Below are 110,034 nucleotides of genomic sequence, written 5' to 3'. Positions count from 1 at the left end.
TCTGCAAAAATGCCTCATTTGATTGACTCAAATTTTCACATCAATAAGCATACGAGACATAACGCAATCAAACATACATTTATGACTTTATTAGCTATAAGCCGACTACAAACATGCAGTGCTGCATTATACCATAACAATCATGGTGAATTATCAACAAATGATACAATTCGTTCTTAAAACTAAAAAATAATGTTTTTTGTTTAGGCCACGCTATTTGTCAAACCGAATGAAGGAGAGGGGGAGGCGCTTATTTGTTTAATCCTTTTTTTTTCCATCAGAAAAAAATATTCCACGATGTTCACGTACTATGAAGTTTTTTATCCTAAAGTAGAACTGCCCATAAGCATGTAGATTGAGAAGTGGTAAATTTACTTTGTCCTTACTCTGACATTATAAAATAACTCATGCATTTATCCCCTGAAACAGGTAAACTCAGAAAATTCATTCACACTCATGGCAACTTCCACTTCACTTAAATTGTCTTAAATACATTTATTGCATTTTCAAAAATAATAAATCTGTAGCTTTAAACAATCATGAACGTTTCACAACGAATGTGGCGAGGCCTGAGAAACAAAATAGTTTAGTAAACTACAAGCGACTTGCTAACAATGCATTTTGATGCGCCAGTGACTTAGTCTACGGCGGTAGGTCAATCTGAATATGATCAGTATTATTGTTATAATAATGAATTCCAATTCTACAACTGTGATACCATTACACATGTGCTGTATTAAAAATATCAGTATGTATTACTTGTTTGAGTAGAGAATGCCAAAAACGGGTTAACGTTAATAATGAACTTACATTAATTCTACCTGTCGAATAACAGATTTATTTTTAAGGAAAATAGTCACTGGAATCGCTTAGTTTTTCCATTGCAAACCAAACCTTTTTTAAGATTTGAAGTCACGTATTTTTGTTCAAACTACTTATGTAAACCAACTTGTGTACCTAATTTTTGCATAAAATATGATAGAAGAGTGTATTTTAGCACTGAAAATTAAGCCGATGGTGTCAACCATAATTATTTGTTTGAAAACAATATAAAGTTATAATTAATGTTGTTATACACGTATAATCACCGCTGACTTTGACAGCATTATCATTTTATAAAAACACTAATAATTAAATATGTACCAAAGCAAACACTTATCAAACACGTAGTTTAATATTATTTTGCATCATTTACATTATAGTTTATATACTTACTGGGAGTGCACATTGAATCAATTGTTAGACCCTTGTTGGTGCCAACTTAAAAATAAGATACCCAACAGAAATTATAACAGTGTGACTCAATACTGAACATACCAATTATATACACAAAGCAATATGTGAATTGATAGTTAATGTGAATATCTACACGCAACAAATGCACAAAAGTCTGTGTAGGAAATTATTGTAATATTTAACAACTATTTAATCAATTCTAGTGCGATATTTACGCATAATTTACATATTGGTAAAATTTTACTTTAAAATAACTATTAAGTACTCAACTGCAAGTCAGACCCCTGTCATTCAAAACAAATTTTGTAAAATTGACAAAATATTCATTTGTATTCTTCACATTGTAGTAGTAGTTTAGCAGTAGTTTTTTTTATGTTATTTACATTTATCTTATTATATCTAAAAGTGTTTGTTTTTATGCTTGAACAATGTTTGTTTCCATTTATCCGACTGAATTTTTTTGTGCCTTCTCTGAACGTTTAGCCTTCTAGATTGATTTGCTATCATGTTTGCTATATTCATCATATTTTCACCAAGTTTGGGTAAAAATAACTTGTATAGTGAGTAACTCGTAGAAACTCGTAATTGAAAGTACAAAGAACACTCTTTGGCCGAACTATATACCAATCCTAATTTGTTCGGCGATATGATTATGAACAAATATCGTGGTTTGACTGAACCGTATTAATAAAACATTCAAATACAATAAGCACACATATATCGTTTCGAAAAGAGTATATAGAACAAGAAACACACAAAACATGTGGCAACTTCATCCTTTAACGTATTCTCCTAAATGTGCATTATATGAGTTATATTTTTTTAAGTTAAAAGTCCCCGTCGCTTTTTTGGTTCAATTAAATTTATGCAAAAGTCTTTGACATTTTTCCAACTTCTGTTGTGAAGGTCATTCTCACTTTCAATACATGCAAGTAATGATTTTTTCCTGGTAATTTACCAATTATCAAAAACGATCTAAGTGTCTGTGAACAGCTCCTGTTTTCGTCTTCACTCCGTTGCTTTTTGCTGCTTGTTTTGTTCTTCTGGTATTTGAAGTACCTTTTCTGTACATGGATAATAAAAACAACCATATGACGTCGCTAACTGCCATGTGTAAGATATCCATATTAAATATATACTTCAGTACAATTTTTCATAGCAAAATTACGACAAAAGCGTCCAGGTACTTACGGCACCTGATAATGAATCGATGTCACACGACAAATTTGGAAACATTTTTTGCCTAATGAATCAAACAATTACATGTAAGCCAATCATGTTCTAAGAACATAAGAAACTTGGAGATACATAACTTAATGCATTCACATGTGTATGCATACCTTTGTCTGTTATTTTTGGTTGACTGGTGCTGGGAAGCAGAGTTTCAAGGTCTTCAGTATTTTCATTTTCTGATAATTCAGAAGATATTGTTCATCTTTCGTGTAAATCACAAGATCAAACATTATATATTTATTATAATATAACAATGATGGAAACAACGAAGCACACCCAATAAATATGCAGTTAGTGCATTGAAATTGAAAATTAGAGGTAGCCAATGTAACCTTACTGAGCACAAATGAGTGTAGACTTTAAATTCCGCCTTACCTGGTCGTCTCCGATAAAAAAGAATTACCTTGCATAAGACAAGTAATATTTCAGAAATGTTTGTAATTCTTTTTATCACTTCAGATAATCAAGTTCGGTAATGAGCCCATTATTAACATTATGTTTACTGTATGAATTTAACACTAAAAATGCGACATACCTACAATACATTCGTCGTCCACATCAATATCGTCTAGCAATTGACAGAATTTCTGGTAATTTGTCCACTTTCCATCATCATAAGCAGCTTGCTGACTTTGGCAACCTGCATGGTTCCATCTGGTAATCTGTAGAATTCTCTATGTACCCGAATGTCGACCAAGAATTTAGCTAGAATGTCTATTTCATTTTCAGACAAGTTAAAAAGCTGAGTCATTGTGGCAATATGTTTCCTTAACTTTGTAGAACGAAGCCTTTTCGGATGTTCAGCTCCACAGTCAATTGCAATTGAACGTAATACATCTGTCCCACGAATAGGCGATGATGCAGATTTTGTTGGGAAAAGATATTTACTATTTAAACAGTTTGTTAGAGAATTTCTGCTGCGTATGAGCAGGTCGATATTTTCTTTCACCTGTCTTGGAAACAGTACTGCAGCTATTCGACCTCGTTTTGCAATAATCTCTGTACGGTAAAAATAACGGCACAGGTTTTTTTCCAGTTTTGTTAAACATCCATCTAATTCTCCATCGTCATTTGTCGATTTGTTTTTTAATATTCTTCGACTGTCATTTTTGACACATCGCCTGATCGTTTCGATTAAACACAAGCAGCTTTCAGACACTTATGCCATGCTTGCCTTTTCTCGCAATCACTTGCTGATTCTTGTAAGGTATTTGCATGTGTTTCTGCTTTATGTCGTAAGTATTCAACATTACTTTGACATCATTTGCCAGGCAACAGTTCTTTCTGACTGTTCTGCTTACCTCATGAAGTGTTCTTAAGGCATTGGAAGACACGTCATCCCGTCCAATTAATTTTGAAATAGTTTGGAAAGCTCCTCAGCCCTTGTTTGCAGATCCTGGTTGTTTGTTTCGATTCCTTTCGAAATTAGAATTTTTAGACATTTCTGAAGCGTGCCAATCTGTAAGGCTAATGATGGTGTAGCATAAGTATTGGTGTTTCCCGTCGAAGCCTGCAACGTTTTGCAAGATTGTGTAATAATTTGAAAGCATCGGGATACATGAAATTCTCCAAGACTTTTCAACATTGCCTGACAAGATCGCATGTCTTTCAGCAATCTAACTTCTCTTACTTCTGTCTAATATAATTGTGTTGCTCTTCATCATGGCCCCTTTTTGTACAGAGTTTTTCACCGAATGCAGGATTGTATTATCACTTTTGACTTTGCGACTTATTTCGTCGTTTCTCATGGACTCGATTTCTCGTCTTAAAATAGTGCTTCCTTCTTTTGATTTTGGTAATAGCAGGCTGCTCTCTAAGCGAGTCGTTTTCTTGATCCCGCCGCATTGTAAACTTAAATTTTGAGTGTGCCTCCACAGGATTTTCTTCGGGTAATACCCGTAACAGTAAGGACAAGGTCCATACTCGTCTGCAGCTACGCGTTGATTGTGACGTTGTCTGTATGACACAAACAGCTGTCCTTGGCCATCTCACAATACTTAAACATTATGGAGATGGTTCCCAACGTTCCTTATTTTATCATACATTTTTTTATTTTCTGCTGAATTTTCCGTATTTAATAGATCTTTCACATCTTGCCCATCTTTATGCTGCGAAAGCAAATGTTTTTTTAGTTTTGTTTGAGCCTTTTCGCAAAACATGCAATAAATCTCTTATCGTAATGTCTGTATTCACTGTTATTTGTTTAAGCGATGGTGATGTTGGTTTTGTGTGCCTCTGCGGATGATTCGTCACGTTCACGAGATTGCAAGGATTCAACAGGAGGTAGTGTTGACGCTGTCTTCTTTTGAAATCTTTGAATGTTTGGTATGAGTTCGACAACTATCGACTCATCTGACGATGCATCGCCTTCTTCCGGAATATAGTCTTTGTCATTGTCACTATCCTGTAAAATAAAGTTGTTTTCCTGTGTGTGAGATCATATAAAATATGAAAATATCACAACATCATAATTTGTTGTTGGTGAACTACATCCATAAAAATGTGTAAGTGTAACATAACACTTACCAGAATGCATGTCTTAATTACAGTTCGATACTAGAGCTTGAAAAAATTCGGAACTTTATATAATCTTAGATAAAATGTTTAAATGTGTGTACTGTATTGCAATCACAAAATCGTTATAAGTTTACGTACATCGATATCCGATGATTCACTGTTCAACATATTTTCTGCTGCATCTTGTGAATTGTACTCGTGTGCAGTGTCGCTATGTTCTTTAGTTTCGGTACTCTGCAACACAATTCAATAAGACAATAATAGAGTAAGATTCATACATCCACGTTACTTAGTATCAGTTGAAATTGCAATTCTTTAGTAGCAGCATTTTCAATTGATATCATCACTCATGTGGCTTTTTATTATGATGTAGAAAATCTAAGTGACATGAGACTTTTGTGTAAATGTTTGCAACCGATGGTATAATACAAGTTTAATTCACCTTCGTCCAAAATAGTTTACTTTTGCTTATCTTACATCACATGTTTTATTTTTTTGCCGTTCACTGTCATTGGGGAAGATTTGAAACAGATTGATACTTGTTTTGTCGACATATAACAAACTGAAAAACACCCATAAAACATTTTTAAAGGTTGCATTTAAATGATCATTTCAACAAAACGGTTTCAAATTTAACATATTTTGATTATTTATCTTGAACGTATCAAGCTTGTTTAAAGATTGGCTGAATGCAAGTCTTAACATATACCAGTTTGTTCCAAACATGTTATCAAAGTTCAAAAAAGTATACAAGAATATTTTTTTACAGATACTAATAAGAATAAATTGTATGCACGGTTAAATGAAAGGTATTGTACTTCTCTGGACAATGTGTTGGAAGAAAAAAGAACTGGTGAACGGACTGTGGTTCACGGTAAATCCTGTATGTATTGTGCGGTGGTTGGTGTAAAATGAACTATCCTTCTTACCCATGTCAGAATGTATCGTATAGCAAAATATCGAGTAGACGCTATTGTTTTTTTTGTCGTTAAGATAAAATATCAACCAATGACCATATGTAACACGCAAGTTAAATTTCTTAATGTCTCAGAGTTTCATACACAGTAATTGGCAGCGTATAAGTCTTACACTGAAAATAAAAATTAATGATATTACACTTCTTGGATAAGCGTGATAACGTTTTTGTGATTATGATGAAGTCGATGTTTATAACTACAGTGGTTAATACACATGCGCACCAGTTTTCATTGACAGGTGTAAATTCTAAATTCTTTGTGTATATGAAGATTTTGAAAGACAAGTAGTTCAAAGTCACTACAACTGGTAAACAATATTTTATTCTTTTAAAATTCGCATAACATGTTAATATAATGATCATCGACGTACGTGTTATGTTAAGCCCAAATACCATTAGCATCACCCGGAATAAATATTGGCACAATATAATTTAAGGCAAAATTACGCCTATTTCACTGAAGACTAAACCAAACCAGAAAATACGCCTTAGTAGCTTCGACATAGTGAAATATTACAAACCGTCTCATCGACTTCTTCCGTGTGTACGGATGTTGTTTGTCCTGGTTCCTGGCTGTCCGTAGATCTAGTAGTCATTGTGTTGCCTATTCACAACAACAATAAAAAATGGTATAACACATAATCTAGTCAGAGTTAAAAAGTTCGTTATTCATAAAAACATTTAGTACAACACAGTTGACATTAATTCCTTGTACACAAATTACATTAATTTCATGATATACATAATATGTATTTAGGCATGTGTAGTATAACAAAATCACTAAGGAGCCTAATTCTTACAAAATGCTGTTTACAGTAGTCTGCTCTTGTTTATAGATTGGGGTCATGTTGGTAAAGAAGTATGCAAATATAAAAGCAATATGTCAAGGGACATAGAACATATTTGAGGTGGTACGTAAACCTTTAACAAAGATTTATCAATAATATGCATATTTTAAGTGGAAAAACGGGGCCATCATTCTTACAAAATGCTTGTACAGTTGTCTGCTCTTGTTTATAGATTGGGGTCATGTTGGTAAGAAGTATGCAAAATATAAAAGCAATATGTCAGGGACATAGAAACTATTTGACGTGGTACGTAAACTTTCACAAAGATTTATCAATACTATGCATATTTTAAGTGGAAACAGTGACCATTGATTCTTACAAAGATTGTTACACGTTGTCCTGCTCTTGTTTATAGATTGGGGTCATGTTGGTAAAGAAGTATGCAAAATATAAAAGCAATATGTCAAGGGAATAGACAATCTTGAGGGTGGTACGCCACACTTAACATTCCAACGCCCGCTCACGCTCATGCTAAAGCCGACGCCGGGGGGAGTAGGATAGCTCCACTATATATATATAGTCGAGCTAAAACTGCCTAGAGCTCTACTCTGTTTAATGTATACTTTATAAAATATATTCTTGAAATATGTACCGTAAAACAAGCTTGTAATCAATGATATTATATAAATCGATCTTAGAATTCGTCTTTCAGTATTACTTTAACGTTTACATAAAACGGCTTTTTACTAGTAATAAAAATTATAAACATAATTAAAAAACTTACCTTAGTTTAATGCGTCTGTTCGCTCGAAACTCCATTTTTCCAACTGACTTTCACTAAATGATATAAATACCGAGTGTATGATTTTTAAACAGCGCAACCGGGGAACTGTATTAAGCCTGGATACACACTCGATTGTATATGGTCAAGATTTGTGTATATTTTGTGCATGCACACAACCCGCTAATCGGGGAAGGCGTTGGATTTCTAATTTTAAATGACAGTTTGGTATTTCATTTCACGTCGATTAGAGTTTTTCGCCTAAAACCAACCGGGGAATTCCCCGGTTGGTAGGTGTTCCCCGGTTTGTGGTGTGTATTCATACGATTTTCCCGGTTGGTAGGTTTACAAACTCACACACACACACACACACACATCCTCACCCACACACACACCGCCACCACCCCCACACCACACCACAACACACACACACACCACACCACATACACACACACACACACACCACACACACACACACACACACACACACACACACACACACACACACACACACACCACACACACACACACACACACATACAATACTACATACATACATAACATACATACATACATACATACTATACATACATACATACATACATACATACATACATACATATTGGTCCTTTCAATGCCTATGTCAACAAATTGGCTGCCCAGTGTTTAGCTCACATAAGCACTTAAGTGCTCATGGTAATATTTAATTGACCTGTGTTCGTCGTGAAACCTTGTGAACACTAGAGACCGCATTTTTTGTCCGATCTTCATGAATCTTTGTCAGGGCATTTATTAAAATCATACCTCAACCGAGTTGTAAACTGGTCATGTGGGGGTCGGAAACAAGGTAAAAAAATAAAGACCTTGTGAATACTCTAGAAGTCACTTTTACTTTGCCAAAATGTTTGTGTAAATGATATGTCGCTTCCTGAGTTCAAAAATGGTATTGGTCGGTTGAAAAACATGGCCGCCAGGGGGCGGGGCAGTTTTCCGGACATGGCTATGAAGTTACATTGTAAGTCACATTTTTCCCTATCATGAAACTTGGTCAGAATATTGGTTTTATTGATTTCATGGACGAGTTCGAAAATGGTCAAGATCGGTGGGAAAGTAAGGCTTGTAGGGGGTGGGGCAGTTTTCTCTATATGTATAGTTTGTTTGAAACTGGTTTTGGCTGTCAAAAGACATGGCCACCGTGGGGTCATTTTTCATATATTTTATGTACAAAAGAAGCTTGTGAACACTCTTAAAGACACTTTTTTGCAAATCATTATGAATCTTTAAAAAAAAAAATTTCCAGTGGTTATATATATATATATATATATATATATATATATATAGAGAGAGATAGAGAGAGAGGAGAGAGAGAGAGAGAGAGGAGGAGAGAGGAGAGAGAGAGAGTAGAGAGAGAGAGAGAGAGAGAGAGAGAGAGAGAGAGAGAGAGAGAGAGAGAGAGAGAAAAAGAGAGAGAGAGAGAGAAGAGAGAGAGAGAGAGAGAGAGAGAGAGAGAGAGAGCCACTGGAACCACTGCACTTTTACGTCATTGGTTATTAAAATGGTAGCTAAAATATGCAATTCCATTCTTTTTCATTACCTCTGGCATTAAGTTAAGTACACCAATTTGCTTTTACTGATGGTTGTTCATTATTTTTATTTATAATGATGTATAGTCTTTTTGCTCCAGATTCTTTTTTCAGTAAAAAGTTGTAATAAAGGGGGCAAAAAGGGTTTTATAATTTGTTGGGTGGGACAAGATACATTTTTTTTCAAAAACTCATCTATTGCTTTTTTACCCCTGCATAATGAATGGAATTTATGTTCAAATTATACATTCTATTTATTTTATCTAAAGGAATAAAGGTTCCATTTTTAAATATATCCCCTATACAATGAATTCCAGCAATAACCATGACTTAAAGAAAATACTTTTATTTCCTATTAATATGTTTGGATTGTAGAAAAGTGGATAATATAGAAACTCTTCTGTGTTTAAATCCAATTTATTACAATAAAGTGAGAAGCTTTTTAAAACAGCTACCCAAAAAGGATTTCAAATTCTATTAGCTGTATTTAAAGCGTAATGACAATTGCAATTAAAGAGTTTATACTTATCAAAATACATCTTTGTGATGTCTGTCCAATTTCCACTAAAGGATTGAAGTTTTTGTAGCCAGGTAAGTTTCAATGCTGGAATAAATGCATCCAAAATGATCATTTTTAAACCTCCGTCATTATGTTCTTTAACTAGTGTTGTGAACTTTATTTTACTATGCCCATCCCAAATAAACTGAGAATAGAAGATTTTATTGAATTTAATATGGTAATGGTTGGGTTGGGCAATGATATGAACAGGTGATTGAATAATGACACAATAAGTGTTTTTATAATCACAATTTTGCTAATGTGTGTTAAAAATTCTTCTTTTCCGATTTCAGAATGTTTTCCATTTTAACAATTTTTTTTATCGTTATTTAATTGTTAATATTTTTGACAGGTCTACATGGAAATGTATTCCAAGCATTTTAAAGCTTTGTTGCATCCAATTTAGTTTCCATTTGGTTTTTATGGTATATGAACTAAATTTGTTCTTGCCAATCCATACAACATTTGTTTTATAAAAATTAACATTAAGGCCTGAAATATATGCAAATTATGTATAACAGTGTGTCTCATTTAGGGATTGTTCGGTACCGTCTTATAAAATAGTAGTATCATCAGCAAACTGGGACAATTTATTTTCAGTTCCATGAATGGTTATACCTTTTATATTATTGTTATTTCTCAATGCAAGTGACAAAACTTCGGCACAGAGGATAAAAATGTAACATGAGAGGGGATCTCCTTGCCTGCAGCCCCTTTCAATAGGGAAAAAGTTAGATAAGTACCCACACTGAGAAACGGCTAATTTAGAATCTTTATATAAAACCTCAAACCAACGTTTTATGTCAGGACCGTAATTACAGGACAAAGGACCAGGCCAATGAATCGTACGCCTTTTCAAAATCAATTAGGAGAAGTAAGCCTGGGATCTCGTTTTCTTCAGTATAGCGCATAATGTCATAAATTAACCTAGTATTTCCCCTATGTATCTCCCTTTAATATAACCCGTCTGGTCGTTATGAATTAACTTGTCAATAAATAATTTAAATCTGTAAGCTATTACTCCAGAGGCAATTTTATAAACAGTACTTAAAAGAGTATTTTTTTTATATAAAGCCAAGATTGTTCACCCTTTGGGATACAGGTTATGATATCTTGAGTTTGTGTTATAGATAAATGACCACACTTATAAGCTTCATTTAAGGATCTGACAATAAAAGTACCTTTTTTTTCCAAAACATTTTATAAAATTCTGCACTGAAGCCAGAACTGCCTGGGCTTTTATTATTTGACATCTTTTTTAAAACAATTGAAGCTTCCTCTAAAGTTATAACACCTTCGATTAAAATGGACTCACTCTGGTTTAATTTTGGGCAATTTATGTCTTTTACATAGTTATTAAAGTCTTCACTACTGCAATCATTATTTTGTTTATATAGAGACTTATAATACGATGCTATTGAATTAAGATTACCGGTTTGGTCAGTTATTTCACTATCATCTTCATTTTTAGTTTCTATATTGATGTTGTTATTGCATTATTTTTTTCAAGGCTACAAAAATATCTAGATGGCTTTTCACCTTGTTAAGTCCACTGAAATTTAGATCTTAGCATGTATCCTTTTAAACGTGTGCTCTGAATATTTTTTATTTCAGTTTTCAAATTTTCAAGTTCTTCAGAGTTTCATCTAGGAAGTTTTCTTTCAACTCTTTAATTCTTGTTAATATTTTGATTTCTATAAGTTTTGTTTCTCTTTTTTTTTATAAGACCCATATGAAATAGATTTGCCCCTTAATTCCATAAGCAGGGTTTCTAGTAAAATTTGATCACTTATCGTAAACTGTAATTCACTGTCGGGAATATCGTTTATATTTTGATAATTATAAATGGGTAGTGCGTATTGAAGATTAATATCATCAATTTTTTTGTTGATTTCCTGTACATACATTATGTCTGACAGTAAAGAGTTATCGTGTTTCAAAAGACCTGGTTTATGAGGAAAGTTACTAAAGGTTAAGTTTATAGTAATTATCGAGTGGTCCGATTGTAAACATGGTTCAATTCCATTGGTTTTAAAGTGTTGCAAGAAATCTGAAGAGATTAAAAATAGATCCAGCCTAGCCTGTTGTATCCGATTTTATATTTACCAGGTAACAATATTTGTATAAATAAAGTTAAAAAAATATATTATACATTTAGATGGGATAATAATATGATTTTTTTTTTAAATAAATTGTCAGTAACAAAGAGTTTCCTCTACATGGTCAAAAACGAAAAATTGAGAACGCTTCCCGCGAAATCAAAAAAGAAGCATTATCAAAATGTACAATAGGAGAAATAATACTTGATATAATAATATAATTGAACAAGCATTTAAAAAAAGTAAATATGTTATAAAGGTAGATCATACCCTTTAATTCCTACTTATGTACTCTTCTTCAATGAAGAAGAATATCTTGGGGAGAAAAAGTGTTATTTTAATCTTTGTACCTTGGTTTCAGTTTTATTAAACTTGAGAGTGGATACTACAAGGTACATGTAAGGAAAAACTCACTAAGAATAATATATTGTAATTATTCATAAGTAATCATCAGGTGTAAGATGTTCTCAAAATTATTGAAAAACAAAAACTAAACTAACGAAGCTAGCTACAAGGCGATTCAGTCCAAACAAAGACCCGGAAAAACTGCAATAGAGTAAACGTATATGCTCTAAATGTTGAAAAAGTAATATATTCTACTTCTTGCATGTGTGTGTGTTTGCGCGCGCGCGCCTGCGTGCGTGTGTGTGCGCGCACGCGTGCGTGCATCTGTGCACGTGCGTTGGTGTGTGAGTGCGCATGCGTATGTGTAAAGTGTGTGTTTGTAAAATGTTTACAGCTTATGTGTTTCGAGTCGTTAGTTATCGATTTACACTGTAACCAAAAAAGGGGGCTGTGTCATATAACAATAACAACAACAAGAAAAACAACACCATGGCACCTGTCGACTTAACGAAGCTACAATACTACTCGGTCCATACTAATATGCATACATAAACAAACGACTATTGTTTTACAAATATAATATTGTACAATAGCATATTATGGGTAATTGTTTTATCACGCTATATTCCCCATTAGTATATATAGGCCTCTAAATATAAAAGTATATATTACTACTACTTGCATGTGTGCGTGTGGATGGGTGTGTAAGTGTGTGTGTGTGCGCGCGCGCGCGCAAGCGTGTGTGTGTGTGTTCGTACATGCATGCGTACGTTGCGTGTGTGAACTTACACCGTATGAGATTGTGTCTTATAACAATAGACATAGATTAAGATCGATTATATAAGTATGATATGCTTAAAAAAGTACGTATCTTTATCGAATTAGAGAGAGAAAAAAAAATACTTAAGTTAGGAAATTACAAACAATAAAAAACCAAGAGAACAACAGGATCAAAAAACACACAACACAGATATTAGGGTGGTCTAGTTTCAATGTCATGATTAAACTGGTTTGCACACGTATTACAAATACGTGAATATAAACTGTTAATGATATGGTATAGCAAAAAAAACACACCGTCAGTTCTAACACGGAGAGCTCTATGTTACCGGCGTCGATTTGTGCTAGCTGAAACCCTGCTGGCGTACGATAGTGAAGCTACAGCCTTCGGCCATGGTTTGCTGAGCCTTGTCTGAAAATGTTCGTAGTCGATTATCTCAAAGCGCTCTTTACCTCTGAAGCGTGAATACAGCTTCCCATCGAACGACCACGCTCGCTCCACCGTCTCGGGGTCCTTCAGCCTAACGGACGATAGAACTTCAGCGTTCAATTTTGTCGGGTCTTCATTCAAGAAAATACCAGAACCTTTGAGTAGCTTTGCATTTCGCATTACATCCGATTTTGTTTGGCGCCGTATGAACCTGACGATGACCTGTCGGATCTTCTCTCGGTGATATTTCCCTATCCTATGCGCTATGTCTATATCCTCCTTTTCAACGCGCAGACCAAGCTTGGAACGTTAAAGGGACGACACCTTTTAAGTCAACGCTATTGAGGACTGAAAGTCTTCGTCTCCTTGTAGACCCGTAATTCGCAAATTGTTTCTACGGCTATACTGCTCGTGCTCATTTAAAATTTCTGCAGTACGCTTTTCTGAGTCATTCAGCTTTGTTTTCAGGTCTTGTAGCTCTTTGTCTTTGCTGGTTATTTGGCAATGTAACGATTCAATTTCCTTTGTCTGGTCGAATATGCTGCATTCAATGATTTCCAACATTTTGACGACTGAGCTCAAAAATTTATCTTTGACTTCATCGAACGTTTCCTTAATCATGGTACGAATAATGGAGGTGTCATCTTTCGTAAGGACTGTAGAAATCTTGGAACTAATCTCTTCGAGCCGCGATTCTATTGAGCGAATTGATAAACTTCCTAAGATTGTTGCTTGGGACTTTCCTGTTCATTTTTTTTCTTTTTCGAGTCTTTCTTGGACTTCTGCCCCTTAAAACTTTCGAATATAGACGAGTCTAATGAGCTAATGTCTGTTAACTCGCTCGCAGTAGATGAATGCTGGCGTTTGTTCATGATTTCACAACTTACACGGGATTAACGGGACAGCATTCACAATAAACCCTTAAACACTCTTGTTCACTTTAGCTACTGTCACGGTGAACTATTAACATGTTTATTGATGCGTCACGGAGGCGCCAGACAATGACAATCACAATCACAATGACCTTATGTGTGTATACACATATTATGTCAATATCCAGAGTCTTTCTCACACCCCGCCCGTCAATAGAAAAATACAAAAGCTTGAGGAAAGGCCCTCTCAAAGTCACAAACCTCGTTTTATTTTTTACCATGTCACATCCTGTTCAATAAACTTCACATCACTCACAAATGTTATTTGTGTGCCTCACACGCGTTTTTTTTTAGTTTTTAGAATTACATTTTAAATTGATGCTCACTCAAAAACGGAAGCGAATTGTCTTCATTATGAAACTTAGTCAGAAAATTGGTATTATTAATTTTTTCAAACAAGTGAAAATTGGTACTGATAGGTGGGGCAAAAATGGCCGCCATTATCACATAGTCGATAGAATGACAACCCAATTCATGGTTAAAACCTTCTTTATTATAGTGATCGTATAGTTCGCATTGTAAAATATCTATTAGCCGAGCACCTTCGTCCAGTCGTGACGGCTAACCAAACTCGACTCTATCTTATACAAAATCTTGAAGTATTTATACAAAACATTTGTCACTATCAACTTTCATTAATTGAGTTGATAAAGAACTAACTATACACTATTAAGGAAATCAGTCTTTATCAATACCCCATTAATTTATGAATATTGGTCTTTTCCAACATGTAGGAAATGTACACTTTAAACAAGCAAACGTATTTCAATAGGGTGTACTTAGTTATACCATGGGGTGGAGCAGTTTTCTATTTTCGTTTATAATGTAAACATGTAAAAACAAAGTTGCATTTTTATCCCAATCTTCATGAACTTTGGTCAAAGCGTATGTTTCCTTGATACTTTTGTATTGTAAAATGGTTCTTGTCAATCCGTATTAAAATCCAGGTCGGGTAATTTTCTATATATGCTTATATTAAATACTTTGGAAGATCTTAACCTCGACTTGAAGTCAGCTTTTGTCATATAAATGTTCTGAATTATTTGCACACGAGTTTAACTCGTCTTTAATTTCATCTTATTCCCTCAGGTGAGCGACCCAGTGGCTCTTAGCCCTCTTATTTGTGTTAATTGTTTTTGTTGTTTAAGGACATATCACTTTCTGAAATAGTCAGAAGTGGTTAGAGTAATGTCAAATAATAATTCCTCATATTAGCATTCTATATTAAGTTTGAAATAATAAGCAGAACTAAAATATAATATACTTCACTGATACTTGAACCAGTTCTAATAAAATCTTTCAAAAAGAGTAAATAATCACATGATTTCACCTTATTAAGCACTTTCTTCTTGTGCGTTGTAAGTCCTTATTTTATTTATTTTTTTTGTTCATAAATCCATTGACACCAGCTGGAACCTACACTTCTGTAGAAGATAATGTTAGAGTATGATTAAATATAACACACTAAAAATACTGAAAAACAAGATCATTTTTTGTAAGAAAGAAATGTAAACAACTTGAGTCTAAAAATAGTTAGTATGGTTGACCAGGATTACAAATATAAATTTGATTGAAACTTTTGGAAACAGTGTAAAATATCATTTCAACAAACACATTGATATATCATTATCTTTATAGTATTAACATACGCTATAAAATAAAAGGGTTTTTATTAACATGTTTTCAATATTTATGTATCTTTCATTTTTAAATTATCATTTCTGGCCCACCATACTTTTTAAATCCCCCACTATTATAGTGGTGGGGACATATTGTTTTTGCGCTGTCTGTTGGTTTGTTTGTTTGCGTCAAACTTTAACATTTGCCATGACGTTTGCAATATTGAAGATAGCAACTTGATATTTGGCATGCATGTGCATCTTATGGAGCTGCACATTTTGAGCGGTGAAAGGTCAAGGTCATCCTTCAAGGTCAAAGGTCAAACATATAGCTTCAAAGCGGCGCAGAAGGGGACATAGTGTTTCTGACAAACACATTTTTGCTCAAGTGTACTATTTTTTTACTCTAGTTGTTTACATTTTTTCTTGCACAAAAGTATCCCTTTTTCAGTGTTTCTTTTATTTAATAATACTCTAACATTATCTACTACAGAAGTGTAGGTTCCAGCTGGTGTCAACGGATTTATGAACAAAACAAGAAAATAAGGACTTCCAAAGCCCAAGAAGAAAATGGTTTTTAAGGTGAAAACATATTATCATATACTCTTTTAAAAAGATTTCATTAGAACTGGTTCATGTATCACTGAAGCATATGTTATTTTAATTGCGCACATTGTTCCAAACTTCATAATACAATGTTAATATAAGGAATTATTGTTTTACATTACCCCACTCACTTCTGACCATTTCAGAAAGTGATATGTCCTTAACTTTGTTTTCATTTGTCTTACTTTTTCTGAATAAATACTGAAGAACAGTTTAACACTCATTAGCTGTTATGTTGTTTTATAAATCATCTTTCTAAATTTGATATTTAGAATTATAGATTTATAATTTAAATTATCAGCTTCTATGCGAAGATTTGAAGGTCAACTTAGTTAAATCTAAAAAAAGTTTTTATTGAATCGTATATTAATGCTTACCATTATGTATCTGCTTGATACTTCACTGCAGCTATTAAAGTGTTATCTTGAACGCGCTTTCCGGTTTTTTAAATGTAAGATGTCTAGTTATCTCTAGTTGTAAATGTGCATGTTTTGTGTGAGGAACTAATTTGCATAAAGCCGAATTAAATACCAAAACTAACCTACTTACATCGATGAAGCGAAGAAAAGAGCGTTTCAATTCTTATACATGCAATTACGATTATCGTTCTGCAGATGTTTTCAATGGTTTGGCTAAAATACAATATAATTTGGGATTTATTCGTGCATGAATTTAGTAGGCGCCCCTTTTACAATACGCAGTTTTGACTGTGTGCATGTCGCACATCGCATAATTAAACCAAGTTGTCCCACGCTCGATTTCCTCGTGCGCTTCTTGGAGGCAACTCGCTTCATTGAATATTAAAGGCAAGTGAAATGATATACTATAGCCAATCAGAATAATGTACACTAGTGAAACATAGGGCAATTGTAATTATGTAATAATAAACTGCAAGAAAAATAAAATGTTATTAAAGTCAACCGTTACTTTAATATTCGCCGTGCATTTTTGTCGTTTTACAATGATGACTGCACGTAAAATTGGCGGCTAAATGCATAATACGCTTTCAATGATCCAGTTGAGTATATATATATATATATATATATATATATATATTCACACATATGGCCAGTTACGGGGTCTCTGATTTAGAAATAGGTTATGGGGTTCCCACTTTAAATACATGTATCTCCATACCCTTTTTTATCCGATATAAACACGAATTAAGGTATATAGGGGTACCTACTATTATTATTGTATATAAATACGTCATTTATTTAACGTCTTATACAAGGAAATATATAGCGAACTTATTTGCGAGGTATATACAATTTCAATTTCAGACCTAGTTGTGGTTTTCGATTTAAGACCTTATTGTGAGATTTGATTGCATTACCTCCCCTACACCCCCCTCATAGTAATTAAAGGAGCCTAGATTGCGGGGTTGTATATAGACCCCGTTTTTTATATGGACCTCGTAAGTACAGTCTGAAAACTACAGAGACCGCGTAACTGGCACTATGTATTGGTATATATATTATATATATATTATTATATATATATATATATATAATCTATATGTATATATATATATATATCTATATATATATATATTATATCTATATTCTACTATCTCTATCTCCTCTATATCTCTACTATCTTCTCTCTCTCTCTCTCTCTCTCTCTCGCTCCGCGCGACGCGCGCGCGCGGCGCGCGCCGCGCGCGCGCTCGCGCGCGCGCGCGCGCGCGCGAGGAGAGAGAGAGAGAGAGAGAGTCAGACCATAGACCGATCTAGTCAAAGGGGTACGTGTATCACAACGCATATAAAACTATACCGGCTCGTAAACAAATATTTCAAATTTTTGAAAATATTTTGATAAGTTATGTGCGATGTGGACATAATATAGAGATAAAAGCAAACTACAACCTTACTAGCTTTGAAGACTGTTCATGGTATTATTGACACAGCTGAGTAGGTGATTTCGCTTTAGTGCAAATTTTGACGGACAATGAAGAAAGACCGATCACATTAACTAGCCCTAAAATTGATCTACAAATAACCCAATTTTGTGTCACATTTGAATAATTTCCATTTTCTCAAAAACGAATTATTTGACCATTCAAAAAAAATAAAAATCTAATTGCAGTATGAACATCTATTTCAAACATGTACTATATACACTGGAGTTTCAGGAACAGAAAATCAAGTAAGAAAATGCAAAATAAACATATCATATATTTGCGACAGTGTTAAATATTAAATATAAGATTTACAATAGTCGTTTTGTTGAATATATTGAAGTTTGAAATGAAATATTAATAAATCTTTTAAAAGAACCATATTTTAAAAGGAACATTCCACAATTTACGAAGATTTCATAACTAATACAGCGCCATGTTTTCAAACAATAAGTAACGTTTCATTCATTCTTATGCAATCTAACAATGAAATGAAGAACATTGTGAATCTGTTTTTTCCAAGTTTGCAATGTCTGTAAATGTGTACAACAATATGAGTGAATTTATTTTAGCAAACAAAATAACAACGTTTATCTACTTCAAGATCAATTCCAATAACAAGAGTATCAATTTGTGTTGTTTGTCGAAACATTGTAAATAAAACTCGAAACGAAACTTACTTGAACTAAACTAACATAACAATTAAATTTGCAAAATATAACCAATTTTTAAGCATATATTTGTGCATATGTAATTAGTAACCATCCAATATTTCAGTGAAGGCCAAGAACAAAGAAGTCGCACTTTCAATCGATTCAGGAACTGGCAGTTGCTCCCGCTGCATTTCACACACATGTTCTAGGACGGGTATGAAGTCATCTTTACACCCAAACTGCGGTTTCTTTACAAATTATCTCTCTTGAATACGATCAATGGTTTCCAATTCGCAAGGAAGCCGAAATGAAAAACCTCAGTGCCACTAAGACACAAATCTGCAATATAAAAAAAAGTTGTGAGTCGTTAAACACACGTTTTGCGTGTATTAGTTAAAGAGAAATATCTAAACGAATCAATCGAGATTAAAGCTCTCTAAATGCCCATAAAATCCAACGAACACATTAATATTTATTGTTTGCAAATGTTATTTTTACCTTTATACCAAGCATTCCTGATGTAAAAATGGACTGTCTGAGGCCTTGCGTGTTTCAAAAGAATATACCAGAAACTAAACATCTGTTCGACGCCGGAAGTCATGAACCAAGTTGCAATAATGTGATGATGTCAAAATTCTATGACGACATGATATGAAAAAGGTGTCATGCCTAAAAAATTAACTCATCGTGTCGACTAAAACTATGATGGCAAGTCATTTTCACAAGAGCATGACGTCAAAAATTATGTAGATTTGTCGACTTAGATCATGTCGACCAAATATATTTTCGGGAAAAGCCGGAAACATTTACGTCGAGACTTCAACTTAATGTCGTTATGACGAGTAAAATTAAGGTGGGAAAAGCTACAAAACTATGTCGACATACCATGTTATTTCACAGTAAGTCGGTATAAATTATTCCGGCAGGACTACATTATTGGGGTGTACCATATACGTTTCCGTACTTTTTTGCTATCTATTGTTTTCCTGAAAATAAAAATATCTTTAACCATGACTTATGCTTCTTTATGTCATTTTGTTTTCTAGATCGACAAATAATCTGCAAATGGTGGTTTCGGATATCAAATAAAGTCACGGCGTAAAGTGACGCCCTTGATAATCATATGCGGACTGCCCACGCATATCTTGGACGACAATTTCTGAAAATGCAATAAGCCGTTGCTTTTTCGTCCGTGTTCAGCTAAAATCGATTTAAATCTTACAGATAAGAAAAGGGACTGTTAAATTATAAATTTTTATTTTTACATCCGCAAAAACTGGTAAAAAATGATAATTGTCTCTGCAATATCATTTTCACCGGAAATGTTGGTACTACGGGGAAAAGAAAACACATTTAGTACTTAAATATTATCTCGCCAAACTTTCCAACGATAAATTCACTCGATTCGACCATTTAGGCAAACACACTTGCGACAACAGGTATTACGTATTGATATAGGTCCAACGTTGATGTGACAAGTAACTGCTGACAAGACGGTCGCCTGAACGCGCAGAACGACCTTTCACGTGACGTATTGCTGGCTGGCACAACCGACACCAACATTAACCCAGTCACAACTTCAAATAACTAAGCATGACCTGAGGACGAAATGTCTCGAAACATGTCCATGTTCTGATCAAAGTTGTCTCATTTCTCGCTCAGAATGTATTGCGACTCTAGTTGTGAGCTAGCGATGTTCTGTCGAAGTATTCTCTATTAAAATTCATTATACAGTTTTGTATATGCATGATAAAAAACTGCGCAATCTACACATTTTGAAATGATATCCTCAAAATTGCGGTAGGTTTGTTTCAAATGCTGATCGAATCAAGTGTCTTTTATTTGTTTCTAACTGTTTGGACACTGGTTCCTTGCCATAAATAATGGACCGCATAGCATAATTAGAGGTTTCAGTCCGAATAGTGTTTGTTGTGATCTGTGAAAACCTCCACAACTGTTGAAGTTTTTATTTATGATTAGTAGGGGTGTCGATATGCGTTAAAAAAACATCTTAGCTGTATAAATGTAACTTCCGCATGTGGTGTTTACGATAAGAATATCGTAGAGTCGCGTTCTGAGAAAACTGGGCTGAGTTCATGTGCGTTTAGTGTCGTCTGCAGTTCGCACAGGCTAATCATGGATGACACTTTCCGCTTTTATGGTATTTTTAGTTTCAAGGAAGTCCCTCCTTACCTAAAATCAAGTTTAGGCGGTAAGTGTCGTCCCTGATTAGCCTTTGCTGACAAATCTGGGACTACACTTTACGCACATACAAGATGCCCCGTTTTCTCAGAACGCGACTCAGTAGATTTCAGATATCAGTCTTCATAGTAGGATATCGGTAGATTTCAGAGTAAGATCTAAAGCTGTTTATACAATTAATTTGGTTGCGTGACACCCGTATACGTACTTTGCCTATGAGGTTTCTGTATGACGTAGTAATGTCAAAGATTGACGACAAACAAAAAGTAATGTGTTTTCAGATGCGACTGACGTCTTTATTCGCGACAAATCTTCTACAATAGCTCACTTATTTTGTGGCAATGGTTTATAATATGTGTGTGCGTTTTTAAAGCTGCAAATGTTGACATTGATGAATATTTTTGGTGTTGTCAATGGTCGAATATTACTATTTACTGTTTGTGTTATGCTATCACGTTTATCTATTGAGTCCCCACATGCGAAATGGGTCTTAAATCATAATCGGTCAGCGCAGCGCCTGACCAGCCGACTCATCTGCGCAATCCGCACAGGCAAATCTGGAACGACACTGTCCGCCTAAACAGGGTTTTTGCAAAGACATACTTTCTTTTAACGATAAATTGCACAAAAGTGGAAAGTGAAGTCTCTGATCAGCCTGTAAGGACTGCATATCCTAATTTGTGACGACACTTTACGCGATCACATTAAGCCCGTTTTCCCGGAGAGAAGCTCAAATATAATTATTGTGTTTTATTCCCCAGACATAGACTGACCTTCAATTGTACGCTACCTATGAAGCTTGAAAAATGAATCACTGGCAACAGGTAAGAGACCTCGATGATTTTAAGATTGAGATGCACATTTGCTAATATTCAACACGCAGCTCAGTTGACCCGCAATGCAGACCAACTTCCACGCAGAGATTTGACTGAACACGCAGCTCAGTTGACCCACAATGCAGACCAAGCCTAGTCACGTGCTACATATATTTTAACGTTGCTATTTTTTACTTAGGTAATTTATTTTGTATTATGAACCCACACTTATACGCTATTATCAAAATATTAAAGAAAATTAGAATACTTTTCATAAAATTATACTTAAACAAAAAATAAAATCCTACCGAATCTGATAAGATTTTTTGTGATAACAGAGATTTATGTGAGAGCAAGGAACGGCACCTCTGCGTGAAGACTGAATGAAGACGTGTAGTCGCTTGTGCTCGATTGGGCATTGTCGGCTCAGGTACTACTTAAAAGTACAACGATTACTCTTAAGTATACTGAAATATACCCGGGTTAATTTAAATAAGGCATTTTAGGCCAACATTTTTTTATTATATGTTTTACGGGAAATAAAAAAAATGAATCGGAGGGTTTTGTTGAGTGTATATCATTTGTATGTTTATAACAAATATTGCATGCCTTTGACTTAAATACAAAAGACTTAAACACTTTTGACATTGTTTAATAGCTTTAACAACCAACTTTCTAACTTTTATCCATGGGTGGAATATGCACATTAAAAACTACTTTTTATACAACAGACTTGCTTAATATCATGATAATTTGTATCAATCATGAGAAAAAATTGAGCCACGTAACAAGAAAATGGACCTTAGGGTGATTGCAACCATTTTGGCTCCAAAAGAGCAGTCTGATCATGATGTTTTGTTTTAAACTAATGTAGAATAATAAGCATGTTAATTTGCTACTGTGTCAAGAAAAAAAATAAAACTTTGGAATTGATAGGTTTGGATACTATACGCCTATTCTTGTGACTTTGACGAACATATTAACATCCGGACCCTATGTCATTTTCTTCAGAAGCTGTGTTGCATACTTGTTTCTAAATATAGTATATATTTGGGTGGGTGGGGAATAGGATTATTGTTGCATGTGCCTGTGGTTCAGTCCTCATGTTCATCATAAAGTAATGTAAAGTAGTACTTCTTGGGCATTTTGGGTATGTGGGGTTTTATATCAATAAAAATATTATATGATCTACATTTTAATAAATACGCATAGAAACATATGGCAGAATCTGAGGAAGAATTAATTAAAGGTTTGTCTTTGTTAGAGGAATATTGTGATATGTGGAAATTATGTGTTAACACAAATACAACAAAGGTTATGGTTTTTAAAAAAAAGGTGGACAACTTAGGAGGGATATTATATTTTTTACTAAGACCAAGCATTAGAAATTTGTAAATCATTTACATACTTAGGAATTGTATTCACTACAGGAGGATCTTTTGCAAATACCTTTGAAACGCTTGCAGGTCAAGCCTCAAAGGCTGTTTTTAAGCTTAATTCATACTTATTAAATTATCCAACAATTTCAATACTTACCAAATGAGGCTTGTTTTACCAATATTAAATTATGGGTCAGAAATATGGGGCTTAACCGGCACTTGAAAGAGTTCACCCAATTTTTTGCAAACAACTACTTGGCGTGAAAATTTAAACACAAAATAATTGTGTATATGGGGAACTTGGAAGAACATCCTTGATAATTAAAAGAGCCATAAATGTAATACGGTATTGGTTGAAAATTATACAGTTAGAAAATCATAAATATGTAAAGTGTATTTATAGCCACATGTGTGAGAATTTAATAAATAAACCAAAGCAGACCTTAGGCTTTCAATATGCATGGCTGAACCAATGTGTAGGTGATGAAAAGTGTTTTATATCATTTGTAAAGTCTAGATTGAATGATACATTTATCCAAAATTGGATGTCAGAACTTCATGATTCCTCAAGATCAATAAGTTACAGGCAGTTTTGTAAATTTGAATTGCAACCTTACTTTAACAAATTACAGCATAACTAAGTTTAGATCTGATCTTTGTTGATTAAGGGTTTCATCCCATAGATTAGAAATAGAATCAGGCAGATGGCACAAACCTGAAGCCATACCATTTCAAGACAGTAAATGTCAACATTTAGAATGCTCTTTATGTGATGATATTAGGAAATTGTATATAAATAAATATTACTGGAAAAGACCAAAAATGATCAAATTTATTGAAATAATGCAATCAGATAATATAAGTACCAACAAAAACTAAGTTATGTATGTACATAAAGCATTTAGTCAAAGAAACCTGTATAAATATTATTATGATTAATTGTAAATGATGCATTACCCAAACTCGACTTCTCGCTCACCAGTAGATTCGTGTTGTTTTGATGTTATCGTTTATAGCATTGATTGTTAAATAGATTCCAAATGTTGTAATCCAAAAATAGTGTGTCCTAGACCTTTTCATGTATTGATACTTTATTCAATAACTTATGGAAATCAATACTGATCACATGTCATGCCTTTATATGTTTCCATGTTTTGATAATGTATACTCATGGACGGTTTGTCTATTGTATATATTGAATAAACCATATTAAACATGATAAATAAACATCGAATGTTATGGTTGGTGCCACCTCTGCATCATCTGCAAACACGCTTATATTTTTTGTGTTCGTTTCACATAATATGGGAATGATGTCAAAAATTGTGTTTTCAATATTTACTTTTCTAAATGACATGATTTCTTCCCAATTTTTATTTAATTTGATTTTGAAATATTCCCCATGCGCCTCATTATTGTTAACGTCTGCCATTTGCGAAAGGAATTGCGAAAATACAGTATGAAAATCATTTGTAAAATACTCACCAATTGGCTAATAGCGTGTGGTATTGGCTGAAATAGCCATTGAAAATCGCTGACGCTATACAACTCGACTAGGCACAACGAAACAATCCGTATTATTAACATATTTTTAATAAAACTTTCGGCAATCTGTGCAATTTTTCAAGTTTTGGATCAAATACCAGGTCGGCGGGTGAAATGTAAATAACAAACTGGAAGTGACTTTTATTTTTATTTGTATTTGTCGAAATATAGGGTCGGGCGCTCCCGTTCAACAAACAATAAAAAAATGTTGGCCTTACGGGCTCATACTCCGACATATATCCAAAACGTTTACTTAATAAGGAAAAAAAAACGAGAGTCATTTTATATTCATATTGTATTCTCAAATGTACAAGGATAGGTTAACATTTCACGTAATATAATCTCACAAGCCATAAATTGTAACGTTGCTACAGGACAAGGAGACGTAAGCGCTACCATCATCTTTATTTTGTAAATAGACGAGTTACTTCCCTCTCCTCAAATAAAGGGACGCTAACACATATTTGAATTAATGAAATATGAGGTGCGCTCTGTAAAAATGGGGTAGAATGCATGCGCCTATAGTGTCGTCCCTGATTTGACTATGCAGTCAGCAAAGACTAATCAGGGACGAAACTTTCCGCTCTTATGATATTTTTCGTTTAAAGAAAGTCTCTTCTTAGCAAAAATCAAGTTTAAGGCGGAAAGTGTCGACCCTGATTAGCCTGTGCGGACTGCAGCTACTAATCAGGGACAACTCTGTACGCACTTGTATTCAACCCCCTTTTCACAGAGCGAGGCTCATATGTTTATTATTGTCCCTAGCAATGGCGGTTCATTTCGCTCGTATGAAAAATAGACCATTAATGCTAACCCGGTTAGCGTTACTTCAATATAACATTACGTGTCTTCTTTTTTCTCCCAAACAGTCCTATTCGAAAGTAAAAGCCCGTGCCGTCTACTTTCGCTACTAAGTCAGTAATAGAACCTATGGTGATGTTTTGTTATTCTGAATATTTAAATTATGAGATTGCATAGTTAAACCGATACATACATATGTGGGAGCAGATATGGGGAACAGATTCATAATTGGAAGTTGGAGCACAAGCTGAAATTCAACTATGAAAAGACATTCTAGGTGTTACTTACTAGGCAAATAATTGCATTGTTTTAGGATAATGTAAACGTTTGCCTTAATGGTATCGATTACCACTAATGGAAAACAAACAATTAGTTTCACAGACCAGGAAAGATTTCGAGACGATGCAATTAAAATACACTGAATGCACTGAAATGAGTATTTGTCTGGTTTAACCACGTCAAACCTGGGAATGTTTTTCATTGAGAAAAAACACTGATATATAGTAACATCAACCAACCAATATCATAAGATTTTACAATAATAAAATATTGTTATTGCCCATGTATATTGTTGCATTATGTATACTTTAACACTTAATATACAAGTAATATTAAATCGGATAAATAATAAGCATATCACAATACACTCAAACCGTAATGAAAATATTAGTCATCGCGTGAACTTCTGAGACTGTCGCCATTTTTACGATGACACAAACAAGACAACTAGTGCGTCCGATTAATAAATGGGTTATAGATGCCCATCTTCATACAAAAATTGATCACATGCCATATGCGATCAGCATAGCGCCATAGCAGCTTGCGTATCCGCCGAGTGTGCTCAGGAGCTACATGTACCTCGTCCGCTTATGAGAGCAAGAAACACTGCGTTACTTTATATCGGACAGCCTAATAATTAATTTTTAGTTTGCAACGCTCTTTTTTGTATTTTTGAAAAGTTGTCATAACAATTTACAAAGTTTTAAGACTATTTTCAATAATTTAAGATACTCCTACTGTTACTTCAAGAAAGGAACAACCATCAATGTTATAGTAAGCTTCATAATTTTACTACGTATTTTAGCGCTATGATGTGAATTATACGCACATTTTTCTTATTATCGATGAAAAGCATTAATTACATGATAATGACATGAATTAATAACTCGTGGGCTTTTTCCGCTTGTTTGAATATGTTAAAGTTATTTTTTAAATTAATAAAAAGCTATGAGAAATTGTCATTTTTCCAATCTGCGGTCACATCCCTTTAATTAGCATATACATTCAATAACAGAATAATCAGCGTGTACATAGCATATACCGGTAGTATCATATAATTTCATTTTTAACAGGGTTGTAAGAACAACAAAAATCAAGTGAACAAGTCGCCTTGTTAAAAACAGTATCAAGGCATACATATAATAAAACTGTTAAAATACTATAAACGATAATTGCTATTTCACAGAATTAGAAGTTTAAATCAAGCGGCTAAGGTCCCTGTCCTATTGATGAAAAATTGGTTTACATAAATGTGTTATACGCTCTGAATTTAACAGTGAAACGTTAATTTTTATGCAGAGTCACGGTGCACATGCTTATTTTATCTACCATTTTGAATGCGTAACAGTGAACGCAAATTAATGTTTAAGTACATCATGTATACATGTATAATACTGACAAGAATCAATTAAATCTTCTCAACAAAATAACAGAAATACAAGTTTAATTATATATCTGAACTACAAAGCATTTTACAAAACACAACTTTTAAACATAAAGTAAACAAATCAAATTAACTCATTATAGTGTATGAGCTGAAAAACACGTTACAACTTGACATGAACGCTAGGAAATTTTGTAGACTGTGATTTTGTCCGACATCCACGAGGTGACTACCAGCCGATCGTCAGTCTTCCGATGGCAGATGTTTAAAGGCTGAGCGATCCCATCTTTCTCAGTCAGAAGTATTCTTATCAACGACCCCGTCGGCGAGAGTTGGTGGATTGTGTTAGAGTCCCGACTGCATATGTACAGGTTGCCGTCGGGGTCATGCGTTACTCCCAAAGGTCCAACAAGAAGACTGTGTCTGTATTTCTCACACTGCGTTCCGGTTGTAGTCAGACAATTCACGGTGTACGTTCCCCAGTCCGACACGTAGAGCGTTTGGTTATGGAACGCAATAAACCACGGTGTATGAAAAGGAACGCCGCCCGCCGTCGTGATCTCGCGAGTTGGAGCGCCGTGCGCGTCTATCACAATGATCGACGTGGCCTCGCGTGACCAACACGTGACAAACAGAATATCATTATTGCACGCGACACCCCAGCAATTGTGCTCCAGAGTTATCGTTTCTTTATTCGACAGTTTTCGGTCTTGTATCTGAATGAACTGAAGCTGTTTCTTGTCCGGCATCGTGACCGCCGCTCTGCTGTCGTCTATCACTGCGATATCCCAGGGCAGGGAGGGTAGGCTTAGCATCGATACACATTTGAATTTCTTACTGAACAACTTCAACTTTTTGTTCGCGTTATCACATAGTAGCAATTTCCCGTTGTTCAAAAACTCGCAGGCAGTAATGCAACACCGCTCGCGATCAAAGGACCACCCGGACAGACGAACGGAAACTTCTTTCTCTTTCACCGCGGTCTTTTTCTCGTATGGTTTGTCACAATTACAAGGCATTGGAACCTTGCAGCGTTCAACTGTCGATTTAGATACTTTCCATAGCTCATCCAAACCTGCTAACCGTTCTATGAAGCCATTGGGTCCCTCGAAGATGAATTCAGTGTGGTTTGTCATTTTGTGGTTAGTTCGGATGATGATTTCGTCTTTATGCAGTTGATTCAGAGCCTCTTGGATAGTAAACACCATCGTACTACCATCAGAAAAGTCATTTCCTTTCAACGCGGTTAAATGGCTCTCAAGATTCCTGATTTCTCTCTCCAGATTTTCTATATTAGTTTGTATTTTGGCACTTTCGTTTGAAAATATCGTATCCATTTCAAGCAGAGCTTCTTTTTCCATTCTATCTACAATTGCAATAATACTATTCTTATACTTCATTAAAGATTTTATAAACGCTCTCTTCGATACGTTCAGTTTCTCGCGAAGCTCTTCGTTTTCCTCTTTAATCTTTATGAACCTGCGTTTCATGATTACCAGTTCCTCTGTGGCATCTGCACAGTATTTTTGCCGGAACTCAGACGGTATATCCGGGATAAACTTCACTTTCTCTCGGCAATGGACATTGTGGACCTCTATACACACAGAACAATATATTTCATTGTCTTTCATACATATATAGCAAGGGTCTTCCAAATGTTCCCGTCCGCAAACAGTCACTGGAGAATTTAAACTACGAGGGGCATTATCAACCTTAACACCGTTTTCCTCAAACGAAACATTAGGGTCAGACGAATCGCTAGTCTTGTTAAGCTCATTACCGACTATATCAGGATCGTTTATGGGATCAATATTGTCAATATCGAGTATATCAGGCAACGAACGCGAATACCTGTTACTGAGTTGTCTCTTGACGCCCAATAGTGTGCCCATATCGACATCTTTTCGCCTTAAGTATACATCAGCAGATACCCGATTCCTTGTCCTTACGGGTCTGTCGCTAATCGAATCAATAACCATATCCATGGTAACATATTCCTGTTGCTGAATGATTTCCTCGGGAGTAGAACAACTAATACCACTATCAGAGGCTACGGTAAGAGTTGAAATCTTCCTCTCGTGATTTATTTTCCCTCTATACTCTTCCAAACTCATTGTTCAGAAAGATTCAATAGCCTTTAAGTACTGGTTAAGTAATATGTCACCTCTATTTAAGCCTTTGTTTGCCTCATTTTCACACAAAATGTCAATATCCACCTGTAGGTCAATGTATACATTTACTATACTCCATTAAATGTTTATAGCACGCCGATTTCAACAACCGCAAAACAAACAACAAATGGGCACTTACTGAAGCAATCAGTTTAAATACTTCATGTATGAAGTGTACAGTCTGTTTAAGTAGAAATACACAGTATTATAACGCGAAAAAACTACTCTAAAGTTGTAAATACACAGAAAATCGACCTTTAGCTGTGCTGTAAAGAGACAGCGTACATCTTTTCTTCCTGAATGTCAATCCTCCGTAATCCATTTTCAAGATGATTCATACTATAGACAATATCATATTACCACATTCAAAGTGTCATCGTACAACTTATATAATTTTATATTAACGTTTTAGATGCCCATCTAAAGATTTTAACAACTGCAAGTTTTATGGTATTTTAAAACCAGTATTATGTTCTCAAACTGGTCTAGTTTAGATTTTTCAAGTAGATAAAATATGTATGACATGTGTCTTTTTTCGTAAATATAAAACATGTAGGAGCTTAAATGTATGTCCTATGTAATGAACGAAGTTAATATCGTTTAATTCGTTTAAAACCTTTAAAGCAAATTCTCGTTTTGTGTCACCGTCGCATTAAAGATTTTACTTTGTTTTGAGTTGAAATCAGTTCATTTTAAATCCGACAATATTTTATATTTCACATTGATCCACTCAGATCCTGGTATAACCATGTGAATAGTATATTGTTAGTGCACGTGTCGTTGTTTTCAGATGTCAAGGTCCAGCTTGTTCTGATCCTACAATAAATTCCTTATGATGCATCGTTATTAAATATTCCATTAACAAATCGTTTAGAATTTAGTTCACTTAATTGATCCTTGCATCACAGCGTTCACTGCCTAGCTAGCTTACACAATGCCAGTCACATGTCATACGTATATAATTATATATATATAAGTCATCGAAGCCGGTCCTTGGCTGTTATCGTTGCAAATGATAGGATCGTATGGCTCACCTAATTTTCATTCCAAATCATGGATGAATCATTCCTATGCTATCTCTTTAAAATCACAATTATTTCCTCAAGCACTCAGGCTGGTGTATCTATTAATGAATTTCACATAGTCGAACGTAAACATGGCTCTTTTCCACACTTTGAATTAGCTTAAATGTAAAGCAGATGTTGCATTTGGTGTTTTTGTGAAGAACGTGTTAAACAGTAGTACACGCTGCTCGTCTTGATCATTACTCATTTCAGGTTAACAAAGCTTTTTTCGCCAGTTTATGTAGGTATGTTAAGTAGTGCTATACTCGTATTGGGGTCATCGCTGTGACAAATATGCATGTGAAGTATTACAATTTGAAATATTGCTTCCTTGAGGTTATACCTACAATAGGAGTTGACAATGTGCGTACAAGTTTATTTGTATCTACCCCAATAGATGACCTCGAAACCAAATAACAACTGAAACAGGATATTGCGCATTGTTAAACTGTATGTGTATTGGAATTTGAATTATTTTTTATTATAATATATTTTATATATGTTTATTTTAAAACTATAATACTAATTTAACAATTTTTAAGAAATTGTTTTTCCAAGAAGAATGTTTCTATTAAAAATTATTCATTCAAAATCCACTATTTAACTCTATTGTACGAACGCACAATGTGGTAATATAGGAAGTTTAATAGCAAAAGCAAATCTCTTAACTATAAAATAGCTTTTCTAATGAAATATTTACAATAAAACACATAAAAACGCTGTACCACAGGTAATTAACCCGCGTTTCAACCGGACTATCTGTACAACAAATAAATAACACAGTGGGTCGGGCAGCTATCAACAACCTCCCATGAGTGATATCAACAACCTCCCATGAGCGATGTAAAAGTGTACACAGTCCCGAGAATGCCCTTTAAGGTCACAGTTGAACTAATTAATTGTTTATTGGTCCGTCGTATTTGATGTCGATATGAACACAGTGCAAATGAATTATAATTAAGGATGCATTCATCAAATGAAGCCCGCGATTTGCGTTTTCGATGACAGTGTATTAAAGCATTCCACTCTAATCCAGTGGTGTGTTTCCCGTATTTTGCGGTCACTGGGATTGAAAATTACATAAATGCGAAAATAAGAAATTATGAGTATTATGTTCTTAAAATTCCAAGTAGCTCCGTTTGCAGGCGTTTTTTAATGTGTGACCTCTTATACCAGACTCCCAGAATAACTATACGATAATTATATAATTATGTTCAGTTTTCATTATCATATCGCGAACACAGTACTAGTCATCGTGAATTAAATATTGCCACCAGATTAGTCTTCGGAGATTATATGTATATAAATATAGAGTATAGTTCATTTGTAAGTGTGTTAATTAACCGATTTATGCCTAGTGGACTCCCCCATCCTTCTAAATTTGATGAATGTATTTCCAAAAATAGGAATGTCTAGTATATTTATTTATATATTTAGAATATTTCTTACAGAAATTCCTTTTTAACGCAAACAGCGCAGACCCTAAGGAGACGCCGCATCATGTGACGTCTTATCTGGGTATACGCTGTTTGCCAATGCCTTTTTTGTAGACGCTAGGCATAAGTGTGTTAAGAGTATGGGAATGCATATATATCCAGGGCATTCAATTATGTACGTTGTACGTGTACCATCCCCTATAGTTAATGTTAGAATATTATGCGACATTTCTTTCAGATTAATAACGCATGAATGTAATAGGCGTCTATGTTGTCAAAATGTATTTGTTTCAAATATATAAAACTCTTCAGTCGTAATGCGATATGATGCAAGTAAAACGTTTTGTGTAGGTTTTATGAAACAGCTGCATTCACGTTTTTTAAGACTAAGCGGAAATACCATTGCACGATATACACAACGCTGAAAGCTATTCAAGTGGATATAAGAGTATTATACTTATAACGTACCCATGATTGCTCATATTAATATTGGGGTTTCTATGTTAGAGACATAAGTGGTTAATGACTTAACCTCCCACAACGGGTTTAATCAGCAACGAAAATAAATGCGAACACGTGTGCGAGTTATTTTTGTTTTAATTACTTATACGCAGACGTTGGAAATGTTACTATTGAACATTTTAATTAGTTGTCCCAGTTAGAGTGCTAGAATTAGCATTAGAAAACGCGGAAAGAATTGTAAGAAAAAAAGTAATGCCAAGTACTTTGGGTTTAAGTCCCTTAAATTTGTATTCTCTAGGGTGCACACGTGTGTATTACTGCTTCTTAAAAATGACAATTGGACTGCTAAATTACAATTGAACTATGTTGGAAGCAACACGATTGTCTTCGAGATATCCAAAGTTCACAAATGAATTAATATTCATATAAAATTATGTTTATACATGATATATCTTTATGTGCTATTTTACAACTGAACAACGTTGGAAGCCACACGATTGTCTTCGAGGTATCCAAAGTTCACAAATGAATTTACATTCGTATCTATTGATACACGATATATCTTAATGTGCTGTTTTTCGTTATAATGAAAGAGTTTGAGTTGGTTTTATACATGAAAAAAATTGTCTGTGTTGTCGTTAGTACAATTCGTGCTTTTAAAGGACAATAGAGAGATAAGATGAGTCAAGCTTCACTTGCTGTGACGATTCAACCCATTCCAAACGTTTACGTAGGGAAACGGAGAAATAGAAGATCGGAGAAACATAAAATAAATAACCTCCGACATTGAAAGTGGTTTTATAGTTGTAAATTATTTCAGGACACACAGAACCTGTTATTTTTAAGCTTTTTGTGTGTCAATAAAAAGTCTTTGATATGAACGCCGTCCCGTCAACTCGAAGAACGTTGCGATGTACTACACACCCATCAAAGAAATACGTATAATTTGAGCAAATCTGTAACGCAACCACTTGTCGCCTCTAGAGACTACACCGAGGTTATGATCTCCGGATCGGCGTTTCCGTGGGAAAGATTATCAATGGCATGTTAATAAATAAAAACGCTGTGTCTGACATGTATCTACTAACATCACTTAAGACATATCTGAAATGGCGGACGCAAAATAGGCGTTGATTTGAATTGGATTTGATATTATGTTGGATAATCTATGAGGATTGTGTTTGATGTAATTAATAGGAGTCACATCGTGTAACGAATATTGTATTATTTTGAATTAATAAATTGATTTAATTGATAAGGGTTTCAGCAATGTTGAAAATCCTGATCTTTTGATTTAGTATGGCGGGTATGCGGGATCGAGACGCCGTCAATCAGGGCCCGAATACTCAAAACTGTACGGCCCTGTTAAAGGGATCTTTTCACGCTTTGGTAAATTGACAAAATTGAAAAAAGTTGTTTCAGATTCGCAAATTTTCGTTTTAGTTATGATATTTGTGAAGAAACAGTAATACTGAACATTTACCATGCTCTAATATAGCCATTATATGCATCTTTTGACGATTATAAAACCTAAAAATTATAAAGCGTTGCGACGCGAAACGATTGAATAATTTGGAGAGTTCTGTTTTTGTCGTTAAATTTTGTATAACTACGAAGATTACTTATATAAGGTGTAAAATACGTCATGTATGTGTATTCGGCGGAATAGCTCAGTAGGCTAAAGCGTTTTTACTTCAGGACTCTGGCAGGACTCTAGGGGTCACTGGTTCGAAACCTGCTCCGGGCAATGTTCTTTTCCTTTTTTTAATTTTGTTCTTGATTTTTTACTGGAGCTTTTACGATCCAATGTTTACATTTATCAATATAAAGCATTTAATGAATAAGTTAAAAAATGCCAAAATCTGTGAAAAGGCCCCTTTAAGATAACAGTCTGTGAACTTCCGATCCAATTCAAATTAAATTAAAATCGTTATATAGTCAAACATATGCACATTTTTCGAGCATACAAATTTGTTTTCAATAAACAAAATTATTAAAGGGTTAACAATAACGTCACATAAATAATTTGATCCAAAAATTAAATAGCTGTAAGCTTAATCGGCCGTTAAAATAGGCCTGCACTGGGGGTTTCCCGTAAATAACTTCAAGTTGCATGGACCAATAGGCACTGGTGGTTTCCCGTAAATAACTTCAAGTTGCATGGACCAATAGGCACTGGTGGTTTCCCGTAAATAGCTTCAAGTTGCATGGACCAATAGGCACTGGTGGTTTCCCGTAAATAGCTTCAAGTTGCATGGACCAATAGGCACTGGTGTTTTTCCGTAAATAGCTTCAAGTTGCATGGGTCAATAGGCACTGGTGGTTTCCCGTAAATAGCTTCAAGTTGCATGGACCAAAAGGCACTGGTGGTTTCCCGTAAATAGCTTCAAGTTGCATGGACAAATTTTATAAAACTTTTTATACTTAGCAGATACTTACAATTTTTTTAAAGTTTCTGCTCCAAACCTGAGGTTTGATCGAGACATGATGTTGAAATTGAGTGTGTGTAGGTTGCTAACATGTTAACCTAGCTCGGAATTCTATTTGAGACCGGTTGGACGAAATTAAATGTCCATATTTCTAGAATTGGAAGAAGGTTTCCTCTCAATAATTTGAGTTTTAATGATATTGTGTTTGTTGGTAGCTAACATGTTCTCGCACTCCTCATTTTAATGTTGCATTGAGGACCAGTTGGATCAAAATCAAGGTCAATAATACGTAAAATAGAAAAACATTATGTTCTGCTCAATACCTCAATTTAAGATCGAGGTATTGTGCTGAAATGGTATGAGTATGTAGCTTACATGCTTACCTTAATTACGATTGCACAATTAATTATATGAATATCATACACGTTGAAACCATTAATTGTTTCGTGCCGTTGTCATGTTTCATGTTGTATAAAAATCGTCTTTTTTAATAAATGATGATTGTTTGTGTATTTGGCTATACGTCTATTGATTCTTACGATGCTCTTTGCAAATTTGCCACGATCTTAAATATAGGTTGAAGATATTCTATGAAACTCTATCTATATGGCAACACACGTATTGATCTTTTGGCCCATGACCAAAGATCTATTCACAATTAGAGCGTATAAAGATCTTTAACACTATATATATTCAATGTAACAATCTACTTAATCCCTAAATCATGAAAGTACAGCTGTTTGGGAATCGCGCATAAAGAAGTAACAGCATTTATGTGGTGTGTGACCTTTTTGTTTTTTCGCTATTTTTACATCGGTTAAATTTTATATTGTGCTCTCACCATATGGCCTTGACATTATAATGGCATTTCCCGCAGAATAATGAAATTTTAAAATCGTTTCCATTTGCGTGTGCAATTTATGTTGACATGCATCAATAAAGAAATTAAACATTAAAGAACATCACACAGATGTATTTTAACAAGAAATAAGTCTGAAAGTACTGTTCAAAATGCGTTTAGTAAAACCTGCATGGGTAAACCATAAAGATGGTAAGAACAAATTGCAACACAAATTCACCCACATTTCCTTGCGTTGCGAAATAATGCAATAACATTTACCCGCTTTTTCTCGATCATAAGAGTTACAAAATCAATTGAAATTAGGATGAGACCTTGTCATAACCCTTAACCTATTGACTTAGGGTAGAAGTATCACCTTTAAAGGGACCTTTTCACAGATTTTGACATGTATTGAAGTGTGTTATTGAATGCAATACCAATTACTTTGGAATGTGTACCATATTTTCCTGACATTTTATCATTAATGTGATTAGCGCAATGTCGGGTAATTCCGACAGTCGTCTAATTTCGACACTTTTCACAGTATTTATCAGACCAGTCTTAAATCATCATCATCCCGTATGATTTCGTTGTAAAATGTGACGTAGTTGGTGTTGTGACGTCACCAGATAACATCTCCCTATCAAACGTCTCGCTAATTGCATGTAAGTGAGTCATTTAAAATACGTACATTGTATTACTTAGAGAATTTTTATAGCGTTATGAGCTTCGCTTAGGGAGGTTACATAATTGTCAATTACGTCCCTTCAGGATTTCGCTGTATTTCTGGTATTTGTACAAGTTCTAGTATAAAATTTGTTTCACTTGACCTGTATTTGTGTTTGAATAGTGCAAATCGTTTCTTAAACTATGATTTGTGGGGTGTCGAAATTATCCTCCGATTTTATACGATGGTGGGTAATTCCGACACTCCAAATGGTTTCAAGCATTCCCAGCGCATATGGAAAGATAGATTCGTTGAATAGAATTACTCCTTAAATAATTGACGCAGCTTATTGAATATTATATTTAGCTTTCTCTATATCTTTTCAAGCAGATTGTATAAAATTAGAGCTATTTAAAGATTGTGAAGGCTATTGATTAATGAAAATGTATTTTTTTTACTTAATTATATCGTTAATTGGATCACCTGTGATCACCTCGGATGCTGCGCAACCACCGTAAACACCTGTCTGCGAGGGTCATTCACGCGTTTTAAATGTACATGTACAAAAGAAAATCATATACATGTGTACTACATGTAGATGTTATAAGTTATGCACACGTATGCACTTAAATTTGTACAGTACATAACGTCGGAAACGTAAATAAAGCGTTTAGATGATCAATACTATTAACTCTTAATGGCAATGCCAAATATATCGCGAGATATTTCAACTTAAGTTGAAATTCACAACGAAACTTTTAATGGAAATCAAATGATCACAATGTTGTACCCGCTACGAAATTTGTATCTACAAATAAATACACCCACGCCAATTTTCGCGCGCTTTTTATCAGGACAAAGAAATTCATTTATTTTATCTAGAAGTTGCTTACCGAAAATAGCTGTACCCGGCGCGTGCAAACCGTGTAAGATGATTTTCGCATGTTGTAATACAACTGTATTGTTTGGGGGCTTACACGTATTTCATCAAACCTTTAAATAGAATCATATGCCGAAATTCATTTGATACTTTCGAAAATTGCGAACGTTTATGTTTATGGCATTCTTGAGCACTCTTATCGTCTATATTTCCCTCAGATAATTTGCTTTAAAAACGGAAATCGGGCGTATATGGGATTATCGAGTAATGGATAATTAAAGAAGGGAGAAGTTGCATGTATTCGATAGATACAGTTGACACATATGTATCGGAGGCGTTTTATTGTCGCCAATATATTTTAAATACTTATCACATCCTTTCGACCAGCATGTACATTAAAATAGAATTTATTTATTTATTATCACTCTTAAATTAAAGGGATCAATTCAATACGTTTATGTTCAATTATATTTAGCGAACACGATGATCACCGCGGTAGTTATTATGGGTCCGCGGTGATTCGCGGTGTTAGTCTATGGCAAACGGCCCCCGCGACATTTAATCTGAACACCTATCGCGGGGTTCATATTGGTAAGCTAACAGTGAGATGAACATTGCGGCGAGTGGCGTTTGTTTAAGTACACGGTGTCTGTACTATATATTGAGTCAAGTGGGAGCACAATACGAACTCTAAATGCAATTTATTTATAATTCTCTGATTTGCAAATTACCACTAGTTTAGTATAATCCTATTTATTAAAGCTCCACTGCATGGAAAGCCTACGACTTATTAAAACACTCTCTCCTGATCGCTAGGCGGACATCACATCCACTAAACCACCACAACCTTGTTAACAATCGATTGGTCATTTTCGGCTCGAGTACTACTTACATATACCCCGGGTACGCTTAAGTATACTTACATGTACCCCGGGTACGGTAAATATACTAAAATCTACCCGGGAATTTTTACGCTAAATCGGTCGTCGTCGGCTATTTTTTTTAGATTAATTATGTTCATATTTATGTCAATTTTCTGTTAAATTGCCTCTATATTATCGGAACCCATACTCAAAAAGCATGTTGATGCAGTTTATAAAAACAAATAACAGAAGTTTGTTTCGTAATAACGGTAATCGGTAGCGCGTTTTACGACATCTGATTTAGGGCGGGAATAAAACTCGGGTACAGTCTAATTTCGACCGGGTACGTTTTAGTATATTTACCGTACCCGGGGTACATGTAAGTATACTTCAATGTACCCGGGGTAAATGTTAGCAGTACCCGAGCCGACAATGAACAATCGAGCCTAATTAACACTAGACATTAAAGAGATCGTGAAATTCTATTAATTGAGACATACAATGTAAATTACTGATTAAAACAGTTGTTGAAAATTAATACAAAGACAAGTGTCGAAATTAGCCGCTGACTGTCGAAATTAGCCGCTTACTGTCGAAATTACACTCCGCCGCATTTAGTTAAATCGCTTGAAGTTTTGAATTATGCCGGCAACGATAATAACGTTCGTGAGCAAATATCAACAAGTCAAAACGGTGTTTTTCATTTAGTTTGGGCACTTGGAGGGTAATTTCGACACATCAGGACTAAATCAAATTTTACTCTTAAGGTGTCGAAATTACCCGACTTTGCTCTATATGATTAATTATGCTTTGTTTTGTTTTAAAGACAATGTAAATTGTGCAAGTCATGATAAAACACTTGTTCGAATCTGTTTCTGTTATTCAATTACGCACTACCTCAACAAACAACAGTGACTATTTATTTTTTAAACAACACTCAAAAAGTCGTTTGCAATTAAAACAAAAAACAAACAAGTTAAGTATACCTTTAATTTCTCTTTTGCCACATATACAGGTAATAGTCGATAATTATTAACAATTATAAAGGGATAAACACTGTAATTGACTGCTTTAAACGACTCTTAAATCATGCTCGTATCTTATTTAAGCCCCTTATGTATACACAGCTGATTTGGAAATCCAGACACCACCGGGCCACTGTGCTAAAACTGCCCATTGGAAAAACCTGATATCTATAGTTTATACAAAATATTTTTTGTTAAAACTTTGGATGCTATTGAAGGTAGCGCACCTCTAATGATTTCCCGCGATCTCTTGGAAGGTTGAAGAGCCTACTATTAGGTGCCGTAGCCTAGTGGTTAAGGCGATAGACTAGAAATCTTTTGGGATATTCCCGCGCAGGTTCGAATCCTGCCGACGACGTATTCTTTTTTGCGACGCGTTTTATTTATTTTCTAACGTAATTTGATTTAATATGGCATATAAGCTATATTTATTGTTGAATATGTTGCAATTTTTATGCACATTCTTCAATTATTAAAATTAAAACAACGTTTTGGCAAAATTGGGTGATTTACTGTTGAAAATACGAACCATGCATGTTGCATTTTTATTTTTATTTCAAAAAGTAAACGATAAATCTGTCTAGTTCTTGGTATTTTTGCTGTATATAGTGTTTCTATAAAAACTAAGTTTAAAATATGACTTAAATGATACTATTTTGAATTTAATGACACTTTGTTTTTCACCGACCCAATTTTTACTTGGCTGAAATCGCTTACATTTCATGGCGCTCTTCCATAGATAAAAATTTGTAAAAAATAAATGTCTGTAAAAGAATACTTATTTCATCTTGTTTAAACTTTAAACACCTTTACAGCATCTGTACACACTAACTGCATGCCCATATTTGGAATTTGAATGAATTATGGAACTTTTATATACCCCAGGGGTGAAAATAAACTAGACAAAAGCCGAGCGTGGGGGTGGTTTTGAAAAAATCGGTATATTTTTTTAAAAAGCATGGAAAGCCTACCTACAAATTTGCATGTAGTTCAGTGAAATGATGCTGATTAAGAAAATAATTAATTAGATTATATTTGGATATGTGCCCATTAGAGGTGCGCTACCTTAAGCCTGTCAGACAGAGTGATTAAACCAAACTAGTGATTAAAAAATCTGACAATTTAAAAATCATTTGAAATTACCATACCATCTTAACTTTAAGTATTTGAATAAAACTACAATATGTACTTTAAAGTAAGTGTTGTACATACAGATTAGCTGTCTTTGTTATCTTAATGCCAAGGCATGTGTAATGTGAAAAAGTCTTTTAAAGCACAATTTGAAATTTCGTTATCATTTTCAGGAAAGCCTATTTTCTCAATAGACATCCATCCTGATGGTTCCAGGTTTGCAACAGGTGGACAAGGTATTAACTTTTAATATTTTCTAAAATATGAGTCGCGTTCTGAGAAAACTGGGCTTAATGCATGTGCATAAAGTGTCGTCCCAGATAAGTCTGTGCGGACTCACTGTATGTGCACGGATTGCCAAGTGCTTTAAGAATAAGATTTTTGGCTCCAAAGGTCAGCGGTTCAAGCCCTGTTGAGGATACCTTTTTTTTCTTTAATTTTATTCTTGTTTAATTTTTTGTGATCGCCTTTTGTCCGTCGTCCATCGGGCGTTGTCTGTTTTCTGTCATGCGTTGTCCGTTGTGCAACGTCAACATTTGCCTTGTTCATTCTCTAGAGGCCACAATTATTGTCCAATCTTCATGAAATTTGGTCAGAAGATTGGTTTCAATGATATCTTGGATGAGTTTGAAAATGGTTACGTTTGCTTGAAAAATATGGCTGCCAAGGGGCGGGGCATTTTTCCTTATATGGCTATAACATCTGGTTAACACTCTAGAGGCCACATTTATTGTCTGATCCTCATGAAACTTGGTCAGAAGATTCATCCCAATGATATCTTGGACAAGTTCGAAAATGATGTCGGTTGGTTGAAAACATGGCCACCTGGGGGCGGGGCATTTTTCCTTATATGGCTATAGTAAAACTTTGTTAGCACTCTAGAGGCCATATTTATTTTCAAATCTTCATGATAATTTGTCCCAATGATATCTTGGATGAGTTCAAAAATGGTAACCTTGGCTTGAAAAACATGGCTGCCAAGGAGAGGGGCATTTTTCCTTATATGGCTAATTATGGCTTTAGTAAAATCTTGTTAACTGTCTAGTTTGCTCAATCTTCATGAAATTTGGTCAGAACATTTGTTTCCTGTGTAGTAAAGTTTGGTTTTATTACGTCAATATTATGTGACATTAACTGTATTATGTATTTTTTCATAACACAGAATTTTCATAGTTAACATAACTGTTTTAGTCATCAACACTTATGATAAGCCTTTCAACTAAGAGATAACTGAAAGAAAGACAACAAGTACATGATTTTGCAGTATTTATGCAGTATTTACCTCCCTTGTTTAACCTGGTTCAGTAATCTATTTTTAGTTCTGCTCTGGAATTTTGGAAGATATTGATGATCATTGATAAATGCACTGTTCTGAGGGAAAATTGACTACTCTGCCATTGATTTCTTCTGAACTGTATGAAATAAGCTGTTTTGGCTGATTTAAACACCTCTTGATGCTTTCTTGAAAAGTTAACAGCTCTTGAAAAAGGTTGGATTTTGAAATAATTAAACTCTAAATTATTTTTAACACCCGCATCAAGACATTTTGGCATTATTTTCTAAATTATTCTTATTATTTAGATTATTTTTATTTGCCATTTTCTTAATTAGAAAGACTCTATTCTAGTTCAATAACTTTAGTAAATTTTTCTTATTTTTTAATTTGATTCACTGAAGTTCCCTAATCTCCATAAATATTGTTCTTCAGATTAAATAGTTTAGTTTGTAAACTAAATTTTTGAAGCACTTTCTAGACTAACAGTAACTTATATTTATATCAGTTTTTTTGACAGATTTTGAACTTCTGATTACATTTATTAAGGTATTTGCTGTAGGTTGTTCATTTTTTGAACGATTCTTAGATTCTTTAGACTTTGCTTGTACCTGTTCTTAATTTTCTGTCATTGTTCCTCATTTTCCGAGTTCTTGGAATAAAAATTAGTTATTTTGTTAAACCTGCCTTGGTTTTCACTTATAAATAAATTCTTTGGGTGTATTTAGGCATCCCTGACTGAACACCTTTAGTTAAATGAATTACAACCAGTCAGTATAGTCATCCTGACCGGAAATAAGAGTTTGTCAAATAAATATTTCCGCATTACATAAGTGCTCACAAAGTAACATAACTTGTAACCGTCCTGTGACAGGTTCGTTTGTGTAAGCGAAGGAGACCGCACTACCAAACCTGGATAGGGCAGTTGAGTTTGATAATGGTTTGGATCGGTAAAAAAACATGGCCGCCAGGGGGGGTCTTTTTCCTTATATTTATATAGTAAAAAAGCTTGTGAACACTCTAGATTTCACATGTTTTGCCTTATCATCATGAAATTTTGTCAAAACATTAGTTATGTGGATGTCTCGGACAGGTTTGAAAATGGTCATGATCAGTGAAAAAAACATGGCCGCCAGGGGCAGTTTTCTTTATATGTATATAGTGACAACATGTGAACAGTCTAGAAGACACTTTTTTTCCATATCTTCATGAAATTTGGACGTATCTTGGAAGAGTTAAACAAAAATTCAGGTCTGTTAAAAAATCCTGGCCGCCAAGAGGGCCATTTGTTGTTCATTCTTCATGATACTTGGTTAGAACATTTGTTCCATTGATATCTTGGGCTGCAAAGAACAGGTCATTTCTTTTTATCTCAGGTGATCAACTTTGGGCCTTTCAGGCCCTCTTGTTTACTAAATTGTTTATTTCTGCAAAATGGCATAATACTGTCTTGGCACAGTTGAACAGTCTTGAACAAATAGCAAACAAACATTGGAAAAAAGTAAATATCAAAGAAGTCCGTATAGGATCAGACCAATAATTATTGTACACGAACATTCAAAATTGCGTCTTTAATAAATATTCATTTGCTAAAATGGACAATGACAAACTGTTTGATAGGATTTGTATCGCCTATCCCTTGCTGATAGGATTTGTATCGCCTATCCCTTGCTGATAGGATTTGTATCGCCTATCCCTTGCTGATAGGATTTGTATCGCCTATCCCTTGCTGATAGGATTTGTATCGCCTATCCCTTGCTGATAGGATTTGTATCGCCTATCCCTTGCTGATAGGATTTGTATCACCTATCCCTTGCTGATAGGATTTGTATCGCCTATCCCTTGCTGATAGGATTTGTATCGCCTATCCCTTGCTGATAGGATTTGTATCGCCTATCCCTTGCTGATAGGATTTGTATCGCCTATCCCTTGCTGATAGGATTTGTATCGCCTATCCCTTGCTAGCTGACCAAGATTCCTCCCTTGTTAAAGGAATTAAGCCTACATTCAGAAAGGAAACACTCAAATATCGTGACAAAAGCTTAAAGCCTGTGAAAACAATTTTGGGAATGGGATAAATCATGGCATTTTGTCTAAAATCTGGAAATAAGCGTTGTTGTTCTGCTAACAAATGCTTCAAAATTGAGAACAAAAGTATTTAAATACGGTTCAACTTACATAGCTGGATGAGAACTAAAAGTTGAGATATAAAAAAAAACTTTTTTGGGGGGAATCCTTCAAATGGGAATTTTGTTATTCCATTGTGAAAAAAATATTTACTTCTTTTCCAAATGGGAATGTGGCCGATTACAGGCCCCAAATTAGAGTGAAAAAACCAACTGTTAACCCTTTGCATGCTGGGAAATTTGTTGTCTGCTAAAATGTTGTCTGCTAATTTTCTAAAATTAACATTTTCTTCGATTTTTTTCAAAGAATACTATCAGAATAGCAAACAGTTTGGATCCTGATGAGACGCCATGTTCTGTGGCGTCTCATCTGGATCCAAATTGTTTGCAAAGGCCTTCAAAATCCAGTTCCAGCGCTCAAAGGGTTAAAGCCTTGCTATAATAGTATTAACTTCTTGGTTGCTTTCCAATATTGTATTAAATCAAAACAAAGTATGCAAATGCATGACAATTCGATACAATAAAAAATTATGGCGTCATATAATGACGCGCTTTCTTTTACCATTGAAACAAGTGTAAATCAATAAAATAATCATACACAATTTTTACATGAAAGCTTCTATAAAATCCTAGCATTCCATGGGGTCTAATTTTTACACAGGGCATCAATTGATGCCCATGTAGATAATATTCAAAACAGTTGAAATTTGGTGAATTGCAATTTGCATTATGTAAAGCTTGCAGAATTGTTGAGTTAAGAGTATGTAAGTCTGTCAGCTTGTAGCATATAAAGCACGATTCGCAATTTTTAAAAATGCAATTTGATTTTCAATGGCATGCCTTGAGCCCCTATAAACCTGGTCAAAGCAGGTCAGGGGGGGGGGGGGGGGAAGATGTGCCTTAGAATGCATCTGCAAAAGTACCATAAACATTATTTGTCACAAGGTCTGGTAATGGCATAATTATTACTATCTATGTTAGATTGAAATTATTTGGGAGATTTTTCAGGACCTCATGCCTTTTTCAGAAGGTGGGCAGCGTTTATGGAGACTGCTCAACATCTCTCCCCTGGGTGTAAATATTTCATTTTTAGCTTGGCATTTTCGGAGAAAACCCAGGTATTGTCATAGCCAGCTAGTCATGTCGTCCGACGTCCACATTGTGCTAAAACCTCAACATTTTGTTAAGGTTTTGAACATTGGCTTTAAAATCAAATTGCTTCAGCCTACAACTTTGAAACTTCATATATGGATGCACCTTGATGATTTCTACATGCCACACCCATTTTTGGGTCATTAGGTCAAAGGTCAAGGTCACTGTGACCTTTAAAAAAAAAACAATTCCGACAAGCTTTCATTTATTCAAAACTGCACCCGTAGCCGAGCGTGGCACCCGTTATGCAGTGCTCTTGTTATAACAGCCCATGATTGTCTGGCTCCCTAATAGTCTGTAGTAGTTTGGTAACCTACATGTAACAGCTGTTAACTGCCTAACAGGTGACGATGCAGGAAAGATCATCATCTGGAACATGGCGCCTGTGCGTTCAGAGGAGGTGGAGAGGAATGAAAGCATTCCTAAGATCCTTTGTGAGATGGACAATCACCTTGGTAATGCATGGCAACATATATTTCAGGACACTGCTTTTACAAAGATAAATATGTTACATTTTTGTAATGATAGTTTTATGGAACATCCATAAGAGTTCATTTCTTCTCTAAATAATGATTCTGTTTTGTTTTTGTTTTTTTAGAGAACATCTTCATGGGCTTTGCTTGTGAAAGAAAATTCATTGGTTTATATCAGTTTTAAGTGAAAATATTATCATTTTAAATACAAAAAGTTTGAAATGATGTTATAACACTTGCGACTACCTGCATTTATACTATAGAAAAAAACACAGAAAAAACTGAGTCACAGTTACTCTTTACATATTAATTCTTGGAACCTTTTCATAATTTTTCTTTACAACAGTTTGTTCCCAGTTTCTGGGATATCATTTTCTTAGAAACAAAAAAGTATACAAAAAAAAGTTAAACTGGAATCAAATGTTATAAAGAAATCCCTGTTGTGTTACAGCATGTGTGAACTGTGTCCGGTGGTCTGGTAATGGACGCTACCTTGCCTCTGGTGGTGATGACAAGCTGGTGTTGATCTGGGAGATAAGCAGGTTAGTATTGAAGAGGGCTGGAGACATTTATTGTCTCTTGTATCGGCCAGGTCTTTTTGAAGATGTTTAACTTTAAAAAAAATTCCCTTTTGCTTGAATTTGATGTATTAAATGGAAAATGTTGCCAAATGCCAAAAATGATGAGCCCAAGTTCTTAAATTACCTTTTTCAATAGAAAATTTGAAAATTTACTCATAACAAGTTAACAGACCTATGATAACAATCCTGCAAGTTTCTTTTTGTTTAAAAAAAAACATTGGAATGGAATTTGTTTAATAATGCATGTGGTCAAATTTCATGAACACATCAAGTGTGTTACCTTTTAAGCTCGACTATAATATATGAAAAATATATAGTGGAGCTATCCTACTCACGTCAGCGTTAGCGTGCAAATGTTAAAGTTTTCTAAAGTACTACCCCAAATATTTTCTTTGTCCCTTTATATATTGCTTTCATATTTTGCATACTTGTTTACCAACATGACCCCAACCTATAAACAAGAGCAGACAACTCTTATCAAGCATTTTGTCATAATTATGGCCCCTTTTCCACTTAGAATATGCAGCAAATGTTAAAGTTTTCGTACTACCCCATTTATTTTCATTGTCCCTTGACATATTGCTTTGATATTTTGCATACTTGTTTACCAACATCACCCCAACCTATAAACAAGAGCAGACAACTCTATCAAGCATTTTGTCATAATTATTGCCCCTTTTATACTTAGAATATGCATATTATTGATAAATCTATGTTAAAGTTTGCGTACTACTCCAAATATTTCCTATATCCTTTGACATATTGCTTTTATATGTTGCATACTTGTTTACCAACATGACCCCAACCTAAAAACAAGAGCAGACCACTGTATCAAGCATTTTGATATAATTATGGCCCCTTTTATACTTAGATAATTGAACATTTTGCTTAAATTGCCATAACTTCTTTATTTATGATCACATTTTATTATTACTTTGACAAAACAACACTTACCTGAATATCACAATGGATTCCACCCAAACAATACCCCACGCCCCTACCAGAATCCCTTCCCCCCCAGAATTACCCCACCCCACATTATACCCCCCCCTCTCACCCCCCTACCCCCCCCCACCCCCCCCCTATTTTTTTTTTAACCATCATCTAATAAATTACCACACCCTACATTATACCCCCCTCTCACCCCACCCTTCCCCTACCCCCCCCCCAGCCCCCACCCCCCAATTTTTTTTTTTAAACATCTAATAAACATCATACCCCCCTCTCACCCCCCCCCCTACCCCCCCCCCCCCCCCAAAAAAAAATAATTTTGTTTTCCTTTTTTTGAAAGATCGTCTAATAAATTATTGAATATGAACAATTTCCCCATGATGTCTTACGTTATACTGTTAAGCACTCGAATAGTCGAGCGCGCTGTCCTCTGACAGCTCTTGTTTATGTAATGAAAGTGACATTGGATTATTAGAGTTAAAGATACATGCAACAAAAGAAGGTGATTCTATTTACGATGTTTGCATAGAAATGTTTTTTTTTTAGATACTTAACTTTACGTTGTTTCAGGTATGGGGCGGGAGGAAGTGTGTTTGGTTCTGACAGCAAGATTGTGGAGTGCTGGAGACCCACTCACACCCTGAGGGGACATGCAGGGGGTAAACCCTAGTCTTATGTGTTGTTCCTTACAAATATAAAATTGGCTTTGACGAAAAAAAACATTCTTCAAAATATGAAAACAAACTACGGTTATTGCTTTGGTTTGTTGTTTCTTAATGTTTCTAAATAAAAGATGGTGTAATAAGAAATGCGTTGATAATATAAAAAGATGAGTTAAATGTCAAGTTAGAATTGAAATTTACACTTTTAAAGAGCATAATAAATGTTAGGGTTAATATATGTACGCAATTCTGTTGTAGATGTTCTTGACCTTGCCTGGGCCCCTGGCGACATCTGGTTGGCCACCTGCAGCATTGACAACACTGTCATCATCTGGAACGCTGAAAAGATGCCTGGTAATTATTCCTTGCTAACAATATTGTAACATGAGAGGTGTTGCATGAACTTGCTCATTCACTTTATTCATGCCAATTGATATCCAAATGTCCACCCTTCAGATTGTTTATGTGCTAAATGCCAAGAACTATGTTCCGATTTTAATGAAACATACATGCAACTTGCTGCATCCATGTACAATGGACATACATAAAATGGCAATGCCAACACAAACCCTGTAGTACTTACTAACAAACAGGAACTTGAATTAAGTGTTTAAAATGTTCGAAGAAGTCTCTATTGGTGAGCTGTTTCTTTACCACATCAGAGCAGGTAGCCGTGCTGAAGGGCCACACAGGGCTGGTTAAAGGAGTCACCTGGGACCCTGTGGGCAAATATGTGGCCTCTCAGTCAGACGACAAGTCCCTGCGTATCTGGAGGACAAGAGACTGGCAGCAGGAGGCCATCGTCACTGAGCCTTTCAAAGAGGTGACTGTGAGCAGTCGGCAGTATACACTTTTTTTTTGGGGGGGGGGGGGGTACAAACAAAGGAAGGGATTAAAAATCTTTCAAAATTACAAAGAGTATGAACTAAAATTATCTGATCATAACTAATAATTGTGCAAAAATGGGTTAGTCAACGTTGTTTGTACTTTCAAATTACATGGATTATTTCTAAATGTGTAGATATCTGGATTACAACTATGTAATAGTATAAGCCTGCTAACGTGGGTGTTCTCAGATTCTGCTAAATAGGTAGGATTTTAATAAATGTCTTGGTCATGTTAATGACTGCACGATGTAGGTCTTGTATACCTTAACCTTGATTGACAATAAACTTTGAATAATTTGAAAGAGCTTTCTTGGGTGAACTAAACTTTACTGCTTGCAGCAACACCTACCATAACACCTCTTGGTATTTACCCCACTGTTGCTTATAACCATTCTCCATCTGTTAATAGTTTATAGTACCAAACATCTGTTGCCGTGACCTGATTGGTACTTAATCAATCAAATAGGTCAAGCCGCACTAAGTTTAAGCCACCAAACAGTTAAAACAGCATCTTGTAGTGTGAATGATTAAAGTAAAACCAGTATCACGGAAGTTTAATTTCCTATGTGGGACGCACAGAAGTGTCTTTTAAATTAAGAATTAAATGCTGTCCTTAAGTTACTGTACTATTTTCAGTGTGGTGGTACAACCCATGTGCTCCGCTGTGATTGGTCGCCAGACGGTCACTATGTTGTGTCTGCACACGCAATGAATAACTCAGGGCCTACAGCACAAATAGTGGAACGAGATGGTTGGAAAACCTCACTGGACTTTGTGGGCCATAGGAAAGCCATCACTGTTGTGGTGATTATCCTTTATTGTAGTTATAAAACAGTTTGTCTTTTTTGTTCAGGGCTTCACATAGGGCATATTTTCATCATTGTTAAGGCGCTAGGTTTTTAGTATAAAAATTAGGCCGATGGAAAGGCGGAGAACCAATTCTGCCGTAGAAAGGTTTAGGCCCCATTTCCTCTTGGAAAAGCCCTAGCCTGATTCCCCTTTGGAAAAGCCCAGGCCCCATTCCTTTTTGGAAAGGTCCAGGCCCCATTCCCCTTGGCCAGGCCTAGCCCGATGTCCCTTTGGAAAGGCCCAGGGCCCTTTTGTTTTGGAAAGGCCCTGGCCACATTCACACTGGATATTTATCATCATTATATGCACACAATTTTGGACTTTCTTAAACAAGGCAGTGTAAGGTTTTAGCCTCCCATGGTTTTGTTAAAGTGAAACATGTGCAACTTAAAATAGGTATTACAGTGGCAAATGGAATGTTCCCATTAAATATCTATGTTTTGATGTTTCCATGTTATATATGGTTAAAATGAGACATTTCCTATGTGGTAAAAGAAGCCAATGTCTGAAGCAAAATTATAATGACCTGTAAGTTTATAGATTTTCTTAGATATTTATGATGAAATCAAAGGTAACAACTGAATGTTATACACCAGAGAGTGAAGGACTGCATTTTTTCTTTCAGAGATTCAATCCAGGGATACTTAGCAAGAAATTCAAGAAAGACTTAACAAAGGTATACATATTGATTTTAATAATTTTTACTAAGGTAAAGAATTATATAGAGGATAATTGTTGGATTCGGCGAATTATCGATTTTAATTCACGAGTGATCATAGAAAATATATATTTTCTATGATCACGAGTGAATTAAAATAGGATATTCCACCAAATACAACAAATTTTCTTTTTATTTTATGCTTTTTTTCACATTTTATATACATTGTTAAAGAGTTAAAGTAAAGAATTTTGCTGGGATAATGACGTCATTTGGTAAAAAAAATAATATTAATAATTTTTCACTTTTAATTTTCACTGTTTTAAACTGTGAAATTATCAGTTTTAATGCACTGATATTTCTCAAATGATGTTGAGTTGAGGGCCATTATTGCCATCTGGTTTTAGTTGATCACTTAAAAACTGTTAAGGGAAATACACTAAAATGTTATCAAAATTACATGGAACATTTATTTGTAAATGTTGTTTGTAATTCCCTTCCCAGCCTCAACAGTACACATGTTGTGCAATAGGGAGTAGGGACAGGAGCCTCTCCATCTGGGTAAGACCATTAGAACAATTATAGGGTCTTTATATTGGAAATGCGCTCATCAGTATTTTATTAAGAGTGATATCTGCATGATAACAAGGTGATTCCACTTCATTTTTAGCTTGGCTGTTTTTGGAGAAAACCCGAGATATTGTCATAGCCAGCTCGTCGTCCGCCATCGTCTGTCGTGCATAAACCTTAACATTGGCTCTAAAATCAAAGTGCTTCCAACTACAACTTTGAAACTTCATATGTAGATGCACCTTGATGAGTTCTACACGCCACACCCATTTTTGGGTCACTAGGTCAAAGGTCAAGGTCACTGTGACCTCTAATATAAAACTTTAACATAGGCTCTAAAATCAAAGTGCTTCCACCTACAACTTTGGAACTTCATATATAGATGCACCTTGACGAGTTCTAGACGCCACACCCATTTTTGGGTCACTAGGTCTAAGGTCAAGGTCTCTGTGACCTCTAATATAAAACTTAAACATAAACCTTTACATTCACTCTAAAATCAAAGTGCTTCCACCTACAACTTTGAAACTTCATATGTACATGCACCTTGATGAGTTCTACAGGCCATACCCATTTTTGGGTCACTAGGTCAAAGTTCAAGGTCGCTGTGACCTCGAATATAAAACTTTAACATGGCCTCTACATTAAAAGTGCTTCCACCTACAACTTTTAAACTTCATATGTACATTCACCTTCCTCATTTCCACACGCCACACCCATTTTTAGCTTGGCTGTTGTCGGAGAAAACCCGAGGTATTGTCTTAGCCAGATTGTCGTCAGCCGTCCACCGTAGGCGTTGTGCTAAAACCTTATCATTGGCTCTAAAATGAAAGTGCTTCCACCTACAACAATGATTGACTCTTACTTATGCTTTCCCTATTTGAAAGTATGTAATTGTACAATACAATAATGTTTTTTGTGTTAATATGCAGGAAATAAATCCAGCATTGTACTTTGTGTATTCTTTTTTGTTCTCCAGCTGACAGCTTTGAAACGTCCCTTGGTTGTGACACATGATCTCTTCAACAACTCCATACTTGATATTTCCTGGTAAATGTTTTTTTATGCCCCTGGATCGAAAGATCGGGGGTATTATGTTTTTGGCCTGTCTGTCACTGTGTCAGTCAGTCAGTCATTGTGTGTGTCCCAAAACTTTAACCTTGGTCATAACTTTTGCAATACTGAAGATAGCAACTTGATATTTGGCATGCATGTGTATCTCATGGAGCTCCACATTTGGAATGGTGAAAGGTCAATGTCATCCTTCAAGGTCAAAGGTCAAATATATGGCTTCAAAAGCGGTGCAATAGAGGGCATTGTGTTTCTGACAAACACATCTCTTGTTTGCAACTGTTATAGGTTCTCACAGAATAAAATTGATACGCCCGTTTCTACCCTGCTAGATAACTTGTATGATGATTCCGGCCATATAGCTAAAATCATGATTCTGACCACATAACTTGTATGGTGATCCAGGCCACATAACTTGTATGGTGATCAAGGCAACATAACTTGTATGGTTATCCAGGCCACAACACTGGTATGGTGATTCAGGCCACATAAATTTTATGGTGATCCAGGCTAAACAACTGGTACAGTAATCCAGGCCAAATAACTGGTATGGTGATCCAGGCCACATAACTGGTATGGTGATCCAAAACCACATAACTTGTATGGTGATCCAAAACCACATAACTTGTATGGTGATCCAAAACCACATGACTTGTATGGTAATCCAGGCCACATAACTTGTATGGTAATCTCGGCCACGTAACTTGTATGGTGATCTCGGCCACATAACTTGTATGGTGATCTCGGCCATGTAACCTGTATGGTGATCTCGGCCACGTAACTCTTTTGGTGATCTCGGCCATATAACTTGTATGGTGATCCAGGCCACATAACTTGTATGGTGATCTCGGCCACGTAACTTGTATGGTGATCTAAGCCACATAACTTGTATGGTGATCCAAAATCACATTACTTGTATGGTGATCTCGGCCACAGAACTTGTATGGTGATCTCGGCCACGTAACTTGTATGGTGATCTCGGCCACACAACTTGTATGGTGATCCAAAACCACATAACTTGTAGGGTGATTCCAAACCACATAACTTGTATGGTGATCCAAAACCACATAACTTGTATGGTGATCTTGGCCACGTAACTTGTATGGTGATCCAAAACCACATAACTTGTATGGTGATCCAAAACCACATAACTTGTATGGTGATCCCGGCCACATAACTTGTATGGTGATCTCGGCCACATAACTTGTATGGTGATTCTAGCCACATAACTTGTATTGTGGTTCCAGCCACATAACTTGTATGGTGATCTCGGCCACATAACTTGTATGGTGATCTCATCCACATAACTTGTATGGTGATCCAGACCACATAACTTGTATGGTGATCCTGATCACATAACTCGTATGTTGGTTCCAGCCACATAATGTATAAGGTGGTTCTTACCACAAAACTTGTATGGTGATTCCATTCACATAACTTGTATTGGGATCCAGGCCAAATATTATGATTGGTCTTAATATTATTTTACGGCAATTCATACATGACTTTTGGTTAAAGTATGACAATTGTCAATAAATGTCATAATAACCAGCTTAACTAGGAAAATGCGTAAGGAGGTTAATTGACTGCGTTTATATGAACTTTATTTTGTACAAAACAGGGTAACATATATACAAACAAACACAACTTCTATAATAATGCATGAATCATTTCATGACAAATATTGAAACTAATGTATATTGTATATTTATTCAGTATAAAAGGCTAGAAATTTTCGTTTGTAAATGCCTTACAAATATTTCTTACAGTTAAGCACAATTTTATACTTTTAAATAAGAGCAGGAACAATATGCAGAGTAATTTTTTTCAGCTGTGAACAGATTAAAAAAGCAAACACATTTTGCAGTGAAAATTGTCACTTGATGACAGTCACTAGGAACTGTCAACCTTCAATTAACATATGTAAATAAAACCTATGGCCTTCTAATGGATGGTTTCCAAATCCAAATCATTTGTGTTATACAGGGCATCAAGTGGAACAGAGCTGATGTGCTGTTCATGTGACGGCACCGTGGCCTATATTCAGTTCAAACAGGAGGAGATAGGAACACCCATGTCCAGGGCAGATAAGGTAAGCTTTGGTTGATGGGGAATTTTTGCAAAAAGTGTCGTCCCAGATGAGCCTAAGCGTACTGCGCAGGCTAATCTAGGACGACACTTTACGCTCAAGCATTAAACCCCCTTTTCACAGAGCACGGCCCATTTTCTGATTTGAAAATTCGAAATGTGGGTTTTATTAAATTAACATTTAAAAATGACTTTCAGTGCATTAAGTAGAGTTAATGTATAGAAATGATTTGTTAAACTAATTTATAATGCAATTGGCATAAATATAGTCTTAACTAAATTTTATATTATTTTTCATAACAGTTGCTAATAATTTCTTTTTGTCCGTGCTGATAAGAGTTTTGTTTACTTTCAGACCCATTTGCTTGAGAAGATCTACGGAAAGACAGTCACAAAGACCAGCGCCAGCAGTGTAGCTAATCAGATAATCGAGTCTGCGGACATTCTTAAACTGCAGCAGCAACGCCAAAAACAGCAGCAAAACAGCAGCATTGTTCTGTCTCCTACAGAAAAGAGCAAGTCTGAGTCCAACGTGTTGGGAATGGTGACACCTACAAAATCCTCGTCATCATTTTACCGGGGAGTTGACATGACGGGGTCCCCATTTAAGGTAACAGTGCTTGTTAGGACTCCAAAGCTTTGTGTATTGAGGTCATAGCAAGCTATGGCGTTTTTAGTAAGATATTAAAATGTATTGAAAATAGAAATCAAAGCTATTTGCTTCCTTGTTGACAGGTCAAGCTGTTGTGGCTCTCCAAGAGCATGAATGGACATAATCTTCTGTAATCCAATTTATAAAAGTATACCATCCATAATACGTAGTATAAAGGGAGTATAATTGAATTGCCCTGACAACGGTTTTTCATCTATGTAAAAAAGGCAGTAAAACGGACCCGATCCCAAAGCAAACAGACCCGATCCCAAATTGAAATTGTAAAACAAATCTCAATTTTACGAAGAAGTGTCGTTTGTGACAAATAATTATAATATTTTTATGTTTGGTCCATTTTTAGCTCACCTGAGCACAACGTGCTCATGGATGGTGAGCTTTTGTGATCGCTTTTTGTCCGTCGTGTGTTGTCCGTTGTGCGGCGTCAAAATTGGCCTTGTTAACTCTCTAGAGGCCACATTTATTGTCCAATCTTCATGAAATTTGGTCAGCAGATTGGTTCCAATGAAATCTTGGATGAGTTCGAAAATGGTTATGTTTGCTTGAAAACCTTGGCTGCCAAGGGGCGGGGCATTTTTTCTTATATGGCTATATATGGCTATAGTAAAATCTTGTTAACACTCTAGAGGCCACATTTATTGTCTGTTCTTCATAAAACTTGGTCAGAAGATTCATCCCAATAATATCTTGGACGAGTTCGAAAATGATGCCAGTTGGTTGAAAAAGATGGCCGCCAGGGGGGCGGGGCATTTTCCCTTATATGGCTATAGTAAAACCTTGTTAACACTCTAGAGGCCACATTTATTTTCCGATCTTCATGAAATTTGCTCAGAAGATTTGTGCCACTAATATCTTGGATGAGTTCAAAAATGGTAACCTTTGCTTGAAAAACATGGCTGCAAGGGGTAGGGCATTTTTCCTTATATAGCTATATATATGGCTATAGTAAAACCTTGTTAACACTCTAGAGGCCACATTTATTGTCCTATCTTCATGAAACTTGGTCAGAAGATTCATCCCAATAATATCTTGGATGTGTTCGAAAATGATGCCGGTTGGTTGAAAAACATGGCCGCCAGGGGGCGGGGCATTTTTCCTTAAATGGCTATAGTAAAACCTTGTTAACACTCTAGAGACCACATTTATTTTCCAATCTTCCTGAAACTTGCTAAGAAGATTTGTCCCACTGATGTCTTGGACGAGTTCAAAAATGGTAACCTTTGCTTGAAAAACATGGCTGCCAAGGGGCGAGGCATTTTTCCTTATATGGCTATAGTAAAATCTTGCTAACACTCTAGAGGCCACATTTATTGTCCTTCATGAAACTTGGTCAGAAGATCCATCCCAATAATATCTTGGACGAGTTTGAAAATGATGCTGGTTGGTTGAAAAACATGGCCGCCAGGGGGCAGGGCATTTTTCCTTATATGGCTATAGTAAAACCTTAACTCTCTAGAGGCCAATTGTCCAATCTTGATGAAACATGGTCAGAAGATTTGTCTTAATGATATCTTGGATGAGTTCGAAAATGGTTACGTTTGCTTGAATAACATGGCCGCCAAGGGGCGGGGCATTTTTCCTTAAATGGCAATATAAGGCTATAGTAAAATCTTGTTAGCACTCTAGAGGCCACATTTATAGTATGATCTTCATGAAACTTGGTCAGAAGATCTATACCAATAATATCTTGGACGAGTTCAAAAATGATGCCGGTTGGTTGAAAAACATGGCCACCACGGGGCCGGGGCTATTTTCCTTATATGGCTATAGTAAAACCTTGTTAACACTCTAGAAGTCACATTTATTTTCTGATTATCATGAACCTTGGTCAGAAGATTTGTCCCAATGATATCTTGGATGAGTTTGGAAATGGTTTTGGTTGCTTTAAAGACATGGCCACCAGGGGCGGGGCATTTTTCCTTATATGGCTATAGTAAAACCTTGTTAACACTAGAGGCCACATTTATTGTCCAATCTTCATGAAACTTGCTCAGATGATTTGTCCCAATGATATCTTGGATGAGTTTGAAAATAATTATGTTTGCTTGAAAAAAATAGCTTCCAGGGGGGGGTGGGGGCATTTTTCCTTATATGGCTATAGTAAAATCTTGTTAGGCGTAACAAAAATAATTGTTTGTTTCCGGTGGCCCGACCCTACCTATTTTTTGGCCGCCGGTCCTAATCTTTTTTTAGCTCAAAATTCGAAAAACATCGGACCGCGTATTTTTCGGCGACGCTCAATAAACTTGTCTACGGTATCCGCATATCATTTTTATTGTTATTGAAGCGCACATGGTAGCTGGCCAATCAGCAATAAGTTTGCTCACACATAATATTGGGTCATTCATGCGCAGACACTGTACACTTAGAATACATAGTCAGTTGATCTTGTCGTCCGCCAACAATATAGCGGCCGATGGCAAACGTCATATTTAAAGATTAACAAATCAAAAGAAGCGTACCAATAAATAAATTATTTCTAAGCTGATTACTTAACATCTTTCTCCCGACTATCGATCTGAATTAAAGGATGATAATTAAATAATTAGTTCTATTTCGACGATGTTACACCTTTTTGCCGATTATCGTTTGAAATTAAAAGGTGATAATTAAGTAGTTTTTTACCCACAAAAAAAGCTATTGTAAAGCAATATGTCAACCAAATTGTATATTTGCTAGGTCTTGCAATGTCTGCAGTCAAACGATATGCACATTTTATTTAATGTGGCAAACGCGTACAATTTTTCGGACTGTCGTTTGCGGATACAATATTTTTCGTTGATTATAATTTATTTTCGAAGTTCTTTATAGAAGAAATAGAATGACGAATGCACATGCGGTGATACGGACGGTGTGGTTTATAATATTTTAAATTGTATTCACCTGAAAATACAATTGGAAATACTATAAAAAAGAACAATTAGTAAGGGCTCTGGATGGGGTAGGGGATCTGCCCTGTATTCCTGTTGGATTCCTGCGGTTGCGGTTCCAAGACCCCCGGCCTAATTTTCAGGATTTCAAATTTGGAACAATCGACACCCCTATTTAATGTACATCTATAAAATAACTTATGTTTGTACTTTGACAAGTATCATACTAATTATTTCTATATTGAAAAATGTATGTTACATTATGATATGTGATATGCCCTTGTTGTCATTAAAAGAAAATATAAACAAGTTGATAGTAAATGTTTTTATAATTTTTTCAAAACCAGTTTTCGCGCATCGAAAAACAAAAACCTGGTTGGCTCAAAGAAATTTTGGGACAGCGCTAGCCCTGGTTAATTGACCCAACGCCACCAGTACATAATATAATCTGAAAATGTGGTCCTTTGGAAGCATAAACTGCATCCAAGAAATATAATAGCACACCCAGTTTAATTGGGTCTGTTCATGGTGATAATGTTACATGCAACACCACTCGCGTCCCCCTAACATGGCTTTTGGGCTATTTAATATATTATAAATTATAAATAATATAGTATATACTCCATGATCCCAAAGGAACAGAAAGTATAACAACACTGAATCCCTATAGACACTGAGGGTCAAGCTTACTGCGACTTTAGTTATGCCTTTTATTGGTCATAAAATGGACTATTAAAGCCGTTGCAGGAAGTCAACATTAAACTCGGAAATAAGGAAAGCAACAAATGCAAAATTAATGAGCAGCAAGTTTTTATTTCATTAAAGCATTTAAATAAAGCCATATAGCATTACATACATCATCAAATTTATTGTACAAAAAAAATTATTTTTAAAAATAAAATTATTTGCCTACCTACCTACCCTAATTTTTTAGGCCATGTCAGTGGAAACAAATATATTTGTTTGTTAGGCCTTAACACTCTAGAGGCCACATTTACTGTCCGATCTTCATGAAACTTGGTCAGAAGATCCATCCCGATAATATCTTGGACGAGTTTAAAAATGATGCCGGTTGGTTGAAAAACATGGCTGCCAGGGGGCGGGGCATTTTCCTTATATGGCTATAGTAAAGCCTTGTTAACACTCTAGAGGCCACATTTATTTTCCGATCTTTGTGAAACTTGGTCAGAAGATTTGTCCCAATAATATCTTGTTATCTCATGTGAGCGACTTTGGGCTTTTCAGGCCCTCTTGTTTGAAAAAAAACAAACAAATTTGCCATTTTATCGATTTAAAAAATCCCAAATTGATCAGACTCCTTTTCCCAAAATGGTAAGAAAAATTCCTTCATGAATGTCAGTCGATTTATATCATCCTTTTACATTCTATAAGATCATACCAAATGTTTATGTTTGTTTTAAAATTTTGTCAGCAGCATATCTTAAAAACTCAAGGAGTTGAGAACTATAAACAGAATAGGTAGGTATATCTCATTGTGGTTATTGACTAAAATGTCTTTATAGGTTGATAGAAGGGATATGCAGTGATTGTGCTAATCTGCCATGTTAAAGAACTAAAACACTTGCTTTTATATTTGTTAGTTATTGCAATTTGTATATTTCTATGTTGAAACTTTGTGCAGAACTTAACTTGAAAACTGTAAGAGGTAACAAACTGAAACTTATTAGGTAGGCATATTTTATGTAGGAAATGAAAGTTTTTTGGGAGCCATAACTCTAGTACCATGTTGTTGTTTTTTTAAATATCGCCCTTTCATACTTACATTATGGTTATTTCAAGCATGACTGAGTGACATTTGAGTATTCTATATTTCGGCATGAGTTCAACACTGATATAGTAATCAGTATTATGGCCTTTAATCAACACTTTTTCAGCCCATGTTCAATACTAATATATATTCTCTATTAAGACCTTTATCCAATATTCACATATTATTCTCTATACCTGTGACAACAGCCGACAGATAAACAGATTGAGACAAAGACCCCTGATGGCAGGAGAAGAATCACTCCTATATTCCTGCCTGTGGAACCAGATGTTGGGTTTGTACATGTTTCAATACTATTGAATCACTCCTAGTCTCCTATATTCCTGCCTGTGGAACCAGATGTTGGGTTTGTACATGTTTAAATACTATTGAATCACTCCTATATTCCTGCGTGTGTAACCAGATGTTGGGTTTGTACAGGTTTCAACTATTGAATCACTCCTATATTCCTGCGTGTGTAACCAGATGTTGGGTTTGTACATGTTTCAATACTATTGAATCACTCCTATATTCCTGCGTGTGTAACCAGATGTTGGGTTTGTACATGTTTCAATACTATTGAATCACTCCTATATTCCTGCGTGTGGAACCAGATGTTGGGTTTGTACATATTTCAATACTATTGAATCACTCCTATATTCCTGCGTCTGGAACCAGATGTTGGGTTTGTACATGTTTCAATACTATTGAATCACTCCTATATTCCTGCGTGTGTAACCAGATGTTGGGTTTGTACATGCTTCAATACTATTGAATCACTCCTTTATTCCTGCCTGTGGAACCAGATGTTGGGTTTGTACATGTTTCAATACTATTGAATCACTCCTATATTCCTGCCTGTGGAACCAGATGTTGGGTTTGTACATGTTTCAATACTATTGAATCACTCCTATATTCCTGCCTGTGGAACTAGATGTTGGGTTTGTACATGTTTAAATACTATTGAATCACTCCTATATTCCTGCCTGTGGAACCAGATGGTGGGTTTGTATATGTTTCAATACCATTGAATCACTCCTATATTCCTGCCTGTTGTGGTTTGTACATGTTTCAATACTATTTAATCACTTTAATATGCGGGGTTCACATTTCCTGCCGTTTCAACTCGTAGTAGTATTCTTGCATTCTTTAATTTGCAAAATGTGAATTTTGGAAGAAAAACAAACAAACTGAATACATGTATGTAATGTCTGGGTTTGATGTCTTCACTTCCTATTAATCTGGGCCAAATTGTTAGACATTGACCACTGATAATTTAAATCAAATCGTATCTAACTGACACCTTTTTCTTTAAGAAAAAGCTTCTTAAATATATTCTCCTTAATCTTTACTTGATTTGTCAACTTGTAAAAACAGCATATGATTAATGTATGGATTTACTGAGATAAGGTGCTGCAAAACTTGTATACAAAAGCAAAGATATCAATGTTCTCTAGGCTACAACTTTTGTGTGACAACGTTCTTGTTTAAATGAGAATAAATTGAGTGTATAGCGGACACTTTGTCAAGCCTCTGGGTCTGTCTGCTTAAAGTATCATGAGATTTTGAAGCAAACTACTTTCAAATTTCTCATCAGTAAAAAAAACCTTTTAAATATCATCACCATGAATTGTAGATGTTTGTGTAATATACTTTGTTCAGTACAGTAGTCCACTTATATCCCAGTGATTTGCCCTAACTCATATCTGACAAAGTAGTGCTGGATGTAAGTCTGTTTGTGACAAAGCTCTTGTGTCCCACAGAGGTGCTCCAGCCCCGTTCACAGGCTCAGATGAGATTCAGTTCCAGAGCTCCAAGGGTGGCAGCTCTATCCAGGTGGAGAGGCAGGACAAAGTGACGCAGGGTGGGCTCCTCTCCCCCCAGCCCACAGGCTCCCCCATGCGCCTGCCCAACCTTGAAAGCACGCCCAAGTCCAACCTTCCGCCCCCCACCAACCTCATGTCTCCACTTGCAGGGGAGAAGACATTTGATGCCGTTGTGCTGGTGAGTTGCTCAGTGTTCTGGAATTTATATCAGCTTTAAGCTATTTGGCTCAACCAGCCCAACTTTGGATATTTAATAAGAGCAAGGTTAAAGTGACAGGCTTCTCTGTGTAAAAATTGGAATATGAAAAAGCAAGGTTCATCTATTACGATTGCAGGGTTATCATCATGTATTTTTCTATACCACTGCTGTAACCAATACTTGTTCCAAAAATACTGATATATTGTAGTATCGGGGCCATCAACATGTCATTTTTACAGTTGTTTATTATTAATCACATAATTATGAATGGTGCACTTGTAACTAACTTTCTAGTTCACACTATTCTCATTCCTGTTTGTTCCCAATTTACATGAGCCTCCCTGTGTGAAAAAGAGGTCTAATGCATGTGCGTGCATAAAGTGTCGTCCTGTATAAGCCTGTGCAATGTGCTCAGGCTTTTTATGGAGGACACTTTCCAATTGTATCGTGTGTGTTTTTTAAAAGGAAGATTCTTTTTGACAAAAATATAATTCAGATTAAAGTGTTGTCCCTGCACAGGCTAACATTGGAAACACTTTACACACATTTATTAAACCAGCTTTGTCTCAGAATGCAGCTAATATCAATATTTTGTTACCAGCCTCTTGCTGCCCTTGACAAGGAGTCCCCCAAGGTTAGCCAGTCCCCAAAAGTGTCTGACACTTCCAAACCTCTGCCGAGCCCAAGCGAAAAGTGAGTTGGACAGTTTCATACCTGAATAACCTGATAGGAATATGTTATGAAACACATGTATTTTGTGTTGTGCAATTCAGTATCTAGCTTTGGCTTATTTTCAGTGTATACCAAAGAAGGAATTACTAAGATGGTACTGAATGGACACATTTTTATTAAAAAGTTAACCAAATAACCACTTGTATATGTTAAATAAATAGCTGCTGAACACAATTTTTTGGCTCTGCTGTTTTTGGAGAAAACCCGAGGTATTGTCATAGCCTGCTCGCCATCCGCGTCGTGCTACAACCTTAACATTTTGTTAAGGTTTTGAACATTGGCTCTAAAATCAAAGTGCTTCAATCTACAACTTTGAAACTTCATATGTAGCTGCACCTTGATGAGTTCTACATGCCACACCCATTTTTGGGTCACTAGGTCAAAGGTCAAGGTCAATATGACCTCTTGAAAAAAAAATCTGACAAGCTTTCAATTATTCAAAACTGCACCTGCAGCCGAGCTTGGCACCCGTTATGTGATGCTCTTGTTTTTATTACATGGTAATATAATTATTTTTCTTAACGATATAGTCTTATATGCAATATTAGTTTTCATTAAGATTACTTGTGCTGTCTGGATTAAACTTAGTAGACGATGTTAACATACCAGCTGGATTAGATTAATTATTATAAGTTAAACTGAATTAATTCTTGCCTGTACATGCCAGGAAATCCCTGTCCTCAAAGAGAAAACATGACAAGGATGAGCAGCCCAGGAAGCGTGGCCGCCCTAGACTGGTTGACAAGGACCGCGCCCGACACCAACACACCATACCCTCCACACCTCCAGGGCCTGGCACACAAGGCGTGAGTATGGGCGTTGTTTAAATGGGCTTAACCCAATACTGCTTCTATATACATTTGGATACGTTTGTAGTCTCATAGAAAATCTAATTAAATTTAAGACCTTTCTTACAAAATGCATTAAAGCCATGTTCACTTTGACTTTAACCCTTTCAGTGCGGGAACCGAATTTAAAAGGACTTTGCAAACAGTTTGGATCCAGATGAGACGCCACAGAACGTGGCGTCTCATCAGGATCCAAACTGTTTGCTATTCTGATAGTATTCTTTGAAAAAAATAGAAGAAAATGCTAATTTTTAGAAATTCTGCAGACAACATTTTAGCAGACGACAAAGTTCCCAGCATGCAAAGGGTTAAGTGGGAAAGGGCTCACATGTGTGTGCTCCTTCTGTGCATATTGATGCGCTATACCGGTTGGCAAGCTCAATTGAGGTGCTATACCGGTTGGCAAGCTCATATTGAGGCGCTATACCGGTTGGCAAGCTCATATTGAGGCGCTATACCGGTTGGCAAGCTCATATTGAGGCGCTATACCGGTTGGCAAGCTCATATTGGTAAATTGCTTCTCTTTAAATCTCAGGATCATGTGTTCAAAACCTGGCAAAGCCGCATGACTGGTCATGACATCATTTCTACAGCCTTTCTTCCCCCATCTCTTGTTCAAAGAGGGCATTTCTGTTACTGGTACATGTACTAAGTTAACAGACGGCTGTGATATGAGTGAAAAAGTGTTGAAAACAGCTAAATAATCCAAAGTACTAGTACTTATAGGGTATGATAAGGGTATTAGTCATCAGGACATTGTACAAAACATTTACCTTATGTTCCAATAATTGTTTGTAAATCACTATGTGACATAATACTTAATGGCTTGTAAACCTTACAGGGGCCTGATGACCTGATTTTATGTTTGAATGCCATTGGCCTCTTGGTTCTTTGTCTAGTCAATCTATCAGTTGTTATCAAACACATGCTCTTTTGGCTATAAGATTCAAACAGTAATTACCGAACAATATACATAATCCAAAACAGTTTTTAATCAACCCAAAATGAACAATCATTATAACAATTGTGATAGTCTAGATAATCTAGACAACTTTATTAAATATTTGCGATGTGCACAGTAACAGTATATTATAATGTGTTCATCATAATCTGATCTGATGTAGACATCACATGTTCCGGAGCACAGGGAACCAGTCCGCCACGTTCATGTGTCACATGACCTCATCCTGCCAGCACCAGCTGTGGTCAACAACTTCTCTGTCGTGGTAATTATGTGCTAATTCAGTAGTTATGGTATGGAAAGTGAGCTCTGTTGGCAGCTTTACTACAAGTAATCACTTATTGAAAACAACAGGTACGGACAAAAATATGGATACTTAATTATAGAGTATTCAAATCTCTGAATTTAAATGTTAATCTCATTTCCATGTTAACATTTAGGTTGAGTCTTAATGCCAATCATATCTTTAATAAATATGAGGCAACTCTTTCAGTGTGGGACTCGAATTTTGAAGGCCTGTGCAAACAGTTTGGATCCAGATGAGACACCACAAAACGTGGCGTCTCATCAGGATCCAAACTGTTTGTTATTCTGATAGTATTCTTGGAAAAAAATCGAAGAAAATGCTAATTTTAGAAATTTAGCAGACAACATTTTAGCAGACTACAAATTTCCCAGCATGCAAAGGGTTAATGCATGTGCGAAAAGTGTTGTCCTAGATTAGGGACGGCTTTTTCTGCCTTTACTAGACTGCACAGGCTCATTTGGGACGACACTTCACGCACATGCAACTAAAACCCCTTTGCAAACAGCATAGCCCATATGATTTTGATTCAGGTGTTAAGGGGTCCTGGTGATGGCGACCTTGCCATTGATGTGGACAATTCCATTCCATCCGGAGGTGTGACCTTGAACAAGGTCAAGGTCAGCAGGGGAGGTAATACCCTCTGGCAGACGGTGATGTCTGCCCCAATCATAGCAGCTGCAGGGTCCAGGTAATACTTTTTTGATTGCTTGTTGCTCACTAATTTATAAAAATGAAACCTTTAGAAAAAAGCGCTAGCTGAGGTACATACTATTCACCACTGCTGAATATCATATCATATTCAAGAGACCATTACTCAATAAGTTATCTAATCATGGTTTCTTCAGCATATAGATATCTGAAGCATGTTTTTTAGCTTTTATTGAGTCTGTCACTGTTTGTAAAAAAGTGCATTTTCTGTGCTGAAGTCTTGAAGTGCCAAGGATAAGGTTTGTTGGCTTCCAAATGTATGCAAATAGCTGAGTTCATCATAGAAATAGTGTCTTAGTTGTATCATTTAACCATTAGATTTACATTTAAGCTTGTTTTGCCTATATGTTTAAACATTTTGTAAATCACAATAATGATTGTTCGCCAATTAAATGTAAATTTACAGTAAAAATTATCAAACAAACTATGCTTGTACTCCATTATAATAAAAATTGATAATAAAATTGATAATTTGATTACCAAAACTTTCAACTATGCTAATTTTCAGGTTTATAACCATTGTGGCCTGTACAGACTGCTCACTGTCGGTATTCAACGACATTGGTCAGCGAGTGCTGCCGAGTATAATTCTACCTTCCAAGGTGGCCATCTTGGATGTGCTAGGTCAATTCATCCTGGCTGTCTCGTGCACAGGAAGTGTCTATGTGTGGAACTTGAAGAAGAAGCAGTGTGTTGTGAAGAATGAACAACTCTCAGGGATCATCAAGGGTGAGGCTTGGGCTTGTTGCCATATCGTAACTGGAAACTGCAAGTTACCAGTGGCTTTGGTTGCACCCATGCTAATTGTCCCCTACCGGTTTGCGCTCTGTCTGTCAGTCAGTAAGTCTGTCAGTCAGTCTGTCTGTCACACTTTTCTGGATCCTGCCATAACTTTAAATTCTTCATATTTTTTCATGAACCTTGAAATATGGACAGATGGCAATATGGACATTACACACGTCATTTCATTTTGTTCCTACCTCAAGAATTCTAGTTGCTATGGCAAAAATATAAATTTAAAAAATCAAAAAAAATCTGCAAATGGTGGAGTTTCACCGGTAGGGGACTTATTTTGCTTGGAAATATTCTTGTTGTAGATCATAGATGAAATATTCTTGTTGTAGATCATAGATGAAATATTCTTGTTGTAGATCATAGATGAAATATTCTTGTTGTAGATCATAGATGAAATATTCTTGTTGTAGATCATAGATGAAATATTCTTGTTGTAGATCATAGATGAAATATTCTTGTTGTAGATCATAGATGAAATATTCTTGTTGTAGATCATAGATGAAATATTCTTGTTGTAGATCATAGATGAAATATTCTTGTTGTAGATCATAGATGAAATATTCTTGTTGTAGATCATAGATGAAATATTCTTGTTGTAGATCATAGATGAAATATTCTTGTTGTAGATCATAGATGAAATATTCTTGTTGTAGATCATAGATGAAATATTTAAAAATAAAAAGATCTGTGTTTATACAACTATGAACTTTTTTCTTTATGAGACTGGATGAAAGAGTGGCTTAGCAGCATCAGACATAGCTGAGTTCATGACCCAACATAAAAGTAGAGGGGAAGTGGGGATTACACCGAATTTACCTCAGACATCTGTTTATATCTTAGTTGACAAAAACTTGTACACTATTCAAGTTACATCAGTCAAACTTGCATGCAATCTTGATAAATGAAGTTATCCCTGTGCAAAGTTTGAAATCTTTGTTCAAAATTGTGTAACTATGCCCTTTTACTTCAAAGTGATTATATAACATGATTGTTACTACTTGCTACATATAAATACATGGGTGTCGGAGTATTTGTAACTTCTGGTACAAGCATAATTCATGTCTTGCTGCATAATTCAACATGTGACAAGCTCTAGTTACTATACACAGGATCAGAGACACTGAGTAAGGCGTACCTGGCTGCCGACGGAACACCAGTCATAGTGCTGTCCAACCACAAGGCCTTCACCTTCTCTGTGGAATACGGAACTTGGTAGGATATGAGCGGCCTGCACATGTCAATCTGGGGCAATACTTTATACGCATGCATTTAGCCCAGTTTTCCCAGAAGATCACTCATAAACAATACACACAAGCCTTATGCCGTCATTTGTCAGTGTAGTAATGTTGAATATATTGCATAATTGCCTTTTAAAAATGGCAAATGTTCTTAAAGTAAAAAAAAATACTCGTCAATACATGAAGTTATAGGAATCATTTTATGATGATTTTGATGTCAATTATGTGCATTGTAACGATTGCTTTATGTTTATATCACTTAATTTACCATGCAATTAATGGCATACAATAATTATTGTGACCTGCATTTTAAGCTTTGTCATGATGATATGTATGTCAGTGATTAAGCATACAATTTGTTGCAAATCTTTTTATATTCTATCAGCATACCCGCATTTCAGAAATAACAAATCCTATGATTAATTACAATGTATTCATCTGTAAAAACATGTTTATTATAGTGTTTTCTTGTTGTTATATTTATTATGTTATTGATTTAGGCCATTTCTTTCTAAACAAGAACAGATAAATGTGAAAATTGGATAAATAGAATACCTGGCAAGTTTTTAACTTTACATACCTGTATTCAAAACTAACCTAGTATTCTCTATCTTTCACATAATGGTTGGCTTTCCGTCAGCATATAGGTCTTGTTTTGAAAGCATTTCTTTTGATAATGAATCAATGTATAAATGCTGTTGATGGTCTCTATATCCTCTGCATACCACTAACTTGATACCGCTGATGCCCCAGTTCTACCCTGCTTACAGGCTGCTGATCCAGGACCGTTCAGACAAGGTAGCTCAGAGCTCCAGCCACTTCTACACACGGCCCAAACCAGGCTCCAAACATTCCGGAACCCTCTCCAATCTCCCTCAGTCTCAGGACAGGTATGAGAACATCTGCGCCACATTGTGCAAAAACTGGATATCTTGCCATATGTCCCCAGCTTATCTCCATAGCACCTTGCACATGAATATTCTGTTTACACTGAAAGTTTTGTGGTCTCATAAGCAGACATTTTGAGTCTTTCATCAGGGTATACAGCTTATTATGTTATGGAACACACAAACTTTAATGCTGAATGACCTCAGTCTCAGTTGGCTGATTTAGATTTACCATATTATGTAATTCATAGGAACTATTTGTCCGAGTACTAATGATCTTACCAGAAATGCATTGCTGCCTGGGAAACTATTCTAATTAACTTTGAATTTCAAGATTAATTTCATATGATATGCATTTGGTCTTTACGTTAATCATGGTTTTTTTTCTGCACATATTATATGAAATATTTTATTGCAGTAAGTTAAGAAGCCATAGAGACAATCAGTGTTTATATGGAGTATATAATGCTTACCCGCCAAAGCATACATGATGAAGTATTAAAATTTGCCTAATATAAATTCCATTCTACTTGATGTACAACATTTTTGCCCTTCACCCAGCCAACGTGTGGTCCAGTGTGCGCCAGACTCACGCCAGTTGTGCACGCTGAACCACCTCGAGTCTCAGGTTATGTCATGCCTGGCACTTAAATCGCCCACAGAGTACAAGTTCTGGATGCACACATACGTCCGATACCTAGTCCAGGAAGGTAAGGAGAAAGCAGTGGCTTGCTTTGGGCAAGAGTCTCAAACAAGTATGATAGGCTAGGGTTTTATTATGACAGTGGTGACGGGAAATTACAATTTTTTATGTTTAGTGGTGGACCTTGAAGCGAGTGCAACCAATATTTGTCCACGAACAAAGTTAATTGGACTGATGGACCACCAGTTTTTTAGGGCGCTATAACGATCAAATGTTTCAATGTCATAATGCTGAGTCAATTCACTTTTAAATGGCTAATGTCCACTGCTGGATATTATCTGATTACAAAGAAAACACATTATTTATTATCTATCAAACAGGCATTTGGTCTGTCTGTAGACATATAGTGGCCCTGGGGTCAAAACAAGCCACACCTTGGGGGTCAAATTGTTTTTAAATGACCTGTATATTAAATATCCATTAACCTCAATAATAATTTCTTCTCTGAAATCACAACGGTTAGAGGTTTGATATTTGGTGTGTAACACAATATAGTTGTTCTCTTCTTAGTTTATTCAGATCAAGCAGTTAAGGTCAAATTAATCACACTCATGATAATGGTAGACTTATGTACTAGAAGTAAATAACAACATTATCTGATACCGCAAGGGTCAGTAGTTTTATATTTTCTTTTTACTAGTGAAGAATACTCTGTATTTCAGGTGTTGACACTCGGCTACGTCAGGTGTGCACCAACCTCATTGGACCGGTCATTAACACAGGCAGCGTTAATACATGGGAATCCACTATACTGGTATGTCTGCAATATACTGGTATGTCTGTGGAAATATGAGCAGAAGCATGTAAACACTGACTGCTCATGTTGTTCTGGGGTTACACTGGCGGCATATAGCATAAGACTTATTAACGCACGCTGCTGGTCATGTAGTCTTGTCTCGTATTTTATTGGTATGTAATTAAAAAAGAGCACCATCTGGTCTGCTATTTGCTGTTACTGGTACAATTGATTATAGTGATAGAAGTATTTCAGACTTGATATCTGCAAGACTAACTGTCATCACTAAAAGCTAACTGCTGTAAATCCTCCTTGATATCTGTATTTGGGGTGCACAAATACAGCAAATCCTTTATAGTAATACATCGTTATACAGTAAACCTATATTGAAATACTTGTTATATACAATAAATGCATTTTAAAAAGAACGGGATTACTGATAGTTGAAATTAAAATTACTAGTGAAGTTGGTAATTTAAAAAGAAATTTGAAATTGTATATTTTATGTTATTTAACTGAAGTTAAATTGTTGTTCATAGTAGGAATGAATGTTATTAAAAAGCAGGTTGTAGATGGATTTAAATGTTGCTTAAAAAAATAAAATTAATATAGCCTTAATGGTTTTGAAACAAAAGTATAATATCTGTTCAAATTAATGTACTACTAATTATTTATTAAGTAAGAAATTCGCTAAAAAAATCCTTGTGGTCAAATTGACCCTACCTTGTGGATTACTTGTTTTCCTTAAATGAATATATTAAAAACTTTTTTTAATCTTCTGTGGAAGCACAAAGACGAGAGATTTATTTGGCATTTAGCAATATATAGTGGTGCTCTACCAAGTTTGTTAAAATCATGCCCTGGGGTCAAAACTAGATATGCCCTCTGTCACAAGATTTATGTAGACTTATATAGTAAATAACTTATAAAATCTTCGCATGAACCCCTAGGGTAATGAGGTTGATATTTGGTGTTTAGCATGTCATGGTAATCCTTGGCCAAATTTGTTCAAATCCTGCATCTTAGGTCAAAATTGGCCCGCCCTAGGAGTTTCTTATTTTCCTTATATATATATAAATACATTAAAAATATTCGTATTCTCTTAAATCGCAATGCCTAAAAAAAATAATTTGCTTATCATTATCATCTAAATCGTATTATCTGAATGTGCAATTACCGTAATTTTTTTCCTTGGGTTAATGAGCCATATCATATCAAAATGATCTTATGCCATATTGGGCCAGCCTAGCTCCAGACCAGACTGGTCTGGGGTAACACTGTCTGCTACAAAGTCATGTAAGGTTTCATCATCTCATAGGTGAACAAGGTAGCTCCTCACCAGACTGGTCTGGGGTAACACTGTCTGCTACAAAGTCAGGTAAGGTTTCATCATCTCATAGGTGAACAAGGTAGCTCCTCACCAGACTGGGTAGGGGTAACACTGTCTGCTACAAAGTCATGTAAGGTTTCATCATCTCATAGGTGAACAAGGTAGCTCCTCACCAGACTGGTCTGGGGTAACACTGTCTGCTACAAAGTCAGGTAAGGTTTCATCATCTCATAGGTGAACAAGGTAGCTCCTCACCAGACTGGGTAGGGATAACACTGTCTGCTACAAAGTCAGGTAAGGTTTCATCATCTCATTAGTGGACAAGATAGCTCCTCACCAGACTGGTCTGGGGTAACACTGTCTGCTACAAAGTCAGGTAAGGTTTGGTCATCTCATTAGTGGACAAGGTAGCTCCTCACCAGACTGGTCAGGGGTACACTGTCTGCTACAAAGTCAGGTAAGGTTTGGTCATCTCATAGGTGAACAAAGTAGCTCCTCACCAGACTGGTCAGGGGTAACACCGTCTGCATCAAAGTCATGTAAGGTTTGGTCATCTCATAGGTGGACAAGGTAGCTCCTCACCAGACTGGTCTGGGGTAACACTGTCTGCTACAAATTCAGGTAAGGTTTCATCATCTCATAGGTGGACAAGGTAGCTCCTCACCAGACTGGTCTGGGGTAACACTGTCTGCTACAAAGTCAGGAAAGGTTTCATCATCTCATAAGTGGACAAGGTAGCTCCTCACCAGACTGGTCAGGGGTAACACTGTCTGCTACAAAGTCAGGTGAGGTTTGGTCATCTCATTAGTGGACAAGGTAGCTCCTCACCAGACTGGTCAGCGGTAACACTGTCTGCTACAAAGTCATGTAAGATTTGGTCATCTCATAGGTGGACAAGGTAGCTCCTCACCAGACTGGTCAGGGGTAACACTGTCTGCTACAAAGTCAGGTAAGGTTTGGTCATCTCATAGGTGGACAAGGTAGCTCCTCACCAGACTGGTCAGGGGTAACACTGTCTGCAACAAAGTCAGGTAAGGTTTGGTCATCTCATTAGTGGACAAGGTAGCTCTTTACCAGACTGGTCAGGGGTAACACTGTCTGCTACAAAGTCAGGTAAGGTTTGGTCATCTTATAGGTGAACAAGGTAGCTCCTCACCAGACTGGTCAGGGGTAACACTGTCTGCTACAAAGTCAGGTAAGGTTTGGTCATCTCATAGGTGAACAAGGTAGCTCCTCACCAGACTGGTCAGGGGTAACACTGTCTGCTACAAAGTCAGGTAAGGTTTGGTCATCTCATAGGTGGACAAGGAAGCTCCTCACCAGACTGGTCAGGGGTAACACTGTCCGCTACAAAGTCAGGTAAGGTTTGGTCATCTCATAGGTGAACAAGGTAGCTCCTCACCAGACTGGTCAAGGGTAACACTGTCTGCTACAAAGTCAGGTAAGGTTTGGTCATTTCATTAGTGGACAAGGTAGCTCCTCACCAGAATATAGGCATAGGCTCCACCTTTTCCTATTTTGTCTAGGTACTCACTTGTTGTTACAAGTTTTCTAGCCTCTGTCTGTGTTTCAGGGCCTTGACAAGAGAGCCCTGCTAAGGGAGCTGCTGCCCCTGTTCAGTGAGAACCTGAAGACCCTCCAGAGACTCTACACTGAGATACAGGAGCAGCTAGACATGGTGGATGCAGCTCACCTCACATGATCTCATATCATCTCATAGTCTCACATCCAGCGGTGCTGCATTGTCTCACCGCCTGAATGTATAACATTTCATGTAAATTATGTTGTCAGATGACTTCTGGTCATTTTTTAATAAACTTTGGTCTATCAAGACCAGGCATGGGTTACACAGCTTATAATATAATCTTGTAACCTCCGAGTATCGGGATGCTCTATCCATGTTACATACCTAGTTCTAGACTTATGACCTTGGTATATGGTGTGTAACGGTAGACTTTAACTTTTCTGTATCAGCAGTTATGTTACCTCAGGTAGTACATGCTCAAAACTTAACCCTTTGCATGCTGGGTAATTTGTCTTCTGCTAAAATGTCGTCTGCTGAATTTGTAAAATAAGCATTTTCTTCATTTTTTTTCAAAGAATACTATCAGAATAGCAAACAGTTTGGATCCAGATGAGACGCCACGTTCTGTGGCGTCTCATCTGGATCCAAACTGTTTGCAAAGGCCTTTAAAATTCGGTTCCCGCACTGAAAGGGTTAATTACATTTTATCATCACATTGTCACAATGTCGAATGATCTGCCATAATTGAAAGGCCTATAATGGGCCCATGATTCAAGACTTGAAAGGCTTTAATTTGGGGCATGTGAGTTTATTGAATCAGTTTCTTGTTTGACTATGTTTATGGTCATTTCTCATGTAGATAGACATATAAGACACCAAGATATCTCCTCACTGTAACTAACTTCACACAAGTTACTGTACAGGTACAAGTATAAGATTGCAAGTGATTCGCCAGTGGTTAATAGAATTGTATATAGGCTGTGTTTCAGAAACTTTTCCACATGAAACCATTGGCAACAGCTCCAGTTCTAGTAGTTAGAAGCAATCGATGTATTTTAGTTTAGCTTGAACAGAGTATTGGATGTCACGTTCCAATGTACTGGTGTTGAATTATCTGTTACATGTCAGGTTCCAATGTACTGGGGTTGAATTATCCGTTGCATTTTTCTATTTGCTTAACAATATGCAGGGACGTTTTTTTATTTGCTTGTCTATGCATTCTGTAGCTGAATTACACACCGTGATTAAAAAATGAATATCAGACGTTAAGTTCAGACTGGTCTGTAAATATTCATGCACACATACTATGTTTGATATTTTTTACTTGCCTTGTGGCTAAGTTAAATTTCAGATTAAGTTTTCAACATTATTTGTGAATGTTTTTCCTTGAGAGTCACTGTTGCTTCTAATAAGTATTCAAAGTTAGTGTGCAACACACATTCAAAGGTTACCTTGCAGTTTATAGTATTTTATATTATTTGTATTTTTCTATTACATGTTGCATATTACTTGTACATTCTAATAGCTAAAATACTTTCTATTACCATATGATAAATCAAAGTATAGCTTACAACAAATGAAGCAAGAATTTAGGAAGAATTGTAATGACAGCGTTTATAACATAGGGTACATAGTTAACGTTTTTTTTTTACTTAAAAGTTTGCCAGGATCAGAACATAATCTTTACGGGGATATTGATTGTCACGATTGTGACGATTTTTTTTGCATTGGACAGAACATTGTCTAGTAGCCTTTTGTATGCATGTACATTTTTTGAATTTATAGAGGGAACACAATCACGGAGTGTATATTGACGATTGGGCAGTGCAGATGTTTTGAGTCATAATAGTGCTACAGCAATCAATATGTGCTTAAAAGTCATGCCAAAAGTTTGTCATTTGTTACATGTTTTATTTTGTATTTTGATTAATGAATACATTTTGAAACAAATGCTTTGAATGGTGTTGTAGTTGATTGAGATCGCCATACGACCTTTGTTACAATACGACCTTTGTTACAATACGTTGAATCACCTGATTTTGGGATCACGGACATTATAGTATATATATTTATATATATATATGGTAAGTGTTTACTGAGTGGACAACTAGTGAATATCATTTTCAGTACATTATAATTTTCATGACTTAGCGTAAGTTCCACTAATATTACCAATTGCGTATTAAAGGCTCTGAGCAAAAGCCAGTAGATAATGAAGCTCAGATAAAAAAAAATGTCCCACGATATGCAATAAAAATATCGGAAGGGATTAGATGTCGATCGGTTCCGCACACATATACAGTAATCACCGACACCTGCAATGCCTTTCCAGCTTACCTTAATAACAATGTTACCAAAGCAGTTAAGGTACGTGTTTGCTCACTGTTCATAGATATCATGCGAAAATGGTTCTGTCTAAAAACTGCTTTTCGCACATTGCTGAAGACCAATTTTCTGGGCCGATATGAAAACAAGCACGCATTTCCCGTTTCCATGTGCCCGCGTAAAGAAGACGCGAAATTAATATCGTGGTTGTGTTCATTCCTTCTGATGAACAAAAACGACTCACAAACGACACACCATCGCTGGCAAATGCCTATTATCCAATGCGCTTCCATATTTTACAAGACCTGTTTGTAAAGCCGTTCTTTCAGTTCTAAGTAAAAAACAATTATTTGCATACAAAGTCTTATGAAAATCAGATTTAAACTGAAGGACTTGGTAAATGTGAAGGTCAGTTTGAGATTTATCTCGTGCCTGTGCCATTCCAGATAGTTGTAAATCAGTTGTCCAGATGGGGTCGGCGCGTTTTGCTGACTTGGCGGTAAATGCTTCAGATGCAAATTATACTTTCGTCGTTAACCATCTCTTATATACATACTTAATGTGACAATGACAATTGGACACGGAAAGGTGCTGTGACACTTTTGGTAATGTGTATATAATATAAATATATCCGCCATCTTTCATATGCTGTTTGTAGGAAGGTAGCTTACCATTTTCGTAAGATATACTTGCTTTCATGTATTCGAAATATATCGAATTTTGTGTTTCTGTGAAAGTTTCCAATAACTGTTTTCAAACGATGGTGTATTTTGAGTAATCAAGCTACGAATCGTAGATTACTTTCGTATTTTCAGACTGAAAGCTGTATCTATGTACGGTTTATAAATATCCAATAGGACAAAATTATTCAACAAGGCGATTGAAAGCAAAACCCGTGTCTAATTTTATAGTACATTTACTTAAAATGCGAATACAATTGCACGTAAAGCATAAGTGAAAAAACGTAACTGCATAAATCTTCTGACAAGTGAATAATTCAAATGTTTAATAACACGAAAACCATCAAATGTAAAATAATAGCATTGCATGTGACTACTACATTAGGCATGACTTTTCACAGAACTCTAGCGGGCAAATACTCTGCGTGCACTGCTGCCTGCACCAAACATTGGCCAACTCGGGCGCCCCGAATCTCGACACGTAGAATGGTTTTGCTTTGCACTCACTCAGAGACTGTCGGCATTCGTCGGTACATCTCTCTTTGGGACAATTATTGAAGAGCCGACAGTTGGTAACACACCACGCGTCGGCACCGTTGTTTACAAGCCGATATTCCTTGGTGGCCGCGCATTTGCCGGCGGTCGAGCCGACGCCGAGAGTTTCCGGCGGCGCCACTTGACCGCTACCGGAATAGGACGGTATGAAGGAGTCTGGGAAGACCGAACCTTGGCTGGAAGGAAGCGGTTGTGGTTTTGCGCCCTGGTTTTGTGAGGGCGGGGCCTGCGAATTAATTAGAGGAAATATCTACACTTGCATGTCATGCAACGAGGAACATGAAATTCCTGCCTGAGCGATATCGAAGGCAGGTTTCGTTGTAGATATATGTATGCATTTTTTTGCCTCAGATGTATTTTAATAGTAGTAACAAAAGTAATAAACCAGAAAACCTTTCTAAAACGTCTGGGATAAACATTTTCCAAACATTGAGAGTATTGAAACATATAAATCATCTGAAAATGAACGTATTTGATTAATATGAATTAATACTGCAACTGATCATGATCCGAACCTGCGGTACACTGCCTCCATTTCCGGCCAGTATGGTGACGTCCGAGCATCCGTAGAACTGCTCCTGCGGGCCACATCCGCGGCAACACTGCGAGCCGTCACAGCGAGTGTTACTGGCTGAAACACCGTCATTTAGTTATATTGGAGTGGTAAACGAATCAGGGAATGTTTTAATTTACAAAATTGTCTACACGGAAGTTACGTGTTGTTGTTTTTTAATAAATATTTTGGCTGTTTACTTTGAAAGTACTGAAACGCATGTTTGGATAAATCATGGAACAATATTTAAATGTATAAAATACATTTTCTTATTAATATTGAACCAAAATATATTTGATGATAATAACGTTACAAGGTCAAATAAAAAGTGCATGTATATTAACATATTTTATCTTATATGCAGAGTTAAGAAAGATACTGTTTGAAGCTGCAGTTCTTCCGTGCTTTAAAATAATTTAATAAATCATCGTATATCTGAAGTTGACAAAAAATCTCTGGTTCGTCAACTTTTCTTTCTAAAGGATGACGCATTAAGTTCCCTCGTCTAAGATTGGGCTTACAAGACTAGTGTCCTTATTGTCCAATTCAGAGATTGTTTAATTCGCTTAAATGGAACATGTTCATACTTTTTGTCTCGAAAATTACACAATATGACATAAAAAAGAACAAAAGAACACTACTTGCGTTTAAAAACATGTTCAAATAAACTATTCTATAGACAGTCGTCTATTTGATTTCCAAGTAATTTAAATATCAAATAAAATCTTCATAGATAAGTAAACAGTAAATCACACAAACTAAATGATATCTATCTTTATATGTTAATTATATTTATATTTAATAAGCATTATACTACGGAATTCGTTTATCATGAAATCAGGTTTGAACCAAAAAATCAGATATAATCTTTATAGATAAGTAAACAGTAAATCACACAAACTAAATGATAAATCTCTTCTGTCGTTCTTTGAGGTCGACACTGAGCAATCAAAATGACGCATGGTACTCAACAATTTACGACATCGACAATTTACAAGGATAATCGCAATGTCGCACCAGTAGACAATATAAGTTACATCTAAGATACAAGGATAATCGCAATGTCGCACCAGTAGACAATATAAGTTACATCTAAGATTGATAATCGTTGCTATGTGTTACGTGTCGTGTGTCGCTGTGCATATCGTCGGAGTCGTCCTCAGCGCCACGATCGCTCTAAATTCAACGCTTCACATGACACGTGACATTGAAAATGACGCATAAAGTTAGTGGTAATGTTCAATCTACCTGTGTTCCATTTCCATTGAAGGACGCACTGTGAGCAGGTCAGGTCCTTGGGCAACTTCAAGGTCACTGTTTTTATCCCTCTCCCCTCATTTAGCGTGTAGCGCGCGCCACCTGTCGTCTGCTCAAGCAAATACTTGTCCAGACACTCCTGTGTCGCGCGCTTCGTGAAGTCATTGTTTGGACACAGTCTAAACTCGAACCAGCCGCCGTGGTTGACTGTGATCTCGAGCTGTACCGTGAAGATCTGTCCCTGTGTGTACGTGGCGGCGATAGTTGCGGTAGCGAACTTCCCGCCAGCCTCGTTGTCACGTTGTCCATCGAATGGGTCGCCGCAGATTCCACACCTTCCGCCATTGCGATAGTACTGCGTCTGCAAAGCATTGATATTAATTATAGCGTTCGATTGAATATGAGTTCACAGTCTAAATTGCCGCGACGGGCAATAAACTTCTATTTTTGGTGAACGATTGTACGGTTCTGAGAGAGTGTTTAAACGAAATTATCAATGATACTCGACACATATATATTAGAATTCAGGATACTCGCTGATCTCCAAATAGCCAAATACATATTTTGTTGTGCAACTGCTCATTATTTTCGATGAACAAAGGCTTTAATTGGACAAATACAGTTTATAAACACCTACCCCGTATCCTCCGCATGACAGCTGGTTGTCGTCATAGTTGTGCGGAGTATTGAACCCGTAACGCCACATGGTTGAACGACCCGGCGGCATGATGAGCCGACCATGCCCGTCGGCAAGGGTTAGAAGACCGCCGACGACGACCAGCACTGAACTAAATATTCCTCGCATGATAACCTGGATGAGAAAAAAACGAGTGAACTATTTGCAGGCATAATTCTTATGGTTTCTGTACTTGAGAAAACCTTGAAAATAGTATTGATAAGATTTCGCACCGAAGAAGAGATTTTATAATTTAATCACCATAGACGTCTGCCTGTCTGTTTGTCTGTCACAAAATCGAGTACCCTCATCATTTTCAACGTTCAACATTTAAACGCGCTTTCAGCGTTCGAACTATTTGACACTGTGCAAGTAAAGATTCCATTTATATACGTTAAATTTTGCTTCATTTATTGCACTATTTTAATTTCGAAAAAAACTTAAACAGGATTATTTCAGCTTATTATGTATATCAGATACAGTTTTCGGTGTGAATTCGGTAACACCATAAGTTCTAGCTGAAACATTTTGATAAGCAAATAATCTAGGGATACATCGTTTTATAATGGATCAAACGGCCTAGTTCGGTGACTAAAATTGACGAATGAGATATTATTGTGAAACGTCCTTACCGTAATAGGTTGTACCGTAAAAAATATTAACATTCCGACAGATCTTTATATTAAATATGTTCAAACAAGACATTAGCAATGTGTGATATTTATTTATACAGATTTGGGTTTCATTATAACATCCGCTTTTGTGATTCATATATTATTTCATGGAGAAAAACTACACATTTTGCATTAACATATTAACATGTTACACTTGCTTACGGTTTCAAGATGTTTCTTTTATTGTATATGCTAGTATTTATCGTGTGTCGAAATTCATTAAGCTGGTATTTATGTATAAACTTTTTTATCTGCACGTTTTTGTAGGCGGATTATCTCAAATTTCCTTAAAGGAAACAAAACTATTGAACGATGTAACTATTCTTAAAACGAATGTTTAATTTGTTTAATTTAATCAACATACCATGTTATCTTAACCACCTGTACTTAGCAGTACTTGAACATACAAACATGATACTTGAGCCTTCCCTACCACAGACAGATACATTGAATGGGAGACGCGACCACTTGGTTGTTGGCAATACCAGTTTATCTTCTGTTTTCGAGACAATTGGATTCAATTTGGGCGGAGCGTGTTTAGTCATTTTTTTTGTTGGATAGCAAAATTATTTAATCGTATGTCTGGGAAATAGTGGTATTATTGGGAAATGATAAATTGAAACATCTTATTTTGAACGTTTTGAAACTTTTTAAAATTAATCTTGCTGTCTCCATTTTATAGTGTAAGGCACAAGAGGGCAAAATGTAGATAGAATAATTTCCCCCGAGTCATTCGTTAATACGCTATTCCAACGCTATCCAATTTACGAGTGTTCTATTTAACTGATTGTATTAAGAATTTTTTTTACTTATAATACCCAAAATAATTTATTAAATTCTCATAGAAAGTTGTTGCAAGTTTAAATTCTCTTTAAGCCTTACACGCAAAATAAGTGCGTACCATAAAATAAACATGGTAGTTTTAATTGAAACAAAGCTTATTAATGAAGTGAATTGTTTTATAAGTATTTTATGTTATTAAAGACGTATCTACTTTTTATATACATGCCTTGTATAGTAGGAAATAGGACTTGATATCTGATACTGGGTCACAAATATATATACAGGGGCGTTCCTAGGCATACGGCAGTACGCCCGTGCGTATAAATTATAATTCAGTTTCAAACTTAAAATAATGAAAACTCGTTAAATTCGAAAAATGAAATAAAAAGTGAGGGGTAAGGGGGTTTAGGGTTAAAACTATGTAAACAAGCAAACAAGACGTCAAACTTTAGAAAATAACAGTGGGTACGAAACACAACACAGTCTTAACTCAAAACAAACGAAGTAATCACGTTCAAATCATGATAGAATTATAGGTAATGTCCAAATTAATTTTCATTCAAATTAGTGTAGGTATATTTATTCGAAATAGTTTTCCACTATTTAGTATATATATTAAAAATCAATGCCGTTACGAAGTACTTTCCCCTGTTGCGCAATCAATTAGCATGTCGTCATTTTGTCCCATTATTGAACCGAAGGGCAGTGGTTCGATCCCCACAAGAACCTTTCACTTTACTTTTTTTCTTCTAATATAACCATTTCCTAGTTTATTTTGTTTATTTTTAGTAAGAATAAAATATAATTATCTTAACTTTATAATTTTAATGGTCGAAAGTATATTTGCTGTTGACAATGTTTAATGAAATATTTCCTTTTATCGGTCTTTTTCAAGCAAGAAATAGATGAATAACGTTGCACCATCTGGAATAAATTTTCCAAAATGTTCAAGGGGGAGACACCCCCCCCACCCCAGCAGGAGAAGTAGACCCCCTCCCGCACCTATCCCTACTCGCAGCTTCGCTGCTCGATCGTGCGTATAGCTGAAAAAGCCCCAGGAACGCCCCTGATATAAGTAGAGTCGTATTTACAAAAAAGTGTTTTCTGTTCGCGAGCGTGGAAAAACAGTTTGTGCGAGCATTCATAAACTGATCTTACATACGAGACTCATTCTGGGAGCAATGGGGCTTCATGCATGTGCGTTAAACCCATTTATGCCCAGTGCACTCTCCCATCCTTCTAAATTGGATCAATTTACTTCCAAAATTAGGGATGTCTAGTATATTTATTTCTATATTTAGAATATTACTTACTGAAATTCCTTTAAGCAAACAGCGGAGACCCAGATGAGACGCCGCATAATGCGGCGTCTCATCTGGGTCTACGCTGTTTGCAATGTCCTTTTTTCAGGACGCTAGGCATGAATGGGTTAATGTGTGTTAAGTGTCATTCTAAAATAGCCCGTGCGGACGCACAGGCTTATCAGGGATGGCACTTTCTGTCATTATGAATTTTTCGTTTAAATGAAGTCTATTTTAAACCAAATCCCGCTGAAAGCGAGAGTTGTCTTCCTTGATTAGACTTTGCCGATATTTTTCAGAACGAAGCTCGCATGAAACACGAAACTTTGTAATTGTGTCCTATGTTTCTAATTGAACATACTCGATAACAAGCACTACCCAGGAAAGACTCACAATAAAGCATTTTTCTCAGTTATAGACATTGAATAAAAGGCAAATAAAAAAAATCTAAATGCGAAAAATATATTTGTATAATAATATTTCCGGACACATACATAACAAAGATTACTTAAATGTTGTATTTGTTCGATTGTATTGTCATGTATTATTCTCAAAACTTATTTCAAATATCTTACATATCATACCCGCAAGTTTTCTGAATACAAATATTTATAAATAAACATTCCTATAGTAGATTACGCAATATCTATTTCAATAAATTGTCGAACATTTAAGAAAAAATGAGAAATACAATTTGAATAAGTTTTTTATATCAATTTAACACGATGATGAAACTTTTTCAGTTTAAGCGAGAATAATTCCTTAAAAATAAATGTTAAATGTGAGTTAGTTGTACACCTTCCGTGAAGTAATTATGTTCTCCCACTAAATACCAATTACTATTTACGTTATTTATTAAACAGCATTATAAACAAGTCCATTATTTTCCTGTACACACATACTCACTCTAACGCCGTTATGTATCCTACAACTACCTAAAAACAAAGTCTTACTATGCCTGAACCCGAATCTATTTAACTCTAATTTTTCAGCAAGGTATCCATATATTTCACCGTAACTCACCTTTTGTGTTAAATTATTTCAAAATTTCCGGTTATTACTCCATTTATAACTTTGTAGGGAGTTTTTGCTCTCTTTCCTGTCAATAATAATCAGTGACGTGACCAAAACCGAGCATTTTAATTGGCTGATGTTCAATTATACCCTCAGCATATTTCCATTCCATATTCGCACCCGCCGAAATTCCGAAGTTGTTTTTCTGTCGCATTAATACGTTTCCGTCAACTCATAATTCCTTTCCGGGCAAAGGTTGCTATATTCTCAAATGAGGCGCCGCAAAGCGAAGCAAACATGTCGGTACCAGTCAAAAGACGAATTCCTGATAGCAGTGTTGACCGACGACATTTTCCTGTCGTTATCATCATTAATTACGCTAAGTAAACCATGATATGAAATCATTATTTTGATTAAGCGCCTTCGAAAAGACGGGGAAGAGTTTCATTTTTACGACTCATCTACCGTGCTCAGTCCACCCGAGCACAAATAATGTACGCTGATTTGAATGTTTGCGCTCTTGAACAAGATAAATACTTTTATTTATCGTATTGTATCTAATTTCCGTCTGCGCTCGCTTTGTTTTGCACCCGCTCCGGTCCATAGTGTATGCTTGTTACGTAAATGCGATGAAATGTCAGTGGTATTAATGAACTGATTGTCGCATTTTCTGATATAATAGTTGAACTAGGATACACACAAGGTTTTAATTGTTTCAAATGAATGTGTTGTACTTGCGCTGTGGAAAGATTTTTCGAAATGTTGATTCGGGATTTTATACAATGACATAGCGCAGTTTTTTCTCAAAAACATGGGAACTTCATATTTTATCTTAGACACTTATTATTTCTACAACAACAACGGCGGCGACGACATCTTAATCACATAACTCCACTGCTTATACTTATTTTAAGTGTTAATAAATATGCCAGTACCAACTAATTTTATGGCGATGCAAGAGTCACAAGTAACAAATATAATGTTTTTATATTTTACAGTTTTTCGAAAATGTTCTTAACATTAATAGAAAATTACAAAGCAGTAATTACAAAGCAGTAATTTTTCGCCTGCTATAATATTTTCTGTACAACAGAAATGTAATTACTTTAATCTGTGTAATAAACGTGTATGCATCTTTTTAGCATTACACTAGTGTTGTGTATCAAATACAGACTAATTTTCATATTGAACAATTGAATTCGTACCATTAAACATTTCTGTTTGGCTTATCTTAAATCGGAAACAAAGAGGCAGCTTTTTTGGAAATTAACAAAACTGGATTATGACGTTGGAACCGGATCAGGTATAAAGTGCGTTGTCTAGGCGAACTGAAGAATAACGTTTCGAGTGGATGACAAAATTTTGATAAAGTATTTATAAATCTGACATAACGAGCAAATATTGTCTCAACCAAGTAATGCTACTGTGATTTTAACACATGGATATCAAGAAAAAAACATATCATAAATACTGAACTCGCATTAGCATAAACACATCAAAGTGGGTATTACGTTTTCGGGTATTAATCAATCTGTCTACCAATTTGTGAATGCTTATGTCAGTGTCAAACATTTAATGGAAAAAATGCAACTTTGCAATCAGTCTCAAGTACCGTAATAGCATGATAGATTAATATTACATTTTTGCGGCAAACTGTTATCCGGGCATCGATTCATTGGAATTTAGAATTATAATATGCTTGGATCAATAATCGTTATGCGGTGAACAATATAAAGCAGATTATATTTTTTACACAAATATCACAACGCAAATATACAGTTACTCCCGTTACTACAAAATCAATGGAACCATTTATTACATACTTTACAATATCCATTTGAAATTCACTTGAAAATAATAAACAAAATTTAGAAAAAAATGTTTTATGCAGTTAACGTATACATCTAATAAAAAAAATTCTAACGAAATTATAGAATGCATATATGTAAATTACGTTTTGAATGTTCCCGAATATAGCACAATTTTAAATAAGATAAGGAATTGACTTTCTATGTTAGTCAATTTTAAAAATGGAAAATTTAGTGTGATTTGACGTTTTTATATAAGTTATTCAAAATAATTATATGAAAAACGTTCTAAGGAGAAAAAACATCAATTATAAGGTGCATGTTAAATCATTTGATATCTTTTAGTTCTCTTAAAACTCAGTCCCAATTAGAATCCCCGGTTTTTACGGGCCTTCGTTTCATTTTCCACATATTCAGCCACTTGACTGCTGCATATCTCCAACGACCGACACCGAACCCGTAGAAAACCTTGTCCCGCAAATCTGGATTCAAATTCTTGAATTTTTCTACTTCTCCCTTTTCTTCGTCAGGCATTGTGTTGGGAAGAGATAGGCGTGAGTTCCTTGTAAGATGATTGTCCACCTTCCCATTCATAGGATTAGATATACTCCCCTTTAATACCAAATTAGAGTCACTCTGATTCTTGCGTATTGGATCATTTGATTTACCAGCAGAGTCTTTAGTCTTAAGAAATGGAAACTTTTTTCCGAGTCTGTCCGTGTCCAACACTGGCTCCGGATCTGTCAACGTTTGTCTTTCGTTGCGTTTGGTAATGTCTTTAACCGGCGTTTTAGATCGTCCGCCGTTGATAAACCCTTTTTGTGATTCATCTTTTGGAACTTGCATTTGCCATGCTGGTTTGTTTCCAGAAACAAAACTTGTTGGCGTCCTTCGTTGACTTCCTCGCTGATTATCGGCGATATGATACTCGATATCTTCATCTCCTCCGTTATCTAGTGGCTTTTGTACATGGTCTTGTTGCTGATTGGATTGTATACTCGTCGAATCTGGATAAGTCGTCCGAAAGCTTACTAGCTTTTTGGGATGATCTGTAAAATTCTTTCGTAAACTTTCTCCAGATGGTCCATCTTTTGGTTGCCCCTGAAAATTATTCTTGTGTGCATCATCATGGCCGCTAAGACTTGATCGAGGTCTATGCCGTGTCAGACCGTCGGACTGATTAATAAGGAAATCGTTATTTCTAGTAACTTGAACATGTTTAGGGCTAGTTAATGTTGTTTCTTTGTCGGATCTTTTATTTTTAGCCGATGAACCATGTCTCATAGCTTGCACATTAGGATTCGAATACGGTTGATTCTCGTTGCCTTCTGGCATAAAACTTTTGGTTGGCTCAGGGTCAGATCTGTTTGGTTGAGCTGGAGCATTAAATCTAGTAGCTTGTAAATTAGGATAAGAATTGGGTTGATTATTGCCGGCTTCTTTCATATTCTTATTTGTAATGTCATTATTTGTGTGACCATGTGGTCTATCAGCGTCAGCATGCGTGTTGATTTGTGCTAGTTGATTTTTCTTGTTTCGCGCATTAGTCTTGAACAATTCATTAAATTTTGTTCTCTTGTCAGTTTTGTTTTGATTCAGTTCTAAAGTGTCATAAGGATTACGCACATGGGTGTCAAAAAAAGTGTCTAATTGATTTATAGAATTACCTTCTATCTCATTTCGATTACTAATGCGGGTACCGCCGATATGCGAGTCGTTAATAGTGTGAACTGGTTTGATTATGTTGTCCGCTACTTTCTTGAAACCAAGAGGTGTGATAGGATTATTATAATCTGACTTTCGCTTCATTGTTCCATCATTCATTTGTTCATACCCAGTTGGTGTTTTCATATTCATTGCTTCCGTGGTGCCATTTTGATGTTTCATGTAAGTGCCACTATATTCTCCCGGCTGTGTTAGATAAGGACTCGAATCATTTGACAACCCATATCCTTGTGTGGCATTATTAGATGCATTCTTAGGCAAATAATCTTCATTGAAGTTTCCATCATCCCAATCGCCATAATCCACCTTTTGATCGGATTGGTTATTAAACAAAGTTTTCTTATACAATTGAGCATTAAGCTTTGGATTTACAAACACGTTGTCGTAGTTTTCGTTTGGCTTAGTTGCAGCCTCAGAATTTACCAATCGTCCACCTGGTGTTGTTTCGTTGTTAGTTTTATCTCTGCTGTTAGATTGTGCATTTGCCTTGTTTCCACCAAACAAACTACTGAAAAACCCAACTTTCTTCTTTTTAGGTTTAGCGCCTTTTAGTTCTGTTTTGTTTCCTAAGTCTGTTAATTCTGTTTTTTGAACGTTTTGGTTGATAACTCGAGTGTGTTCTTTACTGTTCCTTTTAAAGCCCCAGTCTGAGTTTTCTGACCCTCTTCCGGAGCCTTCTGATGTTTGACTAATGCTTTCAAATTCTTCAGTAAGATTATTTTTTAAATCATCTTCAAACATTATTTTTACGCTTTGCTCATTGTTTTGATTTTTAGATTGATAAACATTACTGTTAGTATGATTAGAATTAAATGTAGATACATTTTCGATATCAAAAGTAGTGCCAACTTTAGAAATCGGGGACTTGGATGCTTGTTTGGAACTTTTATTTTTTCCAGATTTCCCTGTTGATTGTTTATTTCGTTTGTTTTCTTTTGCATTTTCATGATCGCCATGATCAATATCGTCTACATCAGGGTCATCAGCATCGCTATTTTCATCGTCAGTATCGTCATCGTAATCGCCATCACCATTATTTTTATAATTACCAGCATCATCATCATTATAACTATTACCATCATTGTCACAATCATCAACATTATCAATATGTTTAATGTTATCTTTGTCGTAACTCTTGTTGTGTTTTCTCCTTTTATTGCCTGTATCTTTTTCGGATAGTTTTATCTTTTTATCATTTAATTTCGTTCTCTTTTCCGAACTTTTCTTCATTTTATTTGAAGAATCATTGTTTTCTTGTTCCGTATTGCCGTCTTTATCATCTTTTATCTTCATAACAATTATTTCTGGATTTTTTTCAGCGTCTGGATTCCAGTCCTCATAATATGTGTCATCTTCATCTTCCTCGTAATCATCATCGCTGCTGTAGCCTCTTCTACGTTTGTGCTTTCCTTGCTTATTATTGACTTGTGTATCCTTGTTTAATTTTGACATTTTTGATTGTTTATTGGTATCATCTTTTGTGTTGACATTTAAATGGGTTGCACTACCATTTGTTTTCACTATCGCTGTCTTCTCTGATGCATGTTTTTGTTTTCTTGCTTCCTTTTTAATTGCTTTTAGTTCTTTTGCTACTCGTAACGCTTCTAGTTTCTTTTCCTTTTTTAGTTTTGTTGCATCTGTGGTAAGATTATCTTTGTTGGTATCACTCAGCTCATCATCCTCTTTGGTATCACTCAGCTCATTATCCTCTTCTAATGTCTCTTCCTCCTCATCATCATCATCGCCTTCTTCTTTGGCATTTTCTATTGAATGTGATTTATTATCGCCAATTCTACCTCTTGCTTCTTTTGATATCACAACGTCTTCAATATTGTTTTCATAAGCATCGTCCTCATTTTCGTTCTCTGTGCTGTTTTCGCCATCGTCGTCGTCACCATCATCAACTTCAGCATCGTCATTTCTTGTCTTTCTTTCGTTATCCTCTACAAATGTCGGTTTTCCATCCATGCCGATACTCTCTTCTTCATCATAATCAGTGGCATCACTATCGTTGTCATCATATTCTGGTGGATCATCTGTTTCATATTCCTCTTCATATTCCTCTTCATCATGTTTGTTGCTCCTAAAACAAGCATAATTCGTGTATTTCGTTAAAAACGTTAAGAGACATTATATATGTATTTTATACGAACATTACTGATAAATTGAAACTTAAAAATGTTTTTGGTGTTAAATTTATGGAGCAAAAACTGACAAAGAAGTTAAATATGTATATGTTACATTATAAGGAATGAATTGCAGATTAATATATCGAGTGCCCTTTAATGAACATGTATATATGGAAACTCAACGAATTAATTGTTTTGTATTTAAAATATTGAACGTAATATACAATATCAATATACTAGGTCATTATCATCCAAATTGATATTATAATTTGTTTATTCAAACTGATACTATTATAATAACTTAATATAAATAGTATGTATGCAATATGTGTTTTATGCATGAACGAGTGTAACATTTGGTTTAATACGAAGACCAGACAACGTTTTTCATAGAGTGATATATTTATATACACGCATGTGTAAGGTTAAAATACTTAATTATAATCTTGATATTACTAATGATTATTCACGACAAGTTGATTGTCAAATTGATGGCAAGAAATCAGAAGCTTAATTACGAGACATGTGACATGTATTGGTAATATGTTACATGTCTTATGAAAATGATAATGTTTAATATTCCCTCTTATTCAATATTCATTTACATAATACTGTCATAGCATTTCAATGAAGCTATGTTTGGACAAAAACATGGGGTTAATAAAAATTTGGACCTGAGTTCATCTTTTGAAACTAAAGCACACAGGTGAACTTTCTTTGCCACTGCTAATCACTTAATGCGATAATACAATGTTAGTAACCTTAGACAAGATTATGTGATTAATTTTAGTCATCAGTCATACACGGTACTTAAGTAATCCGAATTTTAATTCCTATAATACAATAAGTTTTAGGGACTTATGACAGGTATTTGACTGTTTTTTGGATACGTTGGAACGCGAGATAACACTAGGCCGAGAGGGATGCTGAATACGTACAAGGTGATAACAGGCAGTTGACACACACTGTAGTATAAGGTCTGACTGAGTTCCAAATAAAGGAGTAGTTCATATAGAATATATCTACTTGTTTTCTTCTCCTTTGTTGAGTTCACATCGAACCAGGCTGAAATCGAGTTTGTGTAACGGATGATGCATGTATGATGGTGTATTACAAAGGCAATTGGTATATTGATATGCGGATAATGAGATGGATTTTTCTTATGCTGATGTTTAACCATTCCTATACAAGTCTCGCTATGTGAAAACCGTTCTCAATGAATATGCGTAAAGTGTCGTCCCAGATTAACCTGTGCTGTCAGGTACAACATTTCCGCTTTTATGGAAATATTCTTTAAAATAATGTATCTTTTAAACGCAATTCAATTCTAGTCGAAATGTGTCTTCCCTGATGAGCCTGTGCGGACTGCATCGACTAATATGTACAACATTTTACTCGTATGCATTAAGCCCAGTTTTCCCAGAGCAAGGGTCATAATTATATTTATACCGGTATATTAAAAGTCCTCACGACCACATACACGAACATATACAAAAATAGAATAATATACTGTATGTTATTGAATTATGTTCAATAAACATCAATTTAATAGTTCTAAGTCAATGACATAAATGAAACACAACGATAAAGTTTTGGAATACGATCCATTTCACATAAAACGTATTAAAGCTCGAGCTTTTCTTGATATTTGTATAAAAAAACTGCTGCAAAATGCACATGATCGTGGTGAAAATACTGAGTACCGAGGGGAGAGAAAATCTCGATAAAATGGGTCCAGATTTAATGTTTATATGTTTTAGTAGCATTTCTTACCTCAATTTTATGGTTCATGCATGTTATTATGGATCATTATTATGTTTTATTTTAGTGTTCGATGGTATTTCACGTAGGATGTTGATTTTTATCGAGTGCACCGGGAATATCCCATATGTCAAATGTCCAAGGAGCTTGATAGTGGAGATACAAAAGAGGTCGCGTTCCATAGATGACCATGGGTCTTAAAAGTGCCCGATGTGAAACACCTTGTACGCTAAACCTCGGATTAACGGCTCATGCGAAAGACGACTTAGCTTGTGTTGAACGGCAGATCGAACCTGTGACCTCTTAGTTCTGGCACAAGTGTATCAATAAGCGCTTTGATTAAAAAAAGGACAGTAAGATAAGTGGATTATTCTTTTTTTATAATGAATAATCCATATGCTAGTTTTTGTGAATACTTATATTTGTTTTTACAAAATTCTGTATTTTTATGTTTAATACACATTAAAGGAATATAAAATAATATAAAAAGTTATTTGTACAACAATGATAAATAACGTGAATTCAACGTCTTTTAATCTTTTAATCTTCATTAACACATGTAAATATATTAATAGAAACAACATATTTATAGCAAACCGAATAAATGTCATATTACTTATGCGAGCATGATATTCTATGATTTTTTTAGAATTCAAGCATTAACTGTCAGGCATTACGATAATTAGTCCAGCACAGCGATTCTTTTGCAACGATGTGGCTTCCTCGACTGCTTCTCGAAATAGATATCAAGGAATTGTATTACAAGTATAGCGAGGCTGCATGTGGAGTATCATAGCTATTTTTTGCGTTTGCCTTTGGTTGGACCCCTTTTTTTCCTAGAAAACAAATACATCAAACTACATTTGTTGATCATAAACAGTACAAGGAAAACAATATCCAGACATAATTTAGCCCTGTTCTGTATAAATAATACATGAATGTGCAACAAGTACTGCTACAGGCTTGTAGAGTCTAAACTGTAAATAATTGAAGAAAAAATACGAACACAGCTTCACTTATATCGATACAACGTTTAAAAAAACATATCATACAGTAGTCGGCCCGCATTGCCCTGCGCAGCCTAAAGTGTCGGCCCGCATTGCCCTGCGCAGCCTAAAGTGTCGGCCCGCATTGCCCTGTGCAGTCCGCACAGGCTTATCTGCGACAACATTCTCCGCCAAGATTATATATTCGCTTAGAAGGGACTTTCTTCAAACGAAACGTTTCATAAAAACCAAAAGTTTCGTTCCCGATTATCTTGTTCAGACTAGACACACTGATCTACGACGATATTTAAACGCATATTCATAAAGCTCGCTTTTCCAAGAGCGGGGCTGAAGAGTGCTGGGGAGTCATAGTGTCCGCTGATGAGACCACGACACCTCAGTGCTGGGGAGTCATAGTGTCCGCTGATGAGACCACGACACCTCAGTGCTGGGGAGTCATAGTGTCCGCTGATGAGACCACGACACCTCAGTGCTGGGGAGTCATAGTGTCCGCTGATGAGACCACGACACCTCAGTGCTGGGGAGTCATAGTGTCCCTGATGAGACCACGACACCTCAGTGCTGGGGAGTCATAGTGTCCGCTGATGAGACCACGACACCTCAGTGCTGGGGAGTCATAGTGTCCGCTGATGAGACCACGACACCTCAGTGCTGGGGAGTCATAGTGTCCGCTGATGAGACCACGACACCTCAGTGCTGGGGAGTCATAGTGTCCGCTGATGAGACCACGACACCTCAGTGCTCGGGAGTCATAGTGTCCGCTAATGAGACCACGACACCTCGCGTTACCTTTAAGGGGACAATGCAGCTCATGATCGGACTGCGTCAATGCGCATGCAATTGTGGAGTTACGTTGGCAACATATGGCATAGTACCAAACTAATAACCGACTAATTGATATATTAACTCAAGACAAAATTTCGTTGTGTAAAATCCCTCGTTAAGAATTTAAACAACTTAATTAGTCGCGTGCAGATATCCTTCAGTACCAATATGTAGTTGTGTTCTTGTTTGCAATCCAAATATTTCTGTTCAAAGAAAGGCCACAATTATATCACTATAAACTATAGCCTCCTAAATACGTAAGATTTTATTTGTTTAGCTGACTTTGTGCAAAAACGATTTTTGAGTGAAACCATTTGTTAACTCTTTCAGTGCTGGAACCGAATTTTGAAGGCCTTTGCAAACAGTTTGGATCCAAATGAGAACGTGGCGTCTCATCAGGATCCAAACTGTTTGCTATTCTGATAGAATTCTTTGAAAACAAATCGAAGAAAATGCTAATTTTAGAAATTCAGCAGACAACATTTTAGCAGACGACAAATTTCCCAGCATGTAAAGGGTTAAGTACCGATCTGTTAATACCATCATGTTTTACTATCTTCTACAATAAGTTAGGCACCTTATTATGTGTGATAGAATAAGAGCAGGGACCTTTCATTGCAAACATTCCCTCGCTAACCCAGAGCTACATTTGAAGGAATGTCCGTTAGTTAATCGTTTCAATAGCATCAACATCAAACATGGTCAGCAGTTAGAAATCTTACAAATATTTTTTTAAAGATTGTGTTGAGCACTTATTTATAAAGTCAGGAATTCATAAAGCATAAAAAGGCACGAATGACACATTGTTTATAAACAAATGCAATAAACTTAGATGCGGATGCCATGAAGTCGAAGACATTAATACTAGTACACTAGTTAGTATATATGTTTATTCAATATTAATGACTATGGCATGTACGGGCGGCACACCGTTTATTCCAGGGGTCAATCAAGGCTTCAAGAGCTTTATATCCCTTTGCATGCTGGGAAATTTGTCGTCTGCTAAAATGTCGTCTGCTGAATTTGTAAAATAAGCATTTTCTTCATTTTTTTTCAAAGAATACTATCAGAATAGCAAACAGTTTGGATCCAGATGAGACGCCACGTTCTGTGGCGTCTCATCTGGATCCAAACTGTTTGCAAAGGCCTTTAAAATTCGGTTCCCGCACTGAAAGGGATATACTTTCCGTTATTTGCTTTTTCCCCAAAACAGTCATTAGCAAGTAATTGTAGAGTGCGGTGGAAAGAAATTTGAAAAAATCAAATTACTTTAAATATGTTTTTAAAAAACGAATATTATTGACTAAATCAATAATCAAACGATCCCCTTTACCAATTTGTCATCATTGCCCACAATATTTAACAATACAACATACATGCTAGAAAATGGTTCAGTCGATTTACAATAAAAACCTTATATTTGCTTATTTTGTACACAATATACAATACGTATATTCGTGCTTTAGATAGGTTGTTCAATGGACGTGCAAAATAGTTTTCAATGTACTTACGTCATATTCACGGCAATTTGCGTGCTACTTTTGCTAGTTTCGGACTTTCTGCAGCAGAGTATCAAGCCGAGAACCAACGTTAAAAATAGCAACCCTGCGATGGTGCCCGTGTATACAGCGCAGGTCATTTCCATCCAATCCACGATCTCTAAGTAGCCGGGTAGCACTTGATAACAATAATACCTCGTTTCCGTCTCTGAAATGTGATTTGGGTATATATGTCTAAACAATACCTCGTTTCCGTCTCGGAAATGTGATTTGGGTATATATGTCTAAACATATGAGCCACGAGATATCGTGAGACGTTTTAATTTCTTAGCAAAATGGCCATTTAATATAAAAGTGGCATACATGCAGTTGCTATGTTCATGCGGTTGGCATAAAGGATCAAAGGTGGTTAGCTTGTGGCTATGATATTAATTAGTGAAAACATCATTTTGAATGATAAATAATCGAATTATAACAAAAAATAAACTTTTCTGAAAACAAAATTTTTAAAGAAAAGTTGACTTTTTCGTTATTATTCGATTATTTATCATTCAAAATGATGTTTCCACTAATTAATACCATAGCCTCACGCTAACCACCTGTGTGAAGGATTAAGATCAGTAGACACTAGACAATAGGTGAGTACACACGGATAAAGCTTGCTTTTTTCAGAAAACAAGCAATTACGCGTATTTTACACTGCACAAAATCATTTAAACAATTAAATATGTTCCTTGTAATAAATTAAAAATACATCGAGTTAATTTAAAAAATATCATATAAATCCATGGCGCGTACTAAGCAAAATAATGGCAATTTAGACACTTATAAAAGAGCATATTCATATCAAAAAGAGAAACTTTAACACCGACGATTTTTTTTTAATGAAATACAGAGTATGAAAAAATTGAATTGCACATCAGCTATACAATTTCTAGTGATTTATCATACCGAAAATACAACAGTTTTGCTCCATACGTGCCTACATTTTGGCACGGATGCTGTGAACACGTGTTATTAATGCATTAAATATAGTACTTTACCAATGATAACGAATAATGTAATATGAGCAAATAAAATCAGACACATTCAACTTAATCAAATAAGTATTTTACCAGAAAAGGTTCCATTGTATGTTTATACTGTATAATTTCCGTCATAAAGTGATTTGTCACAGAATTGCATTTTAAAAGACATCAAATGTCTTTGATGATACAACTATAGTATATCCGCGTCATTCGTAAATGTGATTTCTGCCATATGTGTCGCGCAGTCTGGTCAGGAGCTGCTAAGTACGAGAATCAAACCAGGAGACATTACGGGATATAACAGTGGACAAGGATGCTAATGCGCATACTGATTTGATGCTGCGCTGGCGGATTATGTTAAGAGACACATTTTCGCATGGCGTGGTTGATATTTGTTTTTATATAAATACTTTCAAGAACAAATGTGTGATATAGCTGGGATTCGTACAAGGGCTGTTTGAGACATGCAGGCGATATAACTTTCAAGCATAGTTATAAATTAATTATACACAATTACACGGAGTTTACTACTCGTTAAACGTTGTACGTATACATTCTTATATGTGTCTAATGATAAATGCCATTTTTCTTATTTGAGTCATGATTGTGGATACCTTTATTCTGTTTGGAATCTATGAAGTTTGATTTGAAAAATGTATTTTTGACAAGTCGTGGAGAAGTCCCTTTAAGTCTATAAAAATCTTGCAATAAACGATTGTCATAAGTGACTTACCGTTTTTTTCAGGCCAACCTGTGGAAAAAGAAAAAAAACACAACATTAATTAGGAATTATCTCCCGTAAATATTTGAGCATAAAAGTGAAATATTACAAAAATGTTATATGCTTGCATCTAAATTTTCAGCGATAAGGTAATGTTACTATGAAATAAGAAAGTTATCGGTTGATTGTAAAGATCTGTTTCATTATTACATCTTTTATTCTTAAACTTAATAACGGTAGTATATTTTGGTATGTGTTGCACTTTTGATGACTTACTGTTAATAAAGATCGCTTGTAATTCAACATAAACTGTACATTACGTTGTAAAGCAAGTAACAATTACTTGAAATTACTGCTTAACCAAAGGTTCAGATTATGAACATTAAATCAATTTTTTAAGATAGCAGTACATGCAAACATTTATGTTATATTGTAAGATATCAATATGGACTAAATTGACTAAAATAAAATACAAATGCGTCAAATCACAATGCAATAGTATTGCTACAAGTAGTTTCTATAATTTTTAGTGACACGGACATGAATTTTTAAAACGCATAATAAAATATCTGAAATAGTTTACAAACTAGTAAATATGAACATGGTTAGCAATATTAACAACCAACAATACATCATTAATATGCCTAAAATCCAGTACATTAAACGATTTGGGTTTACTTCGGCGTTCGCTAATAAATGTAAAGATTTGTGAATTCTAGCCCTGCTTGAACATGAACATGCAAATGAGCCGCAACAAACCATGTATTTAGCATTCGTAAAATATGTTTAAGTCAGTGTATAACCGAAAAGGAGCGCATTATTCTTTTTTCATAGCAACATTTTAACAGTTTATATAACCTGTAATTTCGACAGTAAAATATATAAAAAATAAGATATATTCTTAAAAAACTTAGTTTTAGGCCATAACTCGTTTAGGTTTTGTCTTGATACACTTAAATTATTTTTCTACCGAGCGTTTTCGCCTTTGTTGACGTCATCGGTCCGAATCCCGCGTCATTCTCGAATCGGAGCTGTAGTATGTAGTGCGTGTCGAAGGTTAGACGCTTAACGACGTAATCCGTCTTGTCGAGCCCTAGGTCAATTGAGTCCCAATCATCGTTAATGAGGCCAATGTAGCGAAGTTGGTAACCTAAAATCAGCTTTGAAGGATAATCGTGGGGTTCAGATAATTACGATTAAACAATGTGTAACATACGGCGCTCTTAACTTGTATACAGTCGAAACCCGATGACTTGAACTCGTCGGGACCAGCAACAATAGTTCGAGCCATCCGGAATTCGAGCCATCCGATTTCTTATAAACTTTTGTTTACGAACAAGTCTGCAGTACATTTTCACCTCCAGTCGAAGAGTGCACATATTGCTTTAACTCCGTACTACTTCGCAATACTTACTGCTTTTTAATTAATAAGTTAATAAGAAACAAATATATACTTAATACTTTAATTTACGAAAATTTTAAAACAGTTATAAAAACAATTATCAAATAGCATTTAGTAAATATCAGCACGTTTTAGCGTAGCTCAGCAAGAAGCGATTTAGCCGTTGCAGCCATTACGATACAGCATCTAAAAGAACGCCAGCTTTTATACAAAATGTCTTCTTTTACACAAATCAATCAACGATTGAGTCGATGACATGTCAGCAAACAGGTGTTAAATCAATTGTTGCGTGCCTTTAATCAAGCGGTCCTAATCGATTAACAGTTTATGCGACCGGTGTTAAATCTATTTTAGTCTGGATTACCTGCCCCTTTGTATACAAAAATTGGTTGACTTACAGTTAGTCTGGATTACCTGCCCCTTTTGTATTCTATTTGTTGACAATAGAAACTGGGAACCAGATTAACTTACAGTTTCCATCGCGTCAGACATCTTTTTAATGACGCCAGACTTCTATTTGTTTACAATAGAAGCTGGGAACCAGATTAAATCAATTTGTGCGTGCATTTAATCAAGCGGTCCTAATCGATTAACACTTTTGGGGACCCGAAGCGAGTTCGAGCCATCCGAACAAAAGAACGTGTGAAGACTGTAGCCGGGACTGTGACAACAGTTCGAGCCATCCGACAAAATTTTATATGAGTATATAGGCATACAAAATCGGTGCTATGATGCGAGTTCGAGCCAACCGGAAATTCGAGCCAAGCGAGTTCGAGCCATCGGGTTTCGACTGTAGTTAATAAAAATTTCTTAAAGAGATCTGTTCACACATTTTCGTAATTTTGAAAAAAAAATCGGTTTTAATAATAAAATAAAAATATTTGAAAACAATACCAAAATAATTATAATATGCAGAAAATATTTGGTTAAACAGTTTGTCAGGACTCGAACCCGTGACCAGGAGGCAACAAAGCTGCCTTGATACCATAAGACCACTCCGACATTCGAGCTAACTTGCTAACAATAGAGCGCTCAGGCTTTCGGATATGACTGGCAATCATATTACCACTCAGTCTTTCGGCACTCATTCCCTACCATTAGACCTTTCAGGCTTTCGGCACTTACTCTCAACCATTGACATTTCGTGCTTTTGAAACTAATAAGCGAGTTTAGACGTCTCAGGCTTTTTGGCACAGACTCGTTACCATTTATTACAGACTCGCTACAAGTTGAGTTAGTTGACCTTTCAGGCTTTCGGCGCTAACTCGCAACCATTAGATCTTTCATCCTTTTCGCACTAATTCGCCTCCACTTGATCTCTCAGGCTTTCGGAAATGACTGGCTATCATATTACCTTTCAGGCATTCGGCACTCATTCCCCACCATTTAACCATTGAGGCTTTCGGCACTTACTGGCTACCATTAGATCTTTTATGCTTTTGACACTTATTCGCGACTATTAGAATTCCAGGCTTTTTGGCACATACTCGCTACCATTTGACACAGAATCGCTACCACTTGATCTTTCAAGCTTTCGTCACTGACTCGCAACCAATAGACTTTTCATGCGTTTTTGCATTAATTCGCTACTATAATACCTATCAGGCTATTTGGCACAGACTCGCCACAATTTGACGTTTCGGGCGTTCGGCACTGACTCGCAATCATAAGACCTTTCATGCGTTTCGCATTAATTCGTTACTATGAGACCTCTCAGGCTTTGTTGACACAGATTCGCTACCACTGTACCTTAAAGGCTTTCGGCAATGACTAACAACAATAAGACCTTTCATGCTTTTGGTACTAATTGGCGACTATAAGAACTCTAAGGATTTTTGGCACAGACTTACTATCATTTGACCTTTCAGACTTTCGGCACTGAATCGCTATCATTAGATCTCTCAGTCTTTAGACACAAAACGCTAGCCTACCATAAGACCTTTCAGGCTTTTTTCTCTGACTCGATACCATTAAACATGTCATGCTATCGGTACTGTCTCGCTACCATTACACCTTTCAGGATTTCAAGCTCCCATTTGACTTCACAGGCTGACGGCACTCACTCGCTTTCATTAGATCAATCAGGCTTACGGCACTGACACGCTTCCATGAGATCACCCAGGCTTACGGCACTGACTTGCTCCAATTAGATCACTCAGGCTTACGGCACTGACTCGCTTTCATTAGATTATTCAGGCTTACGGCACTGACTCGCTTTCATTAGATCACTCAGGCTTACGGCACTGAATCGCTCCCATTAGATCACTTAAACTTACGGCACTATTCGCTTCCATTAGATCACTCAGGCTTACGGCACTAACTTGCTTCCATGAGATCACCCAGGCTTACGACACTGACTTGCTCCAATTAGATCACTCAGGCTTACGGCACTGACTTTTTTCATTAGATCACTCAGGCTTACGGCACTGACTTGCTCCAATTAGATCACTCAGGCTTACGGCACTGACTCGCTTTCATTAGATCACTCAGGCTTACGGCACTGAATCGCTTCCTTTAGATCACTCAAACTTACGGCACTGAATCGCTCTCATTAGATCACTCAAACTTACGGCAATATTCGCTTCCATTAGATCACTCAGGCTTACGGCACTGACTTGCTTCTATTAGATCATTCAGGCTTACGGTACTGACTTGCTTCCATTAGATCATTCAGGCTCACGGTACTGAATCGCAACCATTAGATAACACAGGCGTATGGCACTGACTTGCTTCCATTAGATGACTCATGCGTATGGCACTGACTTGTTTCCATTAGATGACTCATGCGTATGGCACTGACTTGTTTCCATTAGATGACTCATGCGTATGGCACTGACTTGTTTCCATTAGATGACTCATGCGTATGGCACTGACTTGTTTCCATTAGATGACTCATGCGTATGGCACTGACTTGTTTCCATTAGATGACTCATGCGTATGGCACTGACTTGTTTCCATTAGATGACTCAGGCGTATGGCACTGACTTGTTTCCATTAGATGACTCAGGCGTATGGCACTGACTTGTTTCCATTAGATGACTCATGCGTATGGCACTGACTTGTTTCCATTAGATGACTCATGCGTATGGCACTGACTTGTTTCCATTAGATGACTCATGCGTATGGCACTGACTTGTTTCCATTAGATGACTCATGCGTATGGCACTGACTTGTTTCCATTAGATGACTCATGCGTATGGCACTGACTTGTTTCCATTAGATGACTCATGCGTATGGCACTGACTTGTTTCCATTAGATGACTCATGCGTATGGCACTGACTTGTTTCCATTAGATGACTCAGGCATATGGCACTGACTTGTTTCCATTAGATAACTCACGCGTATGGCACTGACTTGTTTCCATTAGATGACTCAGGCATATGGCACTGACTTGTTTCCATTAGATGACTCATGCGTATGGCACTGACTTGTTTCCATTAGATAACTGATGCGTATGGCACTGACTTGTTTCCATTAGATGACTCAGGCATATGGCACTGACTTGTTTCCATTAGATAACTCATGCGTATGGCACTGACTTGTTTCCATTAGATAACTCAGGCATATGGCACTGACTTGTTTCCATTAGATGACTCATGCGTATGGCACTGACTTGTTTCCATTAGATTACTCAGGCATATGGCACTGACTTGTTTCCATTAGATGACTCATGCGTATGGCACTGACTTGTTTCCATTAGATAACTCAGGCATATGGCACTGACTTGTTTCCATTAGATGACTCATGCGTATGGCACTGACTTGTTTCCATTAGATAACTCAGGCATATGGCACTGACTTGTTTCCATTAGATAACTCATGCATATGGCACTGACTTGTTTCCATTAGATGACTCATGCGTATGGCACTGACTTGTTTCCATTAGATGACTCAGGCATATGGCACTGACTTGTTTCCATTAGATGACTCATGCGTATGGCACTGACTTGTTTCCATTAGATAACTCAGGCATATGGCACTGACTTGTTTCCATTAGATGACTCATGCGTATGGCACTGACTTGTTTCCATTAGATGACTCATGCGTATGGCACTGACTTGTTTCCATTAGATGACTCATGCGTATGGCACTGACTTGTTTCCATTAGATGACTCATGCGTATGGCACTGACTTGTTTCCATTAGATGACTCATGCGTATGGCACTGACTTGTTTCCATTAGATGACTCATGCGTATGGCACTGACTTGTTTCCATTAGATAACTCAGGCGTATGGCACTGACTTGTTTCCATTACATAACTCAGGCATATGGCACTGACTTGTTTCCATTAGATGACTCAGGCGTATGGCACTGACTTGTTTCCATTAGATGACTCATGCGTATGGCACTGACTTGTTTCCATTAGATAACTCATGCGTATGGCACTGACTTGTTTCCATTAGATGACTCAGGCATATGGCACTGACTTGTTTCCATTAGATGACTCATGCGTATGGCACTGACTTGTTTCCATTAGATGACTCATGCGTATGGCACTGACTTGTTTCCATTAGATGACTCATGCGTATGGCACTGACTTGTTTCCATTAGATGACTCATGCGTATGGCACTGACTTGTTTCCATTAGATAACTCAGGCGTATGGCACTGACTTGTTTCCATTAGATGACTCAGGCATATGGCACTGACTTGTTTCCATTAGATGACTCATGCGTATGGCACTGACTTGTTTCCATTAGATGACTCATGCGTATGGCACTGACTTGTTTCCATTAGATAACTCAGGCGTATGGCACTGACTTGTTTCCATTAGATGACTCAGGCATATGGCACTGACTTGTTTCCATTAGATGACTCATGCGTATGGCACTGACTTGTTTCCATTAGATAACTCAGGCGTATGGCACTGACTTGTTTCCATTAGATGACTCAGGCATATGGCACTGACTTGTTTCCATTAGATGACTCAGGCGTATGGCACTGACTTGTTTCCATTAGATGACTCATGCGTATGGCGCTGACTTGTTTCCATTAGATGACTCATGCGTATGGCACTGACTTGTTTCCATTAGATGACTCATGCGTATGGCACTGACTTGTTTCCATTAGATGACTCAGGCATATGGCACTGACTTGTTTCCATTAGATGACTCAGGCATATGGCACTGACTTGTTTCCATTAGATGACTCAGGCATATGGCACTGACTTGTTTCCATTAGATGACTCATGCGTATGGCACTGACTTGTTTCCATTAGATGACTCATGCGTATGGCACTGACTTGTTTCCATTAGATAACTCAGGCATATGGCACTGACTTGTTTCCATTAGATGACTCATGCGTATGGCACTGACTTGTTTCCATTAGATAACTCAGGCATATGGCACTGACTTGTTTCCATTAGATGACTCATGCGTATGGCACTGACTTGTTTCCATTAGATGACTCATGCGTATGGCACTGACTTGTTTCCATTAGATAACTCAGGCATATGGCACTGACTTGTTTCCATTAGATAACTCAGGCGTATGGCACTGACTTGTTTCCATTAGATGACTCAGGCATATGGCACTGACTTGTTTCCATTAGATGACTCATGCGTATGGCACTGACTTGTTTCCATTAGATAACTCAGGCATATGGCACTGACTTGTTTCCATTAGATAACTCATGCGTATGGCACTGACTTGTTTCCATTAGATAACTCATGCGTATGGCACTGACTTGTTTCCATTAGATGACTCATGCGTATGGCACTGACTTGTTTCCATTAGATGACTCAGGCATATGGCACTGACTTGTTTCCATTAGATGACTCATGCGTATGGCACTGACTTGTTTCCATTAGATGACTCAGGCATATGGCACTGACTTGTTTCCATTAGATGACTCATGCGTATGGCACTGACTTGTTTCCATTAGATGACTCAGGCGTATGGCACTGACTTGTTTCCATTAGATGACTCAGGCATATGGCACTGACTTGTTTCCATTAGATGACTCATGCGTATGGCACTGACTTGTTTCCATTAGATGACTCAGGCATATGGCACTGACCTGTTTCCATTAGATGACTCATGCGTATGGCACTGACTTGTTTCCATTAGATGACTCAGGCATATGGCACTGACTTGTTTCCATTAGATGACTCATGCGTATGGCACTGACTTGTTTCCATTAGATAACTCATGCGTATGGCACTGACTTGTTTCCATTAGATGACTCATGCGTATGGCACTGACTTGTTTCCATTAGATGACTCAGGCATATGGCACTGACTTGTTTCCATTAGATGACTCATGCGTATGGCACTGACTTGTTTCCATTAGATGACTCATGCGTATGGCACTGACTTGTTTCCATTAGATGACTCATGCGTATGGCACTGACTTGTTTCCATTAGATAACTCAGGCATATGGCACTGACTTGTTTCCATTAGATAACTCATGCGTATGGCACTGACTTGTTTCCATTAGATAACTCAGGCATATGGCACTGACTTGCTACCATTAGACCTCACATGCTTTCATCACTGACTTCCGTTAGACCAATCAGGTTTCCGGTACTTACTCACGAGATCTTTTAGGTTTTTAACACTGAATTACTTTTAACCACAATCAGTCATAGTTTTATATACTCGTCTACATAATAGTCAACTTATTTATCCAAATCAATCACAGTGAAAATTAGTGCATTGGTGTTTGATTCTGAAATGATCGTGATGCACTTTATCCAACTGAGTGCCCAGTTTGTCTTTTTTTAAGTTTCAACGTATGAGACATGAGATAAGATAAAGATCTATATGACACGGTCGTATAGTTGTTTATATTAAGCTTGCAAAATTTGCGAGTCAAGAAAAAGTCAAACTTTTTAAAGTATTTTCATTTAAAGACGCACAAACAGAATTAGCAGTTATATTCCCTCTAAGAGGACTTCAGACAAATACTTGCAATAAATAAATAAATGTAAATAAACTGAATATCTCTAGTCCTTTCTTCAGATTTCATTCAACCGATTGTTTGATGTGATTATCATTTATAATTTTACAAGATTTTGAATGAACAGATGTATACAAGACAACTTTTTTGTCGTCAGCCCGGACATACAGCATGACCAGGTATACAAGGCAACTTGTTTGTCGTCAGCCCGGACACACAGCATGACCAGTACTTTGTCCACAAGGTCCGCAAACAGGTCGAGCAATATCTCAACTCAATAGGTATGTAATTGACTTAATCAAGTCACCATGGTTACACTTATTTGCTAGATGAGCGATTGAAATAGAAATATTCTTTATTGCGTTTAACCGTTTAATATGTATAGCTCAGATATCTCTGTTGCAAATATGTGCGTTTTGTCTATTCCCTCTAGAAAATATTTACAAATATTTATAATATTTTTGCAGTTAATTATAGTCTTTTTATTTAATATTGGCATTGTTATGTCATTAATGATCAAATATTATTACCTTTATAGACTACAACTGCACGACGATGCATGAATTGATCGACGGTTGTTCATCTCAATATAAAAGCAGGCACTGATTAGGCGATGTTAGTGACGATAGGGAGCTAGGATACCAGCTTTTTACTCGCAGTTTCTTCGAAACGTCTCACGCAAAGGGTATGTACATGACTCAGTAAGTGCGCGCGAGCATGCGCTAATCTGGTCATGATTGTAATAATTGATGATGACGTCGTTGTTTCATTGTTTTATTAGTAATCATATTGTATTGCTCCCTTTTATAAATAAATACACGGAAGTGAATTAGGTGCAAACAAAAACATATTGGTTGTGTTTCGAGTTCCATAGTTTAAATTTGTTATATAGTCCATATTGTCTCTATATTCAAAGATGTCTGATCGGGAATCTGACATCCATATTCAACAATAATGTGCGACACAAATACCTAAAAAGTTAATCATTGAGATAATTTGCCAATAAATAAGCAGCTATGATGCACTCAAGATCTCATGCTACGAGACTTTTAATACGAGGCTTAGGGCGTGTCGGATATTAATAAACAGAACAATAATCATGCATGCTATTATACTTAAATATTGCCTTGTATGTACAACAGGACCCCAAGATGCTGCCGGTGGTCTTTTAAAAAGGATGGCGGACTTGGCTGATCTAAGAGGGAAGTGCTTGATCCAAAATGCCGAACAATTGTGTGATTACGGAGATAAATGGAGACTTTTCAAGTATCTGGAAACGATTAACAGAGACACTTAAATAAGATTCGATCCCGTTGATGAAATCACAAGCGTCCACCACGTACGTGTACATGGAGACGAGCCCGGTGTCGTTCACGTGAAAGCAATGGCATGCTTCTCCTCTGATCAATGTATTATAGGTATGTAACAGAAGAGAAAAACGAGTTACCCAGTACGGGACTTAAACCCGCGACCTCCTCCATGCAAGTTAGACACTCGAACCAACTGAGCTAACCGGGAAGCTATAATATACGACTTATATTTACATTAATATAATATACACAATATGCCCCAAGTGTTTACAGAGGGTAATTTTACAGTAGTTTTACATTCTCTATTACATTCCTCTCACCTTTCTTATTAAACATATAATACTAATTATAATAAAATAATTACAACAACCTTCTACTTTTTGACTAACCAAAGGCTAATCACTCTTACGGAAATGAACCGAGAAAAACCTTGTTGCCTCCCCGCGAACTGCTGCTTGAAAGTCAGATACTCTTATCAACTGAGCTAACCGGTATACAACTCATAGTTACATTATATATGAGTCGCGTTCTGAGAAAACTGGACATAACGCATGTGCGTAAAGTGTCGTCCCAGATTAGCCTGTGCAGTCTGCACAGGCTTATCAGGGACGACACTTTCCGCTTTTATGACATTTTTCGTTTAAATGAAGTCTCTTCTTAGCAAATACCCAATTTAGGCGGAAAATGTCGTCCCTGATTAGCCTGTGCGGACTGCACAGGCTAATCTGGGATGACACTTTACGCGCATACATTATGTCTAGTTTTCTCAGAACACGACTCGTATATAAATTGTATATATACACAGTTATTATGCATTATGACTGTTTACAGCGGCTGATTATAACTAGTAATTATGCTCTATTACAGGAAATTACCCTTACTGTGAAAATGAAGATTTCACAGGAGAAAGCCGCAGAGTCACCATGATTCCAGAGACTGTCCGAATTCCCGACCAACCGGTAGTTGAAGCGGAACCGTTAAAAAACCTTGTATCAGAAGGACAAGTGGTGGCATTGTTCACTGATGATGAATTATGTGAATATTATTTAATGAAGGTAACACATCCGTTATCTAGTTCCACAAAGGTAACAAAGGACCAGTGGGGAGCGGTAATACCACAGAACACCGAAGTGTTTACTGGGTTATACTACGACAAAGTCGGAGAAAACAGATACTCTTTCAGAAAGAGTCCATACGCAACTGTTCCCGCCGCATCAATTTTATACATTTGCGCACAGATTGACAGCAGCAAAGATACAATTAAAGTGCCAGAATATCTACACACATCAATACTCGAATGTGTGAACATGTCAAAGGATGCTCGTTAAAAACTCAATGTGTGACTGTCATTTTCGTTGTAAATGCAGTTTGATAATACTTATTATAGTATTATAGTATTACATAATATATCGAGACGTTGTCAAACGGCATGTGTTGAATTTACGACGAGTTGTTAATTTTTTACGTCGTTTTGACGTCGTTTTCATGTTACAAAGTGTAGTCGGACTTTTTGACGTTACGTCTATCGATTAATATTCCAATCCGGAAAGATTGATCTTTGATGTATTACCAATGTTATTAATGTTTGAAATACACATTGGATAATTGTTTTATTCAATTCAATTCTTAATCATTAATAAGATCATTTTGATCGAAAGCCTTCGCGGGCTTCATCGACAGCGGGCTATGACGTTGATGACTCACCTACGCCGTCTCCGTTCCAGTAGACCTCGGGTAGACTCTTCCACTCACACTCGATCTCCGTGTACGAGATGCCCCAACAGGTAAGATTGAAGGTCGCAGCATCAGGAACTATGGACATATAAGTCGTGTTCTGAGAAAACTGGGCATAATGCATGTGCGTCAAGTGTCGTCCCAGATTAGCCTGTGAAGTCCACACAGGCTAATCAGGGACGACACTTTCCGCCTTAATTGGATTTTTAGCTAAGAAGAGACGTCATTTAAACGAAAAATGTCATTAAAGCGGAAAGTTTCGTTCCTGATTAGCCTGTGCGGATTGCACGGTCTAATCTGGGACGACACTTTACGCACATGCATTATGCCCAGTTTTTTCAGAACACGACTCATATGCAGTGTGTATAAATGCGCTCATACTTATTATTCTCGAAATTTAAATAAGAATTGTGTCGCAAAGAATTAAGATATTGTTCTGCGACCGTTCTCAATGGCAGCCATTACCAGAACCCGAACTTATCCATGTGATATCAATAAACTCCTTGTCATAAAGAAGCATCCTTTTTATAAAGATGTTTCAAATTTCAGCTTCGTATGTTGAGTAACTACAACGATGCAAAAAACTATCATAATGCAATAAACGAATACACATAAAACCACTTCAATTCATTTCTAAGAAAACAGTGTCATGAGTATGCGCAGAAAAACATAACTGGCATGTCTTATCTTTCCAAATGTTTTACAGCGTTTAAATGGTATCATTAGAACTGTTAGAGTTGTTAATTTCCCGGTCCTTGCTGTGTTGTTATTGTATTTTATTTATGCTATTAGTATTTTTACTGAAATTTCTCTACAGATTAAACATAATCACAGAACACAGACCGAACGAAAAAACAACAACAACGAAAACGCAGGCCCATATTGAAAATAGAAGTTCTTTTTTGAATTATCGTCATCTGAAATTAAATAATTAAATGTTTTAGTTGTTTTTGTTAATATTTGTGACAACATGTGTATCACATATATACATTATGAAGTGCTTTACGCAAGATAACAGTTCTGAAGGCAGATATGTTAAGGTAATAGCCTGTGCATCCAAGGCCCCTAGTTCGCTTCCCAATTGATGCAGCTTACTTGTTCCGTTCGTCCATTCTTATCTTATACATGAGCTATCTAGTTCCGATGTAATAATTTATTAATTTAAAGTATTTAATAACAGACTGCAACAGTGTAAAAACAAGAGCACCGCATAACGGGTGCCACGCTCGTCTGCGGTTGCAGTTTTTAATAACTGAGAGCTTGTCAGAATTTTTTTTAGAGGTCACAGTGACCTTGACCTTTTACATAGTGACCCAAAAATGGGTGTGGCATGTAGAACTCACCAAGCTGCAGGCAGCGACATGGGACGTTTCAAAGTTGTAGGTTGAAGCACGTTTATTTAAGAGCCAATGTTCAAAACCTTAACAAAATGTAAAGGTTTTAGCACGACGCGGACGGCTGACATCGGACGGCGGACGACGAGCTGGCTATGAAAATACCTCGGGTTTTCTCCGAAAACAGCCGAGCTAAAAATTATGTGGAAATTACCATTTAACATTATTAATTGGACCAAATTGAATGGTTAAGTAACTGACACGTTTTAAACGTTCGTGTACTACATAATGTTTACATACGCTATATATACGCTATATATATATAATATTTGTTCATCATTTGAGCATAATAGCTTACACTTTAAACAATTAAATTTACTTTACATGTACACAAACTCGCGGTGGATACTAATATGATTCCTACACGATTGATAAATTAAGGCTAATGTTCGTAAAACCTAGCAATCGCACCACCAGAAAGCGTTTTGCAACGTAGGACTTTGTCCGCACCATCGGCACCGGAAGTCAGGAGAGATTGGAGTGTGATGCTGTATTCGGCGTATATGCCCATACCGAAGTAGGAGTAGTTCTCGTATAATTTGTTGTCAAGGGTCACCGTCTGAAGCCAAGACACGGTTTTATGACAATATGTGTCTTGTTCTGTGAAAACTGGGCTTAATTCATGTGCGTAAAGTGTCGTTACAGATTAGCCTGTGCAGTCCACACAGGCTAATCAGGGACGACACTTTCCGCTTGAATGGTGTTTTTAGTTTCAAGGAAGTCCCTATTTACCGAAAATCAAGTTTAGGCGGAAAGTGTTGTCCCCGATTAGCCTGTGCGGACTGCACATGCTAATCTGGGACGACACTTTACGCTAATGCATTATGACCAGCTTTCATAGAACAAGACCCATTTACAACTGTAATGACATGCGCATCGTTAATAAACTGGACTGGCTCCACTGGTTTATCTTTAGACTGTCAACGGGAGAATAACGATTTCAATTCCCAGACCGGACCACATAATATGTGGGGATAAGTCATGAGACATGCGATTTTATATAACATATATCTTGACTGAACTAGTCGAGGGAGTTCAGTTATGTGGATAGGCGTGTGCGCTAAGTATTGGTTGCCTAGGAATGTTGTGGGCTTGTTTACTGGTCAAAATATGTTAAAAACGAAGATTTATCCAAACAAACAACCAAAATATATGTTGCAATAACTATGACAACACACTGACAAAAAATGCCTTGCAGGACAACAGATTAGGAAACAATTTTTCTACAGGCTCTATAAACTACAGTGCATATCGACATTATGATGTAGATATGTAATCACTTTTTGTACATTGTGTGCACTCGATGTTGCCATTTTAATACTAAAACACGAAGGCTACGTCGAATTATGATGTCAAAGTGTTTGCTGACCACTGACCTCTATTGGTGCCTCCACCTTGAGACCGTCCACTCGTTCAATGTCCAGTTTGTATCCGGCCACCGATGGGTCAGTAGCCTGTGTCCATTCGATGACAAGTGTGGTGGAGTTGGGCGCGTTACATGTGACGTCGGTTGGGTCAGTTGAACCTATAATTGAAATAATGTGGCGTCTTATTATGACTCATATGGCCACACATATCTTAACAACGCATTCAACGAATTCGAACACAAATTGTAGCCAGGCTAAGTATAGTACAATGCTGTTGCTTGTTTGATAGCGTATTCCATTCAGACTGCTGTTCTCGTGGAACGCAATATCACAATTATTCAACCTGCTCGAGTCAACCTGTCATGTTTATTGCCCAAGACATGCGTAAACCTTTAAAATAACAAGTTTGTGAAGTTATTTCTAATTAATATCAATTAAGACAAAAGGTAGGAGTTCTGATGCGAAGTTAAATGACTGAACAAGCATTTTAGAAATGCAAAATACATCTATATTGTGTCAATCTGGATGCCTCTCTTCTTTTTGCTTGTAATTTTGCGCGTTGTCTTAAAACACATTTTACGATAATTATGTAGGAATATGTTGACAACAAGCAAAACATAATTTGTTTGTATTTTTTGTTTATAGATTTATGCATTTAAAATAAGCTTTTCCACTACAAACTATTTATTGGTGACATCAGAGATGATATCGGTAAAATGCGTGTTTATGCAAACATCAAAGGTTTTGAAATGAGCGCACACATGTCGTCGTTATAGCAACGCTGAACAAAGAATCTTTTGCAGTTTTATGTAGACCATAAAATAATAAATATCAATGAACTGTTAATATAGATATTCGATTGTTAACATAAATTTTGGTATATTAATATTTGTTTATGATTGTGGAACGACTCACATATAAGTTAATCTTGTCAGAGTGCGTTGTAACACGTTTAAACTAAAGCAGTAAGATCAGCACACATACACCCGGCCTATTTTGTATCAATTAACGATATTATGAGAAGGGATATGCAAATAGCTTCCATAAACATTGGCTAATGTATCCATACCGTTTGACATGAAAATACAAGTCATCAATCCTACGCCAATCGCATACATCCAGTGCTGAAAATACGGCATGTTCATCTGTTCCCTGATTATCCGGTATTAGCGGGACTTCATTTGATACGAAGGCCGTACATACAGACAACTTAGAAGTGTGTGTTTTTTTCTTTATTTCTTTTACGTTGATTCCAGTATATTCATTAATTATTAAAGCTACATGTGGTTATTTAAAAAAAAATAGCAAGTATCCAACGTCACGTAATACAACTTTATTAATGCATCGTGTGTCGAAAGAACCATAGACCTAAATCGGATTATTCACAGATTATTTATTTTCGACTACGGTGTGGAAAGGTTCAGCAGGTCAGAAGACTATACCAGACGGACGACAAATCTGAATACCGGTTTACCGGACCTAAGCGTTTCTTATTAATATCGAACTCCAAATTTCAATCCAGTACATTTAAATCCTTAAGATGTAAACAACGTCAAACGACCTACTTTTTTCAATTTTAAAAATTAGATTTAAAAAAACATAAATTCTATTGCTAGTAAGATAAGATAGCATATTAATAAACATAATGAAACGAAAATGATGACATCATATGATTTCTTATTTTCATATGGAATGAGTGATGTATTGGACGTCATCATTGATGACGTTCAATCGAACGAATGATAAAGGG

General features: G+C 36.2%; 4 protein-coding genes and 1 long non-coding RNA gene across 9 annotated transcripts; 2 read left to right on the top strand and 3 right to left on the bottom strand.

Moving 5' to 3' along the window:
• Positions 1-4,656: 4,656 nt before the first annotated feature.
• LOC127862428 (uncharacterized) lies at positions 4,657-6,626 on the bottom strand. Its single transcript, XM_052401552.1, has 3 exons — positions 6,484-6,626; positions 5,125-5,220; positions 4,657-4,873 (listed from the first exon to the last, which is right to left on the bottom strand). Exons 1-3 carry the CDS (start codon positions 6,556-6,558, stop codon positions 4,673-4,675), a joined length of 372 nt encoding a protein of 123 aa, XP_052257512.1. The 5' UTR covers positions 6,559-6,626; the 3' UTR covers positions 4,657-4,672.
• An 18,629-nt stretch (positions 6,627-25,255) lies between these two features.
• LOC127862049 (uncharacterized) lies at positions 25,256-30,854 on the bottom strand. The gene has a single exon (XM_052400999.1). It carries the CDS (start codon positions 29,554-29,556, stop codon positions 27,625-27,627), a length of 1,932 nt encoding a protein of 643 aa, XP_052256959.1. The 5' UTR covers positions 29,557-30,854; the 3' UTR covers positions 25,256-27,624.
• A 4,994-nt stretch (positions 30,855-35,848) lies between these two features.
• Positions 35,849-73,808, top strand: LOC127861973 (protein HIRA-like). Of its 2 annotated transcripts, XR_008040384.1 has the most exons (26): positions 35,849-36,055; positions 40,585-40,647; positions 45,307-45,417; positions 45,887-45,977; positions 47,538-47,626; positions 47,888-47,983; positions 48,292-48,452; positions 49,153-49,320; positions 49,991-50,041; positions 50,528-50,584; positions 51,573-51,643; positions 53,651-53,756; positions 54,108-54,362; positions 59,270-59,355; positions 60,824-61,064; positions 61,687-61,778; positions 62,485-62,623; positions 63,790-63,891; positions 64,464-64,621; positions 65,150-65,370; positions 66,546-66,648; positions 67,445-67,564; positions 68,123-68,271; positions 68,927-69,018; positions 71,904-72,943; positions 72,984-73,808. XR_008040384.1 is itself a non-coding variant. In XM_052400779.1 (25 exons), exons 1-25 carry the CDS (start codon positions 36,016-36,018, stop codon positions 72,030-72,032), a joined length of 2,991 nt encoding a protein of 996 aa, XP_052256739.1. In that variant the 5' UTR covers positions 35,849-36,015; the 3' UTR covers positions 72,033-73,808. The 2 variants fall into 2 exon arrangements, 1 of the variants encoding a protein (XP_052256739.1); XM_052400779.1 differs by having other exon boundaries at positions 71,904-73,808.
• LOC127862464 (uncharacterized) lies at positions 69,719-71,437 on the top strand. The gene is made up of 3 exons (XR_008040637.1): positions 69,719-70,737; positions 71,065-71,146; positions 71,229-71,437. It is a non-coding gene; the product is annotated as an uncharacterized LOC127862464 (long non-coding RNA).
• A 1,272-nt stretch (positions 73,809-75,080) lies between the features above and the next one.
• On the bottom strand, positions 75,081-81,826 carry LOC127862143 (uncharacterized). 4 transcript variants are annotated; one of them, XM_052401156.1, is made up of 5 exons: positions 81,683-81,826; positions 77,863-78,036; positions 77,217-77,586; positions 75,931-76,046; positions 75,081-75,641 (listed from the first exon to the last, which is right to left on the bottom strand). In XM_052401156.1, the coding sequence occupies exons 2-5, from the start codon at positions 78,028-78,030 to the stop codon at positions 75,237-75,239; spliced, it is 1,059 nt and encodes a 352-aa protein (XP_052257116.1). In that variant the 5' UTR covers positions 78,031-78,036; positions 81,683-81,826; the 3' UTR covers positions 75,081-75,236. The 4 variants fall into 4 exon arrangements, with proteins under 4 accessions (XP_052257116.1, XP_052257125.1, XP_052257107.1 ...); XM_052401165.1 differs by having other exon boundaries at positions 81,613-81,689; XM_052401147.1 differs by lacking the exon at positions 81,683-81,826 and adding an exon at positions 81,566-81,682.
• Between the last annotated feature and the right edge of the window lie 28,208 nt (positions 81,827-110,034).

The sequence above is a fragment of the Dreissena polymorpha genome, chromosome 1 (genome assembly GCF_020536995.1).
Source record: "Dreissena polymorpha isolate Duluth1 chromosome 1, UMN_Dpol_1.0, whole genome shotgun sequence".
NCBI classification, from domain to species: Eukaryota; Metazoa; Mollusca; class Bivalvia; order Myida; family Dreissenidae; genus Dreissena; species Dreissena polymorpha.
Note: the sequence above shows the minus strand (reverse complement) of the source record. Positions and strands in the feature narration are given on the sequence as shown.

Coding starts and splice junctions, on each gene's coding strand:
- LOC127862049 (XM_052400999.1), bottom strand. CDS start 29,556: ATGAGTTTGGAAGAGTATAGAGGGAAAATAAATCACGAGAGGAAGATT.
- LOC127862428 (XM_052401552.1), bottom strand. CDS start 6,558: ATGACTACTAGATCTACGGACAGCCAGGAACCAGGACAAACAACATCC. Junction 5,221..6,483: donor CGGAAGAAGTCGATGAGACG/GTTTGTAATATT, acceptor ATTGTGTTGCAG/AGTACCGAAACTAAAGAACA. Junction 4,874..5,124: donor GTGAATCATCGGATATCGAT/GTACGTAAACTT, acceptor TTTATTTTACAG/GATAGTGACAATGACAAAGA.
- LOC127861973 (XM_052400779.1), top strand. CDS start 36,016: ATGCGTTTAGTAAAACCTGCATGGGTAAACCATAAAGATG. Junction 67,565..68,122: donor CTCCCTCAGTCTCAGGACAG/GTATGAGAACAT, acceptor CCCTTCACCCAG/CCAACGTGTGGTCCAGTGTG. Junction 68,272..68,926: donor CCGATACCTAGTCCAGGAAG/GTAAGGAGAAAG, acceptor TCTGTATTTCAG/GTGTTGACACTCGGCTACGT.
- LOC127862143 (XM_052401140.1), bottom strand. Junction 77,587..77,862: donor TGTCATGCGGAGGATACGGG/GTAGGTGTTTAT, acceptor AATGCTTTGCAG/ACGCAGTACTATCGCAATGG. Junction 75,642..75,930: donor ATGGAGGCAGTGTACCGCAG/GTTCGGATCATG, acceptor ATTAATTCGCAG/GCCCCGCCCTCACAAAACCA.